Here is a 144,179-nt window from a genome sequence, read left to right as displayed (position 1 = left end):
TCCGGACTGACCCCGCCCCTCCCCCAGCGCGGGGCGGGGTCTCCGCGTTAGCCCCGCCCCGGAGCCACCTCAGGGGCTGGGGCGACACGCCGGCCCCACAGAGGTGGCGGGGCTGAGGGGCGGAAGCGCACGTGCTCGTCAGGGGAAGCGGCAGTGCCTCAGGGCGGGTTTGCCCATGTCTGTTCGCTGCGCTGCCGAGGAAGCTTTAAATAAGCCCCCGCGAGCTCTCCTGCCCTGGCTTCCTTCGTCTCTCGACGGAGGGGTGAGGCGCCCCCTCCCCCCCGCCATCTTGGCCCCCCACTGCCACCCCCCCCCGCCATCTTGGCCTCAGGGGAGCCACTCAGGAGTGCGCCGAGTTTAGTCACCCGCCTTGCTCATGGCTGTGGTGTTAGGAGGCCTGCTGAGCACCCACTGAGGAACGCAACGTGAAGCAGTACAGCACTGCTATTATAAATGCTTTGCTTATTGCTGTATTGACCTCATCCACCGGGCAGCTTCACACACCCACTGGGCCAGCAGTACCTGTCAGGGTCATCATCTCTTCCTGTCACAGGAGCTACATACTACCATTGCCTCATCCACCAGGAAGCATGGAGGCCAAAACACTGGTGGTCAACTCTGAGGGAGGAGTTAACTAAATCAAGCCTTGCTCATCATGAAGACACAGAGCTCCCCTTCCTGCAAATAATTATGTCATCTTTAGCACACGTGACGAACTATATGGGATAGATGTTGTATTCGCATAGACCAAAGCCCACTGTAGGTCCTATTAATATAGCCTCTGCTACAAAAGCAAGGACTTGAAGCTGGGAACAGAGTTTGGCTACGCCAGTGCCAAGTGCCCTGCTTGAGCGGCAGCGCTTGCTCCCAGCGATGCAGAGCACCTGTCAGCCCTGCCACTCTGAGCCCAGCCTTTAAAGACATTAAATGGGATTAAGTCCAACAGCCTAATCCGATAGCTTCCATAAAGAAGACGATGTTTTAAATAACTGTTTGCACTACTTCGCCCCAGTTTGTGCATGTCACATGGCAACAACAATCTTAGAGAAGCTCAAAAGAGCTTTGGAGAAGACTGTGATGGCATACAGATGGACTGCCTTGTACAGGACTGTTTTCACTTCCAAGGACATTATTTATCATTATTTTTTACATCCATTTTGGCTTAAATGCCATCTGAAATATGGGGGAAACCTGAGTTCTGGTCTTTGCTGTGATGGCTGCTGATGCCTTTTATTAAGTAACCAGCTGTATCATCTAAAACTGCACAAAGAGTACTTGCAGCAAACACCAGGGCCAGTGACTCAGGGTCCATTTTGTGTGCTGTCTGTGTGGACCAGCAATTGTGGAAACCTGTGATGCTCTGTGGCCTAGCTTGCACAGGGAGGGAAAGGGATGCCCCAGCCTCACCAAATAAACTAGCTTCTTAATATTTATATGAAAGATCAACTTTAAAGGAAAAAAGTGTCTCAGGGGTATCACCCTAAATCAGAGAGTAAGAGATGGAATTCCAGAAAGGGATGGCTTTAAAACAACTTTTTTTTTCAGCTGTAGCAGCGCCCTTTTCCCACACCAGCTGTTTTGCAGCCCATTCTTAAGTACCTAGCTTGCTCTAACTATCTATCTGTCTATCAGAGATGTGCATCTGTATATATAGCTGAGGCACCAAAGACATGCTCCAAGATTCCAGTCCAAAGGCCAAGAATAAATTAGACACTGCAGTACTCAGCACTTAACCTCCTTTTTGGTTTCAATTCCTTCCTGATCCAGAGGCACTGAGGCTATAGGCCATTATATGGATCTTGAAGTAGATTACCTACTGTGGAGATTTTCTCCACAGAGAAAAGTCACTCATTTCTCGTTGTCTGTGTCTTCTGCAATGTCAGCCAGGAAAATAATTGTACAGCCTTTAAATTTGTTCTGCTCAATTAAGAAGATCGATGTCCTTGTGTCTTATATAGGACATGCAGGTATGTGCTGGTTTTGGCTGGGATAGAGTTAATTTTCTTCATAGTAGCTAGTAAGGGGCTATGCTTTGGATTTGTGCTGGAAACAGTGTTGATAACACAGGGATGTTTTCCTTATTGCTGAGCAGTGCTTGCACAGAGTCAAGGCCTTTTCTTCTTCTCACACCACCCCACCAGCGAGGAGGCTGGGGGTGCACAAGAAGTTGGGAGGGGACACAGCTGGGATGGCTGACCCCACCTGACCAAAGGGATATTCCAGACCATATGACGTCATGCTCAGCAATAAAACTAGGGGGGAGGTTGGCGGGGGGGCATGGCTTGGGGACTGGCTGGGCATCGGTCGGTTGGTGGTGAGCAACTGTTTTCATTTGCATCACTTGTCTGTCTTGGGTTTTATTTCTCTCTTTGTTATTTTCCTTTTCATTACCATTTATTTGTATTTTCTTTTATTTCAATTATTAAACTCTTTTTGTCTCAACCCATGAGTTTTCTCACTTTTACCCTTCTGGTTCTCTCCCCCCATCCTGCTGGGGGGAGTGAGCGAGTGGCTGTGTGGTGCTTAGTTGCTGGCTGGGGTTAAACCACGACAAGGTACAAATTGGGAATTTTGACTAGTGTCTCAAGTTGGCCTTAATTCTTGGCCTTTCACTACAGAAGCGCTGTTAATTGGAATGAAGGACTACTTTGTGCTCAGCCTTTGCAGCAAGTTAGTTCAGAACCTTTCCTTACTGTTACCAGTAAAACTGGCAAAGACAATAAAGCCTACAATTAATGCACTGCTTTATCCAGCAAACAGCAACGCAGCTACTGAGTGGGTAAGACGTGTAGCTGCATTTGGCCCCCCGGTCAGAAATGTCGCAGTATGTGGCTAACTGATGGTTAGAGTGGGAGGAGAGGGAAAGGGCAAGGCATGTTTTTGTTTACACCAGGGCCCATGACAACTAAGTTGAGAACATAACTTGAAGTCACAAGATATTTTGCCCTAATCCTAATAACTGAGCCAGGCAGACTGGCTTTAGCGGTAACAGATGGATGTTAAGGCTCTGGGTTGACTGAGACCATCAGGTCCAGATTTGATAATAGGCTCAAGGGTGAGACAAAAAGTCTACAAGGCAGGTGTAAGGATGCTTTCTCAGCTTGCTTTTCTGTGGGGTTTCCTGTATTCCAGGGAGAAATAAGTCTTGTGAGACGCAAACAGGGTTGCTCCTTCTCCCCACCGAAGTATTCAGCTTCAAATTCACACAGAGGCAAAACAGAATATTGAAACTTCTGAGAAAATGGTACATCAGTCAACTCCCCAACTGCACCAGTCTGCGCTGTCGAGCTACTTTACCACCTCAGCAAATTCCTAATGCACACTCCCCTCAGCACTAGTGGTCTGTCTTTCTGTACATAGGAAATAAAGAGTTTGATCCACTGTGTCAAATACAATGAGAAGCTGTTTGTAGAGTGGTACTTCTGGTCAGAAATAGTTTGTATTGGTTCCTTGGTGAGAAAAAGCCTTAGCTAGTACGTCGCTAACATTTTCCTTGTCACTGCCAAGCTGGAGGAGAAATGGTATGACAGTTACTTATGCTGCCTTACTACCTGAAACAGATTTAATGTTAAGCATCCCTTGATGGTTAACATTGATGATCCTCTTGATTATTGTCTCTGGTAATGTCCATATGGCTCAGTTCTTATGGTGAACTCTCTGAAATAAACAGCTTCAAAGCTAAAATCCTGGGTCTTAGGGTACTGCTACAAATCCTGGCCTTTCTAGGCCCTTCCTAAATAGAAATCTGAGATCCCCCTCCTCATAAAGTGTGAGACAGCTAAGGCTGTGGCTAGATGTTCACTGTGGAAACTCTGCTCTTCTAGCCTTCCCAGGGTGTTTTGTTTACTGCTGAAGATTTCTACTCCCACGGTATTGAGGAGGACAGAGTGTTCTGAGGGTTCCTCATCCATTTCAGTGCAAGCCCCGCCTGTATCAGCTCCAGCCACGTCTAGGATGTATTTAAGACAACCTCCTGACCCTGTGCAAGCTCTCCACTACTTCTTAGGGTCAGGGCAATCAGCTAACCAAGTTCTGTTGTGGTGTCCATAACCTGCAGTCACTCCAGCATCCTCTCCAGCTAGTGACTTTTGGCCTCAAGTCTGTGCATTTGACAGAACTGTGCTGACAAAATGCCTGAGACAATCAACTATGAATTCTCCTTCTATCACCCATGTTAGTAGTTACTGACTAGAACACCACGTGCAGACCAAACAGTTCAGTTCATCCTAAACCTTGGCAGAAGTATTGCATGGAACTGGATTTGCCGGGCTGAAATCGGGGGCTGTGATCCTGCCTAGGTTTAAGATTCACTGTCTCTGAAGAATACTCAACCTAAAATTTATTAAAAAAAAAAAAAAAAGAAGAATGCACTGGGAATCAAAGGAAAGACCAAGAAAAGAAAATGTCTTCCAAGATAAAACTTGATTGCATTTCTTGCTGTAATCAAAAAGAGAAACAGATACATTAGCACCTCAAGCTTTTATCTTGCAAGGAGTTATGGCTTGCACATTAATGTAAAGAACTTCCACTTGTGGAATGACTCTTGGCAAGCAATGCATTTCAGTATAACATAAAAGCACGAGAAGGAAATAAATCGAATTTGCACTAGCAGTTCAGCAGCCTAGGCGTAGAACTGGAAAGAGCTTGTTGCTACTAACATTTTTTTATGTCTTAAGGACACTGAAGCTACATGTGTAAGATCTTTGCCCAGAAGCCCCAGTAGAGCTTTAAAGCATTATTTTCATTCATTGACTCTGTGTCTTGAACAGAATTTTATTTCATCCCACACAGATCTTTAATACAGGCAAATATTAACAGATACAAACATGAATACAGACTTTTTAAAAGTTAGCTTTAGATAGAAAGATACACATTAAAATACAGAAGAAGAGTAACGTCTGAGGGAGAAACCAACTGCCAAGAATTTTTCATTGCTTTGTTCTTAAAGAACGAAACAACAAATCCTTTTGAAACTACCACCATTACTGCTGGTTGTCTAGCAGTTTGCTTTTAGCCCAGGTCTAAATCCGTTATTGCTTTGCATGATCCTAGTCATGAACCCCGAGAGAATGCGAGACAGAGGCAGTAATAGAAGTCTACCATATAAGCCTCTCTCGTCTTAATAATTGTGAAAGAAAGGGGCAAAATGAGATCAGCTTACTTTTTGTTCATTGATCGTCCTGTGATGAAATGAAAGGCAGTTTTCAAAAATACTTAGGAGTCCATCCCGATACCGTAGCTACTCAGCGTGTCTATCGGATAGGAGGAAGGAGGTGTTAGAAACTGAGTAGCCTCATTGGTCAGGCAGTTGGACTAGATGATCGTTGTAGGTCCCTTCCAGCTGGAACTGTTCTATTCTATTCTATTTCTGTCTGAAACATGGGTAAGTGCAGGGACGAAGCAGTGGAGAAGATTTTTTACCGTGTTTTTATTTTTAAGATTCTCAAGTACAAACTGTGACATTGGACACTTTGTTACAACACTGTCGTGGGTCCAGAATCCTGGCCTCATGGAAGCTGCCAGCAACATGCAGACTCCACTTGATTGCAAGCTCTCTTCCACTAGCTCTGAAATAGCAACTTCCACCATGCATCTTGCTTTGACTCTTCAGGCAACTTATGAAACAGAGTTTCTGGGCAGGAAAGTAAGTCTTGCTTCCAATTTCAAAGGGAGCAGTGAACAGGACATCAGCACAGGGGACTCAAGAACTGAAGGCGGCCAAGCAAATACAAGTGCAATGTACTCTATCATCTAGTTTATGAAAAAGTCGGGATTGCTGTTGCCTGCAATGTACCTACTGAGGTTAAAAGAAAGTATGCCCCAGTCCTTTCTTGTCAAAATTAGGACTCACTTCCAGAATTGTAACCCATAGTTACAAAAATCAGATGCAGTGACACACCTTGGGCCTTGCACTGTGCGTGTATGGACAACTTTACATAAAAGGTTACAAAAACCCCTTCCCTGTACGCCATCAGTGATTAAGGGACTAGACCCAAAACATCATAAAATTCTTCAGTGACCTGGCAGAGCAGTTAGATGTCTATCAGACAACAGTCACTATGTTAACCTGTTCAGTTAGGGCTAAAGGACATAAAAAGAGGTACAATACTGATGAATTCAAGGTGTATTTTTGAAACAGTTGAGTTTTTCTGCGCTATCATCTGTCCTATAGTCTGGCCCAAAGCAGTAGGCAGACAGCAGAAGGGGACTTTTGTTGTATTTTTTCAAGTTTCCACAATCAAGCAAGTATACAATAACAATTTAAGATACAACTACTCCGTTTCTGGAAAGGGTTTAAGCAGCTCTTTGTGATGGTGGAAGATTTGAGGGATTTTCAAAAGAAGTTTTAAAATTATTCCCATATGATATCTCCCTTCCACCCAAACACAGGTGTAGAGCATGTTCTCCTCCCTTTTCCACCGTGTAGAAGAGTACCCACCCCCCAGTCCTCTATTACCAGTGCCCTAAAATTGCAGCATCAAGCCCACCCAGTTCCCTTGCATAAAGATCCTCTATTACACGATCAGATGCAATTTTTTTGCCCCTGATAGGACCGCCAATTAATTCAATGCACAGCAGACTGGTTCCTCCACCAACGCCTTATCCCTTTGCTCTGCCTTGCTCTCTCCTTCCCCACTCTCCTTTTCTCGCCGGCATATCCAAATCAGTCAGCTCCCACCTCACTCTAATCTGCCTCCTTACTAGCAGGAGAAAAACTGAGAGCACGAAGAAGATCAAATGGCGGGTGTGTGCTCCGCACCCTGGCAGGCCCTAGCTGGAGCCCGCGGTGCAGGGGAAGGACTGCTCAGCCTTTCCTGTCCTGTGCCGGGACATGCTCTGTTGGGAAGACGAATGCAGCGGGCTCACGCCGACGTGGTGAGGCAAAAGAGCATGCTCGGAGCGCAAAGGCCCCGCGGGGAATTTCGGTGCTGAGCTCCCGGCCCCTACCGAGTGCGCTCAGACAAAGCGGTCCGTGAAACCGGTGGGAGCTTGCGTCGGGCCAGCAGCGCTCCTGCCAGTCGAGGCAGCTGTTGTGTGCCCCAGGGACCAGCCTGATGCCAAGTCTCTGCTCTAGAGGCACTAGAAACAGGGGGGTGGGTTGCATATGGAGAAAACAACTTTTTCTCCACGCCTTGCTCTCGGAGCTTGCCGCAGTCGTTTCAGCCGAAATCACAATCAAGCAGAACAGAAATTGCATGAGGCGGGAGCCCGCCGCGCTCTGCCACCAAAACTACACGCAAGACTAAAAACCGGCAGCGGGACCGGGCTGGGCTTGGGGACATCTGGGGGCCGGAGGCTGGGAGGGGGGAAGGCCCGGCGCACCCCGCTCTGAGACCCCCGAGCCGGCTTCCGCGGGCAGCCGTGGCCGAGGCGGCCCCAGTCGGGCGAGCGTCTGTCACCCCGGGGCTGGGCGGGAGCTGCCGCTCCGCCCAGCCCACCGCTCCCCCGTCCCGTTGCCTCCCTCGGGACAGGGCCGAGCCCGTGTGCGTGGCGGCTCCCCCCGGCAGGGACCGGGGCCGTCCCCGTGTGCGTGGCGGCTCCCCGGGGCGGGGGCCGGGGCGGGGCGGGTAGCGCGGCGCTGCTCCGGCCGGCGCCCCCGCCCTCCCTCCTTCCCTCCATCCTTCCCTCCCTCCCTCGCCCGCTCCCGCCGCTCCCGCTCCGCGCACGACGGCGGCGGCGTCCCGCCATGTCGGCCGCCAAGCACCGGGGCCCTAAGGGGGGCAGCCCGCCCGCCGCCGCCGCCGCCGCCAACGAGCGGGGCGCGCAGCCCGGCGGCGCCGAGGAGGCGGCGGCGAAGAAGCCGGCAGCGGCGGCGCACGGCCGGGGCGGCAGGGCCGCCGCCGGGGGCGGGGGGGGCCGCTCCGGCGCTGGCCCCCGCCGCGGCTGGGCGCTGCTGCTGGGCGCCGTAGTGGTGCTGGGCGCCGCGCTGCCCGCCGGCTGGTACGTGCGGCAGCTGCGGGAGGAGGTCGGGCGGAGCGCCCGGGAGAGGGAGGCCTCCGGCCGGCAGCGGCAAGAGCTGGCCGCCACCCTGGACGCCGTGGTGCTGAAGGTAGCGCGGCGCCGGGGGCGGGCGGGGTGCCCCGCGGGGCCGCTCCGCGGTGGCGGCGCCGGCAGCGGGCGGGAGGACGGGCTGCGGCGCGGGGAGCGTCGGGGCGCTCGGCATTGCTCGGCGGGGCGGGGGGCAGCAGCCGCCCCTGCAGGCGGGGGGGCGGGGGGGGGGAGTTTCACCCATTAAATAAGCAGCCGCGCAGCTCTCGGATAGCCTGGTTTGCGGGAAAGCAAACTTGTCCCATTCCTTCCCCCCCCCTCCCCGCCTCACCCCCGCCGTCCTCGCTCCGTAAAGATGCTTTCATGGCATTAGGGGGACAAATCGAGTCTGGGCCGCGGTTTTCCCCGCGCCTGCAAACGTGGCCTCCGTAAAGCGAGAAATCCCTGGCAGGGAGCGCAGAGCGGGGCCGGGGCGGGGCGGGAGCCCGCGGCGGGCGGGTGGCCCCCGGGACAGCCCGCAGCGGCGGCCGCAGCCGGCTCTTTGCCCGGCTTGCTCTTCCAGGGCTTGGGCGTGAAGCCATTTTATGTAATGCAGTCAGCACGCTTACGTGTTGGCAGAAGCGCAGACCTGCAGTTTCGAGAGCCTGCTGGCGGTAATTTTATATCTTCGACTCTCGCGAATCATTTAAAACCGAGCGTGGCAGATGGGCTGCTCTTTGTCGCCGCGTCGAGCGGGCAGGTGTGCGCGCCAAGGGAGATTGTGCGGCAGCGCGGTCAGACGTGGCAGGATCCTGCCTCGACATCCCTGCGCGCTCTAGAAAGGCACAAAACCTGTGCCAGCTTCACCAAACAGCAGAGCCTGTGCCAGAAACGCTGCTCCTGCCGTAGCCTGCCTTCTACGTTCCTGCCGCTGCCTCCGGCCGAGGAAGCAAAACTCGCGGTGTCCATGGCAGTCCAGGACCGGGGAAGAGCTGTGAAGTTGTTGGCAAAGGGTGTGGCTCAAGCAAAGCAAAAGAAATGCTCATTTCCCTTCTCATTTTTTTCACTCAGGCCTTGTTAGCCCCCGAGCTAGAGTTTCACAAGTGGCACTGTCCATCTGGAGATGTCTTAGAGTGCCTAAAACCTTTAAAAAATGGCATCTGTGAAGGCGTATCATCAACATATAATCAAGCTCCTGTCTAGGGAGTAGGTAGATTGGTTGGAAAGCAGTATGTAAAGTTATGACTGAGTCAGATCAAAGAAAAGGAAATTCTTGTCTCAGCTTGACTGCTTTCTGCACAGCAAGCCGTGCAGATTCCCTGTATTCCCTGTGAGCTTGGGCCCGGGCCAGCGGTGGGGTGACAGGGCGGTGGGACGGGCACTGGCAGAGATCCTCCGGCTGTGCTGTGGTGCTCCCAGAAGCATAGCGGCCTGCACACGTGGAGTTTACAGGGTCAGTCTTGGTGTTTCCTCTCCCTTACAACAAGGAGGAAAAGGAAAACTCGCATTAGGGGGAAAAAGGGTTGTAAAATTCAGGGCTATAGTGTTGTTTCTGAAGCTAATTTTAAATCCTGGGGTTTTTACTCACTGATGACTGGGTCATGATTTGAACTAGCAAGGATTGTTGTTTTTTCCTAGTTTTTAAGGCATTTTTACAGGCTCTTTGTAGGAAGGAAGAAATGGCAATGGCAGGGCATGCAGGACATAAGATTACAATACATGAGTATAGAGCCCAGATGTATGTGCTATATATAAGCCCTTCCAAGCATAGGAATGGGTACAGTTTGCTGCCTCCCATCTCCACGTCGTTGCAGAAAATCATAGGTACATGTTACATATTCTAGGAGACAGGCATATAACAGAAGTTTATAAATAGTTGATTTCAAGAAGAACTGAAACTTTATTTGCTGGTGTGTAGCAGATGGCTAATGTTACACATACAGTAGTGCAAGAATTAAAGGTGGGGGAAAGAGATCACACAGACTTTCAATGTAACCCTTGAAAGCTTTGCTTTCTGCGGTTTGGTGTTGTCTTTACAGAAGGATGTACTTGAGGGAGAGGAGACCAGGCTGTATTTCATTGCTTTACAAAAGTTCAGGGTCCTGCATTGTACTTACAGAGTGCCATCAGCGCAGGGTGCTGCGTGGGACTGGCTTTGCCCTTCAGTCTTTTACTGCAGAGAGCTCCTGTTAGGAGTAAGCGTTATGTAAACTCATCTGCTTTACACATCAGCAGTAGGAGGAGAAAGGAAATGATGTGGAAGTTTAGTCTTTAATATAGCACAGTTCTCAGAGAGGCCAAGGTCGTTTGGTGTTTAAACACAAGATAGTATGACCAGTTAGAAAAGACACAGTTGTTAGCTATAGATGTATTTTTATGTGCTATTTATGATGTTAAAACTTTCAAGGGCTATGGTTTCAAACCTTACGAGCCATGAACACCAAACAGGCAAACTCACACGTAGGTGCACACACAAACCAACTAACTGTATAGTGAATATGAACTACTACTTTGAAGTTGTGAGTTTTACCCCTCTCGTGCAAGGGGTTTGCTTTGGGCCCTGGTGGCTCTTGGTTAGGACAGATCAGATTAGAAGCTGGTCCAACTTGAAGACCCCAGTCCATTTTCTTATGTCAGAGCTCTCTGATCTTCAGGTGGCTGGCCCAGCTGGAGGTATGGGAGAATAGCTTCAGGTTACACCATGAGCATTACCCGAATGCAGTGGAGGAGCAGGTATAAAGTACTTCCACTGCGGAGGGGTGGGATCTGTCTCTGTCAAATGTATAGCAGCAGAGACCTTCTGGCCCTCTGGAGAGTTCTCCTGGCCATTTCTGATGCCTCTTCTTAGACTAACAATTGAAGATAGTTAATTGCAAATACAAATTTGGTGATTTCGTTGGAATGTGTCAAAGAAAATAAATTCTGTCATAAGGAGGGAAGGAGAACTTTCCTGTGCCCTCCTTTTAGATTTCTGAAGTCCCTTTATAGTGATACAGAAAAAGCTCCCTATGTGGAAAAAATCAGAACAAATGACAGCTAAGATGTAATGAAAATGAGGTTGGTAAGTCAGTGTAATGGCTGATGCCCTGCTGCATTACATATGGCAGTATTACCTGCTTCCCCCCCACCCCTTAGCTTATTTCTAGTTTCATATGTGAGCACTAGAGAATACAAAGCACTAGGGAATGTAAAGTCATTACAAACCTTTTTACAGAAAAGGGGGAAAAAGAAGGAATCTTTACGCGTGTTCTTCAAACTGCAGGGACCTATTGGAGCAAGGGCAAGTCTCACGGCCAAACTCTACAATCCGTACACAGTGTAGACTTCCATGAAAACCAAGGAGGATTTGGCCAGGGATTTAGTCTTGCAAAAATACATATGAATAACTTAATTTCTAATTAGTAAGTCTGTTAAGTCTTTTGAAAATAATTTCTAGGTTCAGAGTCTGACAGGGAACTGCTGGAGCCTCCATCAGTTAAAAACAAAAAAAAATAGAAGCTCTGTATATTTCTCTCTAAGAACATATAAAATATACTTCCTTCTATTTATAAAATAAAACCACCCCTCCAGCTGTGTATCTAATCAGTAAACATGGCAGCCTATGTGGCATGACTGATTAACATACCCCTCAGACATAGGGAGGGCATGAGGCAAGGCAACATGCATTACTCAGCAGTTGCCGTCCTGCCAAAGCCTTGAGGTATTTTCTACGTGATGGATTCCTGTTGCAGCCAGTGGGAGTTCTTACATTGCTTTACAGAGTTTAAAAAAATACAGCCCACACACACACAAAAAGATTTCTCCACAGTCTTGAGACTGATACTCTGCTTGGGCTCAAAATTAAGTAACGTGTGCTTCCCCGTTGGTGTGCCTGGATCTTACCTTTAAATGTGGGAGTAAATGAAAGTGGCGGACACTCACCTCTTGACCTTTTCCTTGTTGCTGCTACTAAAACCAACTGTAGTTTTTGTAATTGGGAAGCTTAGTAGCATACCTGATCCAGTGGTAACAACTTTCTGTGAGTATTAACCTGAGAGAGATGCAAGTCAGTCCCCTTGGCAGCTGCTATGGCTTTGTTCTCTGCCTGTGTACATACATGTGTCCCTGTTCACTAAGAGCATGTGGGTGTATGCATGTATGAGAAGAATGAGGTACTAAGTATTTAGAACGTTAAAGCCTTTCTGTGTTTTTAATCTTAAAAAATAGTTAACAAGAAAAATCTGTGTCTCCATTGGTGTCTAGGAGCAGCAAAATGTCATGATTACTACTCCCATTCCCCAGCCATTCCCAGCTCCCCTTTCACCCTAATTTTTCCTGTTACTCTTTCTTGTCTACTTTGAAACTTCTTTCATGTTCAGGAATTGGTCTGGATGCAAATTCTGGAGACTTGAGTTTGATTTTCACTGCCATGGATTTCCTGGATCATCTATGGCAGGTCAGTGAGGCCAAGGATCCTCAGCAGAAGATGTATGTATCTATAGAGCTGTAAGGCTCTAGATGCTGGGCTTTTTGTGCCTCCCGTATCTGTATGCCATAGGGTCACCTCAGGTAGGGAGCATGATGGATTGCAAGGTGATCATTTCATATGGTAACAAGGGCCATAAGGATCTTGGACACAAAGGGTAAGGATGTGGATAAGGATGAAATTGTAAGTATTAACCATGTGGATTTCTGTTTTAGGTGCATTCCCTTCAAGCCACATTTGGAGAATTTGAATCCATGATGAAAATTGCTCAGCAGAAGCAGGAGGTTACTGAGAAGGCTGTTAAACAAGGGGAGAGTGAAATAAACCGGATCAGTGAAGTGCTTCAGAAGCTGCAAAATGAAATTTTGAAAGACTTGTCTGATGGCATCCACATGGTGAAGGATGCAAGGGAACGAGACTTCACATCTCTGGAAAACACAGTGGAAGAGAGACTAACAGAGCTAACCAAGTCTATAAATGATAACATTGCTGTATTCACTGAAGTCCAGCAAAGGAGCCAAGATGAAATCAACAATATGAAAGTAAAGGTTGATTCACTAGAAGAAGCAGATGTGTATAAACATGAAATTAAGGTGCTAAAAGATGCTTTTGATGAGATGCAAGCATCCATGAAAACCAAAGAAAAGGACATAGAGACCTTGAAGAGTACAATAGACTCCATGGAGTCTGATGTGTATACTGAAGTGAAAGAGCTAGTCAACCTCAAACAAGAACATGAGAAATTCAAAGAGGCTGCAGACACTGAACACCTTTCATTAAAAGCTTTACAAGAGAAAGTTCTGAGAGCTGAGGATTCTATTATGCAGCTCCCTGCTGACATTAAAAGACTCGATGAAGATTTACTGCAAGTTAAAGCTGACCTTAACAAATGGGAAGAAAATGAACTCTTCAGAAAAGCATTAGAAACTTTTGGGACAAACAGTGAAGGACTGGAGTCTCGATTGAGGCACATAGAAGACAGCCTGGAGTCTCTAACTTCTGTTGCTGCTCAGAACAGTGAAAAGTTGCAATCTTTCCTTTCTAAGGACGCAGAATACGAGAATAAGCTCAGTACCCTAGAACAACGCATTATTGCTCTTCAGGGAATCTCAGATATGGACGTAACTTCAGTCACAGATGTTCTGAAAAATCTTGGTGAATCACAGACCTCGCTGTACAATGACGTGGAAAACTTGAGGAGAAGCATCAGCGACCTGCCATCCTCCGGTGCTCTTCAGGATGTCCAGAAGCAAATTAGTACTTTGTTGGATCAAGGAAATCTTCAGACGGGTCAAGCACATTCCCAAGGCTATCTTGAAAAATTTTCTTCTGTGGAAGGTTCTGTAGATGAACTGAGATCTTCTGTCAGCCAGGTTGATTCCGATTTGAAAATGATAAGAACTGCAGTGGATAGTTTAGTTTCCTACTCAGTGAAAATTGAAAATAATGAGAACAACTTGGAGTCTGTGAAGAGCTCAATAGATGACCTGAGGAATGATCTGGAAAGGTTGTTTGTGAAAGTAGAAAAAATACATGAAAAAGTTTAGGCAGCGGTGCTCCTTGTGCAAATAATGGATTAAGGAGAATAGCTTTTGTATGCCCAGTTTTTTACTCTTTTTAAAAGCAATTTGATACCTCCAAAGAGAATAAGAATACTTTAATAATAGAGACAGTTCTGCTTATTTCCTTTATTTCTCTTTTGTGTAGTGTTTTTGGTTTTGTTTGTTTTTTTTTTTTTTTTTTAAATTTTGTTTTAAGAAAACGTGAGTTTAGTTGTGGGTTGAGTTTCTAAGGGCTCATCTTCTCTATAAAGTTGTACCGCTCTAACTGTAGCGGTGTAACTAAGGCACTACAGCCTCGTTAGCATGGGCACATGTTTAATGGCACAAAGGTGTTTCACACTATGACACTAGATATCCCACATAGAAGGGCTACAGCTGTTCTGGTATGAAAAGCATACTGCTGCATGCACTGAGAATTTTACTGGTATGTTTTCGTTTAAGAAACAAATGAACAAAACCACACCCCTATGTTAAACTGTTTAGACCGGTAAACTTAAGTGTGGACCAGGTTTGAAGCAACTCATTCGTTTCTGCAGTTTGTGACTCAGCCATGTGGTCAGTTTACCAGATGTCAGCTGAGCTGTAGTATATTTCTGTGAGTCCTTAATCTGTACCAAGGAAGGAGCTAACAAGGGGTTAGCTGAACCCTCCGCAGGGAAGGTTTGAGGTCAGTGGCATTGCTTGGGGCTAAGACCTAAGAGAGGTGGTCCACGTGGCTGGAGAGATTCATTCTTTGTGATCACAGGCTTCTTTCCCAGCATCTTCAGCTGCTGGTGTAGAAAACCAGTGCTTAGAAAGGACATCAGAAGGATGGGATTAGTTTCAAGAGGGTACAGTAAAATTTTTGTCATATTTTTGGGCTGTTTACATGATGAGCCCGTGTCTTCCCTGGAAAGGCCTAATTTGTCTGTGATACAGGGTTTTCTGTAAAAATGATCATGAATTTGAATGAGGAAAGAGAAGGACTAAAATTACACCTCTTGTGGTCCATGTATAGCGAGCATGCTAATGATAGTAGTACACTCCAAAACACACAAGGGGGAAAATCACGATGAAATCAGCAGAATTGCTTCTAAGGCATATACATTTCCAAGTTTTCACACAGCTGACAGTGACCTGAACTCTTGTTACGTATTCAGGACTTGGTGCCTGATTCTTGTCACCATTGTTGTGACTGGGTGCCTGCCTGGGGCATTGGTAGCAAAGGATCCTTCTAAGAACTGGCTGAGAGTGAGGAAAAAGTGTTGTAATTCTCTAGACATTCATTTAAAAAACACTTTCTCATGGAACTTTCTTGGTTTTCTGTCTTTTTGGAAGGGATTTCTAATATCCCTCCTTTTCAAGTTTACTTTTGAACTTTATCCAAAGATTTGGTAAAGGAGTCTGCACACAGATACCTTGGAAATAGGCCGTGGGCATCATGCCCACCTCAGCCTGCACTAGCCAGATCCGTGGCTACGTTAGAAGAACAATTCCTAGAAGCAGCACCTCCCAGAAGTGGTGTGCTTGTGGGAACAGCGCAGGTGAAAAGGAGTTATCCTAGGCAGATAAGATCCTGAACTATATCTAGTGGTGTTCCCACTGTAAACAGGAAAGAATTGATGGCAAAGAAAGAGGGACCCACGGCATTAAGGTAACTGTTGTCACTGTCAGAACTGCACTGTTCTTTGTTGACTTCTCAAGTTCTTGAACAATGTTGTTTAGGTTACTGTGAAATGAACTGTATGGCTTATTTGCGGTATTTTTAATACATAATAAACATTTGGAATATTCTTTGCATCTTTTTTTGATTGCTGCTTATTTAACGTTGTGTTTCCCAGGATGCTTCCAGTGGGGTACAGGAAAGGGCTTGGGGGAAGCATGAGATGTGACGCAGCCCTATACGCGTTCTCAGCTTTCATAGGGGAACATGGAGGCACTCTCATCTGTTGTGGTTACAGATGAACTCTTGAAAACAGGATTTGAGTCAGATCAATGCAGCGGTGTTGACCACCAGGCTCAGAAACCCAAGATGATAGTTGTGAGGTGTGAAATACGTGATTTATGCAATGAATGAACGCTATGTCAGACACCGCCAGCAATGCCTCGGTAAGACTTTCTCAATGCCCAAAGCATGCAGAACAGAAATAATGTACAGAAAGGACCTATATAATCTTTCCAAAGCGGCTGCTCCTTTTGCATAGCTTTGAATGCTGGATTGCAAGGCCCATAAACTGATACCATCTTCATGATGGATACCTGGCTTTCAAAAGTTTGGGAAAGGGTGATTTCAGGAGTATGGGCATCATCGTGTCCTGGCAATTCCTGAGGCCAAATTCATAGAAGTAGGTAATCCCTGTTGTTAGACTACCTATGTTCAACAAAACAGGTGAGCGCACAAGCCCGCCCATCTAAAAGAGATTTGATACAACCTGTTGACAGCAAGCTGGCCATGAGCACGCAGTGGCTTTAAAGGGTAGTAGCTGCATGATGAGGGAACTTGAAGAAGCTGTAAAGCCAGCAGTGTAGCTGGGCCATATTTGATCTCAAAGATTAAATGAAGAATTACTAGTTACACTTCCAGTAACTAAATTTTTATGGCAAGCTATTGAAATTATTTATTTCATTAAATAGGAATAATAATTATCCATAAATAATAATGTGGCTGGAGGCAGGCACAGTCGCAAGGATCCCTTGGCGGGCTGGAGGTTCAGCTTTTATATTTGGCTCAACAGTTTTATCAAATGCAAACACTTCCAAATTCCCTCACAAATGCTCACAAAGCACATCCAGTCCTAGTGCTGCTCTTTACTGTTGTTCTTACACTTTGCAATAAAGTAGTGGAGGTCTCAAGCAAGACATAGTGTATGTTGCCAGTGTTCTTTTACATTATTAGTAGTTCATCAATAACATGCTGTTACAGTAAGAAATTTCAACTGAAACTTTCCACCTGATTGATGAGGTATTTGATCAAGCCAGTTCATTAACATTTGTCTTCATTTTCAGCTCTCATAAATGGAGAAGCCATTAGGCCGAGGCACTGTGGACTTGATCACACTTGAAAGGGCTTGCCCAAATAACTACACTGGCAAATGTGATGGAGATAAATCTTGTGCCGCTGCAGGGACTTCTCCCAGTAGGGCTTCGACCACTGCCTCAAGTGAAGTAACCTATAACAGCAAAAAGAGTTTCTGGTGGCCTAAATGTGTACATTAGAGGTTTTATTAAAACATGCATTAGTGGTGTAGTCTTTTCACCATCTTATTTGACGTAACTCAGCTGATAGTGTAAACAAAGCTGCAGAGAAGTTAAATGACTACAGAAAAAACGGCTTTCTGAGATGCACAAACACCAGAATAGCCTAAAAACATGCGGCGTGGGCCCTGCATTCTCCTCAGCGCTGCCAAGGACAGTCTCTGCAGTTTGAGGCACTTCAAGAAAGGTGTGGCTGAGCTGGAGAGACTCGAAGAGGAAAATGATGATGATGATCAGAGAGGTAAAACGTTCTGTGAAAAAAAGATTGAACAATTGGGCCTGTTCAGACTTTAAAAAAAAAAAAAAGTGGAGGGAGGATTGAAGGGGAAAGAGGAATGAAAGAAATAATAATCTTCAACTACCTAAGCGGCTGTTCTGTAAAAAGAGCGGGGGCATTTGCTTGCTGTGGAGAGGGTGAGGCGCTACAGGCGGAAATGCCGCAGGTGAACGGCGAGGATGGCGTAACGGCAGCGGGGAGGCTGAGCAGGTAAGAAGGACGGAGGCGTCGCTGGCACGGAAAGGGGCCGCCGCTTTTGCCGCTGCGGCAGGGCGGGCAGGGGATCCCGCTGAGGACACGGGCAGGGACGCGAGGCACGCCGATGCACGGCTCGGCCGCCGCCGCCGCGCCCGGGGCGGGAGCGGCAGCGGTAGCGGGGCAGGGCGGCGGTCGGGCGGCGGCGGCGGGCGCCCCCCGGTGGCGGCGGCGGCGCGACGCGGCAGCCGGCGGCTCGGGGAGGGCTGTGCGCCTGGCTGCCCCTCCGTCCGTCCGTCCGTCCGTCCGTCTGTCTGCCCGAGCCACTGGAATTCCTTCCCTGGGCAGGGGCCGGGAAGGTGCCCAGCCTGGCGCCTCCTGCTTGCAAGGGCCGGGCGCCAGGTCCTCCCATCTCCCTTCTCCGGGTCCCACAGCGGCATCTGCTCATGTGCCCTGTTTAATACTCTCCTTATGTGATATCATCCCCCTGAAGAAAACCTTCATCCAGTGCTGGGCTGATTCTAGAAGCAACAGCTACTTATTCTGCCCAGTTTAGCCATTTTACTAATAACTGGTCCCTGGCCCATTTGTTGTGTCATCATCTGCTTAGTTTATAGATGTTCAGGGAGGGGGAAGCTGTGGCTGTTTTAGTTTTGGTTTTAATATCAGCTGTGTATGACATTTAGCACCATGAGATGCTAATCCCTGTTGGTTCTCTGAGTGCTTGTACATTGCCGCTACCCTGCCCTTCCTGCGTGCATTTTAGTCATTGTCATCCTTCACGAACCATGAGCAGATATTCACCCATGTCAGAGATGCAGAGTCAGAATCTTTACACACAGGACTCACTTATTGGTAAATCCTGGCATGCGATGGTCAAACAGCATACAAAGCGATTCCTTTTCCCAAGAACCCATTTGGTCTAACACCGACCAAGGATGCTCAAAGAGTAATTCTGCCTTGGAAACCAAAGCAAAAAGTTTATTTTCTGCTTGGTCACATAGCAAAACCTCTACAGAATCTCTGGCATACAATATGTTGCAAGCTCCCAATATAATGTACCTTCTCACAAGTCAATGCTTGCTCATGCACTGAGAAAGGGAACTCAGAAATCTCTTTATAAGAGCAGAGCTCAATGATTCCTGCATTTATAATGCAAATACTAAAAGCCACAGCTATTCAGAGTTAATGCAGCATCACAGTTGTAGCCTGCTAGACCTCAGACAAAGAGAGCCCTGAACTCTGCTTTTTTTATATTGGAGCTTATGGAGCAGGTGTTCCTTTGGCTGCTACGGATATACAAATAATACATCTCAAAATCTTTTCCAAGACGATGCTATCTAGATGCTCAGCTTAGCGTTGGGGGAAAAGTCTTTTCTCAAGTGATTCCAGTTTCACTGTGAGATGAATAAAAGCCAAAGGAGCAATTTCTCATTTTACTACATATCCTGTTTAGAAAAAAATAGTTTCAATGAAATACTTATTATGCAGTTAACTCCGGTGCCCCACCCTGGTGTCCATCCACAATTCTAGAGGAAGAAGCTAGTTCAAATAAGGCCGGCTTTGTTCCACTCAGAAAGATTTTCCTTTGGCACTCCCTAGATGTAAATATGTCACATTCCTGTGGATAATCCTTTCCTGTCAATACTGCTTAGGTTGGGGTTGGGATGGAGTCCTAGAGTTATGAGTAAGGATGGAAAACATAACAAGTAGAGAAAGAATCAGGATTACCTTAAAATTCTCACTTTTTTTTTAGTGCTCTGACTTCCAAACAAAGTTCTGATAATGTTTTCTTTTCCTGTCCTTTCTCCCTTTTTACCAAACTTCCCATCAATATATACATGTCAGGGGGATGCAGAGTATGATGCTTAAATATTGTTTGCTTTACAGTAATAATTTGAAGCCACAAGCAAAAACAGGGCTTGAGATGATAGCCACTACAGAGCCACTTGTTTAGAGAGAGCACTGCAAGAGACGCGATCGAAACAAATGAGTTGACATCATTGTTAGTGGCAGGTAAAAACCAAAACATTGCAGTTCCCAGAGTGTGTTTGGATAGTTCACACTTTGGTGTCACTCAGGCCAAAAAACCTTACCGCCAAGTACCTCCCTGCCCTGGAAACTCAAAACGCTCTGTGCAAGGGAGCGGGATCCAACCTGCAAGGTGGTCTGCCTGGGAGCCAGAGACCCCGGGGAGGGCAGCAGGCTACCTCTGAGCTGTGCAGCCTGGGAAGCCTCGCTTGGACGACCTCTGCGGAGCGCTCAAAGTCTGTAAATTGAAAACAGTGAGGTCTTGAAAGAAAATTTCCAACCAGATGGGAAACTTAGAAATTATGGAGAGACAAGGGTCCTGATCCAGAGCCTACTGAAGTCAGTAGCTACACTCCCATTTCCTTTCCTGGTACAAAATCAAGGCCAAAGCACTTTGCCCAAAGCCACACAGAAAACGTGTAATATACCCAGCAATGATTTCCAGTACCTAAAGCTCCAAAAATCCTCTCCTTTCCTTCAAGTGCATCAGAGCTGATTACCAGAATACCTAATAGCTAACAGATCTTCCCATACTGAGCAAGCCTTTCCTTTTTGAAGTCCCCTTCTCAGAGTCTGGACACAGCAGCAGCAGAACATTATCAAAAGAGGTAGTACTGGCTTGTACAGTTTATGGTTTAAACAAATACAATTTATGGTGTTGGGGAAGCAGGCTGGGCCTCAGGGCATATTTACTAGCTATTTCTGTTCAAAAGATTGCAAACATTAAGAGTATAGACAGCCCAATGCTCATCATTAAGCTCCAGAGTAAACACCTAACTGAGGGACAGCCTTCTCGATGCTATTGTTTCCAGCTGCCTGGAGTTTCAGGCAGAGCAGCTATGTGGGTACACCTTCAGCTGATGCCTTCAGAGATCCCACGACAACCCGCAGAGCTAGAAACAAAAGGGACATTGACTGATCTGAATGTAGCACCCTGAGTGAATGAAGCTGTTGTTATTCCTATGTCATGCGTATAATACCATCGCCCAGAGGTTCAAACCCTATCCTAACAGGCACTGGATGAGAAGACTTATTTAGGCACCTGTCCGCTGGAATGCTCTGGGCACCAAACTGCTCTCCCAATGGCTTATTTTGTAGGATTAAATATGGACTTCAAGCACTTCGTTCTGATCATTTTTGCCTCATCCCCACACCAGATTTCTAATGTCATACATTCAGGTCTGAAGATGGTATTGTTCTTAGCACTTTCATTAAGTATTACACATTCTTAGGATGGTTTCTAAGAGAGGGAAAAAACCCTCAGTTCTGTCTAATGTGTTTAACATTTAAAAATAAGATATGCAAGAAAAAGAGCAGCTTTTCCATTCAGGAAGGAGATATTTGTATTGCTAAAAATAGCCCTACTAAGCTTTCATGAACATGAGATTGATGGAAGGATAATTAACATTTGCTGGAGTCTGAATCCTTACAGATAATTAACTAAGGTGATAATAACCTCTTAGACCCATGAAAAATACCTTGTACTTGAATGCGTTCAGTGATCAAACTGCATTACAGCATCCCAGAAGAATGTCACAGCCTTCCAGTGACTGCAGGTTGGTGGCACGACTGGAAAAACCCCTGTACCTCTTCCCTAAGTCACTGGGGTTTTAAAGCCACAGCAGCTGCAGAGACAGCAGGATGACTCCTCATGGCCTCCTTTGGGTTCAGGGGAACCTCCTTTGACTAAAAGTCAGGCCAGGACATCGTAGAGCCTTCGGAGTGTATTATCACACATGCACTTTTGGGTTATCCTGTAACAACACGGGGAAAAATTTAGCTGTGGAGCTAAAGGACTAAAGGAAGAAGAGAGGGTGCAGGCTACATTTGTCCTTTGTGTCACTGTTCCCTCCCTCCACTGTATAGTCACATAAGAGACTACCTGCCCAAAGGAGCTGATCAACCAAAGACAGCAGAGGGACAAAGACAAGGGGGCACACAGCAGAGAGATCAACCAGTCCAGGTGGCTGGTGGCAACCACTGCGCCTGTCACATTTTTATAATGTTAACTTTTAGGTGTTTCCGCACCTTCCCCTCCCTGTCTTCTGTGGGATCATATCTTTCATGCAATATGATCCGAGGCCCATGGACATGGATAGATCCTTCTCTGTCGATTTCCATAGTCATTGGATGAGTTGTGTGTGGGACGGGGATAGGGGAAGGTGAAAAATTCAGCTACAAAACAAAATTTGCAAGGACCAAATAGAATAGATACCTACTGCTTTCCAGCCTCCAGCCCCATTACTTATTTTCCAAGGTTTGGGGAGCTTTATTAGTTTATAACTTTTTCCAGAGCAAAGAATCTTCTATTTCTTCTGTCCATTCTTTCAGTATGGACAGGGAATACTTACAATGCAGTTGGCAATAGATAGTGGTATTATTTGTTAAATACAACCCTCAAAAATAGTTTTGGTTCAGGTCATGGAAGAAGATCAAGGACTTTAAGCATTGCAACTAAGTGCTCCAGAAGTGCTGGCAGCTCCATAATGCAAGACAGAAATCATGTGTTTGAACTTTCTAAAATTAGTGTATTTTCACCAAAGTCCACAGGAATCACCAAGGGTTGGGTAAGGGGTTGCATTTAGATTTCACTCATTTGTTCATCTGCTTTGGGGGATCACTGGTTACGTGTAATCGTGCTATTGTAGTAGAAGCTCTGCAAATACTTTTGGCAGAGAAGTATGTGTCTCATATTAATGTCTTAGGGTCCTGCCCCTTGCAGCATGCATGCTGACTGTCTACTTAACATGGCTCAGTAATGCAACTCTTGGGCATGTGGAGGTCTGTCCCCAGACCTCAAACAGTTGAAGTAAAGGCTTAATCTATCCAAGACTCCTGCTACCTTGTCCTTTGTTCAGATCCTGATTTGCCTTCACAAAGCTCTCAGTTTCCTTAGGTTTGCTATTTCGTATTCATTAGAACTGGTAGAATGTACTGCTTTACCTATAAAATTAATTCAATAACAGAGCTGCTGTTTCTAATGGTTGCACAGAGCTAAATCCCTGTTTGTGAAAGTATTTGAACTATAAAAAGAAAGAAGGATGTCTATTAAAAAGAGGTTTTGGAGTGCTGTTTATTGTTCCTTTCAATTTCTCTCATGTCACCGTAACAAAAAGTTATCCTCCTCCTGAAGAGCAATGAAATAAATCTAAGTGCTTACAATCTTCACTGCACAATCCAAGTTCAGGACTAGGTGTGCTTTCTTGCGTTGGCAAAAGAGAAGCGAACTGAGAAAAGATGCACTGTAGCAAGTGAAGTTCAGTGTCTGCATTTTTGTCTGAACTATTTAGAAGCAGCCAGGTGGTTAATACAGCCCCGATTTCAACGTTTCCTGGACAAAATTAGGAGACAAATTTGTTTCAGGATGATGGCTGAGGCTAGGAATCTGCACTTGATTCCTGCAAAAAGGAATCAAGAACGCAACAAGCAAACGTACATCGCCACGTTCTGCAGTGAATCCAGCCGACCTCAATACTGTTGCCTGCAAAAGGGAAGGGAGTTTCAGAGGGTGCAGCTATAGTGTATCTTGAGTGTGAGCCCAAACTTCCTTCATGCCTAAACCATTTGGAGAAAAGCCTGTGCTTGGGAGTGGGGTTTAGTACGTATTTGGGCAGAGGAGCCCAGAGGAGCTTCTTTCCTTCCCTCCCTTCCAGTCTGCATCCAGAAAGCAGAAGCAGCAATTTACTATGGGTTTATACAGGCAAAGGGGGATTGGGGGCTCAGGCTATCAGCTAACTCTCCCACCAGCACAGTCAAAACTCCCAGTCAAAGTGGTTACTCCCAATTCAAAGTGCTTAGGTCCCTCTGAAGTTTGTACTGAGTACAGATAAACACATCCTGAAGTGCTTTGTTAATACCACAGGGATGGGCTTGACATAGGAACTTGGTTTGAGAGAGGAGTTCTTCACTGCAAATGAAAAAATCTAGTCACTAGGTGATTTATTAGTCCCTCTTCAATGATACTTTTGTTTTAAGAGGGCTTCAGTTACCCTCTGTTGACTGGAATTTTTCGTTTTTTTTGGAGAAGTATTGCTCCTTGACTTGAAAAATGACTTCCAGTGAGCAATAAATGCTGCGGGCCTCATCCTGTGGCTTTGGGCATGACAGCTCACCACCGGTCACTTTGGCACAGGATCCTTGCCATTCTTTCCCTGTTTTCTTTTTCTTGCCTTATGCTTTACACATGTTTGTAATTAGGTTTTTTTTTTAAGTTGCCTTGTTACATCTCCCTCTGTTCCAGACTGTCAGCTACAGGTTTCCCTGTATGTAAGTCCCAGGCATTCCTCATCAATGCGCTTGCTGAAATGCTTTTACCGCAGGAGAAATCCTTTTCCCACATTCCCATTTCCAGTACAGTGAGGTAGAGCAAGTCCTTGCAGTTAAGGAAAATTCCCTCTGGGGAAAGATCCTAAGTGCAGTGAAAGACTCAAGACCACCAGTTAACCTGTTTTCAAAAATAATGGCAACATTTAAGGTGTGGCTTAAATTCTTCTTGTACATTTTCATCTTAGACATTACATGCACATTTCTGACAATGAAACCTCTGGCTGGCTGTATTTTTGAGTCTCCTTCACAGTTACCAAGGAAAAAGTTTGGGTGTTTTGGCAGATCTCTAATGCAGGTTCTACCAGTAAGTTTATTCAAAACAACTGTTTTCTTTAATATGAGTCCTGATCTTGTGGAGAATCTTAGAGCTTCCTGTGCTTCCACCACAATATTGCTCTACCTTATATTAACCCTTGGTAGGGAACTGTGGGGCCTGTCTGTTCTTTCCCTGCCTTCTCCTGCTTTCATAATAAGTATTTGTTACAGACAAACACTCTATTTCAAGGCAGTTCAACTCACTTTACTCTTTTCAAGGTCAAAATTAAACCATTGTAAAGTAGGTTATTTACTTATCAAAGAAACTCCTGCATACTTACAAACAAGAGGAAAACGGCACATTGTTATGATGCTCTAATGATGTTAAATGTCTAAATGTGAGTAAGCGGCTGTGTGGGAGACCTTCCCAGGGCACCCAGGTTCAGCAGGGTGCAGAGCTTCATCGCTGCCTGGTCACCCTTGTGCACTGCTCCGGCAGCAGAGGGCAAAGGAAGACTGCAGCGCCCTTAGGATGACAGGTAATGCTGAAGCACCTGATTCTGCAGCTCGGTTTGTTGAGACATGAGAGCCCTTTCTCATCACTCTGGCAGTGTAAATGTACTTTAAAGTTAAAACAATTCCATAATCAGTCAAGAACTTGCATTACTTGAGATGTTGTGTAGAACAGGTCTGGTAGTGCCCATCTTTGGGCTCAACACGTTTATTAACTGTCTCTTGTTGTCCCAAATCCCAGAGTATTCTCAAACTGGGGCAGAATTTCCCATTTGCTACCCTAGCCATGCACAGGGAGGCTAGCTTCTGTTGACCAGGCTTTCTGTGGTGATTGAAGAGATCACATAAGTAATTCACACAGCATTTGCTAAAGTGCATGTGGATCTCTGAAAAAGAACACTGATCACTTTTTATAAATATAGCATAATTACAACATGTACAAGTCTTCCCGAATACAGGGATGTATTGCAGTTATCTTTCTAGCTGATTTGCCTGTACAGATTTGGACAGATCTTCAACACTCTGATAATATCTTCTGACAGACCCTGAAATTCCCCTTGTATTTCCTTATATCCTTATATAGGATAATGGGAGTTGTGCCTGGGGATCCTTCCACAGCCTCCAGCTCAGCTACTGCAATAGCAATGAGCAATACTCAGTCCTGTGGGAGTAACAGCGCGTCTTGCTTCATGCAAGATTTAGACTTCAGCTTTGTGCTGAGACTTCTTCAAAGGCAGCCAGGAAGAGCAAGGTTGCCAAACCTTACTGCAACCCTAATGGGATTCAGTCATCCAGTTCCCCGTGGCGGCTGTGAAATCCCACTCTCAGCTCCATATCTTGCTATTTGCATAATGTTCACACCCCCATGCTGTAGCTTGGCTAGCGTCAGTCCCTAGGAGGCAACTTGTCTTTGGCTGTCTTAAAGAGCTGCAATTCAGTTGATGTGCCCAAAGAAAACACAGGAAACATATCAGAGCAAAGAAGGAAATGAAGAGAAAATCAGATAACGACACTCGTCCTCAGCATCGCCTTGGAAGAAATGAGTTAGATGTAGAGAACAGAAGGAGCAGCCACCAACTAAATAGGTCAGGTTACCAGCATGAGGCTGTTTAGACAGCGATAGTAGGAATGGTGATCAGATATGCAAAGCTTTTGAGATGTAGATTTAAATTCCCCTGGTCAATGGCATGGCTCCAGATGTTCTCTAGTGTAGCAGGGCAGAATTTTTTCCACTGTAATCCTGCTTTCTCCTCCAGGTTTCACTGACCATAAACTTTTCATTAGTGCCCTTAACATGAGGCACAAAAGTCTTCAAACTAACACCTGTTGCATCTATTTTTATAAACCAAGGGACTGATCGGTTCCACAGGGGATTCAAGAATAAAACATATTTAGTAGCCACAAAGGTTTTCTATTAACTTTATGTTTCTTTTCCTTTCAAAACTTGGGACTATATAGCCTATATGTGCCACCTGCTGCTGTTCCTTTCTGACATAAACGTCTCTTTGTTTTGCTTCTTTAAACTCAGTGCCAGATTCTGCTCGCGCTTGTGCCCGTGTAGATCCAAAATAACTCCTTGGATGGTGATGATGCAATTCCAGGCTCTCTCTGGGGTAACCGAAAATAGGAGCTGGCCCTTGTCGGTTCAAATTTACCCTTGATGCAACTTCATTGAGGGTGAAGGAGCTGCCATGAGGGTATTTTGGCCTCACCACCCCATGACACTAAGTGTTTCCTGCAGGCTGTAAACAGTTTGAGTGTTGTCCAGCCAAATGTGGTGACTGCAGCGGGTCACATACCTCTCGTAAAGCTCTGGAACTAAACTGGGTCAGCGGAGGCATGGCAGTCCACATCAGCTACAGAGTGGCCCGTGTTATTTATGTGAAGGAAGAAAAATATGTGCGGACGCATCCATCCAAACCTGTAACTGGAAGTGACAGAGGCGAGGGGAGTTCCCTGCTCCGCTCTCTCATCAGAGATCCTCAATAATAACCCCTGACGGAGAAAGCCTCTTCCTGGGCAGCTGTGGATTTAATTTTGGTCTTTGTCCAGCCCAAGCAGCTCAGATCTCTAAAGAAGTGGATTTTCTATACAATAGGGGTGGGATGCTCTGAAGCGTGAGGAGGAGGCGGGACACCAGGTGTCTATGAATGAGCTAACGAGGAGCCCGAAATGCCTCCATATCCCTCCCCTGCCCCCTTTTTCTGCCCTTGGACTGTAACACGGAGCAGCACAATGAATCAGTATTATCCCCGGCGCAGCTGCGAGAGGTCAGGCCCTGCACTTTTGTACAGGCATCTTTAATTTAGGCTCCTCGGGGACTCATTTTTCAACCCATGAGAGGGCTAATGCTCGAGCTATCAGGGGAAATGACATCAGTCGGTGAGAGGACAGGTGTTTAAGAAAGGCAGCTTGTACTTTAACCTCTCCTACCACACCCTCAGTGTGATGCTTAGGTAGCCTTTTCTGCCTTGGTCTCTTTTTAGTAGCCTGTATAAAGTCAATAGCCCAAATCTGTTCACCTAGTCTGCCACTCATTTTCAGGAACGCAAAACTTAAGGAAATAGGGAATTGCTTTTGGTGGCACTCAGTGCAAGGTTAAGCCCAGGGACACAAAGTCTGACAGTAAAAGAGGCAGAGATAGATGTGTGCTTTTTGCTAACTGCATCATAGGGAGAGTTAAGATTATCTTCATTCTGGTCTACTCTCCCGACCGCTAAATATTAAGCCATTTTGATAGGCTCTGATGCTCTACAATGCTGCCTGCTACTTGCACACTATTATTTTCTACCTAGTTTTATTGACATGGCCTGTGTTACTAACCGCAAGCTATTTCTCCAGGGAAAACTAGGTTGCCCAGCCAACCCACAAGGAAGAGAAGGGATGCCTCATGCACATGGAGCAGGACCCCTCTGTCTCCAGTCTTCGGACAATTAACAAGTAGCATTAATGAACTACTGGAGGGCGCAGCCCTTCCCGGCTGGAATGGTGACGGCAGTGATGGTGGCAGGAGGGAAATGCTGGTGAAGGCAACAGGGCAATCCTCAGCACCAGGAATGGGATATGCACTAGGGAAAAACATCCACTCTAAGGAGCAGGTACTGGACGTGGGCACTGAAGGCCTGGCTGCCTTCTCACTGAGACTAAGGAAATCTGAAGTAAATGTAGAAAAATCAGAGAAAATGCACCTGCAGAAAAAATTAGAGTAAAGTAGGAAAAGAAACAGGCTATGAAAGTTGTTATCTAGCATCTGTGCTGAAAAGCAAAAATAAAAATTTCCATGACTTACACTGGTATAAATTAGTATTATTCCTACCAAAGTAAGTGGAGTTACACTGGCATACACACAAAGGAAAATGAGGTCTCATAAAGAACAACGGTCTCTAGATTAAATCCATTACTGGTGTAAGCAAATACATTCCACAGACCTCAAAGGAGCCATGCCTGCTTGTACCCACGGTGAATTTGGTTCATTTTCCCCAGAGGCCTTTTTCCATTTTAAATATAGCATGCACGCAGATGGCCAGAGCTACAATGGGGTGCCCAGCTTTGTACTAAAACAGGCAGCTTGACTTCAGCTTGAACATAGTGACGTGCTCCACTGTGATTATATTTTTAGAGCTATCAGTGAACAATATTTCAACTCCTTGTCAACTTGGGCTTTCAGATCCTCAAGCATCAACATAAACACAAAAGAATGTTTAATATTGATGGCTAATATTGACAGGATTCCTAGAAGAGCTATTTAAGCAATATGAGCTTGCATGTGTACATACATACATGTATGTAGATATCATTTTTTATATATATATATATATGCTGTTTGTTGTACCACAGACACACACACATGCACATATGCACGGAGTTGTTATTGATTATAATAATCCCTTGGAAATCAGACAGTGCCATGTGTTTTGACTCAGTTTATCTACTTTCCCTCAGGGTTAATCCAGCCTGCTCTTCAGGAGTGCTGAATAGTCACTGCTCCCATTGAATGCTGTGGCAGCCATGCATAATCACCTCCTCTGAAAATCACGTTTAGCTCTCACAAGCTTGCTTATGATGGGTCCTGGTCTGCTGGTGCTTCTCTTATTTTCAAATAAAAATATTCCCATTATACGTCTGCAGTATCTTCCTGGAGGATGAGTCCGACAACCATACCACTGGCAGCTGCTGTTCTTGAAATGGGACTCTGCAAAGCTTCACCTCAGACTTCACCTCAGGCCCCTTTGAGCTTTGCCTGTCGTGCTAAGAAATGTATTTTTGAAAGCGTATCATCTCTATCATTAGGAACGCTGGGTCTCCTGCTGCTTTTCCAAACAGCGGCACCTCAGGCATCTCGGGCTGCGTTGCAAGTTTGCAGGCAGGCAAACAGAATGGCCACCGAGCATCTGCTTTATTAATTACAGGAGTGTTAGCTGGTACAGAAGAAGGTGGCCTTTTATTCCTCCTGGGGCTCTTTTCACCTGAGCAGCCCCTGTGAAGGGCAGGGATGCCTTTGGTCCCTCCCTGTTCCTGGAGGCAGAAGGGAGCTAATGTTGCTGTGGCACTGCAAAAGGTCAGCAATGAACACAAGCCTCAGTGTCCTCCTTTTTGGCCAGGAAGAAAGCAGGGGTCATACTGGCCGAGACCTAATGATACCTACAATTGATGAATGCAGCGATAAAAGGGAGACGTGATAGCTGAGAGGCATATTACACAGTGTGCCTTTCTAAGGGCTAATTAACGCAGATGCAAGGGCTTTGCTCCTGCATTGAAACCCGCTTAAATCAGTTTTACACAGATGTAGCCTGACGGTCTGGTCCCAGGAGCAGCACTTTTAGTCTTTCCATGAGTCAGATCTGTGGGTTCAAATAAGTCGTGATAAGGACAATACCAGTGGCTTGGGCTCTTAGGCTAGATGTTTTGAGTGCTCCTGAGGACCATGTTGGGAGCCGAGTTTTACAGGGGACATCCCAGGCAATCCCTTTGCCTGCAAGTCTCTTTGTGGCGGGGGTAAGCTTGAGCAACCAAACTGTTACAGGCCCCTCTCCATCATAAGAAGACTCAAGGCAAAGGAATTCTCCTTGAGTAGCAACCCTGAAGGTAGGGCAGCAACAGCTTATAACATGTCATATGAAAAAGTTTAACTGATCATTTATCACTGGCACAGGGCAGTTTTACACCAGGAGCCTTTCATGGAACCAGGAACCAGACCCTGTCTTCATTTCTGATCACATCCCCTTTCATAGCTCTTGAAATCTGATTTATAAATTCACAGATTTTTTTTTTCAGGAGAAGAAAAGTAAATTCTGCACAAAAGCATTAAAAGGTCTCGCCTACCACTGATTCCTGATACCACTTCCCAGTGAAAAATTTGTCAAAGATAGATCTGTCTATCACTGTGTCTGTAGCACTCCCAATGAAGCCAGGTCCTCGTTCGCAGGTCAAGACATCAGCTCACCCACAACAACAGATAAGCATTAAGGTTTTGCCAGTCTTCTGACAGCTTTGAGTGCAACACATCTAATACTGTCTTCACCCACACTCTGTCTGGCTTCAGTGATGTTAATCTCAATTTACATCCAGGTTTGCATGCCAAAAATCATATTTACCGCTTAAAATAGTGTAAAGTAGTTGAAAGATGTTGCTGTGCAGCACTGCTGTATGCTTGTTTTGCAGACAGATCTTTTTCTACAGATGCTCAACCACTTGGTGGTGCTACAGAAAGGGTCTACTTCGCTTTCTAAAGCAAAGCAGGGTTCTTGTCTTTCATGAACGGCATCCAGAGATCACATTAGATAAAGCTGTGGCAAGAAGGACCTTTCTTCGTCTCTCTTTTTCTCATATGAGTATTGCCATTGCAATGGTCCGGTTGAAATCTTAGAAACCTAGCTATCGTATTTCCCCACCGAATGTGTGTGTGTAAAGTTACAACCTCGGCTAATTCATTTCCCTCTATTGGATATTTGATCTACACGTTTCCAATGGAGCTGAAAATTGCAGGAGAGGGGGCGTTCCGGGAGAATTCACCCATTTAAAAATGAATGTGCCTCATGCCACCTTATGCTTGCTTTCCCCAATGATCCAGTGCTAATTTTTGTTTTTCTCTGGCATTACCACTCACAGACAGCAAACCTTCAGATTGCACATTCAAGAGTTCATGCTGCAGTGACACAGAGCAGAGGATGTGGGTCACTCGGTGAAAAGCCACTGAGATCCGGGCACCAACACCCCTTTGGCTCCTTGGAAAACCCCAGGCACACTCTGTGTGTGCCAGCTGGCACACAGGGATGAAAGGTGAAAATCCTCCTTTTTATCAAGCCAGGACAGAAAGGTGATGAAAGCCCTGATGGAGCAAAGTTCTTGAGCTTCATGTCTAGGTCCTAAGGGGGAAATGCCCACAACAAGCCTGCTGCATCTGCCCCAGCAAGTGAGAGTGGGTTGGGGACCGAGGGAAGGGGACAGAAGCAGAGAGGGATGAGACAGAAGACTTCAGACAGTATCATGGCAAGGGGGGATGAATGCAGAGGGAGAAGATTAGTAATTTCCAGCTGTTCTGCAGCAGCATCTGGTTGATTTTAGGTAGCCTAACTAGTGTCGTCTTCGTAGGCTTCGGTGCCAGCAAAGGCTCCTGCGCATGAAGCCCTCGCGGAGATTAGCACAAGCTGAGGTAAAGTGAGAAGAATTTGGCCTTGCTAAAGCAATGGGAAGTATGCGGAGGTCACGTTGTTCCTCTTATTAAATTTGAATACTTTTTTCATCTTGGTAACAGACCTTCAAACATGTTCTTTAGAAATGAGTGTCCTGTTCCATTAAAAATAAATCTGTTTCTTTCTTATAACACAATTAGTGTCAGCAAAGCATTCTGCAGATCCAAGAAGATTTATTTTTTGTGTAATTCTTGGGAGGCAGGAAAGAGTATTCTAGTTCTGGAGGAGAGATAAGGAGACACAAGTTTAAAAGTGTTTTTAGGCCCTGGGCCAGATTTTCTGGTTCGCCATAGCTCATGGAGGAGAGGGAGGCATCTCTTCAAGCCTCTGTGGACTTGCTGGAGAAGGTAGCTCTTTCCTACAGTTAGCATTACCCAAAGCATTGTGCGCTTTGCATTGATACGAGGAAGCTGGCAGCATCAATGTGTTGCCTTGCTTCTCCCTGTAGGATTGTGGCTGCATCTTCTCTTAAGATCTGTGTTGTCTTTTGGGGGTTGTTGAACCGTGACTGTCTGTGGCCTCAGTGCAGGCTGGAGAAGCCTAGGGGTGGCTGTCGTGTGGACCAGCTAGCATCAGCTCTAAAGAAAACGACCTGTCATCTTAGCATAGCAAGAACATCTCTTCTCCACCCCTAAAACCCCGCACCCCAGCCCCGACACTCACCCTGCTGTGGGCCCGGCAATGAGGACGGCGTTGGAGTCGGAGGGGCTGTCACTGTCCTGGATGCCAGCGCACGAGGGGGTGGCGTCCTCTGCTCCCCTACACCCGCTATGGGGATTTTGGAAATTTGCAATTCCCTTTATACTGCATGAGAAGCACAAAGGAAACACAGAGAGCCATGAAACCTTCCCCCTCACAATTCCCTAGCCAGTGAAATGAAATTTTCATGCATAATGAGGCTTTGATCAAGTTTGTCGCTTAGCCAATTTGCTATTGATTTAAAGAGTTCTCTCTGCTAGCAAACAGGCATAAAGCATGGGATTTTAAAAAGACCTAATGGAAAATTATATTTGGTTCTCGGGCATCTATACGCAAACAGATTCATTTTCCATTTAACCACTCTTTGTAGTTTGCTGCCCCAGATTTCTGGGTATGTTCTTTTCCTGTGGAAGTCATACTGTATCATTGGTACACATCCTAAAGCCGTAATATTCTGTTTACGTCTTTCTAATCACTTGCCATAAAATGATTATATTGCCATTAACAGTTTTTATTATTTGACCTAATTTTATTTACAAGTCACAGACAACACTAAAGCCAGGAAGTGGCTGCAGACAAATGAAAAGTAAACAAAATAAAGCTAAAGGAAGCTGACAGCCTCCACGCTGAATCTATTTTCTAATTTAGTATTTTTTTGACTTTGACAAACTAATGATCAGTGAAGGAAAAATACAGCCAGTCTTACAGCTATGAAGCCATGATGCACACTATGCTGAATTCCAGTATTTCCGTGGGAATTTAGAGGGAGGTGGGGAGCAGGAGACGATTTCTCAGGGCCAGACTGCGTCTCTAGCGTGGAGGCTGTGGCAAGGGGTGGAGTTCTCCACCATTCCCCAAAACATCTCCAGGAGGGGAAAAGGGCTGCCTTTCGGGAAGGCACGATTCAGCCCCTGCTCCCCTTTGTCTATGGAGGGAAGGAGGTTGCCGGCCAGCCTGCAGCACATGCAGGAAAGAGGGAATAGAGAGCCACATTGCCATCTATTCCCCACAAATTTGTCTCCTAACAGGAGTAAGGTGGCACACAGTGCCCTTTTCTCCTCTAGACTTGAACTGCATATCCACACTGCCAAGCCAGGGTCGTACCCAGGGAAGTGATGCGTGTTACCAGTCGAATATAACGAATGCTGTTCTTTCTGATGCGGTACATTGTATATCTATCATAACACGGTAGATGTTATGTTCTCAGTGTCGTGGGGTCCATTTTCAGTAACTGGGCAGGATTTGCTGTCATTATCCCAGATATCTGCTGGACAGTGATAGTCTTGGGGAAATGCTTGTTTAGATGAGCACATCCAAAGGCGTGAACGTCCGGTAACTCATTGATGCCACATACAGCGTGAGTTTTAGCATAACATCTTGTGCTTAACCTTCTTCACTCTAAAAAATATATATATTTAAGCTAAAATAAAAAAAGTCTTTTTTACTTTTTATTGGGGTAGCCTTACCCTTGTATTTCCAAGAAAAGTGGTTATGCATCCAACAGCTGCGTGAAAAGAGCGATACGATCTAGCCACAGATCCACAGACCTCAACATCAAAACAAACATCTTGTGCAAAACATACTTTTGGTTTTCTTCATCACAGGCATCAGCACAATGGACGCCACACAAAAGCCACAACCGAGGCTAAAACGCCGTTCCTTGTAGGATCTACCCAGTGGCTGTGATATCTCCATTCATTCGGACTGGGCAGGAAATCCCAGAGTTCTGGAGGGATGTATCTGCCCCATCTCATCCGTGAGTCATCCAGGATGAAGGGGTCACAATGGCAAAAGTTCACGCTTCCCCATTATGTTCCCATACAAACATCTCTGAGCCAAGGCCCCTGCAGCGTGCAGCTCCCCGGCGCGGGCCGGCAGCACCCGGCAGGATGCCCCCAAGCCCGTCAGCACCTCGGCTGCATTTCGCTTCCCCCCTCTCCGCTCTGGCTGCCTCCCGGCCCCAACCCAACCGGCAGCAGCACAACTCCACCCTTTTCCGCCACAACACACAGCCACCGCCGAAGTCTGCCCATGTTTACCAGCTAAGGGCTTGGGGTTGCAGCGCCGAAAACCAAAGTTAAGACACCTTGCTTTTGCGTGCACCATTGTGCTGGGGGAGTTGGGGCCGGAGGCATTGCGAAATGGTGGCCGGGGCGCTCTTGGTGATGCTTCGGAGAAGCTGTGTGTGTATAAGCTACGCCGAGAGCAGTTCTTCCACATGTGGGAATTGGTGGTGGGCAAAATGGGCCAGGCAGAGATCCAGCTGCCTACGTGTGGCCTAATGTGCTGAGGGTTGAAAGTGATGCAGCCAGTCAGTTTCTCAAAATAAGGGCAAAAAACCAGAGGCGGCGGAAGGGAGGGAACCGAAGGCAAAGAAGGGAAGTGATGAGAGGAGGGGAGCACGCTGCTGAGTGACTTAATTAATTTTTTCACTTCTGTTTTGCAGTTTGCATTGGTGAGATGTGCAATCCAGTGACCATGGCCTGCTGCAACTCCCTGCTCACGATGATGAAAGCTGCAATGTTGGTTTTCCTTATTACAGCCTGCTGATGTATGTGGACTTTAATCCCGAAAGGATTAATGTGCGGAGGGAGGGAGGGGACTGGTAGTTTGGATTGTGTAGCTCATTGATTTAATAAAAATAATATATAAATAACAAAATAAACAGACCATCACAGAGTTTTACTGAAAGAATATCTAAGCTGAATGAGAAATAGGAAAGCAACCGAAGAAGAAGGAATCGTGTGTGCTCAGTCCTTCTGGAAACCCTGCAACAGAAGAGACCCTGAGCCTCAGCCCCTAACATTTCAGTTTTCTCTGCTGTGCGGTTTGGGTTGTTTCTCCTCACTTCTCAGTGATGTTGAGTGCCCCAGTTTAGCAATAGCAGTGAGGAGCTCAGGTATCACGCAGAGTGGTTAAGTGTAGAAAAGCAGATTTTACATGGATAAAATAATGTGACATAAGCATACAGGCACACACATGCATATGTAAATATGTAAATGAATTTTCAGATCTGAAGTGTAAATTCAGCAGGCGACTGGTATCCTCCATGCTATGCATATTCCAATAAAACATACCAAGCAGTAGAAGAAATAACCAGTATTACAGGAAAAAATGATAACACGTTCATTGTCTAAATTCTCAGTGAAAGCCACTGAAGCAAAGGCTTGAGGCTTGGAAAGGGAATTTTAAAAGATGTTTCATGGACATACTGGTCCTCTCCTATTGAAAGTCTTATACTCTTATAAGGAACCCCAGCCTAAATTCCAGAGTCCTGTAAGTATTCCTCAGTTTCTTCATTGCCCATAAAGCTCTATAATGGGTCCAGGATCCAGACTCGGAGGGCTTAACTCCACCTAAATCTCTGTATTTCCTATTGCATGGACATCTCAAGAGGCCTAGAGGCAATCAAATAACAAGAGGAGATACATGAATTTAGATGGAAGTTATACCCTCTGAATCTGGGCCCTGGATCCAGATCCAGGGTGTGGGTATTTATTACTTGACTGAAGTATTGTTTTAATAGTGAACTGACATCTGTGGGATGCAAACAAGACACACCTCAAAAGACCACTACTTGTCAAGAGAAAGTTTTTTATATGGCTCACTACAGAGAAAATCAGTGTTACAGTCTTAATCCTGAGCTTGCATGACTCCTGTAATTTTCATAAACCATGCAATTTCAAGGATTGGATGTGATCTGCCAGGGCAGACAATACGCAGATACCTGCTGCAGGAAACAGATGGATGCCAACCGTCTCTGCCAGCCGCCTCTTTCTAAAGGATAATCCCTGTCATTGAGTGGAACACATTAACATGCTTTCACTTCATCAGACCAAAAAGCTTTTTCTCAGCAGGTACTTATACAAAGAAGAAAGTTCAATTGAGAGCACGTCGTGCGGTTTCACCTGCCAGCATCTTCCAAATATTTTCAGTCACATCATCTTTAGATTTGCAGACTGGACAATGCTGAGCACTTCAGCTTGGTCCAGCAAATGCGTACGCCCGTACTTAGCTTGATCATCAAGCATGAGCAGTCAAAGCAACTCAACTGACTTTAAGACTATGGTTATGCATTTCTCCACATACAGACTAGAGCTCAGCAGAGAGGACTGAAACCTAAGAGAGCAGCACATTAGTATCAGAGAATACAGGTCCGTTGCATCCAGGAATCCCTTTAGTACTAATTTTTCCACTTTCCTCTATCTTATGCTGTAGGGAACAGTGAAAGAAGGTATTCCAGCTCCCCGACAGGCCCGTGGAAGCCGACCTTTGTAAGGGTGGTAACAACACTGTTGAACACTTTACAAAGACTGAAGAGTACTTACGAGCAAAAAGTCTGTTTGTGTACAAATGATACCATCTCACCAAGTTAAGCTGCAGTATGCGTAATTGTTGCACAGAAAGTACCTGGCCTCAGTTTGTAAAATAAGTATTTGTACCAAGTGTCTTTGAAATCCAGTGTTTATTTTTTTTATTTAGCTAAATACATGGAATGAATTAACATCACCTCTATGAATCTTATGTCTCATTACAGGTGGTGTAGACTTTCTGAGGAGACCTAAACATTTGACTGAGAGCTATTAAGCCAGTGGTTTGTCATCCTGAGTGTCTCTATGCCAGGTAACAAGTAAATTGTGCCGTTTTGAAAGTTCATGGCAAAAATTAATCCTAAAATTGTACTGAGTTTTATGATAAATTTATATTGCTAACATGTTGCAATCTTCTAAGATTGTTTTCCAACTCACACTGACTTCAGGAAGGTAAGCCTACTGAAACCAGTGGCTTTATCGTTGTTACTGTGATGATCTGTGTAGTTTAGATTTGATACAACATATCCTTCAATACTGTTTTGCAAATTGGAGTCTAATCCTATTTCCTTTGAAGCTGGCTAGCAGAAGTCTGCTGATTTCAATGGGAAAATAATTCCTTTTTGTGAATAAGGAAAAGCATTTCTGTCAAATAATAGTCAGAAATGAAGAATTCCCTAGTGGTGTCTATAAACTCAGAGAGCTGAAATTCTCACCAAATGTTTATTTCAGAAACAATGAAACACTGCATGTTTTACACTGACATGAACAGCTAGAATGATGCAAATTGCCTATGAAAGTAATTATTTAAGATTTTCTATGTCCATTCTAACATTGTCTCACCTTTCCTCTGTGATTTTTACTTCTGGGTACTCTTATACCTGTTGTGAAGGACACTGGTTTACTATTTGCTCTAGTGATTTTTATTCCTGTAGTGACAAGTATAATACTGATTGCAAAGCTGACAATACGCTAAATATTAAAAGGAAATATCTCTATATGTTGGTGATACACTCAATCATATCTGTACTGCTATATTTATCATTATTTTCAATTCCCATTGCTATTACATACGAGTACAGAAAGTTTCTTGTGTCCAGTTTTAATTTACATATTTAATTTGCTTAATGCCCTCTGGCTTCACATTTAAGAGCATGGAAATTTAAAAGGAAAAGTGGTATTTCAAATGCTACATAGTACCTGTGCTTATTCCATTACAAAATTGGCATTTTTCATTTTGGATCTTCTGATATTTTATTGTGCCTTATATCTCTCCAATCACAATATACAGCAATGATTCATGACATATGCCCTTATGGAACTGGTGATGTATGCTTCCAAGCAGCTAGAAGAGAATACTCTTGGGAATATTAACAACGCTCATGAGTATAACATAATGAAACCTGTTTTCATCACTGGCGTTCATGCTTTTCGGCTATTCAAGAGGTATAAACCTGAATATAGGCTATACTGAATTCCAGCCTGAAGGGAGCTTCCAGACAGACAACCATAGCTGGACAATCTTCCCTGCTGCCTCTGGGGGGACCGAGCCATTTCTGAGCTGCTCATGCAGTCCAGTGCGCAGTCAGCTGGCACAGATCAGAGCAGGACCTAGGCTGCTCTCATCTTCAGTGGGACCAGGGTTTGCACTGGACATGCAAAACCACCAGGCAGTTGTTACTGTCATCTTGACAGACTGCCGTACCCTTGGCACTTAGCAAGATCGAGACTCTGATTTAATCTATTTAAATGAAATTGCACTGAGGTGAACACATGCCAGGACAATTTTTCACTTCTCCCGGCAGTCAAGGGCACCTCTCCAGTTCTCTGTGTTGCCAGCCCCGCTCCTAGCTCCCTCCTGCCTCTTGGTGCTGCTGCATCCCCATCCCATCCCTGTGCCAATCCCTACCTACAGCAGGTCTGCCCTTCGTTCCTTGATGTGGATGCTTCTTGGGGCATCCCCTCAGTTTGAGAAGAGCTACATAAGTGGGTTTCAAACTGGGGGCACTGAGGGCAGCCGATGCAGCAGCAGATCTCCCTCTCCTGCATGATCAGGTAGCCCAGTCATTGCTTTATTCTGTGCCAGCTGGTGGGAATGCAATAGCACTTCAGAGCATTAAAATAAAACAACAAAAACATGAAAGCTACCAATGCAGTCTTATTTCTTACAAAGAGAAGGCCACAGAATTTTTGTCCTTTCCACAATTAAAATAAAGGAAGAGGCTACAGGAGGACAAGGCACTCTTTTTTTGCACAGTAACAGAGTGAGGCTTCCCTTACCCTTTCTGATTTGGAATAGCCAGTTTGTGGTGCACTCTGTGAAAGAGATGTTAAATTTCATGCTCCAGGGCTTAAGCCAGTATCAGGCTCCCAAAGATCAAGAACCCAACGTGAGAGGCATTACTTCTGACCACTGCAGGATCCTTTCTTCAACCCGTGTGGCACGGTGCTGGCTCCTGCCAGGAACAGGGTACTGCACTAGGCAGGCTCGCCTTGAGCCGGTCGGGCACTTCTGCTGATCCTAAAATAAAGGTGCAGAGATGGTAATTACAGAGAAACTTGTGTTTTCAAGTTCATCAAGTCAGAGGGGCTAAGGCTGCAACCTCAGAGCAACGTGTTTGCTATCTCAGGAAGAAACCTTGAGGAAGTCCAGCCTTACACACAGGCCTCGTGAGCCAGAGGAACCAAACGAGAGTCCTCACCAAAGCTGGTGCCTGCGTATCACCCCATCGCCTTGACGCTCCTGAGTTAGTTAACTCTGACAAACTGGAGCCTTCGCAGGAGCCAGCCAGTCAAACCGGCTGAGCGCATGGACCACGAAGCTGAACGGAGGATTTCGAAAGGTCTGTGCATTACCCTTGCAGAGCAGACAATCCCAGCTGTAACCTGCACCTTAAGGACAGTCAGTGGGGAGGAGACACCGAGCCAGGAATCTCACATGAAGGCCTCTGCGTCACTCCAGCAAACTGGCCATACTGGAGCATGCCAAAGTGATTTCACCCCATGCAAATTTCCCATTTCTGCTACAAGAGACCATCTGCCTTCTCTGGCCACGGGCTTGGGGATGGCTTCTTTTCTAAAGGAAATATCTGACTCGTCTTAACCCTGGCAACAATTTGTATGTCTGCATTGGTTTAAGTTTTCAGGACGTCTTTGTGAAAGGAGTAACCACCTTACTGTAAAATGAAGAAAAGCATGAAACTGATGCATTCATTTGTATTTCAAGGATGCCGAAAGCAGAGGTGAGGGGTCCCTCAGCTCTAGGTCTTGGCGCTGATTTGCATGTCAACCACAGCAGGACTTGGGCCCAGGAAGGTTTCTTACAGGCGAAAACCTCCTGGAGCGGGCAAACAGCGCCTGCCCACACCAAACACAGGCAGCGGCTGGGTGTGCCCATGTTTTTCTGCCCGTTCCAGTTACATGGAAACCCTACAGGAAACCCTCGCCCGCTTGGTGAATGGGGAAAATGAAGCGTTTTCTGCAAAAACTTTCCAGGCCTAAATTTGGTGCAGGCTCACTCGGGCCCCTGCCCGCCGTCTGCGCGCCCAAGCTGACGCCCGGGCTCTGCAGGTGCACACGCCAGACCCGCGGGACCGGGGCCGGCCCTCGGCCTCGCCTCAGCCCGGCCCCGCAGAGGCCGGGGGGCTCAGCCCCGGGGCCAGGCCGGCCCGCGGCCGTGCGGCAGGAGCTGGGGGCAGGCCGCCCTCCCCGCCGCGCCGGGGCTCAGCCCCGCTGAGGCGCCTTCCAGCGGGCCGGAAGAGCGGCCGTGCAACCCCGTCTCCTCAGCGCACAAAGGAGGGCCCTGCCCGGCCGCCCGCGGGGCACCGGTCCCCGCCGCCAAGCGCCGTCCCCGGCGAGGCCGCCCCCTCCCGGCCAGGGGCGCGGGGGGCGGCCCGGCCGGGGCGGAGCGGGGCGGAGGGACGGCCCCACGCCTCCGCTGCCGCCTCTGCTGCTGCTGGTGCTGCTGCCGCCGCCGCCGGCGCGGGCGGCGGGGAAGGGGAGGAGAGCGCGGGGCGCCACCGCCCCCCGCCCCGCCGCGCCGCGCCGCGCCCCGCCCCGCCGCGCCCCATGGTGCCGGCGCGGGCGCGGGGCCGAGGCAGAGGCTGCGAGACCGGCGGGGCGCTCACACCCCGCGCCCGCCGCCGCCGGGCATGGAGGGCGCCGAGGCGGCTGCCCGCAGCAGCAGCAGCAGCAGCCCCGCGCAGCCCCGCTGCTCCTCCTGCGGCTCCGGGCCGGCCGGCGGCGGCGAGGCGCCAGCGGCAGCGGCGGCGGCCATGGAGGAGCCGCTCGGGGAGGCTCCGTCCCCGGAGGTAACGGCGGCAGCAGCGAGGAAGCAGCAGGGGGTGAAGCGGCATCACCACAAGCACAACCTGAAGCATCGCTACGAGCTGCAGGAGACCTTGGGCAAAGGCACCTATGGCAAAGTCAAGCGGGCCATTGAGAGGTTTTCTGGCAGAGTGGTAAGGCAGGCGGAGGGGCTTTTCTTTGCTTTTTTATTATTTGTATGTGTATATGTCATTTTTCTTTGCAACACCTACTTCAGAACGGAGCTGGCTGGGTGCATCCCCTCAGGGACCCGTTAGGAGGGAGACCCGTCCGTGTGCGGGCTGGCGTGTCTCGGTGAGGCAGGAGCCTGGTGTGGCCAGCAGCCCGTGGGGACCCGGGTCCGCTCCTGCACCCGGGAGCGGGTCAGCATCTCACCCATGCCTGTGGTCGCTTGGGTCCAGGGCTTTGTCTGGAGTGCGGATCCTATAAAGAAACTTTTTTTTTTTTGAGGAGTGGTGGTGGTACTGTAGTAACACGTCGGTACGTTTTAAAAGGATGTGTTGCTATTGGAAAAATAGGGTGGCTTATTGTTTTTGTTTTGTTTTTACATGCGGATCCACTGTGAACAGTTATTCTTTCCCCGCTGGAAATTCATGGTTTAGTGAAACCTGTCACATCCCCCAGCTAACCAAAGCCGCTCACAAAGTACTGTCAGAAGGGCAAACGTTGGTTCTCCGGTTAAAAATGCCGTAACTCAGTCATACTTTTGTGACCTGAACTTTGCTGACACCTAAAAAAATTGCGGGGACTGCAGCCCAGCCCCATTGGTTTTTACGATCCGTTTCACCGTTCAGCGGTGCCGGCTGGCTTGAGACTTCAAGCAGCCCGGCGGTTGTCCAGCAATAACTCAGCTTCAGCATTTCCTCATTGGTACAGCGCTCCAGCAGGGCGCAGAAATGCAATTGAAGAAATGTACACATTAGTCAGAGTTATTGTCATTTTTCCTTCCCTGAAATATGTAGCTATTCACAGAGGGCAAGCGAATGAGAGGCAGGCATTGCATTAAAGACTGCCCGGAGAAACAGATGGTTTTCTGAAGAGTTCTTAATGCTGCTTTTCATATGAAGTAGACTAATTGAGTTTTCACTAGACTTCATCTAAAAGCAAGACATTTCCCTAGTGACGTTACAGGTTTTGTCTCATTTATCTTTCCGTTTTGGTTGCCTGGAAGCTCAATGTGCACCCAGAGGCAGAAGCAACTGTAAAACAGAAAATGAAATTGCAGATACCGTGGCTTTAATAAGGGACACTTACTTTGCAACTAAATATCTTTGTGTCGACAGTGAAAATGAGAGTTTCAGCCAAGTTGTAGAGTCATATCATGTATGCTTTCAGTTTATTAGCTCATTTGGAGGCTGGCTAAAGAGAAACCAGAGATGGACATCTCTGCACATGCTCACTCCCAGTCCATGATTTTTAAAGCTTGCTCTCTTGGCTGTTTTACAATTTCAGGCTAACAAAAGCTCCAGGGCTATGTTATATACTAACTATTATTTTGTAAGTAGATTATTTTGAGTTGCATTACTGAATGTAGTAAATAAGCAAATACATTGAAAACACCTTTTTTAAAAGACTTGATCAATTAAAAAAAAAAGGTGTCTGTATGAGGTTTGGTTTTGGGAAGGGCCCTCTCAGATGAAAGGATGTAGCGTAGATGTGTATCTCCTTTACGTTAACGACACACCAGGTCTTTCCGTTATTTTGCTAACTGTTAAGCACTTCAGCTACACAGCTAAGGATACTTAGATGATACGGTCTGAACTAAATTTATACGGCTAATGCCATCTTGAAATGGAGAGGGTGAAAATCAGAACACCCATGCAATCTTAAATGCAATAAAAATGTTACACTTGCTGTATCAGCTGGTATGTAGAAGCTAAACAAATCCTTACCAGGGTGTGAGTTTTATACTGTAGTAATACAAGCCTTGGCGTGTGGCACTTCATAATTATTAACTAGTCTGCAGGCGAGTTCTAGTGTAACGTGTCTGTTTGAACTTTAACATCTGTGAGTGAACGTAAAATACCCACATTTTGTCCCGCTTACAGAATAAAAGCTAGTTGTCAGCAATCCAGCCAGACCTAAGTGAACGGAAAACGCTTCTTGTTTTCTGGCAGTTCCCTTGTCTGGCTGTTGCAGTGAACACCGATTGCTTTCCATGGGTGAGACGAGACCACCGACAGGACGGCTGATCAGAGAGGGGCAGAGCTTTCCTTCAGTTCCGTTCCCCCCCCCCCCCCCCCCCCCCCCCCCCCGCCCCTCCACTCCTCCACTCCTTTCTCTTCCCTTTCCTCTCCTCAATTCTTACTAGTGGGCAGCGTTTGCAGCGTTCCTGAGCGGGACGGACTGGATGCTGCTGTGTGTCCAGCAGGGGATGCACAGAGCGAGCGATGCGGCCGGCACCGTCTCTTGCACCACGTCCGATGCAAATCATCTCACAACCCGCAGCTAGGTAGCGAGAGTCCCAAGGTCGCTCTAGTCCAGTCTGTTTGCTTCCTATTCTGCTACTGGTTTAGCTAACCATCTTTTTCTTTACTCAGCGGTAAGCAGGTATTTGAAGCTGTATGGTAACAGATTGCGAAGCTGGACCTTGGCAGCGGCATTGTGTTCCCAGTCATCGGCCTTGTCCAAGTGATTCTCCTGTTTGGCCTTCCCCCTTCTCTTGCCCGTTAACAATCTCTTTAGCTGTACAGCACTTCTTAAAGGTATTTGCATGATTAGCCAGGCTTTTAATATGAAGCATAAACTTTGGATTTGTCGTCATCTGTATAAATAGAGCGCTCAGGAGTGAAATAGAAATTGGCAGATTTGAGTTAATGAAGTAAAACCAAGGTGAGAAGACAGTTCGATCTAAGGTACAGATGTGCTTTAGTCCTGTGCCATTGGAAATCAATAGCAGGGTTTCTGTTAACTTGAATGAAAGTAGTATTTGGCGCTTATTAACAGGTTGCAGGTTTACTCAAATTGTTACAGTTTCTTTGTCTTTTCTCTTAACTCAGTGGAACGTGATCGTAAAGCTTCCTGCCATAAAGCTCCGGGGTAGATTGTATGATACATTTAGTTTGTTACTGGAAACAACTTATATGAGTTTGTATATTAGTTACCACAGTGACTACAGGCAATATTGCATGCTGCACGAAGCAGTTAAAATATTGCCCACTACATGACGTATGAGGTGCCTAATTTTGCCAGCAAGACTTCCTTCATTAGTACTGGCTCAGTATACACTGTGTAACTTATGATATTTTAAATTAAGGCACCTGTTAGTAAGTGTAAGGATGAAGAGATGATATCGCAAGCCTGTGAAGTAACACTCATGTTGACATTTCTGTGGGTGTTTTCTCTACTTGTCATCTTGCACATGTTAAACCAAAGAACTGAGCTTTTGTTCATGTTATGTATTCAATGTTTGTTAGCCAAGAAATCTACAGTTACACTTATGTCAGCCTTAGACAAGCTGTATATTGACCACCTCTGGCCGATCTCATGCATGGTTTATGAAGATGGTAGATGCTGCTGGGTTCTTCTTTGAGTAAATGATTCCACTGGAGTGAATACTGCTTATAATGCAACTGTAAATTACAGATAGGCATTTTCAGTCTTGTTGTCTGTCTTTTCCTGACATTATACAGGCATATAAGAAGGCAGTGCCTGGATACAAAAATGCATTAATATTAATTAAATTAATGTTAGTAAAGCAGCATGTAGCGCTCTAAAACATGGAAGACACCAGGTAAACCCTGTTAGGCTGCCTGGAGCACTCCCAGCAGAATTTAACCCAGGGGTTCGATACCCCGGCCGGTTTACAGCTCCCTGTGGGTGCTTTCCTGTGAGGTGCTCTGCTGGGAGTCATTTGCTCTCCCTGTCACTGCTGGACCCGAAGCTTGCTAACGTTGCTGGTTGTTTGTTATAACCTCTCATGAAGCACCCTGTATTATCTGTGCTTCCTTTCGGTTACCATCTGTCCTTTTGCCATTTGCAAAAGCCAGGAGCTTCTCTCCCTTTCTCTCCTTAGGCTGCACTTGGGAGGCGATGGGGAGTAGCTGCAGGGGCCTCCCCTCCGCCTTCATCTCCCTCTCTCTGCCTGAGAGCCAGGACATCTTTTCTTCCTCCTCACCAGCAGGTGGAGGAAGCACTATTCTCCTCCAGCCGTTCCTCCAGAAAGTTAATTATTTTGGGAATTGATGACAAGCTGCAGCCCAACATGAAAAACAGGTGTGCAGTGCATATTTGTGCAGGCGTGTTATGTGTGGTGGTGCATGTTATTTATCTGTTTTGCATAGAAGTGCAGGTAGAAGGATGTTGCTGAATGAAATTGGTTTCCGAATTAAAATCTTGTAAAAAAACCCCCAAACTTTAGAGCAACAGAAACATTTTTAGTTGCAACTCTAGTGAAGATCTTCACTTTGAAAAAGCTCTGCTTCATGATGCTTTTGGAGAGTCGCACAGGGCTTTTGAAACCCTGAAACAGCAACCCATTACATGAAAGGAGGACCTTTGCTTTGCTGATTATATTTCTCCGTATCATGACAAAACCAAAACATGAATACCAACAATGACAGCTCTGTCATGTCAGTAATTAAGGCCTTGTTGGCCACACAACCATTTGTTTGTGGTGTGGTTTTTAAGGGCTCCAAATAACAAGATAAAAGTGTGCTCAAGGGTCACTGAGGACAGTGAAAGCCAGGTGGGATGTTTGTCCTAATTCTCTCATCTGCTTTGCTGATATCGTAGAAAATGTCAGTATCTCTCTTTTCCCTCTTATGCACGTGAATTCTTTTATCTTTAATGACATGTTATATTTCCTTTTTTTTTCCTGAGAACTTCTGCTTCAGTTAGCACTTGGGTCACTACTTAATATTGATTTTTATCTTGATTGCTCAGTGTGCATCTTCTGCAGGATAATGTCCAAATCTGACGCAGAACTGTTTATTTTTTTTTGAGGTTCTTTGTTGTTCTTATTAAGATATCTTCCTTTATTGCAGACACCGGTGGAAGTATCTACACAACACTGCTGTGATGTGAAGTGCTTGTACAGTACTTTGCACAGCAGGATCCTGATTCGTGAATGTGGCTTCCACAGCTATGATAATACACTTGAATAATAGTAACAATGGCCTGTATCACTACCCCGTTTTATACATGAGAAAGAAAAACTTGCCGATTAAAGCCAAAATCATCAGAAGTATCAGCTAGTTTTGAGTGCACAACCTAATACCTGATTTTTCCAGACATGTAGAGTACGTAACATCAGGGTCCTATGGATGACAGCCTCCTCCTGCAGAGCTCAGTCTCTCCTGCCTCCTGGGCGCTCTCTGTACCCTGGGCTTTTGTCCCTGTGTGACGTTCAGCTTTGGTCTCCGTTCCTGGCCCTTTTGTACTCCACTTGTGCTGCTGCCTCTCGCTTTGTTCTGTGTGCCAGTGCTGTGACCCGCGCAGAGAGCGCTGCCTTGCTCCCTGCTTCCGAGCTGGTAGCTGACAACAGAATCTGTGCAGTCTGTGGTGGGTGCTGCATACACCTCTCCTACCATGTAACACTTATGTGGGGCCAGAGGTTCTTCAGTGGGAGAGGGATTCTTGCAAAATGTATTGCCAAAACCTTTATTTATTTATTTAAAGATGTGCAAACTGAGTTCTTTTAGGGACTCATAATGTGACTAAATCTGGACAATGTTTTCATGGTGCTGAAGGCATGTTAGTGAAACTCAGGTCATCCTCTGTAAAATTGTACCAAAGCATGCATAGAAATTATAGATCTGGAATGAATAGAAGTTGGGAAGAGTATATGGGCTTGAGAATACTTTTGCTGATAATTTGTTATTTGTTCCACCCTTAATTATTAGATGTGTTCTGAGACTCTGGTTTAAAGAAAAAAAAAAGAAAAAAGAAACCACGGGATTTCATCTAATGTAATTCACAGTGAATATTGTGGGCTTATTACAATAGGAGTTACTACCTGGTTGTATAAAATTACCATAGTCTTCACATAAACACTTGTATAACTGAAATGCCAAAGATGACCTAAACATCAAGGGCTGCAGACAGAAATAACTGATTACAGCATGCAGGTCATTAGGGGAAGGCACTAGTACAAAATACTTGTTTTCTGCACTGAGAATTCTTGTTGGAGAAGCAGGTTTGTTCAGGGGAATATGGTTCAGTGGTATGAAAGTCTGAATTAATGACTAGCCAGTAAGGGGTCATCTGAATACATTAGCTTGTCAAATCTTTTACCAAATTAAAGAACAGCATGTTCTTTCTGAGCTTTGAGTGGGTATCAAGTGATATTCCTTCAATGATGTTGGACTCTCTTACAGGTGAAGAAATTAAAAGTTTCCAAGAGACTGTTGCTGCTGCTCCCCCCCCCCGCCCCCATTCGATTGAACAATTTTGGGCAGGTCAATTACTTCACTGTGTCTCAGTGTATCCCTTTCTGAAGGGATACTAGTTAATATAAGGAAGTTCGACTAATTAACGGGGCACATTTTGGCCTGATACATACCTAGTATGATCCCTCTAAATGTGAAATTCACAACAGAATTTGAGCCAATGTTTATAATGCAGCCTTCAGCTAAAAATACTATAAAATGCCTAAGCATTATTACAAATGGTTTCACAGCACCATATGCTAGAGAACACAACAAAATGGAAATTGCTTGTACAAAGTCTTTCATTAGATATGGCTAAAATATACTGCGTTTTTTAGTGGCATGTGTTCTAAGAATTATTATTATTTTTTAAGAACCGCAATGTGGATTTGCCATGTGGAGACAATTATTGTATATATTGTAGTTTGGGGTCATACATGTTGAACAAAACTGTGTGGAATGTGCAGTTCTTGTGAGCAATTGTTTATTCTTTACAGAACTGTAATCATAGTTAGTCTGTGTTTTGTCTGGTAAATAAATAACTAGAGAGTCTTTGCTGAAGTGAGGAACTGGGAGGAGGCACGTGGTGGTCACGAGAGTGCCAAGGAAGAATGCCGAATGTGGGCTGAAAACCAGTTCCAGGTATATCAGCCTTGAACACCAGCAGGTCAATGTGCGTACAGCCACGGTAATCCAAATGCAGAGCATATGGGACACGTTTCCAAAACCCACATACCAGGGATTCAGAAATTGGCTGCTGACCTTTGCTTTGATGTGGGCATCTCCCTGGCTCGGGTCTCTGCCTCCCGTACCACGCTTACGTACCCTTTATCTACGCAAACCAGGATGCTGACGCCAAAGCATCTCCTCTTACGGTACAACCATGCTCCTCTCAGCAGGACGCTGTTATTCTCCTCATTGTCGTCTTGTACGCTCTTCCTGTGTAAAGTGAGACCAAGCCACGTGTTTTCTGCCACAGCCCTGGATGATGCTCTGAAGCCAGAAGCGCAGGTTTGCCTCTGGGCTTGGAGTGGGATAGGAGCTCGCAGCACGGATGGCAAGAAGCGGCAGTGGCAGCTGCCAGCTCCTCCTCTGCACAGAGTGGCCAGAGCCTCAGCAGCTCCTGACCTGGGCAGGGGTGGAGGCTGCCGCCAGTGCCCAGCTCTGGTGTACAGTTTTGATGGTTTGCATGCCACCAGTGATGGGCGTGTTGGTGTGGGAATCTCTGACCTACAGAGAATATTGATCTTGTCTCTTCTTGCCTCCTATGTGAGTCAGGATTTGTCCCTAAATAGCTCAGGCGTGCACTGGACACTGTATAGAAAAAGCTCTTGTCATTAGCCCCGATGGGTTGATGTACTTGGGATAGTCGGTATGTCAGAGGAAACGTCTCAGATGAAAAGGTCTCTGACTAAATATGCAAATGATATTTGTCAGCATTTCCCTCAAATATCTTCTAGCAGATGTGAGTACCATGTGTGTCCATTTAATAAACTAAACTCAAAATAATTTCCACTTTGCTAGATATATGGGGAATAGCTGGGGGGGGTGGGGAGCGAACTACAAAGCAAGGTAAAAACTGCATATGTGTGTTGTTATATTTGATGACCAATTCATTAAAGCCATAAGTGTATCCAGGCTTTCAATAGTGTTCTCCTGCTGTTGCTTCCTGTACTCCCTGGCTACAAAATCAGTCTCTATGGCTCTCATTTGTCTTACCCACATGAAAGACTTTGAGCATCTGCAAGTTATGATTTGAGAAGTATCTGCTTTTAAACAGAATATATTTATCACCGTGTCTTCACAGGCAACATAGTACGTTGTATAAATTAGGGGATCCTAGACCTTTGAACACTAGGGGGCTGGGTGAGATACTCTGTGAGCGTATGGTGTCTGGCCATACCCATCAAACATCCTGGACCCACACCAAAAATGCCAGATGTTCAATAGATGTGGAGGCCCTCCCCTAACCTTTGCTGCGTGTTGCAAAGTGGGGAGGGTGGAGGGGGCGAGGCTGTAGCCGTCCCTTGCTCTTGCGCTGTTTTAGTACTCTCGTTTAAGCTCAGTGTTTTTTATATTTTGAACGAAAGACCATGGACCAACCCTCAATTCAGTCTGTTAAACTATTGCATGGTATAAATGCTAGGTTTTCCCTAACTCTCCAAAGACAGATGGGATTTGCTTCTAGCTGTAGTGATTTACGAGACATCAGTCCTTAAAGCTGCCACCGGCCCCACGACGGGATGCAAGTCCTGGGTCTTGCTCAAGTGTGAACTTTTTCAGGCTCTGTTCTTACCAGTGGAGGAAAATAATAAAATACTTTAGTGGGTGGTTCCTTTCATTTTAAAAAAAAAAAAAAAAAAAGCCACACAGCAGCTATGGGAAAAGGGGCTGGCATTGCTGGCATATTCGAAACAGTCCTGGCCAGTTGTAGGTGAATGCAACATCACAAAATAAACACAGGTCTTGTGGTTTATAAGTATTAAGAAGACAGCTGAGGTTGCTTAGGTTAACGTGCGACCAATGTAACTGTTAATTTCTGGGTGCCTCCTCGGTCTTCCCTTCTCCCTGCTGGCATTTCCCACTTCACCTCAGCCACACCTCCAGCATGGTGCCCGAGGCCCTTTGCCGTTGGGTCCCCTGGGATGCCAGCCTGGTGAAGGGGAGGGTCTCCTGCGCCTTGTGTGGGGCTGGCTACCTCCGTGACGAAGCATCAGTGCTTGCCAGGCCGCTTCGTCCCTGTTGCCTCGACTTCCCGAGGGACATTGGCCTGTGGTAATCCCAGAGCCCCTCAGCTACCCTGGCCCGACGGCCGGCATGTGGGACGACTTAAGCAGAGAGGCTGGAGGAGCTGAGTGTCTTTGTTCTGAGGTCTGGCGGCTTGAGGGACTTGCAATTATCCTAATGTCTCGCTGTGCTGAGGGGCTGAGTCAGCGTATTTGGGCTTGAGCGCTACTGCCTTGGAATAAAGACACTGGTTAAGGGATATTAGGCTTAAAAAAAAAAAAAATTCATTGTTCCTGTGAAAAGATACCATGCCAAGTTTGGAGACTAAATTTAGCCATTCATGGGTAGATCAGAAAGATTTGGGTCCTGCTGTCAATGGAGATCTCAAAGCCTCCATATCATGTTTCCTGTACACAAAAAGGCATTTCATCTCTGCTACAATTTCTAATCTCCATAAAATGCCTGATGGTGAACGGTATCTCCCTTTATCTGAGGTACAAGTGTTATTTTAAAAGTGAGTGTTCATTTTTTTTTGATCACAAAAGGTAGCGATGAGGGTTGGATAAAAATACCTATTTGAGCCATGTGGTAACTAAACAAACATTCCTTTTTGTTAAATGATGTTTTGTTGCGGTTTTTGTCATTGATGCAAAAAGATTAAGTCTTTTGCACACAAGTTTGACAGGGGAAGATGGCGTTTGTTAAAAACACGGCTCCTGAGGCACATGTTTGGAGCTGTCATTTATCTGCGTATTTTTGCCATTGCACTCTGCACAAATCAAATCTCGTAGCTTCCCCAGTGGGGGAAGGAGGAGCGAAGGCCAGCCGGTCCCTCAGGTGGCCGGGGATGCCCAGGGACACCTGGCGCAGCGCCGTACTCGGCAGCGGTTTCAGCAGGGCCATGCTCCGGGTCGTTGTTTTGGCATAGGGGTAAAAAAAAAGCCTTTGGGAGGAGACGAGGGGAGAGCACAACCTTCCTGGCTGGTGCATGCTCTCATGCCATGTGGCCTGGAGCATGAGATAGCTGCGCTCCAGCGCAAGATGAAAATGCCTGTAAAATACCTGCTGGAGGCAATACAGGCTTAGCTGACCTGTGTAGGGATACAACTGAGAGATGTCCACATTGCCCTCTCGGGAAGACACATTTCTAACCAGGCCTATACATGAGGCATAGCGTCCTTCATTCTCCTTTCCTTCTCTTTGGGGTGCCAAAATGAGGTGAAATAATGAAACGGTGATCGGTGGGTTTAAGCTCCATCTCCTGTAGGAGCTGGGTTTCGCAGCTGTGCTTCGGGCGCCCAGGGGGTGAGTGGTTTCCCTGAGGTTCATCCGGCAAGTCTGTGGCAGAGCCGTGGGGAGAACTGAGGTCGACCACAGCTGCAGCGCTGCGCTGCGCCGCGCCGTTCCTTGTACGGGTGTAACCATCTCAGGAAGGTCGCTCATAAAGCGAATGTCCTCTTTCATGGCTGTAGTCACACTTTGAAGGGGTGGTGCCAATTTTTCAAAAGCCCGCCAGCTGTTGTGTAGTGGAGCCTGGCCACTACTGCGTGCCACTGTTGGTCACCAGTTGGTACCACTTGGTCGCTGTTGTGTCCTCACAACCTGGGAGGAACGAGGGCCTTCAGCTAGACCATGCAGTGCATTTACATCCAGGCCAGGGTCTAGCCATCTTTTTCAACAATAGGGTTTTTCTCTGTGTACAGTTTGAGAGTTTTCTACCCGTCTCTCTGTTTCGGTAAAACAAATGTATTCTCCTGTCCTGTCTGGCGTTTCATGATGAAAACGTGGTCTAATGGGACCTGTGAAATGCCTCGTTGTGGGTTGCGCATTGCTAGCGAGGAATTCATCGGGGAGAAGGATTTCATGCTGTACTTTAACCTCCTTCCAGACTTTCTTGGATGAAAGGAAAACTCCGCAGCCGTGAATGTAACTGGTTATCATTATTGGATGTCATTACTCACTCACTCCGAGCGTAAAACAAAAAAATTGCATCCCCTGTGATGTCCGTGGGTAAAATGCTGCTCTCAGTTACATTAACACTGTTGTAAACTGAAGAGTAGAGTTTGGCCCTTTGTTTCAGTTGAAACATTTGTTTAACACAGGCAAGGACTAAACAATACACTTGAAAGCAATTTGTGTTATTGTCTGTAGAGCAGAGCTTGTATTTTATGAACTGGCTGATCATAAAGACAGCATAAATCATGTAAAGCATTCTCATTTACTTTTTCTTTTTTTTTCTTTTTGCAGATGGGGCTTGTAGGGTAGAGATGCAGTCAAATGTCTGCTCCAGGGTATTTTAGTTGAACTGTGTGAGTCCATTAAACAAATGTAATGGCTTTTTGGAAAGAAGTGCTGCATGTTTCAAACCAAATGTTTTACATAGAGAACATCTGGGTAGTTCTGGGTGTTTGTATGTAGAGCACATCAGACAGCAGCCGTAGTGAGCTCAGCTGGGAGGTTGCCTGGGATGTAGTTGTAGGATATGACAGTTCAGTTGTTATGGGGAATAATTCCTATGAAGTATTGCCATAAACTGAATCTTTGGCACAAACAGCTATGTCTTTGTTTTACTGTACACCCAAGTTATTCTTCTTATCTGCCCAGCAAAACTCTAAACGATGTTTAAACAACCCAGTAAATGTTGGCACCTCTGAGCTGCGGCATGCACATTAAAGCAAACTTGAGGAAGCCGTTACTGTTAAGGGGAAATGAAGCTTGCTCTATTTTCAACGAAGCACTATTGATTCCTGCCACGGGCAATGCAGTGCGAGCGAGCGATGAATGCAATATGTGCAAATGGTTTGTGGGATTGAGTTGGAAATGATCAATGTTACAGTGGTGTTGCGTGTTGTTGCTTTGAGGAATGTGAAAATGCAAAACTGGTGAAATGCATGTAATTAGCCTGACATTAGAGTTTATTTGGGCTACTGGAAGAACTTTAACCTGGTTAAATTAATAAGCCTGCTTTTACTTCACAGCATCAGAGGTAATATATTTCCAGGAAATGTAGGAAATGTTGAAAAATGTCTTATTTGAGAGTCAGTTCTTAAATTATTTCTGCAGTTTAACTGAGGAATGCGTGGTTCAAATGAGATTAAAGTTGTAATTGCCAGAGTAGCAATGCAGCTTCCCCTTTCAGGATTGTTTAAGTAAAAAGTTAAACAAAGTGGGTTAGGCAGTCTCTTGCTCCAGTCCCTTGTGGACAGCAATTCACATTGCGCAGCACTGCTTTAATAGTCCTGCTTGGTCTGACATGATTTGTGGTATTTGCTGAGATGAATTTCTGGACCGAGCAGCGTGAGAGGGAATTGCTCCTCACTCTGAGGAAGGTGGTATGTCCAAGTCTGTGCGAAGGTCACTGGCAGGGTGAAGTGGGAAGCCTGCGCTGCTGCTGTTGCACTACCTAGCAGCTTAGCTTTTGGCAAGGGGATCCCAGAAATCCGAGTGCTAACTCTCCCTTGTTCAACTGACTTCGGCCAAAACACGTGCCAGAAAAGGTGTTTGTGCGTGTTGAAGAAGGGGGCAACAGTCCTGGAGATCACAGGGTCTAGGGGAGTTCTTTGCCAAAAGCTTTCCATCTAGAAAAAAAATTGCTTTGCTGTTTCTCCCCTCCAAAGTTAACCCTCCCCATAACTACTTTTAACAACTGCCTGCAGTTGTGAACTCCTCTTCTAGCAGGGAAAGCTAGAATTATGCGTTTAAGGGTGCAAAATTGCTCGATCGCCAGCCACTTAATTGTAGGAAAGCATAATTCATTCCTCACCCTCTCACTTCTATTCCAAGCCCAACTGGCTGCGGGGAGCAAGACTGTTCCTGTTCCTATGTTACTCTCTCCACTGAGCCATTAGGGTGGCCCTGGTAATTTACTTTCAATAAATAGAAGGGAACAACAGGAGGTTCCTCTACCTTCAGGGGTATAAATATTTCTCAGAAATCAGAGACGGATGGGGAAGAAATGTTAGCAAACTCCTTTCCTCCCTCTGTAGCAATTCCACCACCTTCTGTAATAAATTCTAGGACAGTCCCTTCCAAAAAGGGACCATTAAATAGGTAACGTCCAGGCAGAACAATGTAATACTAAAACAGTGCTTTTACAAAAACAAATTTAATATTGCAAAGTGATTTGAAAGCCCTGGAGCAAAATAACCTGGGTGAGGCTTTGATACACACGATTGCCAATCTTTTTGTTTTCCAAGAGTATTTTTCCAGGTAGGATGTGGGTTTATGGTTCACTAGATTCCCACCAGGAAGTGGCATTTATATTTTGATCCACCTTAAATCAATTTAGAAAAATATACTAGATATAGGTGCTTGTGATAGTTCTGTGTCATTAACTCTTCCAACTGTGCTGTTTATACACATCTGTGTACCTTCCGCGATATAATCTCTGTGGCCCCCCATCCTTGCGCAATGAATCGCTGGTCATCAATGTTAATCCAAAAGCCTAAACTCTATAAACTCAGCTTTAAAATCTCTCCACACTTCAAAATTCCACTGGGTTAATTAGGAATTTGAAGTGGTCAAGCAGTATGGTGTTGGGTTTTAATGAGCGTTGGTGGTGCCAGAAGGTATGGACATTTCTTCAAAAGAAGAGAGACTCTTCCCAAGTTTTCCTTGTACTATTGTAATTCTCATGGTGAAATAGCACTTCCTTTTTTCTTTCAAGGACTGCAGAACCAGGAGAGCAAAATTAAAGGATCCACACAATACCAGGTGACTTTGCATTTGTGGCAGAAGAGGCAAAGATGTGCAAAGCTTTTAGCGGTTCTGAGGCTTCTCTGAACTCATAGAAACTTTAGTGAAAGAGAGACAATAAGCTGGGTTACATTTATTTACCCATAGCTTCCTCAAGCAGAACGTACCAATGAATGAAAATGCACTGTCAGGTAGCTTCTTGGAAAAAACTAGTTCTAAGAGGGAGTTTAAACAATGTCCAACCCCCTTCCTTGTTTAATGTGAATTACAGCCTTGCACTGATATAGCACCTTTCACCGAAACATGTGCAAAATCACTTTAGAGACTCTGTTAACTGCTGAGGTTACCATTATTTAGCAATTATTTAGCAGCACATCATTGCAATAGTTTGCAGCAGTTGCTTAGAGAGTGTGAATAACCCCATTTCCAATTTAAATTATTGGGAGGAATTACAGGAGACTGTGTCATTTTCAAACTGGAACTAGATCCAGGCACCAGGGCTTTATACGTCTCTTCTTAAAAAAGTCATAAAGGGCTTTTTCTAACAAAGTAGCTAGGATCTTGGTTTTGCGTTTCACCCCCAAATCGGTGCCTTGAACAGTGTGCACTCCTACTTCGGAGGATTACTTCAGTGTGGTTCACTGCTTATTCACAATGAAAAAACAACATTGAATTAAAGTCCCTCTCTGCTGCCCCAGGTTAGCATTTTGCATTACATCAGCAGCTGTGGTAGCTGTGAGATCAAGCCTCAAAATTAATGTGAAATCTATCTTCCAGTTTTTGGAGGGGGAATCTGTAATACCCATGTAACACTGAGAACAGTAAACTTGGGGCTTGTGAATTCTTTCACTCCTCTTTAACCTGACTTGCCAGTAACTTAATTAGTGCTAAACAGTCTGCACACAGACTTGCAGAAGTTAGAAGACTGACTGACACAGGATTCGCTTCCAGTGACTTTTCCTCTTTTGCACATGTGCTGGATGGAGCTGTGCTGTGTTTGGAAGTTGATCAATAATGATTGCACAATTCTAACCTTATTTAAACTATGATATAAACAGACATGATAGAAACGGATGCTACCAGGTTTTTTTCTACTTAAAAGTGAAGTCAGCTTTTTTTTCCCTGCCTTTTTCCCCTCTCTCTTTTTTTTTTTTTTTTACTTTTTGGTTCCAACAAAATTGTAACCTGAAAGAAAAGCAGTTAGACTTTGTGAAATCCCAATTCAGTGTAGCATTTGGCTTAGTAAATGTGGAAGCCAAAAATAAACATCTGCTTGGAAACTTCACCAGAAGTTAACTGTAAATGCAGTTTTCATCTTTTCAGTGAATGTGGCATTCAGTGCTGGTTAACATCTATTAAGGAGGAATGATCCATAGTTGAGGTTGTAAAGAATTTTTTTTCTTTTAATTACAGTTATGAACCTCCATTGCCTCGGGGAAATCCCCTACCCCAGTTTCTTTCCAGATATAATTTCTTATGTGCCAAAACATGAACTTCCCTTGAAAGCTTGAAGGTAGTTGGATGGGATATTTGTGAATTATTAGACTTTGGAAAAGAGATGATCTTCCATCGATCTGTGCATGACAGCCCCAAAACTTCAACTTGGCCGGTTTTTTTCTCTTTTTTTTTAGTCCTTTGGAATTTAATCATAAGCCTCTTCTTTTGCAGGCTGAGTTATGAACATTTTGAAGTATTAGATATTGCATCTTTGGATATTCAAAAGGATATGGAGTTACATTTAGAAGTGAATTAGGAAAAATGTAAGCAGTCCCACTCTTTTCTCCAGGAAGGTGAAGTCTGCACATGAGAGGGACTCTCCCAGGATGCCAGCCTTGGGCTCCAGTCCTGGCAGGCCATGGCTGCAAACATCTCTAATAACCTCGTCTTGTCAGATCTCTGCTTTTCAGCAAATCCTTTGCAACCTCTGCTGCTACCAGGGCAAATTCATTTCACTGTGGATCAGGGAGGATTGAAGTGGATGCCGATTTGTGGTAGCATGCTATTGGGACAGTGAGGAGGGGTGAGAAGGGGCAACTTGAGGCAGCACTATGGGAAACACATCGTTATTGCTAGGGCTGGTGATTACTTGTAGGATCTTTCTTCTAAAACTTGAACAGTCCTACAACTTGGGACTTCAGTAATGCTGTATGAAAAACTTTTATTTTGGGAAGGGAGAAGTTTTTTGGTAGATTTCTGACATATATCAGTGGACTGTCCATTTCTGAATTCTGCAGCCCTCCCTTCTCCCTGTTTTCAAGAGTCACTGCCTCACTATGAAAAACCAATGACCAGGTTGCTAGCCTCTGTTTTTAAATACTATCAGAAATCAGATCAATGCTAAACCAGATGAATGCTTTTTGTTATTCCTAGTGGTAAATCAGTGCTGAAATGATTAATACAGAGCTGTAAGATCTGTCTGGTAGTAAGGATGACTCAAGGCCAGGATTCTCAGCATTAAATGAAGAAAGGTCTGCCAGGTAAATTTGTCAGAGGATGCATGGTGTAAATATGCCAGGCTTCATATACATAGCCGAGGATAGCGGGTACCAAACAATGAAGGGATGTAAATTTTCCAGTAAGGCAGTAGTTACTCAGGAAATGCGCTCACAAATCCTGTTAACAGGCACCGTATGCGGGGGTGAGGAAAGAAGTGGAGGAAGGGTGTTGTACGTCTTCCTCCTGGCACCCACTTTGTATATGTACAGCAGAAATGTGTTCATCTGGTGCCTTCTACTGCTCATTAAAACTTGGTTCCACAGGCATTTTTCTCTGTGAATAAAGGGGGAACTAGAAAGAAGCTATAACCCTTTTGCCTAGTGTTTGTGATTAGTTAATTCCTCTTCACTTGATGAATCATCATTTATGATATGATAACAGCAACTATGTCCAGCAGAACCAGAAAAGGAAAATTAAACCCGAGGTAATTGTACCCTGGTTCTCCAAGAGGCACTGGCACATTGTGCCTCAGCTTATGCAGATAGAATTTTGATTTAACATTTATCCCACTGACTTGGTACTTCTAGTGCCTTCGTGCAAGAGTGAGTTTCTCTACAGGTAGTGAGGGATAAAGTGGCAGTAAATCAGCTTTGGTTTTTAGAAATATAATCTTTTTTATGTGATACATTGGCAAGAGGGGAATGAAGCAGAGTGGCACAGATGTTTGCTATATGCTTTTACCATACAGAGTGAGGCAGCTGTAAAAAATACCCTTGCCTCTTAAAAGCAAATCAACTTGAAAGGTGCATTGCGGCACGTGCATCCTCGCCCTTTATGTGTGCAGCTGCTTGCTCACAACAACAATAACAGCGTTTTGTCTTTGGTAACATCCATGACATGAACAAACATGCAGTGGAACAGAGTAATGGGCAGAAGCCCTGAGATTTAAATCAGCAGAGTCTCACTGGGTGCAGATGGCACCGGTTACCGCTTTGAGCAACTCCCCTGATTACTGCATAGTTTGCCAACACATCAAACAGTAGAGTTGGGCCGTTGATAAATAATTAATAAGGATTTTGTTGCATGCTTGTCTCCCAAGCAGTATCACCATGGAGATGATCTGGCTTTGAGGATCTGAAAAGTAACAATCTCCAAAACAATGCATTGTGTCAACCTTACTCTTTCTCTGAAAGAGAGAGCTCTCAGAGATGTGTTAGCAAAACGCACAATGCCAGGCACTAATTTTGCTTCAACTCACAGTGGCCTTTTGTCCAACTTTTCAGTGAGTGCATGAAGTGTTTTCTGTGACCATGCAGAAGCGTGTTCTTAGAATTGCACGTCCTGCATTTGGCCTGGGATTGGAATCTGAAGATAGTTTTTTTCCCAGCAAGTGGACACAGCAAAGATATACTCATGTGGGAAGAGGCTTACAAGAAGAAGTCTGCATGAGAATACCTTTGCAGAACCCTTTGGATGCTTGGCTTCCCTGTAGGGATATCCGTCCATGGCTCTTTCTTCCCACCTGGAAGGTCCAGAGGCCAGATAGACAGTTATTCAGCCCGTCCCCTGCCTTTCCTTTCTCTCCTTTGTGCAACCTCTGGAAGTGCCATTTCAATGCAACTGCATTATCAGCATCCCCCTCCTTATCATTTGATCGCAGCAACCTCAGGGACCACCCAATTTCATAGCTTTGTTTCTCTTCCTCTTGTGTTGGTGATGTCTGGGCCAAGAGCCATAGGCAGAGACTCCCCTGGAAAAAACATAATACGGTGCCAGACTTTATTCTTTCTTGCTCAGCTCCGTGGAGCTGGAGAAAGAACAATGTGCCTTTTCTCTCCCCACCCCCAAACATCCTCTGCTCTCCCTTTCTCTTCCCCTCTGGTTGATCCACCTATTCTTTACCTCCCCGCCCCTGTTGGCACTTGGCGCATTGCACTTCCCACCTCGGAGTCTCAAAGAAAGGAAGCAGAGCTGTGAAACCGGCTGGGCTCACCCACTTCCCATTGCTGGGTGGGGATGGCCTCAGTTCACAGCTTTCGGAAAGGAGAGGTTTATGTGTGTTTAACCCTCCCCTCCCTCTTCACCCAAAGAAAATACTTTTTAATGATTTTCTTTAAGCTGCATTTCTGACGTATCTCTCGGTGGCAGCAAGCTGGTTTCCCTTTCTTGGGGGACTGCACTCTCTGCCCTGATGTCATTTTTCTGACTCTCCACAATAGTATTGCAAGAGCCCATTGGAATTTGCTCGAGCACGGGTGGTATGCACAAGCGCTGGAACCAGCTTAAAAGTCACAGCCCCCACGGTGTTCATATCTCACCACGGTCCTAAAAATAGCCTTGATAGATAATAAAGAGTGGAGGATTGTTTTCAATGGGACTGAATGTACTGCATGCAGAAATTGCTGGGGAAGGTTCAGTGGTTTGTGGTATTCTGGTGGTCAGCCTCAGTTACACCACTAGCCGACTTAAAAATCTGTGACTTTCTGCACTGTGGCTAATTCTGCCTCTGTATTCACACACCTTGGCTGGAAATGAGGCAAACATAGGTTCATTAGATTAAAACAAACACATGAACCAACTTCCTGAAATCAAGAGAAACAGCTTTACACTTTGATGAAAATATAGCTTTGTTGCTCATTCTATTAATGATGATGCCAGCGGTGACTCAGCAGACGCAGAGATTTGATATGGAAATGGGCACCTACCGCCTGCCGTGCCCTTTGCCAGATGTTTAGACTTTGAGATATTTTTCTGTACGCGATGGTCTTGATCTGCCTCTGTAAAAAGAAAATGCCACCTGTTTTGTTCTGCCCAGCAGCCGAGAAGTTCGTAAAGGAGGAGAGACATTTCTCTTACTGATAGGACTGAATGTACAGAAACCTTTGCAACTGTCATCTTTTTGAAGTATTTATAGTTCAATTCAAGTTATTTGTACCAAACAAAAGCAAAGAAGCATGAAGTGCGTTGGAAAATAGTTAATAATCTCTCTACACCAGTTCAGAGAGTGAGTATAAATCCTCTTTCCACCAAATGGAGACAGGTAATTTATTGCAGCCTTGAAGAGAGCAGCTTATTTCTCCACGCTTCCTGCCCAGCAAACCCTGCAAGCTGACTCATGGAGGGATGGGAAGACAAAAGCTGTGCTCGCTCTTTCGTATCTGCTTCTGGAAGGCAGAGCAGCGGTGGCGTGGGGGCTGTGCTCGTGTAGAGCCGTTTGGAAACGCCTGGCAATATTAGAGGTTCACAACTCCCTACTTTTTCTCCCCTGTGCCATACGTTGTGGAGAGGGTATTCTTTCTACCTGCTTCTCAGCTGAGGCTGGCACCAGAACTGGCAGTGCAGGTGGAAGTGGTTTCAGTCCATCTCTGGTGCTCCTTTCTCCCCCTCTAACCCCATGTGTGGGACCATGTTGCCATCACAGCTGCAGAAGAGATACTGCGGATGTTGTTGGTGCGTACAGCCAGTATGGATCCCTGGAGGGACCATCACATGGCCTAATTTTGAGCTGTGACCTTGGTGCCTATGCATATATTTAACTTTACATGTGTTGAGCTATCCCACAAAAGTCAATGGCCTGCTCACATGTGTGAAGTTAGGCATGCGCTAAAGTGTTTTGCCAGATTGGATACTGTGTCTGTAGGGGCTTTGGGTGAACTTGAACCTGTTTTGTTGGGGTGAGAGGCTTTAGATTTCATTATTAAGAATCTGATATGTTACTCTGTCTGAGTGCAAGGTCTTGGAGTTATCTGAAATTCTCATTAAGACAAGAAGCTAGGAAAAATACAAATTCCTCTGCTAGTAAAGTTACTAAAAATACTATAATTAAATTATCTAAGTCTTAAAACCAGTAAAATATATTGAGAAAGTGTGGTAGAAGTGTAAGTACAGTGTTTTGAGAGTACCGAAGGGACTAACAGCACTTTCTCTGCAGATCTTGAGCTGGAATATTTCAAGTAGTTAATGTAGCTGATGTGAAAAAGCATGTTGCATTTGCCCTACTCTTGATTCATAGGCTGTGACCCTTAATAAATTTTGATGTTGCACACAGTGGAGCTGTTGCTTTCAGAGAAAGCAAGGAAAGTAAGCAGGCAGGCAAGAAAGAAAAGGACCTAAAGAATGAACAAACAAGTTCTTTCATAAGGTATTTCTCAATTGAGATTATTTGTTATTAGGCTTAAGTTGTTCAGGTTCATCATGTACCGTATCTGGCACCAGTCCTGTAAGTGGGGTTTTGAAAAATGGAGCCAGCTCTGTCTGGTGTTAAAAGCATAAGCGCACTTTGAAAATGTATTTTCTGGAATATATTTCTGAGTAAAATACATTTCATGAAAGAAATTCCATTATTGATATTTTAGAATACCTGGAAGAGAGACTTGTTTTACAGTCTGATAACATACAGCTAGAGATCTTATTTTGCTCTCAGAGATGAAAACAATGAAATATGTAATAAATACCTAAAATGTGATCATGACTCGTAATGTTTCCATGAAGTACTGAAAAAAACCCAAAACCACTGGACTCCGTTCTTGTTTGTGTTCATTTTTTCACATCAGTAGACTTAAGCCCAAGTACCTTTGCTGACACGGTCTGAGCAGAGTGATGCAGGTGAAAGACGCTTGGTTGGCAGAAATCCTTTTCTTAGAGGGGAAGAGCTGGAACGAACGTTGTCCTGCTGCTCTGCTAATCCTGCTTTGGGATGCTGCCACTGACAGTGACAGTCCGCTGACAGCAATCGCTCGCTGTTTGGCCTTTCGGACCAGGTCACCGGCAAGGCTGTGCGCTCTTGATAGCCTTTGAGGCGTGGAGCCTATCCACTTGGGAATTGTGCAGGCTGCCAGGCAGACGGCGCGGGGTAAAAAGTATTTATTGAGATGCCTTCAAACCTTTCACTTCCCTGAGGCTCTTTTTGAGGGGAAAAAGAGCAATTGAGCACGGGGAAAGGTATCAGAAATCAGCCTTTAATAATCAGATGGCTTGTTGAGCAAGGCATTCCTGTGGTGTGTTGCACAGTTTGGGAGGGAGAGGGAGGCAGCAATTTCTGAGATGCTACTGTCCTTGTTTCCTTTAGGAGTCACGTCAGCTTTCCGTTTCGATTTCCTCGTCTCCTAAAAGCAGTTGAATAGTGCTGTTTCACCACTTGCCTCTCAAGGTTTAATTAATAAATGGCTGCACTCTGCTTTGAGCATGCTCATGTGCTACGCAAATAGGCAGTGATATTATTTCATTAGTATGTGCGAGTGTCTGAAGCCTTGCTCCAATACGGAGTGCTCGTACTGGTAAGACACTGTGCCCTGGCTAAGGGGCATTGCCTCCTCCACAGCGCTCTTGCTGCTTGTCAGGATTGCAGGGGATGGTCTGAGCATGGGCAGGTGGATGCTTAGCAGGAGCCAGCTGCCCTGGCTCCGTTGACACCACTGGAGTTAAGATAGCTCACACCTGCCAATTGTCTTTCCTTGTTTCCAAGTGCCGGTCACCGTGCTCTGAAGTAGCTGAGGGAGGGGAGAGAAAGTCTTGAATGTTAAAACCCGAGAGACATATTCGGCATGCATTCTTTCCTTATGTTGGGATGAGATCTTGCAGCGCGGATGTCACTGACAAAATCCCCAAGTACTTCGTCTGGGCTGCTGAATTCTACCCCTGCAACTGGGAAGTGATGTTTTCAGGAGAGCTTAAGTACCACCTTCAAAATTCGGTTAAACTTTTAGGAATAGCTTTTATAAATTAAGGCTCTTAGGTGCCTTAACCACTTTTCAACGTGGGTTGTGAGACTGTAAACTCTCTGGTCTTGTTGAAGAATATGTTCCCAGGCAACACATCTGTTTGCATTTGAAGATTAATCCAAACATCTATTTACAGAGTGCTGCCATGCTTTTCCATCACATTTGCATTTTTGTATCTAAAAATACATGTTTTCATATATGCAATTATTCCACGGAGGCCATTTGCAGTAATTATGTGTAGACGTACAAAAGTCCTGTCTGTGAAGCACAGAGTCAAGTTAGTAGGAGATTGGCATGCCCTCTGGGGTGCCGTTATTACTTTACTAGCCAAGAATGGTGAAGAATTTGTTCCCCGTTGTATATTTGACAATGAAACCCTTCTTAAATTCTTCCTCAGAGCCAAGTACAAGGCTGTCTTTTAATGAAAAATGTGTTTTTACCCATGTCTATATTTATTTCTTGCAGGAATGCACATGCTGCTCCAAGAGCCACCCACATCCTTCTTGTATACAGGGTGTATTTGCATTTGCAGGCTGTCCCAGTGCAAACATGGGAAGGGGGAAAAATCCCACCTCATCTCTAGTGTTAGTTGCCTTCTCCATCTCTAGAATTACTTGGAGATTATCTTGATCACTCATTCAATTAAGATCTGTTATATTACCTTTTCTCCAAATATGTGCCATGTAGTTAAGACCATAGTTACATTGTTACTTTTAAAATCTCTATCCCAAATGTTTGGGTCAAGAGGAAGAAAAGAATTGTTTTGGTCTTAACATGCAAATCGGTTTGTCCCTTGAGTTCTGCTTTTTGTTCTGCTGTCCCAAAGTAGGGTAGCACTTGAGCATGAGCTTAATTTTAAGCATGTGCTGAAATCTTTGGGAATTCGAGGGGATGGGGCATGTGCTTAATGCTTTTTTGAACAATGTTGCTTTTCAGAGTTGAAGGCTTTGTAGGAAACCTGATCCTTTAAACTAGCTCCTGTTTAGGTACATTTCAATTTTATAATATTGTAAGTTTTTCCCTTCTTTCTTCAATATCCTCGATGCTACATCATATAATGAAAACAATACCGGTCATGCCACTTGCAATTACTGAAGTAGGCAGTGAAATTATTTTTTTCTGAAGGAACTACGGAAATCACGTAAATCACAGATTTACAAATGTTTTCCCAGGAGAGGTCTGCAGTAGTTGGCTGCATAGAATGACAAAAGTTTTGTTTACCCATAAGAGGGTGGTCATCTCAGCAGGTCAGTGATGTTTTTCAAAGACATATTGTTGATTTTAAACTAGCTGGTAATTTATTCCTTGAACTCTGGCTTACAAAAATAAAGCAGGGTAAATATTGAGTATAATAAAGGCCGTGCTGCCATTCAGTATGCACAATGCCCTCACCTTCCCTCTCCAACCAGCTTCTCTCCATTGTTGGCTTCTGCATTTCTCATAGGGCATGAGCTGACCTCCGCGATTATTTATGGCGTTGTTCAGATAAGCCCTTTTTTCACAGGCAACACACATACACACACTCACAAGGGCTGTTATAATTTGAATTTATATTGCAGGTTCAGCTATCACTTCCTCTGTTCCCACCCTGCCTTTTGGAAAGATACCCAGTCACACGATGTGCTTGAAAAAAGGTTGCTGATTGAGGAAGGATGCAGGAAGGATATGGTTTTACAGTGATTGCATAAGTGCTGTGTAGGACCTGAAAACCTTGGGTTTATATGAGGACGAGTTTAGATGTGAATTTCAAAGATTTATTTCTTCTGATTTTTAAATAAGTCATAACTCCTGAGCAGTTTGCCTGCTTTAGAGAACTGTGGAGCAACCCGTGTTAATGTGATCCTCTATGTATTAACATGGACAAATATAAATTGTAATCGGCACCCTGGATTCCCTGCCTCTGTTCCCTCAGAGATCTCAACCTGATTTCAGAGAAATTGTCTCCAAAACCTCTGTTTGAAATTGTCAGATGCAGTCATGTCTAAGCGAATGTACTTCCCATCAAAATCTTTTGGGCGTTTTGCCATTTGCCTCCAATGGAGAGTACTTAGGCTAACACAGGGGTCCTTCCAAAAGATGCTGTGTTCCCCCTCAGTGGAGTCCTAAGACCTGAAGACCCTAAAACTTCATGTCACCCATTACTGTAATGAGAGTGTATTTATTGCTATAAAATGAAGGAGCTGGGGCATGGAGGTTTGTATTTTAAACCTTTGTTTTGGTCATTCCATGTTCTGCCAACATCTAACATCTGTATTTATTTTTTGAACTCTCCTTAATGGATTATATGCATCTGTTCAGTTCCAAGAATAATGCTTGATTTCCTGAATTTATAGGTTGCAATAAAATCCATTCGTAAGGACAAAATTAAGGATGAACAAGATATGGTTCACATCAGACGGGAGATTGAGATCATGTCATCCCTCAGCCACCCTCATATCATCACCATATATGAAGGTTAGTGAATGCGATTCTCCTCCCTGACTGCTCTGTTACTTTCTTGCAGACCTGATGTTCATGTTTCTTGAGATCATGCACCAGACAAACCCCTACTCCTAGTGTAACCCATCCCTTACTAAAGAGACTGTTTTGAGCACTACCTTCCCTCTGAACCACCAGTATTTCACAGATGCATAACCCTTTGCCTAGGGGAGCTTCTTCATGTGTGAGTTAAACGCTGTGTCCACGGCAGGTGGGAAATCGTTGCATGTATCACCTCATCTCCTTGCTCCTGTTGGACAGTTCAGTTTAATTTCACCCTCACACATGCACCAGCCTGATGTCCGTTTATGTCCCCAGCCCCTAAACCCGTCCTTGTATGCTTTATTTTCCCTGGACTGCACAAGACCAGTCCTGTCTGCTCTAGGCCTTTGGTCCTCCCTTACCTGCCAGTTAGTCTTGCTGGTTCTGTCATTGCTGCTTCTCCCCCTGAATCCCAGCATCTGCTTCCTATCCACCTCTGCACGCTTTCCTGCCAGTCTGTCCACTGGCTTATCATTCCTGTTTCCTTATCCTGTCTTCCCCCTCTAACTCCTTTCTTCCTGGGACACAGCCGGGAAGCCTGCTAATTCCTGCCTCTGCGAGCTGCTCCCTGGTCCTGCAGCAAGGAGCAGGAAGCCAGGGGCATTCCTGCCTGATTTGCCTGCTTGTTTGTTTATGTATTTATAGAGTGTTACTCTGTAGTAAAATCTCCCCCTCCTTCCTTCCTTCCTCAAGTAACATCCCAGCTAGATGTTCAGGCTGGGTACGTGCTAAAAGACACCGGCCAAGAGGTCTATTGCTGTAAGGAGGGCAGCCACATGGCGGACCCATGGTGTGGATTCCAGAGGTTCGGAGGGACCCGGGTCGGGCAGCCTTGTCCCCGGGGATCACCTCTTCCACTACGTGCAGAACAGGCAGCCTGAATTTAGCCCTACGTATTTACATATCCATGAGGTAAACGCGCAAGGTGATGATACGTATATGGCAGCTCCGCTCTGAGAGTTGATACGACTGATTAAAACAAGGGCTGGCTTGGTGTACTGTTACAGTATTGCATATTGAGTTATTCAAAAGCATGTTCTTGTAGTTGAAAAGAGATGAATATCTGTCTTTTTATTGAATAAACTCATAACAGGATCTGGGAACAGAAAAGGGGAGGGATGCTGTGTCAGCATGTGGGTTGCAAATGGAACAAAAGTTATTTCAAATGTGCAGGGGAACTCAGAAAGAAAAAAGATTAAGCATGCTGCAGTCCTTTGACCAATTGCCCTTCTCGTCCTTACTTTAAATAGTTTTTACTGAGTTAAAACATTTGTAAAAGTTAAAAAGATTACAGCATTTTTAAGAAGCAGACAATAAAGTCCCATGGGAGCAAAACTTTCCCCTCTGGCCCCACGTAGGGAGGAGCGGTGCTTCTGCAGCAGAGCCAGTCAAGCTCCACGATGGAGGGTTCATCCTGTCTGCAGGAGGGTGAGCGCCTATGGCAGGTAATGCTGTGGTCCTCTTGTGGTCCGTCAGCCAGCAGCAGTACTTGGCGGCGACAAACCCGGGGGCAGTTTTTTCTCTTATTTCTGGGAAGTTTTCCATTCTGTTACTGGATTGTTTCCTTTTCTTTTTCTAGAAAGCAGAGCGGCCTTTCATGGCTTCTTATGTCTAATTCCTGGCCTGAAGGGATGGGCAGTGGAAGTCAGCTTCTTGGTTGGACTGTAGTCCATTGGAAGGAGTTACATAGAGCAGAGCTATAGCAGCTATACGACTCATCCAGCCTTTCCAAGCAGTAAGGGTCAGTATTTGGCCTGTAGCAGCCAATGCTGTAACTTAGATATTATAGCACTGGGAAGACGTGTGGTTGCGCAGCTGAATCCGGAGGAGCAGTTACGTACGGCCCAGCGATAAGGATGTGAGCTCAGGGATCCTTAAGCATGTGCTTCATTTTAAGCTGAAGAGTACTTGTAGTCAAGTTAAGGGACTACATCTAGGACTGAAGTATTTGTATCCTCTTGAAGTTGGATTTTAAACGCATGACTATTCCTCTTGAGTGATGCATAAAGAGTGATAATATTGCTATCCTCTGACACAAAATGTTGAAGTTATTCAATCCTCAGGGATGTGCTTAATCTCACCAAATTTAAGCCATCCGACATTTAGGCAGTTGGTGTACACTAGAAGTCTAGTTTCCCTCTCTAGTCAAGAGAGATCAGCATCTACACAGGGTGGTTTGCTCCCTCCTGAGAGATATTTTTTCAGATAGGTGGGATAAATGACAGACTGGAGGCTCCTGTTGGCTATAGATGGAGTCTAGCTGACTAACTTAGATCAGATGCTTAACTTTTAAACAGAAGCCACCCCACAGATATTTTTCTCCTATCACTAATTTTTACTGTAGGTTTTCAGAATGCCACTGCACGTCTGACAGCGCTTTCTGTAGGTGCCAGGTTGCACAGATCCACCTAGCATGGACAATGCTGTATCTCCCCATAATATCTCTGAAAGCTCTTTGTATTGCATTCACAAACATGTGTTTTCCTTAAGTAGGATCCTTGTTTACGTATCCTTTTGACCTGCCTGCTTAAAAGCAATTAACCTCTGAATTTGTCAACTTGATGTAAACACAAGCTTATCTTTTTTTTTTTGATACCGAGCAAATTCAGATGTGTGGAAACAAAGCTTTCCAGTTCAGAGATATTTTTCTGTAACCTAATCAAAAGGCACGTACCTTGCCCGTTACTGCGAGGGCAGACGTACAGTTGTGACTCCAAAGAAATTCCGTCCTCTCAGCAGGACTGTAATTGGCAATCTGTCGAGTGCGGCTGCGAGGGAAGTGCTCTTTCAAGTGACTTTAAACTCCTTGAAAGGGACTGGATAAATGAAGCCGGCTTTGCTAGCAGTGTTCTGATTTCAGCACATAAATTTTAATTTATAGAATAATGCCTCTGTCCATTCATCTGTCTGTCTCCCCCCCACCCTTCCCCTGCCTTACTTCTTTTTTGCCTTGAAAACTCCAGGATTTGATAATAAAGTCTTTGAAAGCTAACATATTTTTCCAGGGGTAGCCTGAGTGCAAAATCTGTCTCATCTGGCAATACTTTATAAAAGTTAAACCAGGGAAAGAGCATCAAGCCTGATTCTGCAAACATTTAAACATGTGTTGGACCAATCACGAGAGCAAAGTTATGCTTGGTACGTTCAGGAGTGAGCTCTTCAGTCTTTGTAGTGTGAAATACAGTGCCTACGTGAGTGTTTCTTGTGCTGGAAGAGTTGTCCTTGGTCAGCATAACCATACAGAAAAGTCCACTTTAAGTGCAAAATGCACTTAAAAATGAACAGATTATTAGCTAATGTGTTTGTAGAAATAGTTTAACAAAGACATTCCCTGAAGAATGAATAAATATTGGTATCACAATTCAGTGCCTGTGGAACACGATGGCATTAACATGAACGAGTAACTGAAGGAAAGCACGTGCTGAAGTGCTTTGCTGGATTGGGGCCAGGATGCTTAGAACAGTGCTGGACCCTTCACAGCAACAAGGCACAAAAAAATGGATTTCCCATGTAAGAGGGACTTCTTACTTTCTTTTTAGGTTGCATTTTTGGTACTCTTAAGAAAAAACACAGAGATTCTCCATCATGTATCTACCAGTCCACAATGACTTGAGCTGGGTTACGTGCTTTGGTTAATCAGGAAACTGGTTCAGCTCTTCTGTACTTTCAAATCCCAAAGGCAACGGAAGAAGATCTGACAGCGTGTAATGGTGGTGGCATAGTATTCCACGATACTCATCTTACTTGCCAAATACATGTTCAGTCTCACACTTTGTACCAGACCATGCAACAAAAAGCAAATGCACGCTTGGCGTTTCACACGCCATAGGCCTGTCTCCAATGCAGGGGTCCTTGAGTTGTGTCAGTCAAGTCACCGCGTAGTCAGCGAAAGCAGCCACCTTGCCAAAAATCTGCCTGGGTGGCAGCCGGCAAGGTGCACGGATGCGAGCCATTGCTGTCAACCTGCGTCCCCCCCAGCAGCACCAGCTCAGGCAAGTGTCCCCCGCCATCGGCTGTGATGCGCACCCCTGGATGGGGCAGGCAGCTGGGGACCGAGGTGGCAGCTCACAGCATCAGCGGGTTTGTGCGTGGGCAGAACAGTTATGTGTCTCAGGCTGACAGTGCTGGGGAGGCAATCCCAGCCTCTGTCCCAGCCTCTGCTATCTCCTGTTTTTCAGACGTAATCAAAACAAACTTTGGTGCCTAATGACTTCATCCCTTCTGTGTGCAAAACACCTGAAAAAGTCAAAAGTCCCTCAAAACATCACGTGGATGACTGGGCTTTAAACAAGAGTGATGAAAGTTGGAAAGCTGGAATGATTCTTTTTTTTTTATTTAGCTAAGAGAAAGTACTTCAGCAGTGACACCATTTAACCACATTTCTAATTGATTTCCTCTAATTATGTAGGCTTTTGACCTTTGAGTGCTTTATTCCCATTGTTTTCAGTTGATAATGTCCAAGAACATAAAGTAATATTTGGAGAGTCTGGTGATAGTAATGAAACAAGTATAAACAAACTTAACTCTTTAGTTACCATACCCCACCTTTATGAATTTCCTGTCATTCAGAGTGATCGCCTAAACAACACTCTGTCGGACATGACATGAACTCAAATGTGTGAGATGGCTGGCAGGTCCAATTTAGATGTCAAAATGATTGCAAGCAATGATGAAATTTATTTCTATCTTTCTGTTTACACAGTCCTCCCACTGCAATGTAAATGTTTGCTTGTCTGAAGTTCCTTAGCAGTTTGTAATCATAATTTAAAAAAAAAGGGGAATTCGCTCTTGTATTCTTTGCTGAAACAAAAGACAATTAGTGTAATGTGTTATTGTGGCCAAATTAGCAACCCGCATTTTTCCTTCCTTTTAAGAGTAGACCATCAAAATCTGCATATCCTCAGTCTCATTCTCTGAGAAACAACCCGGCAAGGATAATGGTTCTTGTTCTGGTTTAATCTCCTCACTGGGGAGTAAATTCTAGCGTGCTGTCTGATTTAAAATTATTATTGCAGGATCTTAACTACATTCCTTTAATTTAAGAAGAGATGCAATTCGGCTGAATAAGGCCATAATTCAGGAAACAATTTAACACAAGCTTAGCTTTAAAACGCATACTTTATACTTTCTATCTTCAATTATAATTAAGCATATGCATAAATTTATGCATATGCATACAAGTGGTTTTCTACATTGGACCTTGATATTTTCATGTCTGCTGTATGCTCTATTAAAAAAACCAGTCATAAAATAATAATAATAATAATTAAAAAAAACCAAAATAAAAAATACGCCAAAGGGCTGTAAAGCTTTCAAAGCAGTCGAGAACACAGAAGACGCATCGGGCTGAATTTCTAAGGTAAAAAACACTTTTCAGTACTCACATGTCTCTTTGAAGAATAATTTGAGCCTTATTACACAAGTGAGGTAATTGGGTCATACATGACTTTTCTGAATGAAAAGGTTATTCTAGTCTGCATCTCCAAAATTAAAAACAAACTTGCTTGTTCTTTTGATTTGGCTGACCTTTAATAAAAGAGCATTTTGTAGCAGTGGAAAGGTACTTCTGTCTGCGGCTGTTAGGAGAGTAATAAAAATACCGCTGAATGGAAAGACACCAGATGGAAGGAATGTCAACATACTGGAACTAATTTAGGAGATTGCTCTGATAGAGAGCAAAGGCATGAGGAGAATTCAAATGGTTCCAGTGCGAAGAGATTGGCCGCCCCTCTTAAACTAACAAACTAAAATCCTTACCCCAGGGTTACATGTAAACCAAATGGAATCAGCCCACAAGGAGGTAGTCCATTAAGGGGGAAAAAAAAAATCCACCCCCCTCGGCACTCGCTCTGACTTTAGCATCCTGTAAGCTTGGAGGAAGGGCAAAAGCCTTCTGCTTTGTTTTACTTTTTGAATTTGGTAATAAGTAAGTCCAAAGCGAATTGTCCTAATAGAGAGGTGTACAAAGTACTGTTAAATCTTTCTGACTAACGTTTGCAAAACCATGCCTGTGTGGGCTTTCAACACTTTTAGGGTGAAGTCCAGCTTAGCGTTTAAGAGGGATCGTGAGTGTGTTCATCCAGTGTCAAACTTGTCCCGTGGAGTGTCAGTGGAGGTGACTGCGGTGTAGCTAAAGGGAAGCATTTAGCAATAGGGTTGAAAAGAAAAGAAGAGCGCTGATCAGCAGGAGGTCCCTATGCAACTAGCGCTATTTGGAAAATGGAAAGCTGTAGATAGAAGCTGAGTTCATCATTTCACGGCCTCTAAATATAAATAAGTGGAGAGATTATATCCAAGAATTATTGCTATAGTAGAACAGCCTGTGAAAGAGACAGATTGTTGATGTTACAAAATGTACTTTGTCTCAGATATGTCTTTGGTAGTGAGAAGTGAAGTTCTTTCCCAGTTTCACATTTATATTCTTGAGTGAGCTCTGAAGCCAGCAGATTTGGTTTCAATTATCAGCCTAGAAGTACAGAACTTTCCTTCTGTCATTAAAAAAAAAAAAAATAAACAAACAAATACGTTAGAGTTAAGGGGGGAGTTTAAAGAAAAGCTGTAAGAAATCTTTCATTGACCACTGCATCTTAAGCACCCTTTGCTGCTTGAGTAGAGTGCTGCTCTTAGCCTCTGCTAAGGCTCTTGGGGTGAATGGACCAAGCCCAAGCAAGCTTGTAGCCCAATGGAAAATGCTGTCTCTCCATGTTGCCGTGACCCACGTCTTAGTACATTAACACAGTACTCTTGCTCATCTCCTGGGGATACAATCACATTGTTCCTCGCACCTTGTCGTACATCCTGTTCCTGCTACCTGGTTCCTGATGTGCTCTCACAGTGCTGTCCCTCCCGCCTCCCCTGTGGCCAGGTGGAAGTGTAGCCATCTCAGAAGTCAATCCTTCATCCTGCAGGCTCTGTCTGCAAAGGAGTACTATCGTTTTGCAACCACTACCCTGCACCACTTGACCACTATGGCTAAGGTAGTGCAGCAGCCCTCCCACCACACTGAGGTCTTGCTGCAGCTCTCTCAGCGTAACTCAGCTTGCAGGGTGGTGGAAATAAACACAGTGGCTCAGAAATAAATGACACACAGCTTGTAGCAAGCATTTCTCCTGCTGCTGTCTCCTCTAATACATGGAGCTCATGCCTCGTATCTAAGCAACCCCCATGTCTTGATTTGTGATTGACAGACCATCTCTCCTGCTACCACGTCTGGGTGTTGATACTGACAGTTCTCCACTTATCTTATTTGGCCAGCTGTTTGCAGAGTATTGATGGTTTGAAAGAAGCAAGAGCAGCCCCACATTTCTTATATATAACCTCCCTCCTTCCCTTGACCTTGGACAGGGTTGAGGAGCAGGCTTGTACGACACAGCCGTCCCATCAGTAGCAAGCTGTGGGATGTTCCTGGGGCGCAGCATCCTGCCGAAGCTGTGCTTCTCCATCAGCAGTAGCTGCAGCCGGGGTTCAGGCACGCTTCTAGGCGGGGGTGAGTTTCGGAATGAATATGCAGTAGGATGGCAGGTAATAAATCATTCACAACAAAAACAAAGAGTGAACCAAGCAGTCCCAGAAGCTATACGGAGGCAATCCGTCCGTCATCAGCCCGCAGGTTACAGCCCAGGTGTTAACAGGGCAGTATATTTATTACCTCATTATTATTTGCAGTAAGTCAATCCAGCCTTTAATTAATGCCCTCCTCTCTTCTCCCAGCCATTGGCCACAATGCTTTCTTGGAGCATATGTTTATAAAACTACATACTGTGCTCAGAAGGGAAATTCAGAAGTGTCTGTATGAAGCCTGCGTGGTATCCTAACTACTACTGTAAAAATTCGTGGTGTACATGGCTGATGGTCTGAGACTTGCCAGAATACCACCTTGTCACATGCCTGATAGTTTTGACCACTGAATTCCTCTTTGAGACTGTGTGTGTGTACATAAATCCTAGTGCCTTTCCACTCCCTCCTCCTTCAGTGGCAGCTCTCATTTCAGATGTTTTTGTCTGCTGTTCAGTTGCCTCTCCGCAGGAAAGTAGCTGCGTGCCCTCTCATGAGATTCAGCTGATACGATGGAGGTGCTCTGAACTGAATGATGCAGTTGTGAAAAAATACCTCCCACCTCCCTGGAAAAAAAAAAAAAGATTCTCCATTCACTTCTGCTCCTTGGTGAAGAGATAAATTGCTGTTTAATTCTGTAATCGTTCAGCTATGATGATGCTGAGGAGGCCTCTGTAATGTCATCTAAGTCCAAGGGTAGCATCCTTCTCACAGTGCTCTCTCGTGAAGAAAAAGAATGTGCCAATTTGTCCTGAGTGTGCTGGTAAACTGAAACCCGAATATGAGTTACCGGGATGCTTCTATTCTCATTGATTCTAGTGCGGTTTTGTGACAAAAATTCAAAATTTGGAACAGTAATTTATGCTTTCTTAAATTCAATTTTAAGGTATTATCTCAGTTTCCTAGAGGGCATAAGAGAAAATTTGAAATGGACATTCCTCCAAACGAAGTGCTTTCCACTTCATTTCTGTAGAAATGCAGGAAAATATGTCTGGATCAGGACTTATATTAATATGGCAAATTTTAGTCCAGAAAAATTAGATTTTGGAATTTAAAACTTCAGAACGTCAAGGATGATTTGAGAAAGCTCTCGTGGCTGAGCGATGAAGGCAAAACTTTAATAAAAACACAGGCTGGAAGAGTGCTCCATCGTAGCAGGGCTGTTATTGCTGTTACTGTCATCATCAGCACTGAACATCTGGTAGGGCATCCATGGTCGGGGGCGCGGGGCGGGAAGAGCCAAGGGCCCCTTCGCCCCCATCAGTGCCCCTCTGGTGAGGCAAATGTCGCCGTGAGCTCAGAGTGGTCCTCAGCCGGTACTGCTTGGAGTGTGCCCTCCCATGAGAGTCCACTGAGATCAGTGGTGCCATGTGGTGACTTCACCTATATGTGCATGATATAATAACCCCTAACTCATTGAATCAGCTGGTTTTTTGGGGGGTGGGGATTTTTTGTTTTGTTTTGTTTTGTTTTTTAAATCAAATCTCTTAAATGAGAGCGTTTTTAGTGATTTGTCTCAGCTTACTGAAACTATTTCTTTTTGCCTTCCTAAACAACCCTGTATCTAACAAGCCTTTCCAAGCTTAGAGAAACAAATGTGTGCATTACTGCTTTATTGGTAACACATCACAGCGCTTCCCTGTATGACACAGGGCATGTTCAGTTTTTCCCAGACAATATCAGTCTGTCATTCTTGGAGAGGATACTGTAAGTATAATCCATCCAGAGATGGCTCTTCCAGTTTCCGAAGTTTATTGCTAATGAGGATGCACATAGGATGTAATCACTGGCAGGAGCCTCTGCTTCGGGGTACAGTGAGGCCAGCAGACAACTAAGCGGCCAATTTTATCTGGCTGTTTGCTCTCCCTTTTATCAGAGCTGTTTGGCTGGGGTTCAGGGGTGTTAGAGGGAACTGCAGAGACTTTGGCTTGTAGAGTTGAGTGACAAGGTGTGAGAGGACATGAGACAAAGCCTAAGAGCAGCAAATATCTGCGTGTTGAGAGAGGCAGCTTCACATTTCACTGCAAAAGCTGAAGTTGGTTTTTTTTTGTTTTTTGGTTTTTTTTTAAAAACACTAAGGACTACTGGCTGAGCTTTGCTAAAGAGATATAGGAAGGCATCATTCCAGTAGGGCTGGTCAAAACTAGCATCCGTTTGTAATAACCCCTGTAACCTCATTAACTTGCAGATGTTTGCTGCCAGCGTGACCTAGCCTCAGCAGGCTGCTGCCACAGATAAAAAGAAAAGGAAAATCACCATGTTTTAACATGAGCAGTGGTTATTTATGGCAGGTGCAGGAAGTTTCCAGCAGGTTGCAGTGGATTTTTGGTATTAGAAGGGAAAAACTATTTAGCAGCCAGGACATTATGGCAATTCGAGACTACTCACAGCCTGCTATACTAGATTAAATGTTTAGTTATCTGCAACTCCCAGTGAAGTCCTTGACAGCATGTGGCACAGAGTACCCTCAGCCTCAAAGAACAGTCAAGTTGTGACGTGTATTAGATGAATGTTCCTTGCAGTGCTTACATGGGAGTTGCGCATTGCTGCCGGCTCTGCGCAAGTGGCAAAGGACGTATCTACAGTATGCAGTGGGACATGCAGTGGAGGCAGGAGATAAGTAAGCTTGAGGATGAGTTGGGTGCATGAGACACGGTGCAGAGCCATACTGACAAGAGCTGTACAGCTCCGGAGACATTGCAGCCACTGCTAGCTCAAGTGTCCATGCCCACTGTGCTGTTGCACAGAGTTGGGCTGGAAGAGGACACACGCATCAATTCACTTGTTGGATTTTGATGGTAGGTGAAGGCCAACGAACGCTCATTATAAGCCAATGGCAATCCTGTATCAACCAGTCATTGAAGGCAGAGTGTGTTATGCCTTCTGTGAACCCTTTCCAAATGATGTGAGAGCTCCTGTTTCCTTCTGTCCTCTGGCCTCAAGAGGTCTACTGGTAAGAGGCCGTTCCTGTTGGAGCGGGAGTTAGTATTCAGGTGTTGCTGGCACAAGTGTCCACCTCACCTCATTAGGATCAAGTTGATTTTGCCACCCTGTGACCCCATATTATAGAGGCAGTGAGCTTCTTTCCTGTAGCCATATGGAAGTGAAGATAGCCTCAGCTTCCTTCTCTTGGTCTGAGATGTGGTAATCTTCCTCTGGAAAAATTTAGCTTTGGAACTTGCTTTTTGCAGTGGGGTTGGTAGTACATCTTTCCAGGCTGCAGTGATGATATAGGATGTGTTCGGTCATCCTGAGTCTTCTTCACTCTTTAAAGTGTCAGTTTTCAAAGGTATTGAATCAACTGTGGTGTTTTTTCTTTTCTTTTATCCTGTGCAGTGTTTGAAAATAAAGATAAGATTGTGATCATCATGGAGTATGCAAGTAAAGGAGAGTTGTATGATTACATCAGTGAGAGGCGGCGATTAAGCGAAAGAGAGACAAGACACTTCTTTCGACAAATAGTCTCTGCTGTACATTACTGCCACAAGGTGAGCAAAGGATTTGATATTAAAAAATGCTATTTGAAGGCTGATTAGTGACTTATACATTTCAAAGCATGTCTGAGGCAACAGCATTCATTATTAAGTATCACAGCATATGATTATATCAATACAACAGGAGATCTTCATTAAAAGTGCTACAGTAGTTCACTGACTGTTTTTAAAGACTAAGGATGTTTTCCTGTGTTATGGCAGATACCAACCACTCCCTTACATTAGCCCTACATTGCATTTTTGCTTTGGAAGTAATTCTTCTGACATTAAAAAAAAAATTAACAACATTAACTAGAAAAGGCATCCCATCGAAATTCTACTACATTAATATTAATAAATTCAAATGAATGATAGTTTGCAATTTGAATATGCAAGTGAACAACTTCAGAATAGGAGATAAAATATGTGAAAGAAAAAAGCCAAGAGAAAGGTACGAGTGTTCACGTATGAGCTTTAGCATGTACTCATTCTGGATAGGCAAAAGTAACTTTTCCAGATGTAGCGAGAGCACTAGCAAGATACCCTTTGCTAATGACTTTATCCATCATGGTACCAACTAGAATGACAATTTAAGCAATTAAACCAAGGTAGCTCACTGGCTCTCATCATGGACCTTTTATCCCTGCTTATGAACCAACTGCATAGAGGCAAAACTTGCATGAGGCTAAAGGCAATGAGCAGCTAACACAATTTTTTATTTGAATTCTTAAACACTTTAATCTCCGCTTGAATTCTGATAAACAAGGGAGGTTTTCAAAGTCCTCACTGCACAGCGCTGAAAAGCTGCAGCGTCCTTCCCTGTGCAGTTAATTTTTCCCAAATTTCTTTAAAGAAGGCTCTGACCGAAACCCAGCTTGTTCGCTTGCATCCCTAACATTTACAGTCCTTTAGGATTATAACTCCCCCGATCCACGTGGCTGCACATTGGAGGAATAAGGGCTTTTGTAAGGACTAACGTCATTGACAGATATTGTTTTCTGGTGCCTGGGAAGAATATATTGCTTTCACGCAGTGGGGGCAGGATCCAGGCTGGAATTAAGTTCCGAAAAGACACCCCCCAGCCCTCGACCCCCCCAACCCCCCTGCTGTTTTAGAGGCTTTGTGGGAGGACAGATTCCAGTCATTCTTCCCTTAACCACACACCAAGTGACTAATACATTGCCTGTCACTAGTCACTGGGCCGTGAGTGTTATGACAGTGAAATCAGCCCTGAAATGTAGATGCAAAGACCACCCTGTCAGCTCACCTTTAATTTTCCCAATATTTTCTCATGTTCTCCCCCATTTTTTTCTTCCTTGTTTCAGAACGGTGTTGTCCACAGGGACCTGAAATTGGAAAACATCCTTCTTGATGACAATTTTAATATTAAGGTAGGATTCTTTTTCTCAGCTTCTCAGAATGGATTTGCATGTTTTGTAACATTTTTATCCAAAGTATTAGAAGAGCCAGTGTTATGGCAACAGCTACTAAGCAACAGCATCTGGCAAGAGGCTCAGGGGTTTGGAGGTTGGGGAAAGAGCACCACTGGTGACCAGTCATACGTGCTAAATGAAGCTTTGCATAATTTGGGGGAGAAGGCCCTGTCCTGCCACCCAAGGGCCATGATTCCCAAAGCAGTATCTATTTACTGGTAGGAAACAGCAGAGCATTTCGTGCAGTCGGGTTTATTGTACAAATGATATTATTGCTGGCTGCTGCTGGGGCTAGGAAAAAACTCTCCTGGTCTACAGGGTTCAAGTGCCTCCTACAGAACACTCTGAATGTCCTTTTGATCATGGCTGGAAAATAAGCAAATAGAGTTTCAAAATAAACCTAGTAAAGCACATGTGCTTCATTAGGAAATGGCCTTGGAACTCCAGACACAAACGTATACTTTGGATAGTGATGTCAGTGATGTCATTTCCATGTCATTTCTCCCCAGTGAAAGCATGGGAATGAACTTTTTTCCCTTCTTCTTTTTTTCCTAATAGCTGGAGCACAGAGATAAATAATGCAGAGATAAGTGTATTTTCCAGGTGGCTGAACCTGTTTCACTTCCAACTTTGGTCCTCCCTGGGTAGCTGGATGTGAGGGTGGCTGGGTGCGCTCATCTATGGGCAAACAAACAGAGGGAGGGATGCCGAAGAGTTTCTACTTATGCTGGGGCATCCTTGCTTAATTAACAAAGTAATCGAGGAGCTCCCTGCATAGGCAAATATCTAAATACCCTGGATCTTCATTTTGTCTTCACTGAAAGCCATGGGGATGCACGCACTGCCTTCTGCGCTTCACGCTGGAGAGATTGTCTTCGTTTTAAGCTGATGTGCAATGGAAATGGAAAGTAACATATGGTAGCTGCCATCTGTGTAATGCTGATGACATAAGCTAACTTGGATCAACTAGTGGATTAAAGGCACATAAATATGTGGTTTCTAAAAATAGTCTTTTACAGAAGGCCCATCCAGTGCAATACTTGGACGTTTTGCTGTTAACATCCAGTGTTAGAGCAAACCTCCCCACTCCTGTTCCTACAGGGACACTGGCTGCAGCAGCCCAAGCTGTTCTCAGCAGCACTGAAAACAAAAAGTAGCCTTTCTAGGACATTGTATACGAAACAGGCTTCCGCAGGCAGGATGACCTTTCTTTCCGCATTACATGCCAAACTATCTTCCCAGCTAATCAGAGAATTCTTGAGAGAAAAGAGGAATTTGGGGAATTTGCTAGCTGCGGTGGCCTGCGTCTCTGCACTGTGGTCCTCATATGCAAAACCAATCACTTCCCCAAGCCTCCAGGGAGCTGCGCTTTGTCAGGAGGCTCCGCTCCCTCTCCTCTCTTCTTTATGGGAGTCTAATCATCCTGCGGGGAGAGCGGGAGGATGGGGCAGGCACGGGTAGCTTTGTGTTCGAGTCCAGACCATGGAGCTGACCCAGGAGCTTCAGAACCACAGATGCATTTCAGCTGCCATACCCAGTGGCACTGCTGTGGAAGAAATTCGGGTAGCCACAACTCCCCACATCCCTTCCAATCATTTGGACATCTTTTTCTTGAAGGCTTCCCTTTCCTGAACTGCGTTGTGTTTAAGCTGCCGTGTAGGTATTTTGCATATTTCCAGACTTTCCTCAGTTACTTCTCTGCAAACCGTAAGGCACGCCTCTGAGCAGGCAAGGCTGCCTCGGCGTGGGTAGGCGGCTGCAAGCTCCGTTGCTGTCCCCTGGTAACTGCTTCTGCAAAGGGTCTCATGAAGCTAAAAAATAGACCGAACTTGGGAAGCAGTTGGTATTTCATACGTCTTGCTATCAATAATGTTTGAGTTTGGATTACTTCAAGAGATTAATTTTTGTATTGTTTTCCTTTTTCTCCCTGCTCTCTTTTTTTAACACCTCGTGACTAAGATCAGCTTTGAATACTTGATGTTGAGCACACTGCCACTGTTGCCCTGATGCTGAAGCTTTGAGTATGTTACTGTGGTTTCTATGTTACTTGCACAGAATTTTACTTCCCACTTTTTCTTTGTTTCACTAAACAGTAACCGTTGGCAAGGAAACACATATGGAGCTATAAATTATTTATTAGGAGTAAATTTATCAGATCCTCATTCTGAAAGTATTTATATATGGTTTATTCAGGCAGAAAAAAGAAATATGCAGTTTGGGGTTTGGTATTGACCGATGGCTTCAAATAGTCAGTGGAAGGCATTTTCTAGAAATGGAGTGATAGACTTATCTGTACTTTCCCAGTATTTATATTTCATTCAGTGGATTACAAAGGATTTACAAAATTGGCAGTTTGATTTTAAGAATGAGAAAATGAAAGGAATCCCTTTGTTCTTGGGTGCAATGTACAATTAAATACATGTTTCTGAAGAAGCCAGTGATCTATACATTATGATATACACAAACATGTCATAGTAGTGTGAAGAAAAAATAAGATATTGTAAAAATAGATCCATGTATAGCAACTTAAGCAATACTTTTAGGACAGGAAATAAAGAGGACAAGTAATCCATTAGAAATTATTCTCCAACCTAAAAGGGCCCCAAGCCATTTTACATGATACTACACTAACTTGGAAACCATTCTTAAATTTTAGCTAATTAAATGAAGGTCATGAAGCAGTGTATGGAGACATAATCAGCTTTTTTTTAGGAGTTACAGTAGCGAATAGAAGTCTCTGGAAATGGAGTCATGTGTTGGAATACAGCAACTACAAAACACCAGTGTCTGGAAGCTGGCAAAAAATTACATGTTTTGAGGAGTTCTGCAGGTCCACAGGCCAGAGGTGGAGGGTGATGAGGGGAAGAGAGTAATCTGATCTGTGGTATATAATTATGTTTTTTGGGGACTTGATGTATGCGGTAATATTTCCTGCAAACTATTACTCAAAACCCCTAAATGCAGCAAACACAAGTGAATAAAATGAGTTTTAAACACTTGTGAGACTGAACATGCATGCAGATCTATGGGGTACAAGGACTTAATCCAGCCAATTAATCAAACAGTACCTTGCCTTGCTCCCCAGATACGCACCCAACTATCTAGCAGAAAGCCCAAGTGTGAATCTTTCTCCTGGGACCTAGCCTGTCTGTGGAGGTCAATAGTGGGGCACAATCCTAGAGCTAAACCTTACCAAGACACTGCAGCCTCCCAGGGCAGAAGAGCGTTACTTGCTTTCTTACCTTGTTCATGGTGCCAAGTTGTTTAAAGAAATAAAGTGGCAATGAAATTAGGGTTTCTGCAGCATGTACAAGCCTCTCCTTCCTCACATTCATGTGCCAGCTGCTAACAGCAAGTTCATCTTAAAATTTACTCTGTTCTCCTTTCAGCTGCCTGCACTTGGTGACTTGGCACCCTCCAGCTCTAGGTAACTCGGAGCTGCCCCCTCTGCTTGACCAGGGTTCCCGGGGGTGGGTACAGCTGCTGGCCCCGCCACGCAGTGGCAGAGCAGCCTCTCGCTGGCATTTTCATCCCATCAAGAGGATATCATCGTTCATAATTGTCGTGGTTTAACCCCAGCCAGCAACTAAGCACCACGCAGCCGCTCCCCACTCCCTGTGGTACAGGGAGGAGGATCAGGGAAAAAAAGTAAAACTCGTGGGTTAAGATAGGAGCAGTTTAATAACTAAAGTAAAATAAAATATAATGCTAACTAATAATAAAAAAAAAATAATAATAGTAATGAAAAGGAATATAACAAAAAAAAGAGAGAAATAAACGCCAAGAAAATACAAGTGATGCACAATGCAATTGCTCGCCACCCGCTGACTCATGCCCGAGCAGCAATCTGCCCCTCCCAGCCAACTCCCCCCCGTTTATATACTGAGCATGACATTCTATGGTATGGAATATCCTTTTGGCTAGTTCGGGTCAGCTGTCCTGGCTATGCTCCCTCCCAGCTTCTTGTACACCTGCTTGCTGGCAGAGCATGGGAAACTCAAAAATCCTTAACTTAGGATAAGTGCTACTTAGCAACAACTAAAAGCTCACAACTAAAAAATATCAACATTATTCTCACACTAAATCCAAAACACAGCACTGTACCAGCTACTAGGAAGAAAATTAACTCTATCCCAGCTAAAACCAGGCCAATAATCCTAACACAAATGGAGGTGGGCAGGGTCAGACAGACAGCAGGGCTAAGGCAGCCCCAAAGCACCGAAAGAGCTGCCCTGAGTTGGTGAGTTAGCCCTTTGTGGGAAGAGATTCACGATGGCTTTAGGCATCTGCATTTGGTGGTCTTACAAAAAGCCTTCTGGTGGTGCCTTCTTCTCTTCATTAGTTTTAAAAGGACTGAGGATGCTAGTTTCTGGTTCATTGTAGGTAGGAATTTACTAGAAGAAATAGAAGCGGGGCGAGGATGTAGCTGCCTCCATTCGCCCATAGCTCCTGCAGTTTGGCCTGATGAGGACCAGACGTCCCCAAGCACTGCAGCTCTCCCCAGTGCCTAAATCCCCAAAACTGCATGCAGGGAGGTGGAGAGAAACTGCTGCCCCGTGCGGCAGCCAGGGAATTAGTGCCTCTTGCTGGCCTATCCAAATACTGTGTCCCTGCCCCATGCCACAGCCTACCCCCAGGGACACCTCTGTCATGCCGCCTGGCACGATGGAGGCGGCCTCCTTGTTCACAGAAGGGCTGTGGCGGCTTCCGGGCTGGGAATTGCACCTAAAGAGATGTCTAGCAGAGGTTGATGTAGACTGTATGATCAACCCCAAAGTGATAGAAGGAGAGAAAAATGCAAGTATAATAGCAACATAATCCTACTAACTGCGCTTTCTCTTGGGCTGGTAAGGGGACACCAATCAGACTAACCACTAAAAACCCATGAGGGTTTCATATATACAGAGTAAGTATATGTAATGGGGATTTACCTTGCTGGAAGTCTCACCGACTGCACATACGTTTCATTTGCTTTAAGAGACCTAATTATTTCTCTGTCTACATACAAAGAGACAGATTCTTAAGTGGGATAAAACTGACAATTTCCATGAGTGTGAACTTCATGGAATTTATAGTCCACACTTAAACAATAAATTACATCTGGTTTATCATAGCTAAGAGTAAATATGAAACATACACCTCCTGAAGCGAGGGGGAAAAAAGTCCACTTCCCTGCTCCTCCCAATTTAGGAAGTTTTTTTGACTTGATGCCTTAGTTCCATTTAAGTGCCAAGAACATGAAGTAATGTTGGCTTCTATTAATCTTGTTTTGGGGGGCATGACAGTTTTAATGGGAAAAGCTGATAAACATCAGTCTGTGAGTATGGGAGTGGACTGTAACATAAATATTCTTTTCCTGAATGGTCAAAATGAAAACATGAATGCCCAAGTCTGAGAGTTTCTTAGTGTGAACAATGGTATGTGTATCCCTATATATATATTCATGCACATCCACATGCATTTTATACATTCCATGGTGTTAAGGGAATGTATTTTCTTAAGGAATCACACTGTGCAGTGTTTGTCCTTGTCTTAGCTGCATCCTGAACTAAAATAAAACTCAACGACCAGCACGAATTTTTAACACTGAAATGATCCCATTCTTCCCCTGATTGACAGGGCACACTTCATAAGGCTTAAAACCAACTTCCTGCAAGCCAGGCAGGGTGACTTGATAAGAAAGTGGAATTTAGGGCAATTAAGTGCAATCTGAGCCATGAGAATATGTTTGCAGACTGCAATTGTACACCAGCTGTTTTCAATGACATTCCAGCTACACAGTGAAGATTTTACAAACCACATTTATTTAAGGGTTGAATTTTCTGCTGTGGGTTGATAACATGCTGTTTAAGGGACTGAGTGAATTCAAACTATGAATGGACATGGTGAGATGAATTAACATTAATGAATAGGAATCAGCTGCTCTTTGAGCAGGATATTATGAGTCCAAATTGTCAGTGGAACACCTGCACAAGCAGAACATCAAAATAGGAGAGGGTGAAGCGTGAAATCTCGTATTTGTTCTGTGACTTTAAAAATTTTGTGAAAATGGTATTTTAAAAAAAAGTTTATATTTCTAACATGAAAGTATCTATATCTGTATATCTATATCTGTATCTATATCTATATCTATATCTATATCTATTTATAAAGTGTATATAAGTATTTCTGTTTTGGAGTAAAGAAAGAAAATTGGGAACTTCTGTCCATACTTCACCAACTTTGTTCATTTTGGTCTCAACTGTGACATTTTTAGGTATAGCTGTAGGAGTTTAGATAGTAGAGACAAAGACTGTATGTCTCCCAGGAATTCACTAGACATTGCAATTAAACAGGTATTAGAGGCACTGATGATACGTATTTTAGAAAGCCAGGAGTGAATGATGCTGCTGGTAAACCCTTTTCCGTTCACTTCGTGTTTTCTTGAATCTTCTCTTGTGAAAATTCCTTGGATTTAATTTCTTTCTGGTAGAAAAGACTCAAATAAGGTGAAGAAAACCCAGAGAGAACTCCTGTCTCTTACAGCTATAATACCTTTTTTATGCCTGTGCTTTATGTCTTTTATGTACGCCTTATGTCGATAGTGGGCAGTAATAAAACTATCTCTGGGAAACAGAAACATTTGGGTTTTAAACGAGATAAAAAATGAGATGTGTTGCCTTGTGCTAGAGAAACAAAGGAAATGCAAAGGTTGTGGGAGTATTTAGTGTTGCTATCCTCAGCCTTTGTTTTGTAAGAACAAAAACAGAGAATTGAAGTAAACAAAATATTTGGACCTGCTCCCACAATTCCTACATGGGCAAAATTCCCAACAGTCTCAAGGGAAGTTTTGTTTGTGTTGGGAAAGACGGATTTGGGCCCTTTGTTTCCAGTTAGGAACCAGACTTGTGTTTATTATCTCATGATAGACATCTCGTGTGCTTAACAGCTCAGATTCCTCAGCCGGAGTCCCTGAATTCGGAAGAGTTAGCGAGTACCTCACTTTCCCCCTCCTTCAAGCATAGCTAAGTTCCAGATGATTTCAAAAATCACGTTCTTCTGTAATGCTTAGTTTCCTGTGACACTCCTGCCTCACTCCTCCTGTTGGATTTAAAGGTCTTGGCTTTCGTCTTGCATGTGTGCGATAAGAACAGTAGTACTTTCTGCTTGCTTTCCTTTGGTATTAATGAATATACAAGATGAAAAGCAATCAGTGGACAGCAGGCCCAGTGCCTCCCAGTATGAGATTGTCTTTGCAAGCATATGCAATTCATCCAGGATAAAATTACTGACTGATGGTTGTGCAGTCAGTCAGTGACCTGTCTGTGAATGGAACCAAAGCATCCTTGTTCCTAATCTGGAGGTTTTAACCTGGGGACCCTTATCCTTCTCTGGAGGATCTTGAGAGAGAAAAGTCAAAAAATCATAGAGTAGTGGGTTGGCCAGGGAACTTGAGAGATTATCCATGTCGAGATCCCTGCCCTACAGCAGGGTCAAATATAGCTAAGTCTTTCCTGATAAATGATTTTCTGTTGCATTAAGATATTGTTAATATTACAGATGCCTTGTGCAATTCTATTTGCAGATTGCTGATTTTGGACTCTCCAACCTTTATCACAAAGACAAGTTTCTGCAGACCTTTTGCGGAAGCCCACTGTATGCTTCCCCTGAAATAGTTAATGGACGACCTTACAGAGGCCCAGAGGTAAGAAGGGTCAGTTTTTCTGTGGTGGTATGGGGATGTCTTTGATGATCATGTTCTTGAGGGTTAGTCTTAATGCTAGTGTTATTGCACATGTGGGTCTGCTTGGGTCTTTCCCATATTGGAAGTTCTCAAGCTGCCTTTGTTTGCTTTCATTTGTGGTTAGTCAGATGTTAGATACCGGTTTGCCCATCAGTAGGCGCAGCTGGACGTGATGCTGCTCTTGTGGTGCTAATGGCAGGGAGAAGGGTGGGGGTCAGCTTTCCTGGGCTTCACACGCATTGTCTGTGTATTTCAGGTTGACAGCTGGGCCCTTGGTGTATTGCTTTACACTCTGGTTTATGGAACGATGCCCTTTGATGGCTTCGATCACAAAAATCTCATCAGGCAGATCAGCAGTGGAGAATATCGTGAGCCAACACAGACCTCAGGTATAAAAAAGGAGTGAGGGCAATGTACTGAGCTGACAGGAGTTCAGAATGGAGGGTTTGCCCAGCCCCTTCCAACATGTTTTGGAACATGTCATATTAGAATGGTGAAGAAAAAAAAATACCTCATTCCCCTACTGACTTCATCTGCTATCAATTCCCATCTGGGTACAGCATTTACCAAAAGCCCTTTTGAAATTAAAGTTTTGTAGCAGATAGATAGATTTTATTGCCTTTGGGAAGCTATAACGGGCTCTTTTAACTAGATCTATGACAGTGGAAGGTCTGTTAGCTATTGCAAGTGGAATTGTTCAGACAAGCTGTAAACCGATACAACATACTGGTACAGATCAGTCCTCTAACTATGCTGTGGTATATCACAAGCAGAGAGAAGATGAATGGTCAGAGCGACACAGTCTCTTATCCAAGAAGGCAGGCCAAAATCTGAATTAATGCCACTATGTTTGCATTTACTTCTACTTAGAGGATAATACATTAAGCAGTCACCTGACAGAAAAGCATCAACTAAGTCCAGGTCATTGATTATAATGACTCCTTCCAGCCTTAAACATCTACGTATATACTATATTTAAATGAATATTTATCTAGTATCATTTGTTTGCCACCCCTTTCAATTTTCTGCCTTCTTGCTCTCTTTATGAAACTATACCTTTAAAATATACAGAAGACTACACTGTTTATGGAAAAGTAAATAGAAAAGCAATAATGTGTAGATCATTTAAAATATCCCAATTCACCTTTGTTTTCCTCTAAGTTTTTTAATTATTAGAGTTGATAGGTTGGTGACTTCCTTCAGTAATATGGAACTATTCACTGACTAATACAGTACAAATACTAATTTCTTTGATAACCCAGTGTACATTTCCCAGGGAGAATCCTATTCTTCTGATAAGAAGTAGTACTCATGCATTTTCCAACATTGACTGATGGCCAAAGCCTTGCCCCCTTTCACTTCTCCTGTTGTAAGAAGCATTGTTTTGGCTCATTTGACTGGCTTCACACTTCCATTTTAAACTGACAAAAATAAGAATGCCCATATTCTGAATATTTTATATTCCATTCTTTGTCCATAGATGCTCGTGGTCTTATCAGATGGATGCTGATGGTGAACCCCGAACGCCGAGCAACCATTGAAGACATTGCCAACCACTGGTGGGTTAACTGGGGCTACAAGAGCAGTGTTTGTGACTGTGATGCCATGAGGGACTCTGAGTCCCCATTACTGGCAAGGTTCATTGATTGGCATCACCGTTCTACTGGCCTCCAGCCAGAGACTGATACCAAAATGAAGTGCCTTTCTAAGCCCAAAGGTCCTGAAGTCACATTAGAGAGACAAAGGTCTCTGAAAAAATCAAAAAAGGAAAATGACATTGCACAGTCCATCCAGGAAGGAGGAGCTGAAAATGCATCCAAACCCACCTCCAAGAGACCCAAAGGCATCCTGAAAAAAAGGAGCAACAGTGAACATCGATCTCACAGTGCAGGTTTCATTGAAGGAGTGGTCAGCCCAGTGTTACCCTCTGCTTTTAAGCTGGAGCAAGAGTTGTGTAGGACTGGTGTAGCCATTAAAAGTGTTGTGGAGGGAGAGGTAGCGGGCAAATATGGCACTAAGCAGTCTTCACTAATGCCAAAAAAAGGAATCTTAAAGAAGACTCAGCAGAGGGAGTCCGGCTATTACTCCTCTCCAGAACGAAGCGAATCTTCTGAACTCTTGGACAATAATGATGAGACAGTAAACAGTGACACTTCTCCAGAGGTCACAGAGCCATCCAGAAATGGGTCTTACAGCCATTCCTGCAGGCGTAAGGGCATCTTGAAACATAACAGCAAGTATTCTACCAGCAGCACTGAATCTGCTTTGATCAGCCCTGACACACCAACGCTGGAGGCCATGGAAGAAGTGGTCCTGCCTGGGGATGCATTACCTCGAAGTTACAGTCGCCCTTCCAGTGTGATTAGTGATGACAGTATTTTGTCCAGTGACTCCTTTGATTTGCTGGATTTGCAAGAGAACAGGCCAAACAGACAGAGGATACGGAGCTGTGTCTCTGCTGAAAATTTCCTCCAGATCCAAGACTTCGAAGGACTTCAGAACCGCCCACGGCCACAGTATCTAAAGCGTTATCGCAACCGTCTGGGGGACAGCAGTTTTTCCCTTCTCACAGACATGGATGATGTGACTCAGGTCTACAAGAAAGCCCTAGAGATCTGCAACAAGCTCAACTAGCAGCGGGAAGATGGAAAGGGAGGGAAGGGAGTTTTTCTGTGTACCTTTATGATGGAGTAAGCCAGGTCACTGATTTGCTGACAATGGTAGGTTTTGCTTCAAAGGAGCTGACTGTACCTACTTAGCTGAACTCCTAGTAAAGTAGCCACAAAGCCATCTCACACTTCTCTAATTTTGTGTCCTCAAAATATTACCTACCTGACCAGAGAAAAACCTTTGGTCTTTGTATACGTGATGAAAGCACATCAGGATCTAGCAGACAAAAGCATCAAGATTTGATGACTCGAAGTCAAAGCTAGGCAGAATTAAAACTGGAAGTGAGGGACACGTTTCGAGAGGTTTGTAATTAATATTAGATTAACTTTAACAAGACATGAGCTGAATTCTTTAAGTCAAATTTGGATGTCTTTTAGAAAGAGAGCCTTTATTTCCCCCGAAGTTATTCATCTGGATACAGTCATTGCACATTGGGAATCTTTGGCTTGCATTATGCGGGAGGGCAGGCTAGGTGGTCACCATGGTCCCTTCCACCAGGGTGACCTGAGAGATTCTGAAGGCATTCTGGGACAGATAATTTGAGAGACTCACCCCAGAATAACCTCACGAGGTGTATGTGGACAAGCGGTGGAGCAGGCATTCAGATCTGGCCCCTCCCACAGCCGTTGCTCTTCAGTGAGCAGGAGGCCCTAAAATTGTTTCCGACTACTGCTCCTACCAGTAAAAACAGAGTCACAGAAACGGTAACGAGAACTGGAAGGAATGGATGTTGTCAGCAGCTAAATGACCTTTTAAGGCGTTTCAACCTGTGTGTTCAATTTGTGACTCTCTCAAAATGGCCAGCCAGATGAATGCCCAGACAAAGATGGATCTAACAAAGGGTCTCAAGGGTTAACTGACCCTCCAATCTAGAGTTCAGTCGCTGTCAGCAAATGGTGCCACCTTGCTGTTAGCTTGTAGTATTTGAGCGTGACAGGTAGTTTGTGACCAGAATGTTAGGTAAGGAAGAGGTGGTAGCATGTAGGAAATGGATAGAGGTCAGAAAGTTAGTGGGAAGATGCCTTTCTCCAAATGAAGTGTTTCTAGGTAGGTAGTAATGGAGCAGAAAGAATTGAGCGATGATAATGGTAGATTTGATAACAGAGTTAGCATAAAATTGCGGGCCTCTCTCTATATAGTGTAGCTGGTACTGTGTGTGCAATGATACCAGTTTGAAAAAAAACGAGAAGGATATGTGTTTGTGTTCTCAGACATATCTAACTATCCAGACTGAAGGCTTCAACTCCCATAAAGGTACCACATGGGTCTACTGGATTACCTGAATGTAAGCCTATGTCAGAAAGGCACTGTGTGTTTGACAGGCCTGGGCAAACTGGAATCTTAAGGCCCATTTCAGTCTCATTTCCATGAGCACATAGCCCCTGGCTTTCTTGGAGGTGCACTGGTGCGAGTAAGTGGAAGGTTTCAGCCTATGATGTCATATGATCCACAGCTGCAAAACCTATATCTACATGCATACCCAGAGCAGAGGAGCATGGAGCAAGCTCTGTTCTCACTCCTACCCTGTAACTGGAACTGAAAGCAGAATGTGGCCCACTGTGTCCAAAATCCTAGAGATCATGCAGAAATGGAATGGAGTTCCTCTGGGGATTCCCTGGGAATTGGCGATAACCCCATAAATTGTTGGCGTCTGGGGCAGGGAGCTATTTCACTTGCAGATTCCTTATTTGGTGTATCATGGTACTTAAGTCTGCCGGTTCCTCCTAAAAATCAACTGGGCTGCCTAGCATAAAGATGAATGAACTTGAATTTCCTAAACCAGTTAATCTGACTCTGTGGAGAACCTTTTCTTATCGTGAAACACTGGACCAAACTTGGCCCTGGAGTAAACGGCATCAATACCATGAAATCTACGAGAGATGTGTGCTCTCAGGTGGTCAAGTGAAATTTGGCTCACTGTCCATTTGCTCAGGAAGGGCAACTGCAGGTCATTTCTCTACAGATGTGTACCTCTCTGTATGATATTCGGATGTCCCATCTTCTCACAGGCCGTGCATGTGCTCTTTTAGCTCATCCAAAATCAACACCCCGTTTTGCAGTGTATTGAGTTAACAAGTTTGCTGTGGTGCATTTTAAACCAACTCAACATAGGCTCCATGGCCTTTCTGAAACAAGGATGTGTGTTGCAGCCACGGCTTTTAACTCGTGCCCCGGAGCATAAGAGCCAGATCCTCAGCTGGGGTAAATCAGCGCTGTCCCATTGACATGATGGACCATCACTTTGCTGGGGTTACGCTGATTGACACCTTCCCTGCAGATCTGGCACTAAACCTTGAATGGATTTATAGAGGTTTCAGGACGAAGGGAAGGGAACTCAGCCGGCCGTGGCAGGGAAGTGAGGAGCACCCCAAAGGCTCATATCTCCCGAGGCTTTTGCCCAGGCCTGCTTCCTTGTGTACAAATGTGAATGAGTGAGTGACTGCTTGCTGCCAAACTGGAAATGTTATGTAGGGATTTACTGGCATGTTACTGGCATGTTACATGTTTACTGGCATGTTACCATTCCTAGAAGAGAAGAAAAAAAAAAAACTTGACTGCACATTGTTATTATTAGTGTTGTGATTTTTATTTAATTTTTTTGTAATACAAAGTTGACTTTTTTATTTGAATTTGTCTTTTTTTTTATTTATTGGTCTGAAAGCCATTTCAAAGGTATAATAATATATTTGGTGTAATTTAATTGGTGCAACATTATTTTACAGCTCCGGCCAAAATTGTTTGGTGTTATTTTTTGGTTTTTTGTTTTTTCTCCCAATCCTTGGTTGGTTTGAGCTCTACGAGGCACACAGGGGAAAACGCTGGATAATCACCCAAAGTGTTTGTATTTTTAATCTGATACTGTTTTTTATTAAATAAAATGAAATTAATGTAACTGTGAAGAGTCTCTCTCTCTCCCTTTTCTTTTTCACTGTACATCAGCATAAGCCGAGGCCAAATGGTAATGAACTTGTCATGCAGAAATACAGCAGCATCTCAGCACATTGTACCAAGTTGTTTATGCAAAGCTTCTTGGCTTGTTTGTGCGTTTGAATATAATGTGGGTGGCCACAGAGACTCCTGTGCTATGAAGCATTTGGCACTGCATAACACCCAAAGCTTTCAGCTATAGAAGTGTTTGGTGGAGAAGAATAGCTGGCTGGGGTTTCTCTGCTGGAGCTGAATGAGGTTTGTGGGCCAGGTGTGCTGCAGGTGAGCCAGAGCAGGCTGGCTGACCAGGCTGGCTGTCCCTCTCCTCTGGCGGGGAGAGGGACAGTTTATTGACAATGTTAATGTTCCTGTTGGTATAATTTCGGGGTTATTTGGGAAAAAAAGACTGGTGGCCATCTGCTGGTGTCAACTGTGGGATTATTTCAGTCAGATGGCTTTGAGCAGCCAACATAATCAGCTGATGAGAGGGAAAAAGGGAGTCAGTTTTCATTTTTTTGGAGTGCCCTTGATAACCAGAAGACTTCAGATACAGTTTTTCTTGGAAAACGGGTGGGCATCATAAGGAAAACTGGGTGTTAGGTATGCTGTGTGTGCTGGGGACTTGTTAAAATAAAGGAAATGGTTGCCAATGTCCTAATGCTGGCTCTGAGCAAGACACCATTAAACTTCACCCTTGGTGCAGCCAGCCAAGATACCTGTGGTGTATATTCTGCTTTTTAAATTACCGGCGGTTTGGATTAGGATCCAAGGTTTGGATATCATGCAAAAAAGGCTTTCGTTTTTCTAATTAATTTTCTCTCTCTTGAGCTTTTTAAAGCAAGAAGCCATGGCTATAGGTGCTAGATTTATTCATTATGACCACTTAAAAACCAATGGGAATAAAGGGAAAAAGCCAATGATGCAGAAAGGCAAACAGCTGTTAATACATTACAAAGGGAATGATTAGCTGCTGTATGCTAATTGAGTCAAAAATTGTATATATTCGAAGTCAGCACACGTGTTCTTGTACCTGATGTGAATAAGGTCTAACTGTGTGGGTGCTGGGTGGTGGAAAATGTAATGCAAGTATCTTCTGTAATAGCAATTATGAAACAACTTTTTTTTTTAACACACTAGGAAAAAAGTGAAGTTGAGGGCAAACCATTTGTTTTGTTTTAAAAATAATGACTTTTAGAAAGAAAGTCCTGGATGGCTGGGTATGGTGCGTGTATGTGGCAAGCACTAAGAAGTAATTACGTACATGTTTGTACAGCTCTGAGAGCGCACACTTCTGAGGTGGGGTGGGGAGGTGGGCGTCTAATTTTCCTATTTATTAAAGCAGATAAGTGTACCGTGATATGCCTTAGCTGAAGTTACATAGTAAGTCTGTAGCCAGACCAGGTCTTCTTTCATGCTTGCTCCACAGGTATTCCAATGTTTCTCAGGAATTGTTGAAGTTTTATGGATTGGGCAAGGTGGGAGCAAGGAAGCAAGACAGGAGCCCTGGGAGCTACACAGCTGAGTGACAAAAGCAGTAGTGTTTTTTTTTTATACAGCCACAAATAGTCTTGTCCATTATAACCCTTCCTTTAAAAGTCAAAAATCTCAATTTCTGATCCTGCAAAGCCTGCGCATGTGCCTAATGTGATAACGTCAGGGATCCCTCTCACTTCTGCGGTAGGCTTGCTGAAGTCCAGGGGCCAGCTCACGTGAGCGGTGCTGCCTGATGCTGAGCAGCGCTGACACCTATCAGTAGAGCGCTTGGAGGCCAGCACAAAAACTTGCAGGAGAGCCTGACGCTGGTCCTCAAAGCTCACCAGCCCCAAGTCACTGGTGCAGAGGGAGAGGACTTGTGCCGACACAGCAGGAGGCAGCTCTCTTCCAGTGCTGTCACAGCCTCTGAGGTGGTGCCCACAGCCACCCCGTAGGGCTGGCAAGAGAAGCGAAATTCAGAGCGAAGTGATACAGCACAATTTCTAGCCATAGACGTTTGCATTTGATTTGTAGTTGTCTCTCTTCTCACAGAAGAGACTGGTCTCCATTTAGAGACTCCAGGGACTGTGAAAATAAGGCGCTAAATTGAGGTGAAGAGGTGGCATTTTTAGTTACTGCAGACAAATGTATTTAACAGATAAATTTGCTAGTGATTCCATAAGCATGTGTAATAATAAACTTTGCGACACCAGAGCCTCAGTTATAGCTACAGGGTAAGTCATAACCAGTCCAATGAAGGGAGAAGTCCAATACTTATGTAAATTTGGTGTATACGAGAAGCTTATTAGTTTAGTTAAGTGTTTATGTCGGTGATTCACATCTCATTTTAATGAGATGCTTCTGGAGACAAAGCTGCAGGAATGCTTTTGTTGAGCCAATAGAAACTCCGGTGTTTGCTAGCATCAGCCCAGCTCTCCAGTACCTGTCTGAGGGTTACTGGTTTCAGGGTTTCAGCTGAAAGTTTTACCACAGAAGAGAACAAGTCGTGTTTCCCCTGGATTAATGGTATTTAGTATTCAACTAGGGCTTTTTTTTTTATTATTTTCTGGTGGAGCTGTCTTTTCCTCCTTGCTAAACCAAGACATCTTTCTCATAAAAGACTGAGTAATTTGCTGGAGAAGCAACTTTTTTGGATAAATGATCTGAGCGTTTTGTTTCTGGCTATCTCTCTCTAGCCCTTTCCCCCCTGCCCCATATTTCCTGGAATTTCATCAGTGCAGAAAACCCTTTGATTTGCGTATCATCTGGCCATACAGAACTCTGCACTTTTAAGGACATTATATGTATTTGCACTGATGCTTAATTGTTCATTGGAAAAGCATTTTACAGGGCAATTTTATGCATCACCAGAAGACTCCTCGTCCCAACTCATGTGCTGGGCTTAGAGCTCACACTGGGAAGAAGCGCACCAGGCCCAGGACCATGAAGGGATTAGATAGCCGACTGCCATCAAAATAAGGAAATCAGCTGTGGGTGTTGGCCACAGGTGCACTTGCAGGTCAGGACATCACCCTACTTCTTCATTCAGCAAAGCAGCTCTACTGCTGTTTTGACCTGTCAGGTTTTTTTGACACTGAGCACCTCTGAAAACTCAGTCTTGAGCTTTCTCACAATGCGCACCCAGCACTGAAGCCTTTGCTGTCAGAGACCACATGGAAATGTTGGCATCAACCTGCCTTGACGTTTTCTTTTTGCCCTTTCCCCACTCACCTTATCCTATTTATTTAACAGATAGGATGTCCCTCACTCTCTCAGATAGTCCAAATCTCGTTCACTATCCTGTTTAGTTTTGCTCCATAGACTGCATAATACCCTGTCAGGACAGCAGGTTGAACTTTGCTCACAAGATGCTTTTGCAGTGCTAACCCTGGCCGTGGCATCACCTCTGCTTTGGAGGCTGTTTGGATTGCCGGCCAAAGGCACAGTCGTCTTCTGCAGCAGTGGCTCCAGCTCTGGTGCCTTGCAGCAGGTAACTTTTCTTCCTGGATGCAGAAACTGTGGATGGGACCTTGAGGTAATAGCAAGGCGCTTTCTGAAAGAGGCACCATACCGAGGAACAATTAAAAAGCTGGGCTGCCAGGACAAATGGGTTAGACCAACGGAATATAAATCCCTGGAAGCTGGTGGTGAGATTATACCCTACCCAGCAGGAATCCACTTAGAAAACTGTGCTCCTTTCATAGGCTGGGAAGATACTATTGCACTTAGAAATACAAGCAAGGAACAGCTGTGGAGGAACTGGCTGAAAAGCCGGGGAGGAAGGAGAGTTTGTCTTGTGGCTCTGCAGTGATTGATAGAATTTATTAACAGACCCCTCCAAATTTCAGCCTCAGAGATAATAGGACAAGACATACTTTAAATAGAACCAAAGGGAAAACAAATTCAAAACAGATGTTAGGAAATATGTAAATAAATGTTTATATTTACATATAAAGCCCTAGCTGCCTGCCAGGCGAGTTTGCTAGGACCAGAATGTGTGTCATCATCCTGGCTGCACTGGGAATTATCAAAAATATTTCTTCAAATGTTCTTTCAAACTCTGTTGTTCTCTTTAGCTGCACGTCCCAGAGCTTGACAGTTTAATCGGAAGATTTCTTGAGACGAGGGGTCTGCTGCCTGAGAAGAGAGGTTTGCTAAATTCCCATACAACTCAGTGCCACAAGGAATGTTCAGTCAGCTCCGGCCCTTAGAAACCCCAAGGTAGTTAATCCCCTTGCGCTCCCAGGAAAAATTTGTGTCAGAGTGGAAAGAGGCAATGGGTAATGGTAGAGTACTAGATCCCCAGATGATAGTGCAAACTGATATTGACCCAACCCAGATGAGCATCCAGCCTTAAAAAATAAATTCATATCATTGTGCAATTCTGGTTGGATTCAGTGGAGATGGCTTCAGGTCCCACGGGCTCAGCCTTTGATTTCCCCATATGAAGAGTTCTGGATTTTCAAAAGTGGTTTTAGAAATGCCTGTTTCTGAGAAGCCAGTTTGAGCTGCCTACACCCAAATTTTTGAAACCAATGGCTGCCTTCTGCTCCTCGCGGCCTCAGCCTGAGCCATGGTCACTTGGTGCTTACAAGGACAAGGCTTACTGGACTTCAGGCTAGACATTTCAAAATGGAGATACTCCAAGCAAGTAACACTGAAATCTTTGGCCTTGCCTTAGCTGGCAGGGGTCTTTCAAATCACTGACACACCGGGGGGTTGTATAAGTCAGTCCCTGCTTCCAAGATTTTGGGGAAATTGCACAATTCTTCAGCTGAAACGAAATTTATCATTAGTGGTGTTTTTTTAGGAAATCAAAATGTTTTTAATTTCTCAGGATTGGATGACTTGGAGTACTGCTTAGAGGACAGGGATCCTCAGCTTCTTGCAAACAAGACACTCGTAAAGCTCCTGACAGTCCAGAGCTTGTGTTATAGTTCAATAAATCTGCCATTTCCTAAGGGAAGTGAAGCGGTGCTGTTGGTCAAGTTTCTAACGTGATCTTAACCCAGTGTATCCCATCAGGTCAGTGGCAATAGCGTGCAGATCAGCCCATGTCTGGATGGGCATGGAAATTGCCCTCCTTTGACATTAATACAGAAGGCACGAACAGCCCAGATAGGTAGCACATTAACAAAGTCACCTGGTCTATGAAGAAATAACTGTAGTGGCCATCACAGTTCCTTTTTACCAGAGCCAAAATGCTATTTTCTGAAAAGTTCCAAATTAAGGCCCTGATCTGGCAATGACTTAGGTAGGTAACTCTGGAAGAAACAAAACTATTCATGATTACAGAAAATGAGGCAGAGTAGGGGCTACATTTCATCTTGGTGAAAGAGCAGAGGGACAGTCTTTTCTTGCACTGGAGATAAGTGAATAAATCAATTTCCTCCTGGTGTTCCATTCTAGAATTGGAGCAGATTTACTGGAGCCTCCCTCGTTACTTTTCCCATGGCAAGTACAAGTGGTTAGGCTTGCTCACAAAGAGTTGCAAGTTTGCACCTTGTCATCATTTGCAGCAGAACTGCAATATTGTGTGGAGGATAGGGTCCTGCTTGATAACAGGCAGAGGGAGAGCTCTTAGAGCCCCTCCAGGGAGCCCTGGTACAAAGACAACTGTAGCGTGAGAGAGGGATCAGAGCCCATAATGTGCTTGAATGGGGCTGTCAGGGACAGCTTTTGTTAAAGTTCTGCCATGCAAAGAAAGGAAGATTTGCATATTTTCCCCTCTGACATAAGCACGCCCCCCAACACCTGCAAAATCACCCTTGCCACAAAGGCCACCTCTAAAAATACTTCAAAAAATGCATGTCTTTTGTGAGATAACCTGATTGCTTCAAACAGCAGAAAAGCCATTTTTGTCAACACACTCACTAAACCTTAATTAAAACTGTACCTGTTCCACTGCAAAATTATCTGGCTTTTCTTTTGGCAAAGCTGGTACTGCTGAGATAGGAATTCCCGCATCTAGTTTATATGTCTTCCACCCTTAAACCATTTGTTCTGAAGAAGCCCTGGTCAAAAGCTGAAGCAAGGTCCTCCAGTTATAGAAACAACGCTCAAGTCAGTCTGAGAAATGAAAAAAAGATGACATGACTTAATGACCAGTCACAGCTTGTCCACACAGCCTGCATTGAACATTGCATATCTAGTGGCAAATTCCCAGAAATGCTGTGAGGCCATACTGACTAACTGATGCTGGAAGCATCAGAAGACTCTAGATTACCTCTGCCCTGGTATATATACTCCTCGTTCCTGGTAAACACTCCAAACAAACATTTAGTTGGCTGCCTTCTGAAAGGACAGTGAAAGCCTCAGAGGTGCTACAATTAGCCTATCCACTGCAAAGTTCAAAAGAGAGATTTGATCTTTCACCACAAAAATATCCACACTCTCTTTCACGTGCATGTGAATAGAAAGCCTTTGTTCAGATCAAGCCAAGAAGAAATAAACTATTGTTGGAAGGTCATTTCAGCTTGCTTCGAGGGGTGGGGAAGAATTACAAAAAATAACCAAATGTGGTCTTCTTACCAGTGATTACAGATACTGTCTTTCAGCAGAACAGGCAAGTTTTTGTTAGAGATCTATTCTTGTGTTGGACTAATTCATTGTAGGTTCAGGCTAGGGTTTTATGAAATGTCTAGTGGTTTTAGGTACCGCGGTTCCTGAGTGTCCCACTTGAGACACCCTAGCAAGGTGTGCTTTTTAGAGAATGAGTGGTTCCTTTGAGGAAACAACAAATGTAGGCACTCAATCTGCCTCGCAGATCTTGGTGGTTGCTTCTTTGACCGGTGCTTGTCAGCATTCAGGAAATTATGAGTCCAACTTGCTATTAGAATAAGAAAGACTTCCAGTAATCTGTTCTGAATTGATATCTGGAGGCTTTGCCTGGATTTCATACTCCACCTTAACATAAGCCTGCCACCAGGTTGGCAGCAACCACATTAAGTCTATCTTCCAGCAAACCACCACCACTTTTATAAAGAAGAGTTTTGCTACAACTAATAAATTCATTTTAAAGGGAGGGCAGGGAGGGGGCACATGTGACATTTCAAATAAAACTCCACCAGGATTTCCTGTAGTTGAGTCTTTTTACGAAATCTTCCCCCTTATCTCTCTCATATGAGGCCTGATTCAGTAAATTACTCCTATAAATAACTTTCACATGTTTAAAGGTAGGCCTGCCCGTTCCTTGCTGACTCAGGGGTATGGCTTTCTATCTGACAGTGAAATGCTATGTAGGAAAATCCCCAAAGGTCAGTTTTCAGTATTTTTTTTTTGACATGAACTCAAAGAGACTGGCAAAAACTCTTCAGTAGTGGTTTTCTAGAAAAAAACTAAGGAATATTATATATCTGTCTTTCAGCAAATCTGAAGCTTTGGTACAAACCACAGCTTGCCTGGCTATGTCCTGTTTTCTTCTATTTTGAGTATTTATTTCTGCGGATAAATGGCTTGCAGTAGTCCATCATACAAATGGTCATTAACAAATCAAAGCTGAGATTTTCAAAAACATTCAGCATAAGCCTAGCTCTGCTCTTGTTCAAGTTACTGGCAAAACCCTCAGTGATTTTTTGGGTTTTTTCCTGCAGATAGCCCCTCAAAAGCCTATCCTATGCCTTTGCCCCAGAAGAAAATTTTCCCGTTTCTGGTAGGATCATTATAGGAGTTATTGCATAAGGAATGAACACTTTGGCAAGATTATAATGGCAGTCCTGATCTTCTTTTATATAATTATGAATTCAGAAGGAATTAAATCAGGAAGCTTAGTGATGGAGAGAAAATCTGAAGAGGTTGTTCCAGTACATCCAGGGTTCCTGTCATTTTTAAATTTTGTAGCCCATAAAATCTTCCCTGCTGTAGTGGACAGGTCATCCTCACCTACGTCTAAAATGACTGGTTTTATATGCAGATTTTTCTTTCCCAAATGGCATAGGTAATCTCCTTAGGCTATGGTTTAAACTTCTTAAAAAACCCTACAAAAATAATAAAGCTGACCTTTAACCTGCTTGATTTCTTTTTAAGTGCCAAAGTAAAGTAAACAGTCTTTGAAGGAAAGAAAAGAGGCAAAGCCAGAGCTCAAAGCAAATGGATATTGCAGGGAGTCTCTCCTCAGCTCTTTCCACCCTGACTTTCCTTGTCACCCCACGGGCCACATAGCACATCCCAGCACAGGCACACGCCAGGCACGTCAGCAGCAGCCTCCACCGCAAGCCCAGACCTTCTTGCTCCAGAAGTGCCATCACGCCCAGGAAGCCTCCTGGATCCCTGCTGCATCGTCCATCCTGAATATCCTCTGCTCCACACATACCTTGACCTTGATCCCTTGAGGGGATCCCCTTGGGCGTTTTTTGTACCCCAATTCCACCATTGTTTTGGGTTTTTTTCTTGGAGCTTGGCCTGCTGCTGCTCATTGCTAATCAAGGTCCAGGGCGCCAGGACCACGTGTTTTCCTCCATTTTTTGCAAGCTAATCTGATTTGCGTGTTCGCACAGGCAACAGCAGAGACCGAATCTTAGCTGGACACCATGTCCCATGGTTCATTCTCACTGGCTCCCCTAAGACAGGGCTAATTTATACCTTCTGCTGGGGCAGGCAATTTACTTTAGAAGTAGATAACCAAGTACAGGAAGGAAGGAGGGGCTGGGGGGGACGAAGCAGTTGGTTTCTGTGCTGGGAATCCCCATTAGGCTGAACGAAGGCTATCTTGTTTGCTGAGCTGCAGAGCAAGAACAGAGAGTCACACCGGGACGCCTCAGACCTGCAATAACCTGCCGAGCTAGCGGCCTCTGCTCCGCCGGCAAAAGCAGATGGGGAGGCCAGCTTGCCTGCATCCAGATGCATTTCTTTCAGTCAAGCATCTGCTTCTGGCTGCTCATCCAGCTTTCTGCCTATTTGTAAAAATGAGTAATGTTATAATATTATTTTTATTAAAAAAAGATGAAATAAGAAATAAAACTGTAGGCTGCATCTTCTATGCACCCTCCCATATTTTTTGATCATTGCTGTCTGTGTGGAGCACATTGCAGGTTGCGAACTCCTTGTGGGGGTACAATAACATGTACATAGCTATGCAATTTTTATGCACATTTATACCACAGTCCTTAGCTGAGCACAACTCCAACTGATGTCATGATTACTCATGCCAGATGTCTCATGGTGGCGTTCAGGCTTTTGTTCCACTTTCATGATGACTATGGGGAGTGGTATTGGGCAGATCTTGCAAAGAAGTACCATCGTCAGGAAAAGAAATTAAAATCAGCTAGGATTTTGCTTCTGTCAGTGAGTGAAATCTGCTGTTCAGGATATTTTGAGCTATTGTAATAACAAAAGCAGCTCCCTCTCTTTTAATTTTAATTTGCTTGGACTTGGATTTTTCTCTCAACTTTTCCACACTTGTATTCCTTATGAACTTACTGTGAGCTAAACCAAAGAAACTGGAGACCTGCATAGCATGATTACTGTCTAAGTGATTTTGGGTACAGACACATTCTCATAGGAAAAGTTGTGAAAACAATATAAGCCGCTGGAAAAAACGAGACTTTTTTTTCAGCTTCCCTTCAAATTGTAATTAAAGCATTTAGTCTAAATTCCAAAATTTCAAAAACTTCAAGCAGCCACACTGATCACTCATTCTGCAGCTGTATTTAGAGGAGACTTGGGAATTTGTAAATAAGAGGCCTAAAGAACAAAGACTTCTGCCCTCAGGAAGGATATTAGTATTGAAGGAGGCCTATACTTGAGCATGCTTCTGCCCCTGCTTCAGGGGATTTTCTTGCAGCGGGGATTTTCCTGCTTCATTTGCTACTTTCCCTGAGGGCATTTTGACTAGTCAGATTCCTCTTTACACTTTTTGTCATAGCTATGGCATTTGAGGGAGACAAAGTGAAAATCTATGAATCTGTACGCATACACCGAAGGAAGGAGCTGTTAGTATATGCTTAAGGGCAAACAAAGGATTAGCTTCTAATCTGCCCCTTTTGCTAAACAGAAGTTATAGAGATTTACCAGACATGACTTGCATCTGTTTAAATTACAGCTTATCATTTAGAAAATAACCAACCTTGGTACAAGCATTCCAGTGGATGAAGAATCAATTGCATTCCTTAGGAAATTGTTTCAGTCATTTATTACTAATACATGAAACTGAGATTTTCAGAGTCACCTTGAGAACCAAGCAGCCCAAGTCCTGAAGGCAGTTCATCTTTAAAATCTCCATATGGGCGAATTTCTTTAGCATTTCGATAGTGTCCCTCTGGAACATGTCTGAAATGGAAAGTCTTATTAAGTCCCTGCAGTCTTTTGATCTCAAGGAGAAATTTAAAAATGGTTGGAGAATATGAATACTCAATGCATGTCCACTGTGTGCACTTAACCCCCTGCCCCTTTCTCCCCAAAGATCTGGCTATATACTAAATAATGACTGAATGAGTAAATAGATATTGCCTGTGGCCAGAATCGATAGGTGTGCAAAACATTTCTCTGGTTAAGCTTCCATCTACTCCTGCGGGATGCATATGCTGGGAAATGCTTCCCTTTCATTTACATACATCTGAAAAATGGAGTTTTGGCATCCTGTAGCCAATGCTCAGAGAGTGAGTGCTGGGACATTGGAGCGCTTGCTTCACTCATGCCAAACAAAAAAACAGTCCTGGATAATATTTTCTGAATTGTTTTTGAAAAATCATCAGATTTCCCCATCAGTTAACAAATCTTCATGACAGGTAAATTAATCTTCCAGTAGTGTTCTGCTGTTGCCAGTCTACCCATAAAATGTGCACAAAATTCCTAATTAATCTCTTGCAGCAATTAGCTTTGAAAATACTGCACAGGGTTTGAATCCTGTAAATATTAATTGATATAAATATTCAAAGGAAACCCTAAATTATTTGACAGTGAAGCTAAGTTTGTATTACAAAGAGCAAAAAATTAACCTAGAATAGAAACCATCCCCGATCTACTGTCTGATTTTCTGATGCCTCTTCCTACTGGTATCAGTGATGGCGTGTGAAAAACAACCACAAAATATGTAGCTTCATCATACCAAAAAGACACGTAAGTAGGAGAAGGGGACTGGATTTCAAGAAAGCAAGCTGGATTTATGGAGGAAGATTAAAAAAGCTAATTATGTTTAACTTGGCTGACAGACAGCTAAAAAGGGGATATGATAACTGCCTACAAATATTTGAAAGATGCAAAATACACCAAGGAAAGAGGGAAATTGTTTGAGACGAAGTCTGGTAAAGCAAAATTTAGGCTGGGTAGAATGCTAACAATGAGACCTGTCAGACTGCAGAAAAATTTCCCGAGGGAATTAGTCAACACCTCATTAAAAATACCTTGGACAACATGCACTGAGGGGGATTGTGGGGAATAATCCTTCAATGAGAAAGTCAAGGACCAGGGAGCTTCAGAGGCCACATTCTGCTCTAGTATCAGTGCTGTTGTCAAAAGGATATGATTTTGAAGGTTTTCCCAACAATGTTTCTGAGGCAGGAGACATTTATTTCCACCCTGACAAACAGTAGGTGGAGGGAAGCTCTTTTTGAGGAAAATTACTCTTTTCATGGAAAATCTGAAACATCAAGGGAAAGTCACCGTATTTGGAACTGGAGCTGTGCAACATACCAAAACAGTGTCACAACAACCTTCCCTTTCCCCAGTAAAGTTTCAGTGTGGGTGACAGGAGTGCTCTGATTGAAGTGCCAGGGAATTGGAGACAATCTGGGTTTTGGATCATGTATGTAGTTCCTGTTCAACATGAGCTCCATGGTAGACTTGCACTTGAGCAGCTATCCTGTGTCAAAAGCCAACCTGCCTTGCGTCTGTGGGTTTTTTAACCTAAATCAGCTAATTTGATTTTGCCAACCCAGCTCCAGAGCACATTATTTTTTTGCAGTCTAGACCTACCTTCACTATTAGGGGGTGCAATTTCTATGCCAGAAATACCAGCCTGTATTTTTTCCTGGGACTGGCTCCCCTGCATGATCTACCACAACTGACACTTAACATAGCTGGAGCAGAGCAACTGTGAATCTACTTAGCGTCGGTCTTACGAAAGTCAGTGGAAACAGCTGATCCCTTAAAATGAGAAGGGAACCAGTGTTTCACTGCACATTTATGCCGATGTAACTCCTTTGCCTCATACTAGGATAAACTGAAGCTAGGCAGCAGTGAATCAGACCTAATATGTTTAGTACTTGTATGCTAAATTTATGAGGCACCCAGTGACATTTGCCTTATGTATAATGGTAGCACTCCCAGCAGGATGATCTAATCATTCATGAGGAATTATGGTACAATGTTGGAGTTTATTTAATGCTTAATGTTCACAACAACCTCCAGCATTGATTTTAATCTGGTTACTGCACACATTGTGAAACAGATCTCTGTGGAGCAGCAGCAGAAGAGATCAACCACATCCCGTGCAGCGTGGCATATATCAGCAATACAAGGTTGCGCTGTTTTTCTGACAAGCAGAGGAAGCAGAGTTGATTCACACACCAGAATGATTCCTCTCACCAAGACACTTAGGAATGCATCAAAGGAAACCAGGCTTTCTCTGCAGGCTTCCTCTGAGCAACAGGCTTAGTGTAAGTCTGAGACTAAAAGAATAGCACTTTTTAAAGATGGTGCCCTTGACAAAAAGAGCAGGAAAACCTGTGGTAATTTGGATCCAGCAGAAGGGATATGCAAGATGTGCACGCCAAGGTGTTAATTTTGCAATACATACTCTGAGTGAGTGGCACATTTTTCTGCTTCTAACATTGTATTCCCTCCAGAAGGGACACTCAGGCCAAAAAAGTTCTCCACCTCCAGGAGACACACTGTCCTTTAAAAAGAACCAAGAATGGAAAAAAGGAGGAAAGAGGATGTTCTTCCAAGTTGGTTACTCAAATTCTAAGGAAAAGGTTTCGAATCAGTGAATGAGCTTTTCATAACCAAAATCCCCTTCTGGGGTCCCTGCAGTTTGGAGCTGGCACATGCTTGGCTCATGTTGGTTTCAAGTCATTTTAACAGCAAATATTTCCTGAGCAGGAAGGGCAAATTGTCCTGCAAGTGGAATTTAGTCACAAGGTTTCAGGGAAATAACATTAATATTCACAGCTGCTGTGTCAGTGCCATGGAGAAGCAGCAGCTTCAGGAGGATGACTGGTTTGTATCCTGTCCAGCCTTCATCCAAGGCTGGCGAGCTCATTTTACTGATTTTCCCCTGGAGAGATCACTGCTTTATCCCCTCAATGATTTCTTGAGCTACTTGCTTAAAAGAAGTATTTACATGGCATCTGTTTGTGTGATTGATTGTTCTTATGACTTGTTGCCCGGCAGCCGCTTAAATATTACATTTAAAAAAATAGCATTAAAAATTCCTTCATGGTAAGTTAAAGTTACATCAAGGAGGTTCTCACATTTAACAGTCCTCCTGCGACCACACGTGACAACGTGGTGAGCAACAGGACCCATCCAACTTGTTTGCCTTGGGCTGTCAGAGAAACAAATGACCGTATACTTTTCCTAAAGAAGCTTGTAACATCATTTCAAATGTCATGGGGCAACAGCCAAGGCTCATGTATTCTCCAAATGAAAACACACCACCTGTGTTTGAACACTGCCGACACAGATCCTGGTTTCTGGCTAGGAGGAGAAGCAACTGTACCGCATCTCCCACAGCTGTGGAAACAGCTGGTGGAGCGTGACAGCCTCATGTGGCTCCTCTTCTCAGCTGCCCCACGTTTGCAGCACGGTCTCCCCTCTGCCCCTCGCATGCTGCTTTGCTCAGTGAAATGACCCTTAGCATGCCACTTGTAGGCAGGTCTCTCTGTGTGCCCCGACCGAGGATACTTCGGGGCTGGGACATGAGCCCTTGGCCCCGCATGGGGTGGTAAGTGCCCGCCACGAACTCCCCTGAGCAAGAATCCAAATTGCAGCTGCATCCTGGGCTGCACCATGGGGAAACAGTGTTGTCCAAGAGTGAGACAGAGGAGAGAGTGAGGTTAGTCATAGCAAGAAGCTCAAGAAATTAGAGAGGATTAAGTTGTGACCCTGTACCATTGACTTTTGGGGTAACTCTGATGAAGTTCATGGTAGAGGACATTATTGGGTACCCCAGGCTTCTCCCCCAGGAAGGCTTGGAGGGCTTGATCTCGCCATCGGCAGTGGCTGTGGGGTGGCGGGGGGGACGCCCCCGCAAGCCTGGCAGCTAGTGCTAATTATCAGTCACTCTGCAGACGCTTTGCATGGCTCCCGCGCCTGTGAGCCGGCGCTGGTGTGCACAAGCTGCCGAGGAACAGTGCTATTATCGGGTAACATGTCTGGTTACTTTATAGACCCAGTTAACAAGAAAGGGCGGGGGGGGAATTCCTACATTGTGCAAAGGACTCTTTTCTGCCCCCCCTGTTGTTTGGACCTTTGCCACTGTTTAAATTTAAGCAGATTTGCTATCCCAACATCTGCAGTTTGATTATTTGACTATTGCCTGGCTCTCAGTCAAACCACAGCAGAACACACTAGTCTGTGATTTACAGCCTGGGCTGTGATTATAATGGTTTTATTTTAGTTGGACCCCTATTTACAAGCTCATTTGTATTAGTGCACAGTGTTATAATAACAATGGTAGAATTATTAGGTCTCGCAGAAACAATCGCACATAGTAAATGGCTGCAGCTCACAGGGTGCAGCTTAAGTGCTCTAGCAGCCCGGCGATGTCTGTAACACAGAGGTTTCCATTTTAATAGCGAGGTGTGGGGGGGAGCAAGAAGAGGACCGGGGAGGGGGAAGGAGCCGAGGAGAAATGTGGTTATTATTCATTCTTTTCTAAGTAAATAGAAAGGACGTGTGTTTCCGGGATTAGCAACTGAAAACAAATGCTGAGAGGGGAAAGCGCTGGTGTTTCCCTCACCAAGGTTAAATAAGGTACTCTGCTGCAGCGCTGATGGCCGCCGGCTGCTTGGAGCCGCACCGTGCGCCGTGCGAAACGCCACGGCCAGCATGCCGAGGGGCACCCGCAGCCACAGGGAGCGTCGTGGATAGCCCCAGGCATCTTGGCTCGCCCCGGGGAGCCCACGGCCACCCGTGGTGGAAGTGCCTGGGGTGCACAAGCGCGGCCCCACAGGCCTTTCCCAGCAACAGGCCAGGGGAAGAACGAGGCGAGGCCGGGGAGTTTGGCGGCACCTCTGATGGGCGTGCGCTGAGGGCCTCCCTGCAGGCACTGCCTTGGGTCGGCATGAGCCATTGTCAGGGTGTCACGCTGCCACACAGGGCTGAGTCGCTGCTCTGCAGGCATTTTCGGGGTGTGCCTTGGGACCCCCGTCTCACGAAAACCCTCCCTTTGTCAATAGCAGAAAGAGTACTCAGGGCTTTACCTAGCACACCATGGGTGCTGATCAGCCGGACCCCACAACAAGGCCTTAGCCGCATATGGCTGGAGCAGACTACTGCCACAAACCTCACACGTTTGATCTGCTGGCGTGAGGAGCGCCGGCAGCTCCCACCAGAGACTTGCGGGTGTCCGGCATTTCTGAAAATTAGGTCCTTCAAGTGACTCATGGCCCCAGGGGGTCGGCAGCAAAGCTGGGACAGACTCGATGGAGGGGAAGCTGGGCTTCAGTCCCTGCGGCTCTCCTGCTGTCCCTGAAGGGTGCAGGGAAAGGACAGCTTGTCTCCTCTGTGGAAACGCTGCCCGAGGACTTCTACCTCCTGCCCCACCGCCGGCTGAAACATGAGTATTAAAAAATGCTGATTCTGTAGTCTCCAAGAGGAAAAAAACATCTAACAGATCCAAATTTACTGCCCAGAAATACAGAAATCACAGCCCAGGCTGCTTTCATACTCGAGCGGTTGATTTTCGGCTGCATTTTTGCTCTGGCTTTATAGGCGAAAGCGCGTGGGGCTGGAGCTGCTACTCAGGTTACCAGGAGGAACTAAAACCACCTGTGGCAGGTGAGGCTACCAGTAGAAGTGGCCAAGGGGGAAATTTAGATTCTGTGAGTTTGAACGCCGGGCATGGATGGTCTGCTTTGAGCCTAAGGAGAGCTTTTTGAGTTTGTTTGGGTTTTTAAAAAAAAAAGCTGACTGCTAGAGAAGTAACATTTTCTGAGGGGAAAAAAATGGAAATATAAACCAAATTTATGTAAAATATGGTTTTCTAGAAATTTTTTCTCCTCACCTCCTCCCACCATTTTCATGAAAATAGTAGCTAGTGTTTTCCATACCTTCTGCATGCAGAAAACTCTGTATTTGTTTCTTCTCATAATTTAAAGTTTCAGGCCCTCTTTACCACTATGTGACAAATACACAGAGGATACTCACACAAGTGAAGTCAGACTCCAGTGTAAATAAAAATATAAAAAGCCCATACACATACCTAATAAGGAATATGAACAAGGGAGTGAAGCTAAACATATTTCAGTTCCATATTGTCAAGATGCCTCTGAACAAATATGACTTAGTTAAGACTCCTGGAACTGTGGCCACAATAGTGCAAGGAACATTTGCTAGTGAACATAATAACTTGGCTAACTTACTTACACTATGTATTAGTGTAATAGCCAGATATCTCTAACTGTTTCAGAGACTCCATAATCAAGTAGAAAAATCGAAGGAAGAGTGGGACCAAGAGGTATTATCATTCTTTGTGAAGAATGTAAGACAAGGAAACAGCCCTGACCCAACTTGCAAGGCTTAAGTCCCTTCCCTGATGGGACTCCCTCAGCCATCACCCGAGGCTGCACATGAAGAACAGATGAGCTGAATCATCCTCTCTCCTTTGACTATGGAAGAAGCATAGGGCAACAAAACACTTCACATGGATGTTTCAGACGATAAATTACTCAGGATGCCTGAGATTAAATCACGTTTAAGATATTCTAGCTAAGATGACAGGTATACAATTGGGGTGTCCTTTATGCCTGTCCTGTGCTTAGCTACCCTTCCTCTTACAGATGTTGTTTGGTATTACTGACCAGCTCTGTTCAAGGGTAAAACCCTTCAAAGCTAAGAGAAAAAGTAGTATTTCCCTTCCTCTGGCTGACCTCTGTCTGTGTACATCTCTCTGTTTAAAAGCTGCTGGTTTCCTGGGTGTTTTGGTCTTTTCTGAAAGAACCTTCTGACAAGAATTCTGTATAGTGAGAGTTTTTAGGGCTTTCTGCAGTCCCTTTGCACTAATTGATTCCCCAGTGCATTAGCATTACCAAAGCTAGATTAATCTTCTTTTCATTTTAGTGCTGAGATCAACGTCTGTCAACATAGTTTATTGAACCTGGTACAGTTTTACCACTTGCCTTTACCTCCTCTAGGATGGCTTTTCTCTTAAGTATGTACTGAGAAAGGATCTCTCTTTAAAACTCTCTCTGGCCAAGCTGCGGGGTGGAATTGCTCTCCTGTGGGGCATGATCCAGTGCCAAAATCCCTCCCGCTTCATTGCAGCCGCTAGATTTCCCAGCAGCTGGCACGTCATCCTGCAGCTTTAGGAATCAAGCTGTGTCTTTTTGTCAGGGAAAAATTAGGGTGGACTCCCCTGCTAAAGGGAAGGACTAGTGGGAGATACTTTCACACATGGGCTGTGCAGCCTGGGCTCTTCTCACAGATGTAACTCAACAGTTCTGCAGTACAAAACTTGTTTTCTGATGGAGCCAAACTTCTTCCTTGTATTTTTCAGGTGCCATTGTATTAATTCCTTCAAAACTTGGCAATAACAGCCTTTCTCTGTTTCCATTTCTTTTATTATCTGTTTTACTCAGGCCAATTGAAATTTTATGACTTCTTTTTTTCCAGAAGAAAGCGCTGGGATAGGGTTGGCACTGAGAACAAAGCCCTGAGTCAGTCCGTATAGCCACCGGCCAGCACTGCGAGAACATGATATATGCTGAGATTCAGAGCAAGCCACCATGGCTCCACCGTCCTCTGCTGTCTCCATGTAACCTTTTCCCCGTGGAGCCTGCCTGTGAGGACATTGCACACTAACAAGAGTGCCGAAACTCTTAATAACTGTTCATTCAAAGTCAACTTTATTGTACTGTATCTTGCCTGTCGTCTTTGTCTTATATGAGAAAAATCAGGCTGAGAAGTAATTCGTGTATAATTACCCAGCCTTATAAAAGAGACTGCAAAGAAGAGGATTTGTAGATGGTCTTGCCTGAGCTCATTTATTTCATGCCACAATAGTCTGGGAAAAGCAATCTTTCTGCTTGCTTATATGGATGGCACAGACAGCAAAGGGTCTAGCCCCTCCTTCGGCACTGAATCTGCTTCTGCTGAAGCTGGTGGTAAATTGCTGCTGACTTCAGTGGCAAATGGACATGATCTCTTTTGAATTGGGTTTGCACTGTTTTCTCTTCTCTTTGCTTCTATAAGGATCAGTCCCTGCAAACTTTCTGTGCATTGGCTGCTTCCACCAACTTCAAGGATATATTTGAGTGGATGAAGATTATTTGCTCATATGTGGCTTGCAAGATTAGAGCCAAAGATAAATAACTAGATGCACAAATCTTGCCTAAGAGGGCTGAAACAGAGCTTAGCTTACTCATCTGCTTCTGTCACATGCACTGAACCTGACTTGTAGCCCTGCTCTGGCTTCAGCGTTGTGCTAAATCCTTTGCAGCACAGCACTTCCCAAAAGAGCTGGGAACCCCCACATCTGCAGGGAAAATCAAACAGACAGACTGGAGAATTTAGTTGTAGAGTTCCCACACACAGCTCTGCATTTAAAATGAGCATAAACAAATAGATCTGACAAGCTGGGCTACTTAGAAAAGAAGCTAGCAATGCAAACCAGAGAAAAAACAGTTTGCATTTATGATATTCTAATCACTTATACGATCATTAAACAAAATACTTAAGTAGATCTTATGCTTCAATGAAGTTGAAGGGACTTAAGTATACGCTTAAAATTCTGTAAGTGCTTAAATGTATTGCCAAACAAGAATGCAAGTCCTCAAAGTGCTTGGGCTGAGTGCATACTTAAGTGTTTTGCTGAATCAGATCCATGGTGTCAGAGAGCCTTGAAGTGAGCTCAGAGGCTTCAGCCTAGATGAGGGATAAAGCCAAACAGCATAACAGGAAACTCTCAGGATTTTCCAGAGTCTAGTGCATAATTAGGTTAAACGTGCAATCCCGTTTTGGGATTATGAACGGGTTTGGGTTTTTTTAGCTCATTAAAAAGAGAAAGAGCCTTACTTTGCAGACATACACAGTATCTATCAGGTAGCTTTTCCTACACTTGCATTTTCCTAGTATGTGGCATTTCAAAATTAAAGAAACATCAGTGACACCGCAGTTTAGTCCTGAGTAATAAAAAATGTCCAGCTCATGAGAGCAAATCCTTCCCCCGTGTTCATCCAGATAGTGTTAAATTCCTTCCCAAGTTTCCTTGGGCAACTGAATAGATTGTAATGGTATTGCAAGTCCAGCATAACACTGACCGTAACAATTACATCTAAGCTGTGCTAACCATACATTTCAGCAAACAATTCTTCTTGATTATATACCTCATGGGACATAAGCACATTTATTTTAATATACATTTTACATATTTAAAATATGTTTCCCCTACCTCTGATCAGTGTTAGCCACATCCATGGCCTGCAGAAATGCACGAAGCAGAGCAGATTGAATAGCTTCTTCCCACTGCTTCACATCTTCATTCCCCTTAAAATTCTATCTTATTACTCAGCCCCAGCCTGATCATGCCCTCCAGCACTGCTGAATTTCAAGGAGGTGATAACTGCTTTGAAATTGATGGAAAGAGCCATAAAGAAGACTAAAGACATAAAAAGCGTCTGTTACCTTCTTGCCGACTCTGTCTGTATCTGGTATGTGATTCCTTTCAACTGTTTGAATTTAAAGTTTGAATTTATTCAGTCATCCCAGCATAGGTCCTGAAACTGTACAGTCTGTCGAGCAAAATTTCATTCTTTTTAACAAAGAAGACATTGCACTGCTGAGGAGAACTAGACTATCTCTTGCTCTTATCTACACTAATCTTATGCCAGCCCTCATTATCTGGGCTCAGATAGCCCCAAATGTGGGTGACCTGCCAGGAGCTGAGGTTGGGTGACCCAGGCTGACTCCTTGCAGAGACATTGGGGTGTCTCTGCGTCACACTCCTCAGGTAGCAGCTTTTCCCTTTTCTGGGATATCTCAGCAGTCCCCCATCGTCTTCCTCCCTCCCAGGAACACAAAGACGAGAGCTGGCTGTGGAGCAGCACCCACGCCAGGACCTCCAAATGTGCCCTGATGCCTGGAGCTGGGATCACAGGCCAGAGTTGGCTGGACAGTGCTCTAGCTAAAATGAAAGCAACTCTAAATTGTGAAAGCAGTTTCATTTCCAAGATGTCGTTGGCCAACTTTGCCTTTCATACGCCCTATATATCTGACTTTAAAGGGGGTTAGCAGTGGGGCTTAGAGTCCAGAAGTTATGAAGATATATGAGGGCTTGATTCCCTGTGGGCCTCCGTTCCCCTGCTGCGGCTCCACCAAGATGTCAGAGCAGGTCCATGTGACATAGCCCAGACTCCGGGTGAGGGTCGCCCCTTCACCCAGTGTGGTGGTGAGGCAAGCCGTGCCGAGGGCCCTCCCTGGGTGTTACAAGCAGCTGCTCTGCCCCTGCTCCGGTGTCCTCGCCTCACTCTACACACCGCTGTATAGATGCCCCACGTGTCCTTTTTCTCAAGGCTTCAGCTCCACAGTGCAGTAGCCAAACGCAGGGAAGGCCATAAGTTGCCATTTTCTTCTGGCAGCAAATTACTATGCAGATGGGCCCAAAAGGAGGTGTGGAGGCAGGCACAGCACAGCGCTTGCATGCTGCTCACTGCTGCTGCAAAGGGGACAAAACCTGGGCATTGACTTTTCCCACATACATCTTTAAAGGCACAATCTGACTATAATTACTGTTAAAAAATACCATCGTATCTCAATGGATAGTATCCTGCCACATCAGCTTTAAAATCTACTGAATGCAGAACAGTTGAGATCTAGACCTCCTGTGAGTGATAGAGTCCTCAGTTATAAGGAAATTAGCAGCTGGAAGATAAAGATGCCAAGGAAAAATTAAACAAACAGACCTTTCAAAAGCACTTGGGAAAATACCACTGAGAATGCTCAATTAAATATGGATATTGTTTAAAACGTATGGGTGGAGGCAACAACAGTCAAGGAACAGCTGTGCCTTTTGAATCCCATCCCTTTGTTTGAGCAACAGCACAAATTCCCACAGATATGGGATCTTTTTTTATTAGCTTGCCCCCCACCCCACATATACTTATCTTTATTTATAGCATCTCTAACAGCATCTCAGGTTGTAACCTTGGTTTACAATATTGGAAACGCTGGCACACCATTTTGTTTGCATAGATGTTAGCTAGGTGAATTGCATAGAGCTGAGCTGTAATGTTGCCGTGAAGAACAGCAGATGTTTAGCTGTTTTCATTTCCACTCCTCAGTGGACAATCAACAACGTCTGATAAGTTCTCTTGCTTGCTATGAGGTGGCCCAGAAAGCTAAGTGGGGGGTCTGGCCAGAGTATTGTACACTACTGAATCAGCAGAATACCTCCATCAGCCTTTACATGGGCTTAACGACAGTAGATAGCTCAGTAATTTGGGCATTGTTTAGAGCTTTTTATGTATTTCTGATTGCCCTAGGTCTGTTGCCAAACTTTTTTGGGTTGTTTTGCATATGCGATACAGTCCTCCTTTGGGACTTCCCACAGGACATCAGGCACCTTTCTTTTCTTCAGGAACTGAAAGCACACAGTACAGATGGCTGAGAAATATTTTTCCCCTAGTGAATATTTTTACTAAAATGGAAACATCTTTATTATAACTGAATTTCCCATAAACTCTTAATGAGAAACCTCCTGCTTTTCAGAGGAAAACAAAACAAGCAAGCAAAATCCTAAACCCACCCTTGTGCTCAGCAAGTTCCTCCAGCCAGGGATCTAGCCAGGCTGCAAAAATTGTGTTGTGTAATGCCATGGAAATGTAAGAAACACAACAAATCACTCTCACTCATCCCTCAGTCAGGCTATCTTCCCACTCTTTTCCACCCGATTTAAATTGATGTCCATCCAGTGACTGCAGGGGAGCTTCTCTCTGGGGGAGTCCTAGACTGCATGGTGCAGAGTCTGTGTCACCCAAACAATGGCACTATTTGCACCAGTACGCTTCAGCTCAGCTGCACTCCTTATTCTTTAATTGATCGGGATGCATTGGAGCCGCACCGAGTTGTAAACCGGTTGATTCAATCCAATATCAACGCTGAATCATGCCAAACCAGTGTAGGTTGATCTAAAATTGCCCAAGAAGCGTGGCTACTTGAAAGGGTGTTAACTTCACCAATTTCAAGGAAGTTACTCTTGTTTTGTGCCACTATAAACAAGAGCAGAGCTAAGCCGTGAGTCATCACCCGTCTCCCTCTTGCTGCTTCTATTTTCAGAGCAGATCTGCTGGCTTTGCTGCTGGCTGAGCTTGCAGTGATGCTTTTTGGAGCTTCTTGTTAGTTAAACAGGGGTAGACTTTGTTCTCTGTGGGAGAGCAGAGAGAATCGGGATGTTATGAGCTGGGAAAGGCTGAAACCCAAAGGCTCACATAGTATTTTTAGTAATATTATAAAATACAGGTGCCCCAAAGCATAGGTTTTGTCTCAGCTGGTAAGAAGCATTTGAAAGCAGTCATTCTGTGGCCATACTGGGTTCCCAAAAAAAGTGCTTGTCCTGAGCAATTAAAAAACAAGTTCCAGGGAAAAAAGTTTATGGTATTACATGGACCTGGACAAAGATGCCTGAGGTGAATAGTTACTTTGAACCCCTTAAGTATCTTTGCATTGCCATGTAATCAGGAGGTATTTTTAATAGAGACAGCTATTTTAAAACTCACTCCTCTGACACAGGCACGCACAGGCAGGATGCATCCATTTTCTAAGACAGGCGATATAGCAATCCATCAGCTGAGAAACATCTGAAAAAGGGTGGTTTTCCTCAGAAGTAAAATGGCTAAAGAAAGCATGTGGCTTTCAGAGGAGGAATACTTTATTATTATTAAAGAATCTAGTCCACAAAACATTTTTAGTCTGACATCTAGCATTTGAACTACCCCATGTGGTCCAGCACTTGTTTGCACCCACCAGTCAGCAAGTAATTCGGTGGCTAAGGTGCTGTGTTCATATCTTCCTTTTCCTCCCAAGCTGCCATTAGCTGTCTGGTCTTTGCTTTCAGAAACCACTCATAGCTTTCACCAGACCTGAAAGCAAGATGTGGTAGGAGCCATTACAAACTGACAGATTCTGTTTGCAGACTTAGGGATGAATACCATGCCCACAGGAACTAATGAGAGTTGTGTCTTCCACGCACGCATTGCTTTTGGGTACAGTTTGTCCTGAAGATTGCCAGGCTGGCAGAGATCTGCAAAAGAACAGGAGGAAATTCTCCCCTGTGTAGGCAGCCAGCATGGGGTGCATGCTTTAAAAGTCTCCTATGAGCCTTATTTTGACAATGCAGCCATTCTGTCGGTCTTCTGAAAATGAGTGAATTCCAGTCTTATAACTTAACTGGTGTCACGTTATTATGAATCACCACCAAAATATTTTCAGTGCTCCTTGGAATAAATAGAAAACTCAAGCAAAAGCAGAAGAGCTAAATAGGAATTTAGTACTTACGTTAGGAGCCATAAAATTACTCTAGTTAGAGCCTTGATATAGAATATGCTGAATAAAGTTGCCTCTTTGTTTCTTTCAGGCTACCTTTTCTTTAATTTGCAGTCATGCCAGGTTGGGCTGATTCGTGTTTCTGTGCTGCAGCCCAGCAATCAAACAAAATAACATACCATGCTGGCAAAGTTAAAGAGAGCTTGTGGACTGCAAGCTCCACTCTGGTGTGTGTGCATGCATGTGTAGATATGCCTGAGTCAGAAGAAATTGGAAGAGGTCCTCCTACCGCTAGGATGGATTCTGCTGCTATTGTACCCAGCCGTTTTCCGTGCCACCCTGTTGACTTTGATGGAGTTACTCCATCCGCATGGCAAGGATCTTTAAAACAGAACTTGGACTATTGAAGTCAATGGGAACTTTGCCACATCCATTGGCTTCATGAGGAGCAGGGATATTGTTGGCTTAAAATTACAATCAGCTTTCAATTATTATTTCTGGCTTCAGAGGGAAGGGCTTAGAGAGGAAAATGGATGGAGAGAAACATTGATTAAAGCCAAGAGAAAGAGTTTGAGAGCAGCATCATTATGCTTTCTCAGAACAACAGGAACACAACACATCTTCAGAAGAATGTAGACTGAAGTCAAATTGCAAGACTTGTATATTTTCCCTTAGGAAAAATGCTGTGGTGAAAAATGTTAATGATTTTTAAATAATGCTCCATTTTGCAGGGAGCAATTTTCCAAGCAATCTTTGCCTCCAAAGCAATTGCTGACCATTTAATGACATAGTAAGTATCAAATACTGGCAGAAACTGTATGTGGTAAGGACCATATAATCACAAAGTAAATTCACCATTATTTTTGCCTTAAAAACCAGCACACGTGTTAAATGATATTTTTGGGTCTGCTGTGTGTAATTACCAAGCATCGTACACTTCAGGAATACATAATTACTATGTATACTCCTTGCACTAGGAGTATACAATTACTCCCTCAGGTTCAAATTCTTCCCTTGGATGCTACGACTGTCCTGTCTGAAGGGCCAAGTGTAAGCCCAAATATAGGATCTTTAGTGACGAGGACTTTGGGGCCTTTCACATAAATAGCCAAGTCAACATCTTACCCTGTTCCGGTTTCCTTGAGAAAGCTTTGGGTAAGGCCAAGACCTAAAGCAAATGTTGCAAAGGAACTACAGGCTGGCTTAGTTACTTTAGCTTTATCACAAAGACAAAGATGCTTCATCTGCCTGTGTCTTCCTCTTGCCATTGCATTACTGCACTGGGTGGCACCGTGTCCGCCTTCAAAAGGAGCTAGCAAATTCCAAAATGGGTGCAGGAAGAAGAGTGCCGCTGTGGCTGGAAAACATGCCTGACAGGCAGACACTTAAGGCATCAACAGGAAGTTCAAAGGGGTGACTGGAGAAAGCACTAGGTACAAAGTCAACTAAAGGCACAACAAAATGGGTGCCTGGAAACTAAAGTCAGACAAGATCAACTAAAAAATTAAGGGTAGCAGTTTTAACGGTCAAAGTAACTAACCACCGAAGCAAACTGCTCAGGAAACTATGAAGTCTTCATCTCTGCATGTCCCCTAATCAAACTCTGGATGTCTTTCTGGAAGGAAGACAAACAGAAATGATGGGGCTTAGGTGAAACAGGGCATCAGTCTATGGCCTTCAACATACAGAAGGTCACATTGGTGCCGGTGTGAAACGCCTTGAAACCCTGACCTGATGGCAGAATTCAGGAATCAGAAAAATCTGAGGTTGAGCACACGTAAGAGACTCAATGACAAACCCAACCCTGAAGGCTGCCCTGTCTGGAGAGTGACCCTGCTGCGTCAATGGCGCTACATGGTGCTGAGTGTGGTGCAGATGGGAGCAGAGCCAAGCACATGACAGCCCTTTGGGCCAGTGTTTGGGGTGTGCTGGGATGGGCACTGGGCAGGAGCAACCTCCAAAACTCTGAGGAGCAGAAGAACGGCTCCTGCCCGGGGAGCACAGCACGAAGGATTTGGAAAAGGGGCAGGGATAGAGGAGAAAATAAGGAAACTTCTCAGGAAAGGCTCCACACTGAAATACGGTGCATAAGGGCATTTCTCACCTCACTGCATATTGAGCAGATGAATGTAATGATGTATCTGCCTGAGGCTTAATTTCTCAAACCCGCCACCTGGGCAGAAAACTCCCCATTCCCTGGAAGGAGAGTGGTAAAATCACCAGGGACGTCCAGCTGCTGGGCTCCTAGAGGGAAGAGGGAGTGGGGCGATTTCTGGGCTGAATGGCTGAATGAATCCCTGGGGGATGCTGCCTGGTGCTGTGGATGTGATGGCCAGTGTCAGTGTTTAACACAACACAGGTGTTGTGGTTTAACCCCAGCTGGCAACTAAGCACCATGCAGCTGCTCGCTCACTCCCCCCACCCACTAGGATGAGGGAGAGAATCGAAAAAAAAGTAAAACTCGTGCGTTGAGATAAAGACAGTTTAATAGGACAGAAAGGAAGAAAATAATAATAATGATAATAATAAATTACAATAATAATACTAAAAGAATTAGAATATACAAAACAAGTGACGCAGAATGCAATTGCTCACCGCTCGCCGACAGATGCCCAGTTAATTCCCGAGCAGCGATCCGCCCCTCCTGGCCAGCTCTCCCCAGTTTATATACTGGGCATGATGTCATATGGTATGGAATAACCCTTTGGCCAGTTTGGGTCAGCTGTCCTGGCTGTGTCCCCTCCCAGCTTCTTGTGCCCCTCCAGCCTTCTTGCTGGCTGGGCATGAGAAGCTGAAAAATCCTTGACTTAGTATAAAAGCTGCTTAGCAACAACTAAAAACATCAGCGTGTTATCAACATCATTCTCATACTAAACCCAAAACATAACACTATACCAGCTACTAGGAAGAAAACTAACTCTATCCCAGCTGAAACCAGGACAATAGGGCAGAGAGAAAACCAGAGCTATAGCCAGATGTGATATCTGTATCACACTGAATTTCCAGAGAATGCACAGAATGGTTAACTGAAATAAAATATTTTGCCAGAAAACTGCCAGTTCTATAAAGTTATTTTCTATTGACTGCAAACCTCTAAAGGCCTGTTAAATCTTTTTGGTGAGGAAGAAGAATCTTTTTAGCTGAGAGAGACAGAATTAGTTAATTTCCATCTGATACCTTTGAGTTCTGGGAGTGTACATTGCGGGCTTTTTTTCAGCCAAGTTCCCAAAGCCTCTTTTCTCAAAGGATATGCAGCACGAAGCAAAAATATTCGCTTCTCCTTTTGGATTCCCGCTTCAACATGTTTTTCTCCCTATGGTCAGTAGCTGGCAAGTGGTCACTTGTTGTGTCTGAGGAAAGGAAGAATATCACTTAAGCAGATGAATGTAACCGCAGGACTATAAAACCAAGTCACTAATGCTCTGCTATCCCTTCCTGTGACTCAGCGACGCTGGTATATCTGAGGCACGTCCTGGCACCCTCTTTAACATTGTCTCACCAAGTACTCGATGCCTGAGTTTTAGAAACCTTTCTTAGTCAGAGCTGTTCTGTATTGTTGGAGCTAGATAACGGCTCCGGGTCACTGCAATTCAATGTGTATCCAGCTTGCTTAATCTGAAGCCCATTATATGAGGGAACAATTATCTTGATTTTCTCTGTCTTCACATTTGTACTCTGCAGTCTAGGGATCTCAAAGCAAATGCTAATTAGTAAAGATTTCAATTTAAATTTAAAACCATATTATAAGATTTTGGGAGAAAGGTTAGATTTTGCTGGTACATTCCCACCAGTGCTAACCAAATCCTGCCTGTTCATATTTTAAAAGTCTTCCATATAAATATCACGCACATTATTTATTTTACCATCAATTGCCAGTGGAAAGCAACTGAGAGCTATTTCAGTGTGAAGCATTTTGCCATGCATCTAAGTAGGTGATTTAACAAACCTCAGGCTAATGTCAAAGGTCCGGATGGCTCTCACACATACAGGCTACTTGCACTTTGCACAGCCTGACGTCTGCTGTGCCTCAGCTGCAGAGATTTTGTTCAGGATAATGCTAGCAAGTATTTCCTTTTATGCTAGAAAGCCTTAAATGAGTAAGTGGAAAAAAAAAAAAAGAAGGAAAAAAAAAGCCAGCACTGAACCTAGAATCCAATCTTTCTGAAATATTCAAGGTAATAGATGGTCTGTTTTCACGATCAGTCTTCAAGAGTCTGTTAATATCAGATTAGTTCCTTATGCTGTTTAGTACTTCAGCACCAACATACATTTCATAATAATTGCAAAATGGTGCAAAACCTAGGATACAGTTTCTACCCTGTGCTGGGGCAAGTCTGGTGTAATTCTGCTTGTCAGAGGCTTGAGTCAAGCCTGATGTGAGCAGGAGAAAACCAAAGTCTACAGTCTTTATTTGTGAAGAAATAAAAATAGTGGTGATGCAGGAAATATCTGGAGGCAGTGTGACTCAGGGGATTAATAACGGTGACAAATGGCCCTTGTCAATTTACAGCTGCTCACATTTGGTCACATATCACAGTCACCTCATGTTTCCTTTGCCCAGATGTAAATGACCAAACGAGACGCTGGGCACCGGCAAGTTAAGCCCTACACAAATATTTCAGATCTTGTGGGTAGTGACAGGCAGGCGGTGTTGCCTGAGGTACGTGGTGCAATACCCCTCGGTGCGCCTGGGCGCTGAGGCATTAGGAGATGAACGGTACAGGGAAAACTGCAGCTGGGGAAGGAGAGCTGCATGCAACCACGCTGCGCAGAACAGCGCACGGGAGTGCCAGTAGCTGGAAGGGAACCAAGGCTCAAGGAGGGTGGAGAGGCAAAGGAACAGAGTTAAGAAAGACTGTGGGTGTTCAGGAGTGCCTTCGAGACTGACAGGGAGGTAGTTTTGGCAGAGCAGAGGGAGCAGGAGCCTGGACAGCACAGCCAGGTCTGCAAGGCCCAGGGAGCAGAAGGGAGCATCCGCATGAAATGCAGCCCTTGCAGCTCTTCTTGCCAACTTTTGTTCTTTTTTTCTTCCTCTTCTTAAAATAGTTACTTGTTAGAACAAGCTTCTTGCCAGGATGTCGCAATTGAGACGTTTGCTCCAGATCCTGGCTGTGATTCCTGTAGCACAACTATGCTGGGTAAATCAAACCCCCCCTCCCCCAACAAGTGGCAGAAAACACAATCCTGGCTGCACTGAAAATAACAAACTTTGACTCACTTCTTCTTCAGAGACTCTTCAGTGTGCCCCATTATGCAATTCTCCAGCCTCCTGGTACCAAGAGGGAATTAATATCCATTTAATCCCTCAACAGTAAGCTTCTAGGGGATACTTTTCCCAGCACAGCTCCTTCAGTCATGGTCATTTTAAAGTGGTGCAGCTATTCCTGGCCCTGTGCTGACCAGGGAATGCTCTGCTACTATCACCAACCAGTTTGTGTGTGTGTATGTGCATGTGATCCAGATCTCTCCTTGCTACTCGGTTTACAGAAGATATGAGTTGCCTGGCATTTTAGCTAGAACACCTCAAATCCATAGCTCAGACTCCAGCAAATCAACCTTTCAGTTTTTCAGGTGTATTGCAGTCTCCAGGAATTATCCCAACTGTCTGGCATCAAACCAGCACCTGACATTAAAAATATGTAGGTTCTACTTCAGTGGATAGCATACGTTTCTCTGGTGACTGCTGGAGGTAAGCGGGGAAAAAGAGAAGGACAATTGCTCGGATGTGAAATATGCATGAAGAATATTTTTATTAGCCCAGAACTGAATGAGGATCCCAGACTGCAGTCTTACTGGGTTTTACATCTGTCATTAAGCTCTTCAGACTTCTAAGCTGCAGCAATAAATCTTTTTTCTACTGATGACATCAAGGCAGCATGGCAACTATTTAGGCAAAACTGTCCTGCACGCACATATACAGACACATGCCCTTTTGGTGATTGTTTGTTGGAAGAAAAACACTCAATAGATCAAGGACAGATGTGCAAAAGTGAAAATATCTTCTTAGTCATTGGTGTGAATGAAGCTTTGCTAAAGAACCAAAAAGGGTGAAAGGAATTTCCATGAATTCAGGTGCTGGCTCAGCAGCTCAGTCTGTAACAGGACCGTTTGTCTGCTGAAAACTCAGGCACGTGCATATGAACAGTACTGTATCCATGGAAAACCAGGGGAGCCATGGCATATTTTTCAGCCAAATCACCCCCATTTTAGCTGCAGTCTCCCACTGAGTACAGCAACATGGAGGACCTATCCCAAGCACGAGGAGATGCAGCAAGACATCAATAATGTATCATGAAGATGAACACTGAATGTTGACCTCTAAACTCGGTGCATTGTATTGCAACATTTTCTGGTGATATCTTGGTGGAGTTTTAGCAGAGCAGAAATACCTTTAACAGGGGCAGAGCACAGAGTCCTTTTGAAAAAAACCCTATTTTCATTGCCACCCAGAAAGATGCCACAGATCCTGCTACTCACAGGGATCTACTATTAACTCTTAATAAAACACGTAACTGCTTTTGAAAATCTAGGCTTCTGTGTTTTATTAGTGCCCCCATCATAGACAAAACTCTATTGCCCCAGGCCCTCTAATCCTCCAGGATTTATAATTTAAATAAGCATATCAGAAACCTTAATCTGGATCATCCAAGAGTTTCTCTGGGGTTTTTATTCCAGATTCCAATCGAAGAGATGAAGGGCTGGGATCTGGAGTCTTTTCTTCTGTAGCCAGGTGTTTCTTCTAAAACAGGGACAGGGGTAGGAAGAACACCTCTGGCTGACCCTGGGCAGCTATATCCCCTCTCAGATCATGTCAGCTCTGCTGCATGATGAATTCTTAGTTGGGGGTCATACGTAGTCGGCACCGATGAGGCAGCCGGCAGTGAGGTGGGCAGCCACTCCCTCGTGACTCCTCCAAGGTGCCAGCGGTTTGGATGCAGCCGAACAAGCCGAGTGCTCGCGGGGAGATGTGTACGTGCACGCAGAAAATTAGCAAAACACTCCCCTTGCCAAAGGGGCCAGGTTGCTGGAGGTGCATGCTCGGCGGGCAGCAGCCTGCACCTCCCAAATTTGGAGGCAGCTGTGGCCCAGTTGATGCTGTGACAGGCAGCCTGCGTGCGTGTGCGCTCGGCCTCCATGGAAGGGCCAAAAAGGCAGGTGAACATGCAACGCGGCCCACTTGCCTGGGCCTGCCTGGCATTACGCACCCAAATCGTGTACAAAAACACTGCCTTCGTTCTCCTGGAAAGGTAAAACAACCGCAGTTGGTTGTTGTCTTTGGAGAAGCTGTTTACTGTGCCTCTTCCCATGGGGAGAAGAGCGGGTCTCTTAACCTTTTTGGGGCTTCCCAGAGAATAGAGGTGGGCCCAACACAAGTTAGAGTTACTGTCTGAGGTAAAATGCTGCCCATCCTTCTGCCCTGTGCTGTTTCTCAGACCCAGGTGAGCCCAGCAGGTACCCACCGAGATGCTCTCCAAAGTCCAGCCAACACCCATAGCTGGGACCCTCCTTCAGAGCTGCTGAGGGTCTGCACCATTTCTGGTGCCACCTCACACTACCTAGGGAAATGTGGCTTTGAAGGGGCAGTTTGATGGCACAGTCATCTGCAGCTCATTGCCCAGCTGGAGGGATGTCCTGAAGGGGTGACAGCTGAGGCTGCTCTGGCTCCGACACAGCTCAGTGTCTTCGGTAGTGATGTTGAGGGTGGGTAGAGATGGTGTTTGGTTGATCTGTGGAAGACACAAAGCTGGGAGACCTGCAGTGCATCAGGGTGAGGAGTGGAATTTAAAATTATCTCAGCTTAGAAAAACAGGCTGGAGAAAGTAGGATGAAATTCAGTAGAGACAAATGCAGGGTGCTATACTTAGGCTTGAACAAACAGCTCCTTAAATCTTCAGCTTGAAGGTGTGAGAAGGAGTCCTGCTCTGCTAAGCCCTGGAAAGACCTCAGCTGGATTTTCATGCTCAGTTTCATGATCAGCTAGAAGACCAGATCTCTACACAGTTTCTTTATAACTCAGTGTAAAACAGAGGCTTTGTAAAACAACAGACAGTGGCTGTTTAAAGATCTGTCATTATTCCTCTCTGGCACAAATACTTCTGTTGGTTTGGTTGACAGTATAAGCTTCTGGGGCTGCAGTTTGAGAGCACCAGAATTAAACTTTGAATTTCTCCTGGAAGGGGGTGACCAGAAAGTGTATTGGAGACACCCTTTGAGTGGGAGAAACCATGATGATGTGGTCGCACTGGGGAATATGCCTTGCTTCCCTCCTGTGTTGCTCCAAGTCGATAGTGGTATTACTCCAATAACATCAAGGAAGTTAGGCTGGTATGAAACTGGAAATAATGCAGTGTTTAATTAGATGCTTTTGATAAGAAGAACCTGGGGTAACATGTGTAGCTAGAAAAGATTAATTGCAGCTTCGTTTCCCAAGGTAATTCCATGTAGGATTGCCTCTGGTCACAACACAGTTTCACTGTAATGGTGCTGCACATTGTTAAAAGTCAGCAGTCATTTATTTTGTGCTGAACAGACTACATTATGAAGGAGATAATCCAGTTTGCTGTCATTTTTGGCAGCTTGTTAATGACACAGGGCAGCATAATATCGCATGGGTGCACAATTTAGCTGCTAAGCTTCAAGCTGTATGCTTTGCACATACTGTCATTCTTCAGAAATAGTTTTTGCTTTATCCCAAAACTCTGCATTAAATTTATTGTCACTTCTGGCTAGTGTCTAAAGGGCAACGAAATGACATTTTTCCTCATGCCTGTTAAATCATGTAGTAACGGGGGGGGGGGGGGGGGGGGGGGGGGGGGAAGCACTGGCAATTAACATGGCCAGAGCCTTTGTAAGAAGCAGACAGAACATAAAAGAGAACAGATCTGATCTGACTCATTCAGAAGAGCTTTTAACAAATCCTTCATTGCTCTAAATCTATGTATGTATGTCCTTCGTCTAGAAGGAAAGAAAGTCCAGTGGTGTGGATATTAGCCTAGGACCCATGTCAGGCTAAGAGCTGGCCTGGATCAGGTTCCTCCCTCCCTCCATCCCTATCGCCTAATTTCCAGGTAAAGAAAAGTCAGGCCTGTGGCCCAGCCAGGAGCCACGGCACACATAGCTGGCAGCACCAGGGCCTCAGGTTTAAGCCCAGAGAGCAGGGGTAGATGAAGCTTTACAAGGTGAGCTTCCATGGCATCCTATTGATATCCTGGCCTTCTGCTCTCTGGTGCTCTGGGGGGATTGCCCAGCTCTGCCTCCTGAACACAGCCCAGTGTCCTTCCTGGGGGACATGGGGAGTTTGTGCTGGGGGATCTGCAGCTCTTTCTGGTGTGGTTTCTGCGGCCACAGTAAAGCTCGTCTCCTGGTTTAGGTTTGCATGAGCTCATATCTTCTGAGTTTTACTTTGACTTTCAGGGAGAAAAAGGGAAAATCTGCTAAAAATGGATAGCTCATTGCCATTTCCACCACACATTATCCAGATTGCTCTCCACTGCATCGAACTCTCCTAGGCCAATCTTGCCACAGGTTTGTTTTTTGAGGGTATTTCATGCTAGAAATTGTTTCAGGTTCATGGACCATAACAAACGCTTCCGGAAGTCATGCCGAGCTTGTGTGGTGATGTGTTGGGTTTGCGATTTGGTTTGGTTGGTTAGTTTGACTTGGTTCATTGTTCATTTGGAGGTTCCCAATGAGTAGAGGGCAATCAGCTCTCCTGCTTGCTCCTATTCATAAAGGGTGGGAACTCAGGCACCCTCTGACAGTGCAGGCTTTATAAGGGCAGGTAGGCAGAAGGATCAGGCTGTGGAGGGCATTCAAAGTGGATACAAAAAGCCTGACCTTCATGTCCTGAAGCCGAGGGAGTCTGAAGAGTGATTGAAAGAGTGTAGGAGGAGCTGACACTGGGTGACTGATGGGCAAAGAATATGATCTTAGCAACTGCATTGTGAAGGGTGGCCTTCAGGAGGAAAAAAAAAAAAAAAGAAAAAAAAAGAAAATGAGAGCAAGCATTAACATTTTAGCAAAAAAGGTTGACCTTTATTAATGTTAACTGCTATGAATTATATCAGTTTATACCAGCAGAGGAATTGAGCCTGCATTTATTTTTCTTACAGACTTCCCTACCAGATGAATTCACTGGTGAGTGAGATAAAAGGAGGAAGCTGAGTGCTGATATTGCTAATAGCAAAGTCCACCTCTCAGGCCAGCCTTTCATACAAAATAGCTGTGATCTCATACTTTTGTGCCTTATGAAAAAGACTGAAATAAAGTCAAAACTGCACTGTGCTGCACTGAATGGTATTTATGGCAGTGGGAGGCATCCCAGCACCCTCATCCTCTCACCCTCCTCCCCTCTCCCCACCCAGTAAAACACGGTCAATTGAAGAGGGTTAATATTTGCCAAGATCTGGGCTGGGTCTTCCTGGACACGAGTGGGTTGCCATGCTGACTGCACTGGGGTTTAAGTGGCTGGAGTGAGGAGCAGAAGCTGGAGAGAAATGGGTGGGACTAGGGCTAGCTTCTGGGTGTGTGGGGACCCTGGTCCCAGCAGCAACAGATCCATGCTTTGGCAGAGCAGTGATGCCAGGCTGACATTTCTTATTGCCAGGCTTTCTGTTAGCACCATTGCTTCTGGTGCATTTGGCCATAACTAAATCCCACCACCACCACTACCACCGCCAAGATGTCCCAACCTTGCATCATGAAAGCCTGCTCAAACAGGGGACAAGGACTGGAGATGGTAACACTCTTTCTGGAAGCAAAAAGAGGAATGGTGCACCCATTACCAGGATAAAACTTGAGTGGCAGCATAAAATGGAGGTCGGCAGAGCCAGGGCTCCAGCTCAGCCCAAGTTGTCCCCAAGTTAAATCCTGTCCTTTCAAATGTTGTAGCCAAAATGAAGAAAGACACAAACCGGTGGTCCTAGAATGAAAAGAGGGAGGAAGAGAGGAAAAGGAAGCCTATTTTTAATAGTTGGAAGGCTCTTAGATACAAAGGGTCACCCTGGATAAGACAATTCAGAGTAGGCAGAAACAGCAGCATTTCTGAATGGCTTGGGAACAAGGAAGGAAGAAAAGCTAAGAGCTGAAGATGACTCATTTTAAGGACCTGAATGAGAAGGAGGATGGGGTATTCAGCAGTTTCCCATGAAGAAGTACCTTTAAAAACAACCCCCATCTTTCAAAGGAAAAAATGTAAGAGAAACAAAACCCAGAAGCCTTTCACGAGATTTTGAATAATTTATAAATGTCTTTTGCATTTTTCTTATCCTTAGAAAATTCCTTAAGAAATCAGTGGATCACTATTGTAGGCGGGAGCTTTCGTCACCATATTGAGTGAGCAACAATGTTCATGTCAATCTCCCGCCTTTGGATCACGTTAAGGACTGTGTGTGTCATCACAACGGCTGCGTTTGCACAATGCCTTAAGACACTGTTGCTGATGCTTGTGGAAAGTACAAAGCAGTCCCCGGAAGGCACTGCGCCCCATTGTCCCATACTTCTTGTTTCCACTCACTATCAGCTGGTGATAACACAAAATATTTGTTTTTCTGCTAACATTTTTGGTTCCAATTCTACTATGATTTATATAGGATGTGAGTGAGAAGTATCTCCACCAACACCCATAGATTTACAAGGGCTTTGAATTAATAGGCTGAAAGAGTGTAAACCTTCTGGATTTATTTTGTATAATCCCTATTTTACAGAACTGATTTTTTAAAATTTTTCTCTCTGGAGAGAGTAGATTAACAGTATGATACCACAGTTTGACATGCCCATATCTTCTTGGAAAGATATATGCAGAATAAGGGAAGATCATCTTAATCCTTCACCCATTCAGAACCCGTCCCCCCCACGTCATTTCATGCAATTTGGGGTGTATGGGCATCTCGCCCTTGGTCCTGCTGTCTTAGTCTCCTCTGCCATCTTCATCTGGAAAGACCTTAAAACCCTACATGCTCTGTAGCAAATAAGACTCGAAGGCCTTTCCTGTGCTCCTTCACATTACCCTTTCCCCTGCCCCCGAACACCAGCATGCATTTAGATCTCTTCTACTGGGCTGCTGCAATTCAACTCAGAGATGAGTGCATTTCAGGTCAATATCTGTGTACAGGACAAGATCCCCCACTTCATGTGGGAAAAAACCTGGAAGAGAGAATGAAGAGAGTCTCTGAGGTTTCCCATGCAGTGATTTTCCTGAATGGTCTTTCTGATGAGAGGTGATAGGTAGATTGGGGAATTTGGAGGCTGCAACTGTCGCCCTCTCTTGCAATCCCTCTTCCTCATTAGGGTGTGGAAAAATTCTTCCTAATCGAGCCAAGCACCATCTTCCAGGGGTAGCTCTTGTTTCTGGTGCCTGTTTTCGCTGAACAACATAACTCTACACACCACCTTGCAACACTGCCCTGTATTGCATTTACAGGGCTACTTTATCATGCTCATCCCGTTGTTCCTAGATAAGTAATTCCACTCTCCACTGGGTGTTAATCCCTTGCAAATATTTATGTACACCTCTCCTCATACCATCACTCAGCCAGTGCCTTCAAACATTCCTCTGAAGCCCCTCACATCTCTGGTAACTGCTGTTACTCTTTTCCTCCACGGTCACTCAATACTCTTCTGATGATAACAGCCTGGCCACTATACACATTTCTCTTTAAAATTCTTATAGACCTACCCCATCTCTGTCCTTTTTCCATAGGCAACAGCTGTTGTGACAGTGATGGTGACATCCCTCCTCTGTGACCTGAACCCCTTGGTGCAGGTATTCCCAAACTGCACAGCTGGTGGTTTCAAGTCCTGTGGTATCCAATTGCTATCTGTAAACCCACAGTCTCCCCCAGTGCTCCTATGTGTGAAGTTATTTATTTCCTCCCTGCCTCTCCACCATGCATTAATTTATAACGACGGAAAGCAGGTTGCTCACTGTTCTGCTTTATATAATTATGTATTTGGAGCTTTAATTAGAACACCTCTAAAATCAGAGAAGACAAATGAATCTAGCTCTAAGACATTATTTAATCACCTAAATGCATTTTCAAATTAAGACAGAGCTCTTTGATAGCAGAGCCACTTAAAGCAATCCACATTGGTAACATTATTTACTAAGGAACCATGCACACGCCGCCACCTACATCCATCAAAACTAAGGGTGCTCTAAATCATCCAGTGCTAAAATTAATGCAAACAACCAGCAAAAGGATAAAGAACAAAGAAAATAACATACCAGTCCTAGGGCTTCTCTCTCTAATCTTTGGAAGAGCCTTAGGGTAGACACGTCAATTATTTTCTTTGTTCCTCCTTCTGTACACTGTTTGCATTACAATTTGGCATAATGATTTAAGAAGCCCTGAGTTGTGTTGGATGTGGGTGGTGGATTCATGGCTTGGAGATTGTGTTGTTGTTGTTGTATATTACTGTCTAACTCGCAGGAGACTGAGCTTACTGTACTCCATCTGCAATTAATTTATCACTTCACATGTGCGTGCTTATATACTGTACATATTATGTATAATGTATGCATACATACCCCTGTAGCTATTAAGCAATATAATTTTTTTTTCCTCTTTTTGCTGTAGACAGTAAATGTCTGCCTAGACTTCTCCATTTTTGGTCACCTAACACATCATAGAGTGAGTTTTGAGGCATGTGGCTGAGCAAACAGCAATGTCAATTTTCTTCTCATGTTGACTGCTCTCAAGCTACAGTGGTGTAACAACTCCAAACAGATAGCAAGACATTGTAGGTACACAGCAAGATCTGCAGCTCATAGAGGGAGCTTGGATATTCAGGCAGTTCATCCTAGTTTTCCTCTGCTAAGGATTTGGTTCAGAAAACTATCATCTAGAATCTGTGATACTTCTTCTTAATGAGGGTGATAGGAGAGACATTGAACACATTGAGTCAATAAAATTGTGCTGGAATAACTAAAAGAAGGGTATGATCCATATTAGCCTCAGGCTGTACCATTGGCACATCATCCAAGAAAGCTGAAATAGTTGCAGTCTTCTAAGATTCAAGTATGCTTTGAGGTGAAAATATCATTTAGTAAGTACATATATCAACAATTCATCTTGTGGCCTTTTTCCTTAATACCACAGACTGTAGGTCAAATTCAAGACTGATGTCTGCTCCCTGGCTTCAATGGGCTTTCATCCAAGTTAACATTTGGTGTCTTCCACTTAAACCAGAACCAAACTCCTGCAGTGAAGTAAGTGCATACATGTCAATTAAGTAGTAAAAGCAGTACTGGAATATATGTAGGTGGTGAAATTGCTACTGAGGAAACTTTATGCTCTAAGTGTAACTAACTGGGCACTAATCAGGAAGAGAAACTAATCATTAAAAGCATTAGTAATTCTCTCCCAAACTGACATGACAATCAGTTTGGTAAACCGATCCTTTGACAGAACAGCACACAAGCCCTGTCACTTTACAGATTAGGTATTGACTGGATTTAGTCACAGTCTGTTAGGAAATACTCGGAGCTGTACAGCAAATAGAGCAAATGGTAGGTTTTCAGTACTATCTAGTTAATAGGGAAACATTGGGAAGAACAACTTGCCTGTCCTTCCTAAGCTCTTGCACTGCAATGTCTAGCTCACCATCATATTCTACAGAGTAGGCAGGTGAAGGCTTACTGAGAGCAGGGCTGATCACCCTCCGCTAAACACCTCAGAACCACAAAACATGGGGTATATAGAAGCTGGGAGTCAAGCCCTGCCACTCTTTTGGGACCACCTTCTTCCTTGCAGACAGAGGGACTGATAACCTTGGCTGGGCTGAAGTGACTGCTGCAGAAATAGAGCAGGCTGTGTGGAACAAAGGATCACATATTGTCTAGCTGCAGGGAAACCTGCAGGTCATTTCCGCTATATTGGGGGAGGTAGGAAATGAATAGACAGCAGATGCCTGGCAAGTTGTGTCACGGCACTGAAGAAATGTGAGAGAAAGCTCTGCTGCTTTAGCTTTATCTTCATCCTCACTGCAAAGCAGATGGTTCTGAATTGTGCTTATTCCGACGCTACTTGTTCCTTGGACAATGTAACAGGTCCTTGTAAAGTGTATGAGTTAATTTCAGCGAGGGTTGGGTTTATCCAGTTATTCATAAATAAGAGGATTTGCATCTACTATGAACATGTAGGGTTTCAGAGCAGTATTTGTAAGCCAGGCTTGCAAGATGTTTACCACGTAGTCGGAGCACTATTTTATAGTCAATATCTCCTCTCCCCACACATAAGTAGGAGATGAAAAAGTGCTACCATGTAAAAGCCCTTCAAGAATGGGGGAACGCCAAGCTGTGCTCTGTGGTCACACAAACTAGCTCCCTTGTGGCCTTTACACCATAAGGCGCTTTGTGTTTGGGGTGGGGACAAACCTAACATTTTAATTCAAATTCTGCCTACCATAAAGCCCAGCTTGCCGTAAAGTAGAAGCGACAAGTGGGTTCCTCCCTCCACTCAAAGAAATCTCCTGTTGACTTAAAATTTGGTTAGGTTGGCCAAACTTTGCTTTTGAAGAGCCTTAGCTACGTCTTTTGCTCTGAACCTGAGTTGAAGCCAGACGGGTTTTGTGTGTCGTTACCAAATTTGGCAGCGCTCTAAGGTAGATGCCATGCTGCAGAGCAAGCAGTGTAACGTGCCTGTTGGGCGTGAGGCCACACACCCAGTGGGAGGCAATACCTGGCAAGGCTGAGGAGATCCCACAGCTTTCTGCTCACTTCTCCAGGGGGCGAAACTAGAGGCAGTAGAAATTACTGAATATTTCCCCAATGTTAGGAAAATCCCCATGAGTGCAGGCCCACCGCACTGTACATTTATTAAACAAATGGCCTCATGCATATGCATTAATGGGCCTTGTCAGGGAGGCAAAATTTGAATGATCTAGTCCCAAAATCCATGCTACTCACGCTTCTTTGGCACTTGAGCTAGAACTTCTTCTCTGCTTTAACCAGGAAGGCACAGTCTCCTATGCTTAGTTAACTTGTTCACTTTCTATAGGCAGACAATCTGCTTTCATCACCAGTTTTTGTGACTAAGACACCTGAGGATACACTAGCCACTTAGAGGAAACCCAGAAACTAGAAAGAAGACCTATTGGTAGAGAATCATGCCCTTTATATCTGTTCTTTGATGTAGGAAAGCAAGAAGCCTCCAAGACATGAACTGTGAACATTTTCTGAGGTAGTACTATGGTAATAACATGGTTTTTAACTTCAGGTTTAAGAAGGTGTGGGGTCAAGCCCTCAATGATGGGATAAAACAGTCATGTGGCAGCACAGTACTTCTAAGAGAAATTGTTTGGCTGTTTCTGCTGTGTTAGTAGAGTATACAATTCAGACATGAATAAAATTGTACTGAAGTGGGAAAAGCAAATCCTCTTATTTATGAATAACTGGATAAACCCAACCCTCGCTGAAAATTTCTGTGTAATTTGATCATTATGTCCATGGCTATAATTGAGAGGCACAAAAGGATATCACATAGGCTAAATAGAGTTGTTAACATGGCAGGGGTCTGATTTTGATTACATTTGTAAGGCGTAGTTGGGTAAGTTGCTGCTTACATCCTAATTTATGAGGACGTGGGTCAAAGCCATTTGCTACAGCTCAAAGTAAAGCCAGGAGATACATTCTTTACCTGTTATGACTAATATGACATCTGTAGAGAGTTAAATAAAGAGTATGTCTCCTCCATGGGTTTTTTTAAGCATCCTTCTACTACTAAAATAGGAAATAAATTCCAGGTTCAAGTGTCATTACAACACCAAAACCAACAAAGTGAGGACAACCTCAGACATGTGCCTGAAACCTAGTGAGCTTCCAGAAGAGCTCTGTGTTCAAGGCAGAGTATGTGGAAGAAGTCAAGGAGAAGTGGAAATCGTGTGCCTGATTCTTTACTTGATTATACTAGTTGGAAGAGGGAAGATGAAATTTCAACAGTCTGATTCACTGATTAAAGAGTGGACAATGACAGTATGTGCTTTTAAATAAAAGTGTTGCCGACCAATTGGTCAGCAAGGCTATGATACAACCCTAACACCTCAATAAGAAAGAAGATGCACTAGGTCAGAGAGGTATTGCATCATAAGGTGGCACATGGACTACGAAATCTGGTCACCTGGGTTCAGCTCCAAGTTCTGCCACTGACCTCTCCTGTCATCTCAAGTCAAACAATTATACCAGGGTTCAAATAAGTAATCATTATTTTGCATCTGACTGTGAAAACCCTAAGCCTGACTTTTTGCAAGGCCCTGAAATTCCAGCTGAAAAATGAAGACTTTTTCAGCTGGACAGAACCTTTAAAAATCAGGACCAAAGTAGCTTGATCCTGCAAAACTAGAAGGTGCTTATTACTCACTTATGCACATCACAGACCTGCTGCAAGGCTTAATCAATGATATGCTTTAACCCTTGGGATGGAAAATAATTCACACAATGAATGGCAGGTTTATTATTCTGCTGGTGCCCATTCTTTTTTCTCACACATAAAGAATTTTAGTTTAAATTGTGGAGTATTAGCCATTTTGATGTTTTAAGGAGTAGTCCAAACAATTATAGGATTATACCAACATATGATGTCCTAGGAACGTTTTAAGAAGTGCAACGAGATTTAAAACAGAACTTGGCCCTGATGCAAAACAAATGCCAAGATAAAACATCACCTCAAAACTTGAGACACTGACTGTGACTTTTGTTTACTAGGGTATTTACTGTCTTGTGCTTCAGGTGAAATGTAATCACCTGGTGCATACGTCCTAAAAAGAAGAGTTTTACAAAGGGTCTGCTGCTAGCATTGGTTTATAGCTGATTCTCACTCACTGCTCATGAAGTATTAAGGAACATGACTTTCCTGTGCAGCTTGTTCACAGGATCCCCTGCATGTTGATGTTTAGGAGCCTCTCTATACCGGGATGTTCATATTAATTAAGAGGACAGGGGTATTCACAAAGTTAAACATCAGGTACAGGAGCAACCTTGTTAGGCCTTATTACACCAGATGGAGAAACACAAGTCACCATGGATGTAGCCACTTGTCCTCTTCGGTACAGTATTTCCCAACAGCATGTACACAGGGGGGAGGCTAGTCTCCTGGAAGCAAATCTATATGTAAATGCGTGGTCTAGCAGATAAAGGTGACTGGGAGCAAGGGCTGAGTACAGTTCCTGGGTAGTGCAGGACTAAACTCCATGCTGCTGTGCAACTAACCTTGCAGTCAAAGTCTGCACTGTTTAAATTTTCCATTGCAGATAAAAGATGCAGCAGATCTCTTTGATAACAGCCGTGGGTACCTCTTTCAGGACATAAGGTGGGTGCTTCTGAGAGCTACCCAAAGAATTTATCATCTGAACGGGCCTTTGCTTCCTGTTTTGTGGCCTTTGCTCTCATAGGTTAACACCGTTCATCTCACATCCCAGGGACTCCTATTTTGCTTACCCCTGACTGCTCAGGTGAGACCCTGAGCGAGGTGGGTTGCTGTCAGGGAGGACATGTGGGTGTCCTGTTCTCAAACATCTCTCCCACCGCTGGAGCTACAGTTGTGCTTCCCTTTTGGATCAGACCGTCCACCCTTGCTTATTCTAACTTTTCCTTTCTGACACAAATTAGCTGGCAAAAATATCTAATCTGTAGATTATAGCAGAAGTTTCTCCTATGTTCTCCAGGGCATTGCAAATGAAGACTTATATCTATGCAGTTTCTCTTGGGTGATGGATTTCTTTTTTAAGAAGGATTACTTTCAAATTCTGTGCTGCCAAACATTCTCAGCACCTTTGTCATTCATAGAAGCACTGATACTACACTGTGCTCATAGCATATGTGGTAGTATTTGAGAAATCTGGTATCAAGTTCTAAAGGATTTTTGCCTTTTTGTTCCTTCTGCAAATTTTCTGCTGACATTTCCAGCTCTCTTCTCTTCCCTATTCCTCTGAGATTTTTCCTCAAGGGACAGTGTCTCTGAGTGATTTAATTAGCTAGGATGCTGTTAGCTCTGCTTGTGATTCTGTATTTGTTCAAAAGTTTCTGATTTTAAAGGTTTTTAAAATTTTCCATGTGGCTCACAACTTCCACTACATGATATCACAGGTATAAAACCCTTAATGGGAGACATGGGAAACACAGACCTCTTTTGCTCCATCTCCAGTAGTTACTGCATCAGTCAGAGATGGACACAGGCTTGTATCTTTGCTGCAGTACAGCTCCCGGGAGAGTGTCAGGACTCACATAGTCAATACATCTCGTAATTTTGTAGATGGGCTGTGAAAACTTTGGTATCGCCAAACTGGGTAGAAATGCAGAGCTAGCTGTGACTCTTGCAACCCAGGTGAGGTTCATTTTTGAAAAGTCCTTATTAGCAACCTTTATGATTTTATGACTGGAACCTGGAAGCCCACAGAAAAATGTTCAGTCCTGCAGAGGATCCTAAATCTTTTCATGCTGACAGTGATGAATATGTACAGATTATCCATAGCCCGAATGCTGAGTGATTTCACCAACCCAGTGGGAAAGATTCTTCTCTTAATTACACAGGAACAAGTAGGGAATTGCTCTAGTGACGTGAATAGAGTTATTTTGGATAGACACCAATACAGGAGAGAACACAATCTGGCGCCTTGAACGCTGCCAACAAAAGCCCGGTTGTATTATCCCATGATTTGACTGTGGCAGCCAGTCTCACTGAACTGATGTCTGACCCAGCTCCCACGGAAGTCAATGTGAGCCTTTGCACTGATTAAAATGCTTTTCAGTAGACCCTCTTGGCAGCCAGATCGGATTTCGGATCAAGGCCTCCCTTACCTACTTTGATTGAAACTCACGTCCTCGATGGTGCTGACCTAACTGCCATCTTATCTCAAGACTGGCCCCGCTTTGACTGGGGGGGGTCAGATCAGGCGACCTGCTGAAGGCTGCTCAGGCATAAAATATTCTCTGTTTCTCTATGACTTGGTAACGGATAGGGCTGTGGGAGACACAGCAACGCTGTCATCCATCAGCCCAACCTGTACTTTCAATGGAAGAAAGACTCCTGCGCAAGTGTCCTTGGGAATTTTAGGCATTATTTAACTACTGTATTAGCATACCTGTTCTTATTACCTTACGATGCTCTCATCATGTTACAACATAGATCAGGACAAGCCCCAAACCCCAGAGATTTATCTTCCCTAAAGGAATGTTTCCAACACTTTAGCCCAGTAAACACTGGAGCTTAGCTGGGATTTAGAAGGAATGACTTTTCCTATTTGATTTGCAAGGTCTGTGTTTCCCTGCCTCACTACAAATTTCCAGAATTTGGGGTGATAGGGTTTCATTTAAATAGTTTAAACTCTCTAGAAAAAAATCAAACACATTTAATTTTTCATCTAGAAAATATCTCAGATGACACAATTTTGGAGCTATATGCCAGTGAGACCAGACTGCTGAAAAATATAGTTTCTGCAGCACCCACCCAATCACCGAGGTTTGTACCCAGCAAAGCTTGCTTTAAATATTCACTTTCAGAGCTTCTGGGCTTTGCAGTTTGTTTTTCTCTTCCATCTTAATCTGAGTTTTTGCACATTGAAAAAAGCTACATTTTTTTTCTCATGGAACTTTGGAACAAGGGTGAGGATGTGGTAGCAAGATTAAATAAGTGTGTGCAAATGAATATCTATTAAAAATCGGAATGGAGACAAAAATAGAGACTCTCTAGATCTGGACTTTCTGCCAGATTCCTCTGTAGAGCTTGCATTATGGAAAGACTGATGATCTGCCTGACTGACCACTGAACCATATCGTTCTTCTTCCTTATTGCTTTTGACCTGATGAATAGCTTATGAATTGCTGACGATGTTCCCTCTACTAAGCAGATTGCACACTTATAAATGGCAGGGTCGTCTCTACCCAATCCCTCTCCCTCCTCCCAGGATTCAATGTCCCTGTCCTAGTTTGGATATGCTTTCTGTAAAATCATGTTGTAGTTTGGAGAATGCAGTTCTCTGACATCAAAGAGGTCACGTTAGGGTAATTTATCTTCTCCCTTTCCTCTTGAAAATCCAAGCCCATGAGTTGCACATTTAGGAAGAAAAAAATTAGTCCAGAACCCTCCAGATTACCTATAGAGTTGAGAAATGACTAAATTAGAAAAATAAAAGACCCATAGCAGTTGCTATATAAATGGAGTATGAATTATCCATAATTAATGGAGAACTAGTCCAAATCTTACCATAATCGCCGTATTCTTACTAAAGACGATGTGGTCAAAAGCATGAGCATTTTGGCAGCCAGTTTGGTACCACAATAAGACAAGCATATAGCATGTGGGTCCGATGATATTTGGTATGATTATGCTATTAAACTGGCAGTGTTCTGCACCCTAGTTGCAATCAAAAGATCCAGGGCCTGAGATTACTATAATTTCATAGAGTAAAATCTTGGGCAAAGTTGTATTTAATCTGATAGAGCCCACTACTGAAGTCCTTACATGGTGAAATGACTCCTTAATGTCACTGGAGTTTTGCCTGAATAAGAACTTCAGAATAAGGCCCTGAGGGATTAGCTGTGCTCTTCTCTACTTACTTATTAATTAAATCCCATGCAGCTTCTAATGAATGTAAAATGGCGTAAATGGGAAGATGGGTCTTATATAAAGTGAAAAAGGATTTACTGGATTTATTGCAGACACCTTCATTTAGGCTACATTTTACATGGTGTTTTTCTTTTTTTTTCTTCAGAAGAGTGCTCTCTATAGAAGAATAGGAACAAGAACATCTGTAATCTGGATGTGATAACCAATATGATAGAAAATCTCTCAAGGACTGTGGTTTTCAACCTTTTGTGATGTGGAGATCCCTAGAAAACTTCCAAGGGAATTGCAGACGTCCTTCTAAGGAATTTAGGCAGCCTGCCAGTTGAAAGAGGTTTTTTTGTTATTTTTCACGCACTTTTTGAAAGTAGCCCACCCACGGACCCTTGATTTAAAATCAGTGCTGTAAGAGGTTGGCTTTTTCCAAAGAGGCAACAACTGCTGCTACTTGGGTTGGTCCCCATAAGCAAAGAAATAAACATTTGAGAGGGGAACATTTGGATCCAGTGCAATCACTGGCCAACTCTGGGGCCTTCCACACCTGCTGTGCAACCTTCTTGCTCCAAAACGATGTAGGAATTGTCCTGCTGGATAAGAATCTGGATCCGGCCCTGATACCTGTCCTTCCTGCCTAATTGCTCTCAAACTGAACAACATGGACAACAGGAGGAGAACCCCACACTGCTGGGAAAGGGATCTGTCCTGCTTTCCCCCTCAGTGCTATGAATAATCTTGCAATTTGCTAGCAGCCAGAGGAGGGTAAGATTTCTAATTTCCCCAGGCATGAAGGCTTTTTTAGAGACAGTTTTCAGCCATCCTGAAGGAGGTGGTGAAAGTGTAAAGCCAAAAGAGTACTTTTTACTCTGGCCTATGGCATGTGCCCACACTAGATCATGTCTAGAGGGCTTGACTTCATGAGGGACTCTGGCCCCACTGATCCTGGAAATTGGTCCTTTAGTTCCCTAGGTCAGCTTCGTAAAATCCCTCTGGGCTGGTAGATGCTTTAGTGTTCATCCTAACAGGTACCATCACCACTGACCCCTGCCTGTGCCCTGACAGCAGTATGTCATTCTACCTTGACATGACTTTTGTTTGCCTTATGGAGAAGACCCAAAAGACAATGATATGCCAGAAGCACTCAATGGCAACTGCATTTCTTTCATGCAATATTAAATTCACTACCTCTGTTCTCCAGTGCCACAGACCTTCCCATTCCACAGCAAGTCGATGTTGAAATGCTGCTGAATGCTCCCTGGTGCCTTCAAAGTGCAGGACACCCTCTGATCCTGCTGACCAGCTGGTACACGCAGCTTTGGTGTGCGAAGGTGCTACTCACCCTCCTCTATTGATGGCATGAAGGGGGACACCTCAGTTACCCAGCCTGGAGCTTGGCCAGACACAGGCAGCAGGGAGAACAGTGAGGCTCAAACCTCCCCCTTCCAGAATTAATGCTTTGATTAATCACATTGACATTCAACTAAGATGTGGATTAATACATATTAGGCCAGGCCTATAGACAGTACTGGGCTTTACTGATGAATACTTCTTAGTATCTCTCATCTTGTTTGGGACAATCCCTTTCTCAGCCTCTCAAACAAAGCCATAAATGGGAGACTAACCTGAGATGTTATCCCGTTCATTGGCAAAGTATTTTTTCTTATTCTTCTCTAATATTAGGGCTCTTTTGTTTGAAGGCAGAAAACTTAGCTAACCTTGCCATGTCCCGGCAAGCACAGACACTCTGTTTGTTGCGTCATGAAAATGAACAACACATTTTCAATGTTAAATAAACATTTATCCAAAGGTTCAGCATGACTGCTTAAAGCTTAAGTAAATCAATCACTGTAGGTTAACCTTTGCTCGCAACACTATTTTTCCTTTCCAAAAGCACTGTAACCATCAGATCTCACAGTTACATGGTTTTTCAACATGCCACTGTCAGGAGAAATACTTAGTGGAGAAATCTGGCACAGCAAATGCTTTTCCACCCAATGCTCTGTGGAGCTCAAGAAGTTTATGGGTTGCTGTGCTGTATCTTAAGGACATTAAAGATACAGTTTCAGCTACAATCCATCTGGAAAAATACCATGAATGTGAAACTATTGAGAGTTTAGGAGAAGTTAATGTTCCCTGGCACATGCATATCAGCACAATTCAATTACACAGTTACAAGCATGCTTTCCTTCTAAACTGGCTCAGTGGAACAGATCCTAACATGTCATACCAAGGTGTTTGCGTTACAAAGGGTTATTGTGCTGTGGTTTAGCCAAAGGAGATGAGAATAAGAAGACACAAGAAAACATTTGCAAGGAATTTAGGCCGTGGCAAACAATGGCTGCTCTCTGCCCTGACAGAGCAAATATTTTTGTACCTGCAAAGCTCCAATTAAGTTGGGTAAGCAGAAAAGTTACCGAGCTTAACTGAAGACTAAAATGGAAATCTGAGAAGAGCAAGGTGTCTTGCTCACTGCAAGGCAGCATTTTTTGTTTAAGATTTTATTCCCTCTGCTGGTCAGTACAGATGGCCTTTTCACTCTGTCTGCACATCTAGAACAGGCGACAGCACTGCACAAAGTCAAGACAGGAAAAACACACGGATCGAGAACAGAAGTGGAGTGCTTTCAGCGGTGGGAAGATATTTTTAGAGCAGGGTAGATGATACAGCGGAGAGGGACAAGGTGGGATCCTTTTCACCACATGTGGCTGAGCCAGCTAATGCTTGTTCCAGAGGGACTCTTAAAGGATCTTTTCATTTCCCTGGAAATTCCTTTTTCTCCTCCCGTAAAATCCTACAGCACTTTTAGTTTGGATGAAAACCAGACTATGACAGCAGCTGGGACTGTGGGGAATGCACCTTATGTGCCCTGGCTACCTTTCGGACAGCTGGAAATGCTCCCCAATTTTCTTTGACTAAATGTCTCAGTTCTTCTTCCTTCTGTGGAGATTTTCAGTGACAGCTAGAGGAAAAATCTCAGCAATGTTTAAGCCATGTACAGTCATGGGATCTACTTTCTGTGCCTCAACAGAAAGGGACTGTAAGCATTTCCCATCAGAGGCTGAGTACGCTGCAGAGATCTGCAGACGGGAGCTGTGGCACAGGTCATGGGGCAAGAGGTACCACTTCTCCTCTGGCATTCCCTGCGAGAGCTGCTGCGGCTTCAGCACAGTGTATCCCAGTCACCACGGTGTCAAGCAGAGCATGGGCTTTGCAGAAACCCGTGAATGTAGCCCATCCAGGAAAATGTTCCATCTCTTTCACTCTTTAAACCCAAACAGGAACTGCTCTTAAAGAAAAGCTGCAGTCAGACACCAGTTTGGTGGCTTATTGCAGAGATGCCTGAGAATCTGCAGCCAGTGATTGTAGAAGGTCATACTAGGTGGGCTTACAGTTTCCTCCTGCCTCAGTCACTGAGGATCCCTGGAGCCCCAGTGAGCTGTTGCTGTTCTCCCCATATGGCAGCTGTTGTCTTTCCTTACTCTGCCACACCCAAGAGTCTCTTTCAGTAGTGCTGTTCTCTAACATACAAGGTGGACCTTGCTTCTGCATCCAGCCAAAGCTAAAACCTCTGGAGATATCTTCCTTTCTCTTGCCTATGTCAGCACTATTGCAATAGTTTGCTTCCTCCTTACAGATTTGCTCTTGCAGGTCTCTAGGGATGATTCAGCTATTTCCTAGCAGTGTGTAACCAGGCTTAAATGTACGGCTTGAAGATGGAGAGGCATCTAAGGAGTCTTTAGCATGATTAGTGTCTCTTACTCTGTGTTCCCACTTGCATGAGGCCCTTCTGTCCACCCTCTGTGTAGAGATCCCATTTACAGGGCCAGCCATGGATATGACAATTGTATGGACTCCTAAAGGGACAGGCCACTCTGTCACAGCCTCTCTGAAGCACTAAAATGAGGCATAAAAAGTGCAATAATCCACTTCCATATTATTTGCAAACTCTGCAAAAGGTGAGATTCCATGTTGATGTGGGGCACACTCCATGTCTCCTCACAGCTTTATCTGGAAGTTTGTTTCCTTCACGTCTGCAGGTCCTTTGAATTAGGCCACATGCAACTTCTATGACTAAGTGAAACCATAGGAAGACCTTTCCAATCCCAAGACATTCCAGCCTGCTCCCAGAGGACATGCAAAAGAATACATGAAGCACGTACAACCTGCAACTCAGGTGATACTGGGGATGTAAATGGAAGACAGAAAACCCTGTGAGATTCATTTCCTCAAGTTCAATGGAGAAATAAGGCATCCTTTACAAGATGGACCACTCGGTGGATAAGGAGTTGGCTGGATGGTCGCACTCAAAGAGTTGCAGTCAATGGCTTGATGTCCAAGTGGAGAACAGTGACGAGTGACATTCCTCAGGGGTTGGTATTGAGACCGGCACTGTTTAACATCTTTGTCAGTGATGTGGACAGTCGCTGGGATTGAGTTCGCCCTCAGCGAGTTTGCCGACAACACCAAAGCTGTGTGGTGTGGTCGACACGGTGGAGGGAAAGGACTCCATCCAGAGGGAGCTTGACAGGCTTGAGAGGTAGGCCTGTGAGAACCTCATGAAGTTCAACAAGGCCAAGTGCAAGGTCCTGCACATGGGTCAAGGCAATCCCAAGCACAAATACAGGCTGGGCGATGAGTGGATTGAGAGCAGCCCTGAGGAGAAGGACTTGGGGGTACTGGTGGATGAGAAACTGAATATGAGCCAGCAATGTGCACTTGCAGCCCAAAAAGCCAACCGCATCCTGGGCTGCATCAAAAGCAGTGTGGCCAGCAGGTCAAGGGAGGTGATTCTCCCCCTCTACTCTGCTCTCGTGAGACCCCACCTGAAGTACTGTGTTCAGCTCTGGGACCCCCAGCATAAGAAAGACATGGATCTGCTCGAGTGGGTCCAGAGGAGGGCCACGAAGATGATCAGAGGGCTGGAGCACCTCTCCTATGAAGACAGGCTGAGAGAGCTGGGGTTGTTCAGCCTAGAGAAGAGAAGGCTCCAGGGAGACCTTATAGCAGCCTTCCGGTACCTAAAGGGGGCCTACAGGAAAGATGGGGAGGGACTCTTTATCAGGGAGTATAGTGATAGGACGAGGGGTAACAGTTTTAAACTGAAAGAGGGTAGATTTAGATTAGATGTAAGGAAGATCTTTACTGTGAGGGTGGTGAGACACTGGAACAGGTTGCCCAGAGAGGTTGTGGATGCCCCATCCCTGGAAGTGTTCAAGGCCAGGTTGGATGGGGCGTTGAGCAACCTGATCTAGTGGAAGGTATGCCTGCCCATGGCAGGGGGTTTGGAACTACATGATCTTTAAGGTCCCTTCCAACCCAAAACATTCTATGATTCTATGGTTCAGAGTGAGCACCTAACTTAGCTGCTTTGCATCTCTCCATAGAGAAAGCTGTCTCTCTGCTAACTAGAGGAGAAGGCTACGGTGATTACACTCACTGAGATGAAGATATCTGTTGTGAATCCCTTTTCTCCCTGACCTGCAGCCTTTCACACCCTCAGAATCCACAGTCTGGCGTCAGTCTGCCAGGAGCAGTAGACATCTGCTTATTGCTCAAGTGATGCTCCCTCAGTGGGAAACAGTGCGGTGTTTCACTTTCTGCCTGCTGGGTCTTGATGAGATGCAGCCCCTCCACCCTCTGTTGCGGTTTCTAGTGCAATCCCAAGAGCATCAAATCTGACTGATCTCAAAGCACATCTCGGATGGTAAGAAGGAGGTGGTTTCGACTCTGGATGTCAGACTGCTTCAGGCTATAAATACATCTGCTGAAAAAGCATGTAGGTGGGTAAGATGCTGGTCTCTCCTGCAGTTGCTGCTGGGACGCCCCGGATGTGGATGTTGGGATCCCTATAACCCAGCAACCATGGCTGCCCACTCGAGGCCATGCTGGAAAATCCCTGAGCTCTGCCACAGCACTTTCCCTTTTCTCCACCTCTAAGTAATATCCACCAACCCATGCTGCTGCAAAACCACTATGGCTGTGGGAGTCTTCTGCTTAAAGAGCTAAGTGATTCCCTCCATTTTTTGAGGTCAACCACTAACCCAAGTCGATTGTGTACAGCATTACTGGTTTGAGCCTCACCCTAGAAAAGCTTTGTCCAGCAATCAGAGATGTGTTAATACACACTGTCCCTTCCACTAGTAATGGCAAAATGGGCTGTGGTGGGTGACACGGGAGCTCCTGTCACTGCTCCCCGCTCGCTCTGTGGGCACATCACTGTCTGCAGGCAGGGGTACAGACACAGTCCCTTCAATGAGTGTCCTGCATGGACAAATCCAGCAGAGATTTTCCTTCGAAAATAGCCACTACGAGAAAGGGATTGGCCTTGAAGGTACCACTTAGCTTCAATCAAGAAAACATGATTTAGACTCATCCCTTTGAAAGGAAAACTGCAAACAAACGGTTGTTTTCTCCAGCCACACAGCAAAGTCCTGTTTGAAGTAATTTGCCCCTGAGGCAGAACATATAAAAGATACACCCCTGTTAAAACCAGCTGCAGCTTGCTGGGGAAAAAACACTCCAGCAGTGCTGGATCCCTGCTTCGGAGTGACTCACTGACAATGTTTATCCTTCATTATGATGCAGGTTTGGTTCATTAATTGCCCAACTATTATGTCACTAATTAGAGAACCCTAACTGACTAGGACAGGAGATGTTCACAACAGCTTGGTGGAATGGAGGGAGTGACAAACAGGTCAGAGACTAGATGTGACCTAGCTTTAGCAAGGCGGAAGAGTTGGAAGAATCAGGAACAAAAACTTCTTGTCTGGGGCTCTCTCCTGCAGCTGCCACAAAAAGAAACACATTTTTCTTGCCAGGCTGTGGGCTGCAGAGGCAATGTTTTGCCATAGCTGGCTCATTCTGTGCTTATTGGTAACCTGGGGAGGGAAAAAAGGTGGACAAACAACTGCATCCTTTTAAAGCTGAAGAATCAAGTCTCATACAGAAAGCAACAAACGGAACTAATGTCCTCCTTGGACTGAGTGACAATGCTGTATGCTGGATGAGTAGGGCATGGCACATGAACAAGTTACCTGGAGGAAAATCTGCTCTGTGACTTTATAGCACTTTAACTCATCTACTGTAATTATGTGTGCTCTTAGCCCTCAGTAGCTATGAGGTCTAATAGCATGCTCCCAGGCAAAGACAGCCAAGTGTCTAACACATTGTAGGTTCTTTGCTTCTTGCTCACTCCAAAATGAGTGCAGACATTAATTACTCTAATAAAATGGCAAAAAAAGCACACCATGGATGTCCATAGCATCTACAATTAGCAAAGCTGCTAGTGGGATAGCCTAAACTACTCACACTGAAATACCCATGAAAAGAAGGCAGTTCGGCTTGGAAAAATATTGCTTGGAAGTAAGAACTTGAAGAATTTGAAAGAGCAGGCATCAAAATGTCTGTCCTTCATGTTTGCAATTAGCAACCGAACATATGGGGGAGTGGGAGGACTCGCTGTTTGCTCAGAGTGGAGCATGTGTTACACAAGAGACACAGCAGTGCCAAGCTTCCCAAGTCCAAGGCACACAAACCTCCTTGCGAAGCAGATGTACAACCGTGTCTTGCCTGCGTGCCCCATCCTCACCGTTGCACGGAGCCATGGCACTTACAAGTGGCTGATTACACACTGCTAGCTGGAAGTGGGACTTGTCATGATTAGCATTTGATGAGAGAGTTGTCTCAGATGCCAACAGGTCTTCTCCCTGTCTCTTTCAGTCAAGGCATTTCATATTGGTATTCATCACCAAAGCGCTGGAGCATCCTTAGAAATGAAAACCATTTTATAAGCAGGAACTGGTTAATGTTTAACCCCCTGGTTTTGCTTTTTCCTTTTTCAGTGCATCACTCTGCTTCACATGTTTTTGCAGTGGAACCAGCTGTGCCCTCCTTTCACTAAGCCCTTGGCTCTTGG

At 44.5% G+C, this 144,179-nt stretch overlaps 2 protein-coding genes across 3 annotated transcripts; both read left to right on the top strand.

Moving 5' to 3' along the window:
- Positions 1-7,105: 7,105 nt before the first annotated feature.
- CKAP4 (cytoskeleton associated protein 4) lies at positions 7,106-15,774 on the top strand. Its single transcript, XM_050913918.1, is given in 5 exon segments — positions 7,106-7,273; positions 7,275-7,350; positions 7,384-7,607; positions 7,610-8,050; positions 12,649-15,774. Coding segments are annotated over 5 exon segments (2,241 nt in total). The 3' UTR covers positions 13,981-15,774.
- A 16,040-nt stretch (positions 15,775-31,814) lies between these two features.
- NUAK1 (NUAK family kinase 1) lies at positions 31,815-91,072 on the top strand. 2 transcript variants are annotated; one of them, XM_050902316.1, is made up of 8 exons: positions 31,815-31,841; positions 40,862-40,987; positions 65,133-65,253; positions 76,210-76,361; positions 77,672-77,737; positions 85,344-85,463; positions 85,759-85,891; positions 86,983-91,072. In XM_050902316.1, the coding sequence occupies exons 1-8, from the start codon at positions 31,815-31,817 to the stop codon at positions 88,134-88,136; spliced, it is 1,899 nt and encodes a 632-aa protein (XP_050758273.1). In that variant the 3' UTR covers positions 88,137-91,072. The 2 variants fall into 2 exon arrangements, with proteins under 2 accessions (XP_050758273.1, XP_050758264.1); XM_050902307.1 differs by lacking the exon at positions 31,815-31,841 and having other exon boundaries at positions 40,679-40,987.
- Positions 91,073-144,179: the final 53,107 nt, after the last annotated feature.

The sequence above is a fragment of the Gymnogyps californianus genome, chromosome 1, assembly GCF_018139145.2.
Source record: "Gymnogyps californianus isolate 813 chromosome 1, ASM1813914v2, whole genome shotgun sequence".
Classification (NCBI taxonomy): domain Eukaryota; kingdom Metazoa; phylum Chordata; class Aves; order Accipitriformes; family Cathartidae; genus Gymnogyps; species Gymnogyps californianus.
This window is presented reverse-complemented; position numbering and strand designations above follow the sequence as displayed.

What these genes read in the sequence shown, in the direction of transcription:
- NUAK1 (XM_050902307.1), top strand. Translation starts at nt 40,679, where the DNA reads ATGGAGGGCGCCGAGGCGGCTGCCCGCAGCAGCAGCAGCAGCAGCCCC. An exon ending in GACCTTACAGAGGCCCAGAG is followed by an intron (nt 85,464 to 85,758) that starts GTAAGAAGGGTC and finishes TGTGTATTTCAG; the next exon opens with GTTGACAGCTGGGCCCTTGG. An exon ending in TGAGCCAACACAGACCTCAG is followed by an intron (nt 85,892 to 86,982) that starts GTATAAAAAAGG and finishes CTTTGTCCATAG; the next exon opens with ATGCTCGTGGTCTTATCAGA.